Here is a 121667-nt window from a genome sequence, read left to right as displayed (position 1 = left end):
ACGTGTCACGTGTGTGACCTACCATTGGGAGATTTGAAAAGCAGCTACCAGCAGTTAGCAGCTAACTAAAAGAAGAAATGCAGAAACCAAAAAATGTCCACAAATTGGGGAGATAGTAATTTCCATGAGGCTATTTCTTTTTTTCCAAGGATGGCGAAGGCACCATCTATCTTACACTGCTTTTGACTGTCTTACCACGGTGTTCTTACCCTAACACTAACAAATCCGTAAGATTCCTAAAGGCCCTGATACACCTTGCTGATGGTGGGCAGTCAGCCTTTTTGGGCATCAGTGAGTGTCCATGGCCCTTCTTGCTGCAGTGTTTCCTGCACTGTTGGCCCGATACACCTTGCTTGATGGTGGGCTGTCAGCTTTTTTGGGCATCAGTGAGTGTCCATGGCCCTTCTTGCTGCAGTGATTCCTACATTGTTGGCCCTTGCTGATGATAGTTTGCCTTATTTTTTGCCCAATTTATCATGTTGAATCTTTTGGGCAGCGGCAGAGTCCGTTGGCAAATGAAATCACTCTGATTGACAGTTTAGCTCAGCACATGAGAAGAGAAACAGAAGTGAAGAGAGTAAACAAAGGGCTGAGGGCAGGAGGGAGTGAGGTCAAAACAAACTTGTTTAAAAACATTTTTTCTTTAGCCATTAAGCTCATTAGCAGAAATGTTTCCTGATGGTTTGCATTGTTTCTAAATGTGCTTTGTTCTTTCAATATTGGATTGTGTTAATGTGCTATCTGGCTAACTACTGTCAAGATAGTTGTCCAGTTTCCCTTTTTCAAATGATGACAACAGACAACCACAGTCTGCAGGTATGGAGGGGTATTTCCTCTCATGCTGGTGTAGAACATATGTGCTGATTGGCTGTCCGTTTGGTGTGTTCATATGCAACTTTTTGGATGAGACATGGTAATGTGAGACAACACAGCAGGTTGCTTTCATCACTGCTAGGTCTCTGATGTCGGTCTGGGCCTTAAACCTTACAAAAACCAAACAAATAAAGGCAACAAGTACCAGTCCATCAGAGTGAGAGGATATATCATGCCTTCACCATCCTAGGAAACGAAAACTGACATCCAGAAGGTCCTTACCCTCCAAGCAGAGGACAAGATCAAACCTCATATAACAGGAATGGTAAATTATTGTTATTTCATGTTATGCCATCACTTTTTAGAAAGTGCTGTGGACCGCTAGATGCCGATGCTGTTGTGTTCCACTTAACATTCATCACACCGTTTGTACTTCTGGAACATTGACATCCTTTCTAAAATTGCACATGGGGGCAACATTATGCTGCCATTATTTGGTTCAATCTAAAAAAGCAAAGCCAGTGTAAGGATCTCAATTGCAGAAGTACTATCAGAATTCTGTGTGAAAATGGCCAGAGAGCAGAGAGGAGAGGAGAAGAGAAGAGAAGAGAAGAGAAGAGAAGAGAAGAGAAGAGAAGAGAAGACAAGAGAAGAGAAGAAAAGAGAGATATGAAGTAGAGATGAGCAATAAAAGATATTATTACAAGAATTCTTCTATATTTTGGTAGCTGCTGAGTCCAAATGAGGCGGAGTTTATGTCCATGAACAACAGTGTAATCTGAAGCTTTAAGTGCCTTCACATCTTACCCTTCTCACGTTCTTTTGACCTTACCGCCACCATCGGCTCTGTCCAGGGCAATAAAGTGGTAAAAAGCAGCAGTAAGGCATTTCTGACATGTTGATCTACTTTTGACTTGCTGAGGAGGAGCCAGCAGCAATTGAGTCCACTTGTTGATATCACTTGTTACTTTAAGGCTCAATCCAAACTAATACGCTCTCTGTCCACACAAGCATTTTGGTATTGCTTCTGTGACCATATTAACACACACCCAAAATCAAGTGACCATTCATGTACGCTGGTCATGTTGATATGGGTGTTAAGAGGAAGCAGAGCGTGTACACGACTAGTTGCTTGTTTGCAGAGAATACTACAGAAAAAGTACAGCAATGGTAAAAAAATAAAACCAGAGATTTCTCTGTGTGGACCAGCAACGAGATGTTACTGAAAGTAACATGAGTAAGAGGTAGCCAACGTGGTGGAAAACTTAGGTTGGGAGTTACTGAAGCAAATATTGAGTGGCACCACGTGCATTATCAACTGCATCAGGAAGCCATGGAACTGGGAAAGGACTCTCTACACAGAAAAATGAAATCACAGAAGGTATGTACACCTTGCTATCATGTTTTGGCTTATAGCTGACATGGCAGAAGAGTGGTTGGGAGACACCGTGGTAAGCTTTATTTCTTCTGTGCAGCAATCGCAAAACACAGCTATTTTTAAAGTCCTGATACTGAAAACTGAGTTGAGACTTCTGTGTGGAGAAGCTACCCAACACACAGTATAGTTTCAGAGGTGGAGCAGGAGAACAGGCTTCCAACAGACCTGCAGGCTCTTCTTTCAGTTCAAGCCAACAGTAGGAAAATGAAGAGGTTTCACTGGGTTGCTTACTGAGGGTTTTCTCTGTGTGCTGCTCTTTTGATCGACACTCCACAGACTCAGGTGAACTGGAAATTCTAAATTGCCCCTCTGCTGTTTTGCATCCATTCATCCTTCCATCTCTTTTCCACTACTTATTCAGAGACAGCAAGGATGCCCAGATGTCCTCCAGTTCCTGAGATATGTAATCCCTCCTGTTTGTCTGTCTGAGTTTTCCCTCGGGTTTTCCTTCAAGCTGGATGTGTCTGAAATATCTCTACATCCAGGCGTTCAGGGAGCATCCTGATCAGATGTTTCCTCAATGTCAGATCTGAGGATAGTTCATGTCAGCCACTTGTATTGTGGTGTCCCTGATGTCATTCATACTGACAGATCATGAGCAAAGATCCAGCAGCCGTGTCCAAGAAATTCTGTTTAGAAGTGTTTTTCAGCAATATTGTTCTACATTTATCTTCCTCGCTGGGTTCCAGGGTTCGTATCCTGACAGCAAATCAGATCATCGATGGATGAGATGAACTGAAGTATTAGACCCCGCTGAATGAACAGTTAAGGGTGCTTTCATACAGGGGCCATTTGGAGCAGTTGCTCTGAAACAGTTATCGTTTCCCCCCTTGATCCATTTCGTTTGGGCATATGTGAACACAGCAACTGCTCTCTGATGCGGAACAGAACGAGCGAGCTGAGATCGCTTAGAAGGGGTGGTCTCGGCTCGCATCCAATCGAACCCTGGTGCAGTTCATGTGCAGTGAGAATGCAATCAACCCTGACACCAGAACAGACAACTGGTTGGCTCCTTCTCAGTCCAGCAGTGATGTTAGGTAAGGTGGTGTTTATGGACAAGAAGAACCAGAAAGAAGACAAAAAGAACTGATACCATTTCCTGTTTGTTAAACTGCAACTTCCCCCCGAGAAAATATGGAGTATCAGCAGCATGTAGGCTGATTTGTTTCTTTGCATCGCTGTGGTTAATGTACCAGTGTTTTCTAAATAAACAAAATATCCAGTGAAGTTTATCTTTTGGTGAGCCTGATGTTCTGCTGCTCATCTCTGCGCTATAAATAGCTCAGTGCTTTATATATTATAATAGCACTGCTAATTAACAGCCCAGCTCCAAAAAATCTTTTTGTTGTGGCAGACCACAAATAAATGAATGCGTGGGAAACCCTGTGTAGAACAGCATGGGGACTCCCAAAACCCGCTTACTATCAAAACACAAATGGGGCATTTTAAGTTAATGGAAATACAATCATTTTTAGTTTCAAGTGATTATAGATATTGATATTATGTATAACCATAAAATTTGGAATAGACTGCAAAATGTAAATAAGAACTTATTTTCAATGAGTTGCAAATCTGTTTTGACCTATGTTCAATTGAATTTAATGAGAAGAAAAGACATTTGATGTTCAAATTTAAGACTTAATTGTTTTCTGTAATAATTCTCTCATTCTGGATTTGATGCCTGCAACTCATTTCAGTAAAGCTGGGACAGAAACATGTTTAGTTCTGTGTGACATCACGTTTTCTTTTCACAACTCTCAGTAAGTGTTGTGACCTGGGGATACTAATTGTTGAAATTCTTTCCCATTCTTGCTTGATGTACAGTTTCAGTTGCTCAACAGTCCAGGGCCTCCATGTCTGTATTTTTTGCTTCATAATGGGAGACAGGTCTGGACTGCAGCAGGTCAGTCTAGTTTCTGCACTCTTTTACTACGAAGCCATACTGTTGGAACACATGCAGAATGTGTCTCATTGTCTCACTGGAATAAGCAGGGACGTCCCTGAAAAAGACATTGTCAGGATGGCAGCATATGTTCGCTCCAAAACCAGTATGTACCTTTCAGCATTCATGATGCTTTCAAAGATGAAGCTGATGCCATGGGCACTAACACCCCCCATACCGTCACAGCTGCTGGTTTTGAACTTTGAGCAAGTAACAATCTGGATGGTCCTTTTCCTCCCCAGCCAGGAGGACACAACGTCCATGAGTCCCAACAACATTTTGAAATGTGGACTCGTCACACCACAGCACACTTTTACACTATGTATCAGTCTGTCTCAGAGCTTGGGTCCAGCTGTTAAGTCGGCCGTGTTTCTGGATGAAAATCTGGCTTTCACACTGTATGGTTGGGACTGAACTTGCATTTGCAGATGCAGTGATGAACTGTGTTTACTGACAATGGTTTTCCAAAGAGCTCCTGAACCGAAGGAGTAATCTCCTTTATACAATCATGTTGGTTTTTAATGCAGGGCAGCCTGAGGGGTCAGAGGTCATGGGCATTCATTGTTTGTTTTTAGCCATACCCCTTACATGCAGAGGTTTTTCTGGATTCTCTGAATCTTTTGATGATATTATGGATTATAGATTGTGAAATCATTAACCTCTTGATGATTCCCCTTTCATACCCAATTATGATACTGTCACAACTTTTTAAAAACTTGTTGCAGGCATCACATTCAGAATGAGTGGATGTTTACAAAAAACAATGACATTTATCAGTTTGAATTTCAAATTTCTTGTCTTTGTACTGTATTAAATTGAATATTGGATAAAATGGATTTGCAAGTTATTGCATTTTGTTTTTACTTACATTTACATAACTTCATCTTCATTTCAAAGATGTGAGGCACCTAACATTTTTTTAAGTCATTTCTTAGTTTACATTTACAATAAGTATGAAATTTATATGACAATGCAATTTATTTTTTATTTTGTCATATTGGGTGCTATAGTGGAAATAAATATTACAGCACAACAATGTCAAACTAATAATCACAATAAATATGTTTATGAAGTTAAATTATATGAGGGATACAAATACATTTTGTTGTCTTGTTAATACAGTGAAGAAAAAACTGCCTTGCAGACTTCTGAGCAGTTCCCAACATTGAAAACAGTGAAATTCATTTCCCATAGAGCTCGGGCCTTCCTCGGGGCTACTGTAGCTCCAGTGACAAGTGAAAGGAGAACTGGTGGTCTCCTAACAGCTTTGACCACATCGTAAAAATCTCCGCCATAAAGAGCAACTGGCTACTCTTTCTGACCCTGCAAAAATAGAGGCAAGGGTTCAGAAAGTGGGTGGTCCCTTTTATGAATGATCAAAAGAAGCGAAAAGTTTTAAAAAAGGGAAAAAAAAGGCTGAAGGATTCACTTGGACGAGCAGCTTTCTCTTCATCAGCAGCAGCGGGGCTCTTCTTGTCCTTCATGCCACCCGAACCCAAAATCAGGTCCGTCTTTACTGCTCTCAGTTGACTGATTCAGCAGCCTTGGAACGTTACACTCAATATGTGAACATAACAGAAATCTGTGAATGTACATAAAGATGAACACTGAACTTATACACCAAGAGGGGAAAATGTACAACTCTGTGCTTACTACAAAGGCTGCTGACCCCTAGCTATCGCCCTGCCATTTGCAAGCTGACCATTTGAGCTTGCCAAATTTGACACAGCTGACGCAGGCAATAAATTTGAGCAAGTTTCCCCACCCCCTTTATCCATAATGAGTGGTGCCTTGGAAAGCCTTTGAACAGACACACACTCATGCACACACATAAGCAAACCTAATGTGATAATCATGGGATAAAGTTGTGTTAAATAATTGAAGACACACAATCTGCAAAATCATGATCTGCAGAAGTGTGAAAATGGGTAGTAAAGTCTAGAAGTTTGACATTGCAGGTGAGATTAATGTGAAGAACTGAAGAGGATATGAAAGACCTTATGGATAACAGACAACATTGTCAGGGTGACCAGACTGTGTAAATCCCCGAGTCCCGGAGCGCTGCGATCTCCAACAGGTGAAACCCAAGTTGCTGATCCGTGATTTACACTTGCCAGTTGCAGACAGGCTCTGACTGTTTCTTCTACATGCCAAGAAGTTGGGAACATGTCAGACTTCAAAACTAATTAAGTGACTCATACAACTGTTCTTCTGAGAGCCACAGATACGGAGAGAGAGAGGGTCGGCTGTTAGGGGTTACGAGGGGTAACGGTAATGAAAATAGCTGGACATCCAGCTATGCTGAGGCTACAGAGTCAGACATGGCCCAGCATCTGTGTTATTTTTAAGGAGCAAAATGTCACTGAGCAATGAACATGCTCAAGGCGCATATCTAACAGGGTTAGATGCAAGCCAAAGCAAGATCGCTTTCTGAAGACAGACGCTGTTGTAAATGGTAGTGACACACATGCTCCTGCTTTGAAGTCGTAACCGAAGATCCTGAGAAATTCATTGTTAGCCTTTAATTAATTGTGCTGGAATGTGCACATGTGCTCTTCCTCAGTTGTTTGCAAAAAACATGAAACTATTTCTATCATCTTGTTTATTCACGGATACTCAGACATTTAAAGACCCCTTTACCTCAAGAAATGTTGTCTTTACTTAATGCTTAATTCTGGTATTTATTATTTATTGCTCTTAACATGTTACTCATGACCTCTGTTGTAGATTTGGGGAACTGGGACTCTGGAAAAAGGTCTCAAACCTCCTACAGCTTTAAAAAAAAAAAACTGCAAAGAACTTACTATTATTATTTTTTTAATGAAAGTTAGTTTGTACATTTATGAGAAAAAAGTTGTCATATTATGAGACTATACCTTCAATATTAGGAGAAATAGCGTCACATATTAAGACAGCACAGTTGAGTAACAGGGTAAGATCCCCTGTCCATTACCAACAATTTATCTCAGAATTTTGGCCATTCATCACTTCTGGTCACTTTTTCATAATTTGTCACTATTTATGATATCAACCAGACACCAGTTTTAATCTGTGACTTTATTTCTTATCAAATTATTAGTTTAATCTCATAATATTCTGACTTTTTCTTGTAAATATACAAGTTTAATTTTGCATTGCCATGACTTTATTCTCATAAACTTTTTTTTTAATTGTGATTATATTTTCTAAATCTAAGAAACCTCATAATGTATATTAGCCCATACTAGGTTTATCTAATAAAATCAACAACATACATATTAATTTCATTTAAACAATATTTTATACATTTTAGAGTATAACTTTTAACGTACAGTCACACTGAAGTTGGCTGGCTCTTTGATATGAAACAAATGTATTTACCATAAATGAAATTATTCCTAGCCCAGTGAACTTAAGGATACATTTAGTAAATAAAAAATACGACAAAACCCTCTGAAGAAATAAAAAGTGCCTCTTTACGAAAACTGAATTTTGAGCAGCCTCTTTACTCTCTCTTTTTTCTGCTTCCTTTCCAAGTGAGAGAAAGGGACAGTCTGTTATCATTCTGAAGTCAGTAAATTTCACCACTTTGACAGTGCTTTTGGTTTATGATCCAGACCCCAAAAGGCAACTTTTGTGTGCACATGATACACTTCTGGATGGCGTCAAGCTGAAAGCATGGCCAAACAAAACCAGTCGTGTTGTTACTTACCACCATATGGCACCTGCCGTATCAGCATCACACGCAGACAGGCATTGTCACTTGAGAATGTGGCTGGATGGAACCTTTCGTGTGCGCATGAAATGCCACATAACTGCATCAGGTTGAAATGCTGCCGGTAATGATGTAATATTAGTAGGCTCGCCTGGATCGTGGTCTTGGTTGTGCTGTTGCTGTGGTCCTGCTCAACGCAACATTCTACTGCCATCATTATGAGTCATGCCTCCACTATTATTATATGCTTGGGACTGTTAGCAATGCTTATGATATTTGCATGTAACATCAAATGCTATTAAAAATGCCTATAAATTGCATTTATTCAATTTATGTCTTTCACTTTTGTTATATGATATGTTATTGTTACCATTATTGCTGTGCATCTCTACCCCCCTCTCCCTTTCTCTCTTTCTCTTTGTCTTTCTCTTTCCTTTATGTCATTATTTAATTGTTATTTACGACATCTATTGCACGTCTGTCCGTCTTGAAGAGGGACCCCTCTCAGTCGCACTTCCTGAGGTTTCTACCATTTTTTCCCCCGTTACAGGGTTTTTTTTTGTGGGGGGGGGGGGGGGGGGGGTCTTCTTTAGTCATGGTGAGGGTCTAAGGACAGAGGGATCTCGTCTGCTGTAAAGCCCTCTGAGGCAAACTGTGATTTGTTATAGTGGGCTTTATAATTTTTTTTTCTACACCTTACCATGTACCTCTTTTGGCTAATCCTACCCTCTATGCCAGCATGTACGTTTGTTGACGTCCCAACGTTGGTTGCCATGTCCTTTTGTTGACTAAACATAAACACAAGCAGAAGCATCCCACCATGTGCCTTTGTTAACATCACAGTAGCAGCATCCCATAATGTCAACAGCAGATGCAGAAGGACACCTAGAGTGTCACACGTAGACACAGAAGTCCACATTAAACCGGCAACATGTGTTGACTTGGGATGAGAACGTGTTGATAAAAGGTACAAACACAGAATGCCAAGTCAGAGCTGTTCTGCCATTAAGCTGCCAGTGGAGGTAGAAACAGAGCCAAATAACATTGTCTGTGTAAAGGGGACAGCATCATGGTGGACTGCATGTACACACACACACACACACACACACACACACACACACAGACACACACACTAGATACCAATGCTGTTGTGTTACACGTCAAACCTCTTTTGCAGCACTACTGTAGTGGGACAGAAATACAGAAAGGGTGTTCAAATGAAGTTAGATGCTAAAGAGCATATTCAAGGTGGTCCATGACTAATATGCTGTTGGGGATATAACACAAACACATAATAGACGAGAACACACGAGAACACATTATAGCCTGCATGTTGTGCACAACAGATGATGATGCTTAACAGAGACCTGTGGAGAGGCAGCTATCTGACTAAGGTTATTTTACAACAACTTGTGAACTGTAAGCTGCTGTGCTGAAACATGCCAAAACAAGAATAAAATATTAAAAAAGAATTCCAAATAAATTGCCATGCCATGATGATTATCTGGAGAGCAGAATACTAATTCAGCATTTAGTCTGACGATTTTAGGTTGAAGTGTTCCAGAAAAAGGCAAAGTGTCTGGACGAGCCAGAGCCTGGGCAACTGCAGAATGGAGCCGCAGGTCGGCGGTATGTAACTCTCTACCCCTGTTCATAGACACTTTCAAGCAGATCTTCCATTCTGTGATGCCAGGTAGAGAAGCTGCTAAAGACCTGCATGCACTGAAGCAGGGCAGATGGTCAGTTATGGACTGAATTTCGCACCCTGGCTGCAGACAGCGGTTGGAATCAGCCCGCTCTTGTAGACACTTTCTACAATGGGCTGTCAGACATTTTAAAGGACCACCTGGCCCCTCTAGATCTCCCCGCTGAGCTAGACGCCTTTGTCTCCCTAACGGCACAGATAGTCAAGTGACTAATGGAGCGACAAAGGGGATGCCAGCGCAACAAGACAGTCGACCATCCGCTACCTACTACTCACCGACCACAAGCGGTTCCCCCAGAGCCATCCTCCTTGAAGAGGTCCCAGATCGACACCCCCGAGCCCACGCAGATTGGACACACCAAGCTGATGCCCTCACAGTGCCATCGTCGACTGGTAGAGGGCCGGTGCATCTACTGTGCCTAGCTGGGTCATTTCCTCGCCTAATTCCCTCTTAAGGGCACCCCCACCCACACAGAAGACCCTATCAGCCAGTGTGACTGGCTGCAGAACACCAAACCACACACAATTAACTAAGGTGAACCTGTCCTCATCATCCTCTTGTTCTGCCTGCCCAGCCTTAACTGATTCAGGCGCAGACACTAACCTCATCGATTACGGCCTAGCCAAGCGGTTAGGCGCAAAGATGGACCCTCTGCCTGAGTCCATGTCAGCCACGGCCTTGGATGGCCGACTCCTGTGCTCCGTCACACACCAGATCTCCCCACTGAAGCTTAGCTTCCTGGGGGGCCACACAGAACTGCTCTCCTTCCATCTGTATCACTCCGCTAACCACCCTTTAATTTTGGGTTACCCGTAGCTAATCCAGCACAACCCTCATATTAACTGGGCCACCGGTCAAGTAAGTGGGTGGGGGAATAGTTGTAGTGATAAATGTTCCTGAGTATAACACTGCTCCCGTCACTGATGAAACTGACTATTCACACCCCGACCTCAACAAGGTTCCAGAGTGTTATTACAACTTAAGAGACGTTTTTAGTGAAACCAAGGCCCTATCTCTGCCTCCTCACCACGACTATGACTGTGTCATAGATCTGTTGCCAGGTGCCCCCATTCCTAAGGGGTGCCTTTACTCTCTTTCCGCCCCTGAACACGAAGCCATGGAATACTACATACAGTCATTGCTTCAGGCAGAGATAAGCCCATCCTCCTCTTCTTCTTTGTTGAAAAGAAGGACAAAACTCTGAGACCCTGCATCGACTACACCAGACTGAACAATATCACGATCAAGAATCATTACCCCCTTCCACTCATCTCCACCGCCTTTGATCTACTTAAAGGGGCCTCAGTGTTCACCAAATTAGATCTGAGGAACTCTTACCAGCATTCGAGAGGGGGATGAGTGGAAGACGGCCTTCAACACTCCCTTAGGCCACTACTTGGTACTTGGTGATGCCCTTTGTCTTCGTCTATCTTAATGACATTTTGATTTTCTCCCCTGTGACATTGATTGGTCTCCTGGTCCTCCTGGTCAGAGATCTCACTGGACTTCGTCATTGGACTTTCCCCGTCAGAGGGTAACACTACTATTCTCACAGTGGTTGACCGATTCTCTAAGATGGTTAAATACATTCCTATGACCAAGTTACCCTCTGCTAAGCATACTGCCAAGACCATGCTAACACACATTTTCAGGACATTTGGCTTTTCCACAAACATCCTGTCTGACCGGGGGCCTCACTTTGTGGCACAGTTCTGGGAGGCCTTCTGCCAGCTGGTGGGGGCCACGGTGAGCCTCTCTTCTGGTTATCGCCCCCAGACTAAAGGCCAGACAGAGAGGCTCAATCAGCACCTGGAAACCGGCCTCCGTTGTCTCTCCTCCCAGAACCCTTCCTCCTGGTCCAAAATGCTGCCGTGGGTAGAATACACCCACAACCGCTCCCCTCTGCCTCCACCTGACTCACCCCCTTCAAGGTGGTGTTTGGATACCAGCCTCCTCTCTTCTCGGCCCTGGAAAAAGAGGTGAGCGTCCCTGCGGCAGCCTCCATGGTTCGTCGCTGGGGGATGTGGGTCCGAGCATGCCTATCCCTCCTCAAGACGTCCTCGACCTACAAGAGGGCACCGTTGTCGCCGTCCACCTCTGTATTGTCCTGGACAACAAGTGTGGCTCTCTACTTAGAACCTCCCCCTACACCATCCCTCATGTAAGTTAGCTCCTAGATTCATTGGTCCATTTCCAATCAAGAAAATTATTAATCAATCTGCTGTGAAGCTGCAGCTCCCCAGGTCATCTAGGATTCATCCCGCCTTCCATGTCAGCCTCATCAAGCCAGTCAGGGAGAGCCCACTCATCCCCGCTGCCAAACCTCCACCTCCCCCTCGCTTCCTCGATGGGGAGACGGTCTACACCGTTAGGAGACTGTTGGCTGTTCGACGTCAAGGTTGTGGGGTCCAATACCTCGTGGACTGGGAGGGGTACGGACCTGAGGAGTGGTCGTGGTCCCCTCCCATGACATCTTGGGCCCACAACTTGTCAAAGACTTCCAGCGTCGGAACCCTCAGGGTCCTGTGCCACCGGGTGTCGGGGGGGGGTTCTGTCCATCACTTCCTGTTTTATTTTCTATTCTCCTCTTCCCCTGTGTTGTCTCTCAATTTACTTCCTCCCTTTGTTTGCCTTCCCGCCACTGGTGATCACCCTCATTTGCCTCACCTGTGTCTCGCTCTGCCCCTCTCTCATGTGTACATAAGCCAAGCTCTCCCTTCCCTCTGTGCCAGTTCGTGTTGTCTTCCCTGTGAGCAAACGTCCCAGCATTTTTGAACACTGAATCCTCGTGTTTGACCTACGTGACCAATTTCCAGACCTGTGAGCTTTGCCTGATCCCTCTGTATTGTTGCTGTGAGTTTTTGATTCCTGTGTACGGACTTTGGACTGCAATAAAGACCAGGTTTCTGCATAATCCTCTGAGTACTGCTGCATTAGTGTGTCGGCCTGCCTGTGAGTTTGTGACACACCATGTGAGTCACACAGTTATGGCATTGTTATGAGGTGCATTTTTCCTCTTTTGTAGGATGCAGCTATCAGGTTATTCCCATTTAGTTTTTGTTCTATGATAGAAGAAACATTACCTGGACCTCTCTCCCTATTGAATACACAGAAAATATTGAAAATATAGATATGCTATGAATCATCTCAGGAAGAGTAAATAAAGTAAAAGTAAAGTAAATACACTCAGTTTACATCTAAAACTGATCAGATATGTTTATAATAGCAAGCCGACTGTGTACTGTCCTGAAAGAGATAAAATATAAAAATATTTGAATGGTATATGTAACTTTGAATGCCGTTAAATGTGTTGAATATGCCACTTTAGTTGCAACCTACAACATCCTCACAAAAAGAAAATCTCTTGAGAATCTGTGGCGAGGGAAAAAAGCATGCAAACAATTTGACCTCTGAACACTAGCTTTGGGAAAGTGGCCATTTATTAGAAATTAGTTATGGATGGAAAAACATGTGACCTCCTGCTCCCAGAGGACACATCAGGCCATTATATTTGACTGGTTTGGGATTTCAGGCACTCGTTGATAGCCATTTTCAAGATCTATTCTGTCATCAGTTGACAGCAGGACCACAGACATATGCAGCTGATGTCACTGGGCCCTGCAGTCAAAACACATCTCATTCCTCAAAGAAATTCTTCACAGAAATCCTTTCAAAATAAGAAAAACTAGGTTTATATAACTTGAGGTAGGGCAAAAGTTTACTTTACCCAGTAGAAGTAGACAACAGCAAAGTGGTTATGATAATCCTCTGAGACATAAGAGCTGGCCAAATTTGTAATGTTATGAAAGATTCCAATGTCATGTGCAAAACTGAAGATGAAACTTTCTGTTGTCAATGGTTTATTAGCTTAACCTTTCCCTGAGACCAGTGAAACCCAATTTAAGGCCAAATCTGGCCCCTGATAGGGTGCCAGGTGGCCCTCCAACACACTTAATTTACAATAAAAATAAAATGATTCACACTGGGAACTGTTTTTGCACTTTTAGCACATAAGGTGCCAGAGTGCAAAAACTGAATCAATATGGAGCTTGTTTATCAAAAACGTGCCAGTGGAGGATCCCCCACACCCCTTGACAAAGGTCCTTGCTAAGTCCATAATGTCCTAAAACCTGAAAAACTTCCTTAAATCCTAGAAAGGTCCAAAAATACTACAAATGTCATAAAATCCTAGAAATGTCCTAAAATCTTAAAAAATGTCTTAAAATCCTAGAAGTTTCAAAATTCTAGAAAAGTCCTAAATTCTTAGAAATGTCCTAAAATCCTATAAACATTCTTAGATATAGAGACATGTATGGGGCTGCTGCGACTGATCCCTGGCCTCCTGTCATTTTGCAAAAGTGGTCCCAAGCAAAGCAAATTAAGTATTCCCGCCTTACACCAATATCAATACTTTGGGATTGAAGTGACCATAACAAAATCTTTTTGTTTTGTGGGGATAACATTTTATTGCTGAATATTATTCTTGTCATTGTGTAAAAAGCTCGCTAATCCTAATACTTAAGAAATAACCACTCAAAACGTCTCATTTAATTCAATATAGGTTGAGGACTTTTGTAGCGTTATTTTTCTCACTCATACAACAAACATACACATTATGTAAACTGCATCTTGTCCATCTGATATTCCTCTGCTGGGTGCAGATTAACACACTGTCACTCATCTTTTCTGGCTGCTTGTGAAAGGTCTTATCAAACTTACTGCACAAAACAAACACATGCTTTCATTCTACATATACCCCATCACAGGATCACCGTGTTTAAAAGTGTTACATGTCTACATTCTGTTAATTTATCAATCCCCTCAGCCTAAGAGCTTCTGTAACATTAGTATTTCTTGTCCTCATTGAGGATTGCAACGCAAATACAGCCAACAGCTCTGACAGCTACACAGCTGTGCTCTATTGCATCTCATGCAATCATTAAGATTTTCTTCATTTTTAGGCTGGTTTTGTGGATGTGGAGCTAAACGTTGTGCCTGGGGCGCAGTGATAATCATATTTGTTACCTGAAGAGGTTGGAAGGAGATGTGTTTCTCCCCTAATCCAACATCAAAAATCAAACCCTGAAAAGTCTGGGTTTGTAAGCTAGTTTTGCCTTTCTGCTGCTGAGTGATTTTGACATCCTCTATCCTATATCCTTCTACTAGTGAAAAGTATATTATGGTGCAGCTAACATTTATTTTTCAATTATTTTTACAAAGAATCTGCAGAATCTTTTATCCATGCATCGACTGCTTGTTTGATCTGCCAGATATGGTAAAAGTTTTGTGCGGTCAAAATAAGCCAAAATAAATACATTCTTGCAGCAGAGAAGCTTGAATTAATATCAATTATCAAAAAAGCTGCACATTAATTTTCAGCAAATCAACTAATGGATTAATGGGCTATTAGTTCAGCTCTAATGACAATAAGATCAGATGGATCTGAAGTCTGTTGCAGCAAGCAACACAAAGGGGAAAACAGAAAAAAAAAATAGAACACAAATATAAACATTCAAGAACACAAACTACTGCATGCATGTGTAATTCCCACTAAAATTATGATATGACTGCATACAATTCTTTTGATTTTGTGTACATTGTGTGTCCATGAGCTGGTCATTAAATGTATATGTGACTAAACTAAAAGGAAACTTATTAAATATAGGTCAGCATTCCCAAATTGCAACATGTATGAAATGTATGTCCAAATGGAGGTGAGTTGTCGAACTACTCTGCATTCGTCTTTCACTCAGCATCCCTCCTCTTAGGGCCCCTGTCCCAGCTGGTGTGCTGCAGTGGAGGGGCTTAATGTGGGGCTGCAGCAGCTGTCTGCTCCCCCTCCTCTTCCTGCTCTGATCTCTGCTCTGCAGTTCACACCTGATCAACAATGACTGCACTTCACACAGGAATTTTCCATTTTATATTTGTTAACTACTCCTAACCCTAACCCCCCCCACACACACACAACAGTCCCCAGACGAACAGAGAGACAAGAGGTGCCCTACAACTTGGTGGCAACAGCGACACCCACCCCAGCTGGTGACACAACAGCACGCCTGGTATTTCAGGCTCGCTTCCATGACTCAGTTGGTGTTGAGGGAGCAGACAGTTACTGGACCTCTGTGGTTAAGTAAAGACACCCATGAGTCTGCGGTCCTAAACTAATACACACATAACTAATACACACATAACTGAGAATGTAATTGGTCAGTTTGGACCTATATCCTGAATTTGACATGGTTTATGTCTTTGATAGATCAGACAGAAAATCTACTGGAAACTACAAACATTCAATTTCACAGTACAGTTTCAGTGATCAATGGGATTATTACCTGCCAAGGGCTGCCATAAGATTTTATCGTTCTTATTTACAAAATACTCTACAAATGACTTTTTTTTTAAAAATGCGCAGATTTTAGAATTACCACTGGCAGTCTAACATTTAAAGGTAAATTTGGAAGGAAAAGGCTTTTTGGTGTTTTTTTGCTTCTGCAATTTACTGTTTTGAGATTGTCCTCACCAGAAAACAACAGCTTTCGTCATGTGTTTGAATGTTTAAAATAACCTGTGTTGATGTTTTCCTGATAAGTAGCCTAAACACATGTTACATTCCAATGTTGTATCAATATACAGACACCATCATTTTTTACTTGCCTATGTAAATGATTGTTTTTTTAGTACATTAAATGCATTTTAATACATCTTGCTGCATATATGTGTGTGTGTGTGTGTGTGTGTGTGTGTGTGTATTGAAGACAAATGAACAGACTGAAAACTTTGTTGGATAAATCAGATGTTGACAAAGTTTTCATTTGCAAAGATAATTTGCAGTTGAAAAAGGTTACACATTACAGTATATTGCAATATATGTTATAGCAATACTTAAAATTGCAATAATATTGTATTTTGACTGAAGTTTCGTCATAATGTCGTATCGTGGGGCCTCTGGTGATTGTTACTTCTAAATGATCAGTCAGTTCTCATTTCCAAGTCATCAAATCCCATCACTTTGGCTGTGATTTTGGCCTAAGATCCCAATATTTGCCATCTGAATTTGATGTTTTTTTTTCCTACACCTAACCATGTGCGTCTTTTGCCTAATTCTTACCATCTATGCCCTTGTTGCATAATCCTAAAAATGTGCCTTTGTTGCCTAAACTTAACCACATGCAGCATAATACCACCATGTGCTTTTGTTGACATCACGGTAACACCATGCCGGAACTTAAACTGCAGCTGCAGAAGTCCACTACAAAGTGGCAATATGTGACGACTTGAGATGAGAACGTGTTAGATAGACAGCCCTTTGTTTAAAATACAGCTGAATGCAGCATGATATTGGGTGGTTGGGACATTAATTCACACTACACCACATAAGCCCTGATTTTCCACTCTCCAGTTTTTGGATTGACAAAATCCCCAGATCAGAGGAAAATCAGCGTTGTGAACTGTTCAGAAACATAAGCTGAGAGGCACATCCATCCCAGATATCTAGCTAAGTATCTAGATCTGTCAGTAAACTACAGCCAATGAGAGTGCAAGACACAGGCTGGGGGGAAACCCGAGGGAGGGGTCACCTTTCACAATATGACATTTACAGGAAGTAAAGTTTTTATATTTAGTAAAACAGGCTATACATTGTAAAAACATGTGGGAACAGGCTATTTACTGAACACATGTATTTATGCCTTGCAAGATGACGTTGCATTTTGTTTAGAATTATTATAATACTTATTATTGTAAGCTAATACAGTAAAGTCAAGTTTTGTGGATGAACACATCACTGCCCTCTTTACCTGGCTGTGACCTCCATGAGTGCTACCATCGACCTGTCAATCACTCCTCGCTGCTCGCCTCATCTGGCCCCTTGTTCCTCTCAAAGGCCCCTTTCACAGACAATGAGGGCCCAGGCTCAGGGGCCCAGCTAACTCTGTGCTGTGGCAAATGCACAGAGTCACTCAGAAAGCCATCAGTCACATGTTCCACAGACATCATGACATAAACAAACAAGGCCTGGTGTTACTTAAACAAAGAGGAGGGACAAACTGCCATCACATGTTAGTATAGTTCTGAGGTGGGGATCCAGACAAGCAAATGTCCATTTTTATTCTACTCCCTGTCTGTCTGCAGCCTGCAGCAGAAAAGCTGAATTCAGAGCAACAAGGAATGCATGATAGATTTCACTTTTACAAGTTAAAACATCTAAAGATCTTCTCTATGATGTGTGTTTAAATGTTACTGAGGTACTGCAGAGCCAACCAGACAACTCTGAGACTGGGAATATGTGTGATACCTGTGTGGAGGAGGGGGTGGGGTCAGGTGGTCACGGAGGGAGCAGCGTAACAGGACACTTTCAAAGACAGCACTTAAACACTTGAAGAAAAACACAAGTGCGTCTCTTGTTTCTGCTCACCTGCGAAGCCCCAAGCAAGTCACTACAGGGCCAACCACTGTGGCTGCAAGCACAGAGGAGGCTTTAACACAGTGAGGATGTGATGGTTAGTGAGAAAGCTGCCCTCCCATATCATCTCTGAATTGTCTCAATTTAGTCTTAATAGGACGTCTTTAGAGCTCTCAGAAGGCTGGATCTCACTTCTTGAGTGTCAGGTGGTCAGGTGGCCTCTATCTGAGGGCGCTCTGATAACAGCGTTTGATCTTATTTAGTTGAGTAGAAAGCAAACACTGGTGGGGTCAAAGATGTTTGCAGTGATGCCATTAGCCCATTCAGCTGGGTCACAAGAGCATGAACTAATGGGGTGATGGCAGTCGAGCATCAAACAGGCGTTAGCACACTATTTTGCTTTTTAACGCCTCTGTAATTGAGTGAAGTTGTTTTTCATGATAAACGTGTCACCCACTGGGGGAAGATTAAGCACCATCTGTGTCAAAAGAAAAGAAGTAGGGTGGCATGCTGTGCCAGAATAGAACAGAAAGGCCATATTCCGGCAATAATGGCTCTAATAAAAACAGAAAAAAATATCTTAGTGTATCATAGTGGTTTTTTTTAAATCCATGTTTATGTGATTCATATGATTACATTATGAAAATGATCCGCGTGTACATGGAACGGCAAAAACATACAAAAACACTGTAGTGTGCATGCCAGGCCAGTAGCTGGTGGTGTAACTTTGTAATGACACACCATAGAAGAACATGCGTCTGCGCATTAAGGCATTTTTATGCAGAGCAGTGAGTAACCTATAAACAAACAAGAAAAACAGGATGGCGAACACATGCACAAGAACCGACAGCGTTAATAATCTCAAACCCCCAGGAAGTGCGCCACCCTCTGATGCAAAATTTACGTAGTGGACGAAAGTGGAATTACACCATCACGTGATGCACACTGGCCCAGAGAGACTTTTCCCCATTTGCTTAACATTAGGAAAAAGACGTCCTTACATCACTGGATAATTTTTTTTGAGGCATATTGACTTTTCAGAACAATTTTTTAATAGCCATTATTAACATTAAGACCTAAAGACGTAAACTGCGGCATTTTCAGAATATAGAGGTATTTCTCTAGACATAAAATGAATGTGCATCGGACCCGCGGGACTCCACTGCATGCACACGCATGTAAGTCTTGGAGTCCCTGACACAACATAGGCTTTGTGCCAGCCATAGTAATGGATATTTTTGGATCATAATTCATCATTTTTACCATCTTACAACACATCCATACGCTGTTGGCTGTAAAACCTGTAATATGGACGTCTTACCGTGTCTGTGTCAGAGACCGTATATACAGTCTGCCGTATGTATTCCAACAACCGGTTATCAGTGAGCAGCGCGGAGCACTACTGACAGTTACTAAACAGTACTGAACGTAGTATTTACTTAAATTTGAGCTGTGTAATAATACACGGGGCAATATTACAAGGCACCACCGTTTATTATATTTTTGTGTGGGCACAACTCTTTTTGATTCTGTTAATTTCATTTCTCCGGTCGTGATTACGATGTGATTCAGTGATAAGCTGTATGTATATTTGTGTATGTGTGTGTATGTAGAGAGAGATAAATATACCATTATCTGATTATCACGTAAATATTAAAACCAACAGCACCGCTGTTGTTATACCATCGATTAGCGGCTGTTGCTAACAAGCTAAGCTACTACAATAGGAATGCTCATGAACGAGCGCTGTTCGCTTCAAGCACGTGGGTCATTTGTGTGAGTGAGCCAGTGAGTCGGAGTCAGTGCTTGGGTACACTCGCCCGCACTTGGCTGCATTCGGCTGTTGTTAATCACTACTACATATGCTCTATGGGCCAGTAGATCTGGGTATTTTACACTTTTTCACACAAAGATGCCTGCTTCACTCTTCTTGGGCGCCAGATTGTTTCCCACCTTACCAGTGGCAGATCAGCCATCTCTCTGAGACTTTTTGCTCGCATCTCATGCTTCTTGTGACTTTTGGATTATGCGCTTACTCGTGTTGTCTCTGTGCTTCCTCCAGTGCTTCTCCTCACTGAGCTCCAGTGCCTCGACGCCCAGCCTCTCGCCTTCGGACTCAGCCACACTCATCCCTCTTCCACACGGACAATCCTCATTCTCTGCCACCACCAGCCACACGCTCTGCCTCGCCACCCTACAGCCTCCATTCCCTACAGCCTCACCTGCTTCCCCCACCTTTAGGCTCCCCAGTTTCCCATTTTCCCAGTCCCTTAACCCTCCGCATCATTATCATTAGAAGACTTTGTTAATTGTTCACCCCACGTCTGTGTGTTTGCTCTGTGGTCCTTCACTCTCACTCTGGTCAGGGATTCATCAGGGATTCCCATAGGGTTTCATATTAGATATTTTTTTGTGCCAAAACAGTTTGACAGAAAATTAATGCAATGTTTTAATAATGAACTAAGCATTCATATAGTTTGATAAGCTACAAAACTGAAGCCCCTTTTCCACTGTACAGAAAAAGTGATATGACTCTGAGCCTCTGAGTCATATGACTCTGCGTTAGTCATGGGTATTTATTGGTTTCTACATCTGGGTAAACCGGCAAGATACAATGACGCAGCACTGCAAAAATAGTCAGTCTCTGCCAAAGCAGAATTCTAACATCGACCCAAATTAGTCTGCGCCAAGTTTAAAATAGAGCAATTTGGTTATAAATCAATGTTGGACAGAGTTGCCAACTGTCCTTTAAAATACAGAATCGTCGCGTATTTGGAACGTAGGAGACGTGTCCGGTATTGAACTGATACAGAACACACTTTTGGAAAATCAATTATTTGATTTCTATTAGAATGAAACAGTGCAGCTTTGCATATGACTGCTGCTGCTGATACAGTCTCTCTCTCTCTCTCTCTCTCTGGCCCATTTCACACAGCATGCATGCAGTGCGTGACTGCAACCTTGTGGAACTGCAGCATGTTTGTTGCAACGTCGCTACTGTGTCACTGCCCGCTGCTATGAGTACTGTATTTCCACAATTATGAGCACAAATTCTACTCATTTATGTCGTACAAGCCCCTGCATTGCCAACAACACAGTCCTGTAAATGTTTAAAAATAAAATTTGCTTTGTGTCAGCAACTGATGGGATTCTGTCCACAGAGATGTTGTGAGAGGGCTTTTGTTTTGAAAGGGAAGCAGGGAAGTTGGAGTAAAACAGACATATTTGTATTTCCTCATTTCTGTGACAGCAAGAGACTTTTTAACTGCACCAAAAAGTTTTATACAGTCAAGTAATCACAAAAACACTTTTTCACAGGATTGTCCGTGACGTGACATTTTTACTATTTCTGGCTGGAATGTGCTTCTCATTGATCAAGGAGAAATAATTCTTGCCTAGATACAAAAGTCACTGTGTCATTCTTTTATTATAATCCTTTACTATTAGTGAAAAATGTGATAGATATTTTCTGCCAATTCACCACTGCCATTGGCTTCCGTTGTGTCTGAAAATGTGTCACATAAACCTTTGAAAGTCAAGTTTACCCATCTGAGGTGCATCTATTTTCCTAAAGTTTCATTTGTTTTTCACCTAAAAAGTTGCTCTACACAATTTTAGATATATGTGAAGCCAATGGCAGTGGTGATTCGGCAAAGAATAACTACCACATATTTCACTAATGGTAAAAGATTATGGAAAAAAAATGATAGTAACTTTTGTATCAAGGCAAGAATGATTTGGAACCCACGTGTCTAAAAGACTGGTATGGTCTAAAAAAAAGATCTTTAATAAGATTTGTTTTGTTTTATTTTTATTCAAAAGAATAATAATACTATTGGGCGGCACGGTGGCGTCGTGGTTAGCACTGTTACGTCACAGCAAGAGGGTCCCTGATTCGAACCCAGGTTGGAACGGGGTTCGGGGTCTCCGGCTTCATCCCACAGTCCAAAGACATGCAGCTCAGGTTGATTGGAGACTCTAAATTGCCCTTAGGTGTGACTGTGAGCATGAAAGGTTGTCTGTCTATATGTGTCGGCCCTGCAATAGTCTGGTGACCTGTCCAAGGTGTACCCCGCCTTCCGCCCGATGATAGCTGCAATTGCCCCCCCCCCCCCCACCCCTGCAAGGAAAAGCGGTAACGTAAAAAGTTGTTTACACTACTGAAAAACATGTCAAAAGACAGTTCTTTCATAAAAAACTTTTCACGCTCATAGCAGCCACAGCACTGACAAAACGGACATATTTGACAAATTCGGAGTAAGAACGACCTGGTGTCACCAGGACCACATTTTGCCATGATGACACACACACACAAAGACTCTTGAGGTGAAGATAATACCAGATGTGGCATCATTGGTAATTAATATTGGTTTACAAATAGTTCAAGAATCGTCCAAAGTGCCCCTGAATATCCCCAGAAATCTCAGAGCCTCTGGAGCAGTCCATTCTAATGAATGATGAAAATGTTCCTGCAGAGATGCAGGCGAGAGGTTCAGCTCCCAGCGAGGCTCTCAGGTTCAGACAGGAGGCATCAGCAGACTGAAAGAGCAGTCAACAGAGGAGCAGAGATAAAGCCGGAGATCTGACAGCGGATACGGTTACATGTCACTTCTGATAGGTCCCAGCATTCCTGAGAAAATGTCTGCCTTTTCCTCACTTCACCCCCCCCCCCCCTCAGGTTGACAGGCTGAGCTGCAGACACAGGGGTCCTCAGCAGGGTGTGTGTGTATGAATACTTGCACCCCCCCCACAGCTCCCAATATAGCTCCAGTCACACTCCAGTTGAAACAGAAGCAGCTCGCACACTCAGGGCTGCTGGGTGCAGACAGCAGCTCAGTAACAGGTTTGAGACCATGGATCTATCATAAATCTGGATGGGGGCGGGGCCTCGTTCATTCCTATGAGAGCTGCTCAGTGGTGCATGAAGCAGAGAAAACTCTTTTTTCGGGTTTAGAAAAGTGTAAAATACCTGGATCTACTGGCCCATAGAGCATGCGTAGAACTGATTAACTACAGCCGAATGTGGCCGAGTGCAGAGTGTACCCGAGCACTGACTCCAACTCACTGGCTCGCTAACACAAGTTACCCGAGTCGAGCGCTCGAAGCAAACAGCGCTCATTCACGAGCATTCCTCTCGTTGTAGCTTAGCTTATTAGTATCAGCAGCTAATCGTTGGTATAATGACAGCAGTGCTGTCGGTTTTAATATTTACGTGATAATCAGATAATGCTATATTTACCTCTCTCTACACACACACACATACACAACTTATCAGGGAATCATATTGTAATCAAGATCGGAGAAATTAAATTAACAGAATCAAAATGTGTTGTGCCCACAAAAATATAACAAAAGGTGGTGCCTTGTAATATTGCTCCGTCTATTATTACACAGCTCAACTTTAGTAAATACTACGTTCAATACCGTTTAGTAACTGTCACTAGTGCTCCGCGCTGCTCACTGATAACCGGTTGTTGGAATACAGACGGCAGACTGTATATACGGTCTCTGATACAGACACGGTAAGACGTCCATATTACCAGCTTTATAGCCAACAGCGTATGGATGTGTTGTAAAATGGTAAAAATGATGAATTATGATTAAAAAATGATGAATTACAGCAAAAATATCCATTACTACGGCCGGCACGAAGCCTGTGTTGTGTCAGGGACTCTAAGAGTTGCGTGGGCGTTCACTCGGTAGAGTCCAGCGGGTCCTGTGCACGTTAATTTTATGTCTGGAGAAATACCTCTATATTTGGAAAATGGCACATTTTACATCTTTAGGACTTAATGTTTTTAATAATGGCTATTAAGAAATGCGTTCTGAGAAGTCAGCATGTCTAAAAAAAATTATCCAGTGATTTAAGGAGGTCTCTTTCCCAATGTTAACAAATGGAGAAAAGTCTTTCTGGGCCAGTGTGCATCACTTGACGCTGTAGTTCCACTTTTGGCCACTATGTAAATATTGCTTCGGGGTGGCGCACTTCCTGGGGCCTGTTTGAGACGTCTACTCCTGACACCGTTTGTCGTTTACACCATAGAAGAAGAAGAAGTACTAAGAGAGCCTCTAATCCATCATGGCTGCTTTGGGATTTTGGTTGAGAAATTTTCAAATTGATAATAGCTTGCTGGGGCCTAACCCTTTTTTTAAATCAAAGAGTTTGACTTTGTTTTATCATGTGAGTACAGAAATACAGAAAACTGTGTGTCTCAGGAGAGATGGCTCTCCCTGGAATAATGATCACAGATCATATCCATACACAGGGTCTGGGAGGAGCCATGGAGGAAAAAGAAATAGGTCAAGGCCACATTGTACTTGAGGTTTTAAAAATCTGAAATTGTGTTTTAAATAATTTTTAGTCTCTGGGATAATCTAGTCCAGATTTGACCTGTGTAAAGTTAGTGGAAGAAAAGAAAATATATTTTTTGGGGGCGTTTTGTCTTTAATTGATAGGACAACACATGTGAAAGGGGGAGAGAAAGAGGAGATGACATGTAGCAAAGGGCCGAGGACAGAGCCAAACGGAGTTGCTGCAATGAGGACACAGCCTCTATACACGGGGTGCCCGCTTTATCCACAGAGCCACCAGGCACCCCTTGAAATTGTGTTTAAAATAATCTTTAGCCTCTCTGGTCTAGTCTAGTCCAGATTTGACCCATCATAATGTTGTGGTTTTTGATCTGGACCTGGTCAAATATGGTCTACATGTGAAAAACACAGTGAAATCTCCCCTTTTTTAGCATTTTCACAAATAGAATAAAGGGTACACAAATTTGAAAATGATCCTCAGACAACGTTGCGCTTCAATGAAAACATCTTACATGCTTTTACCACAATAGGAGATGCAGAAGAATCAATCATTAAGCATTGCAAATTACATTTCCCTTAACTTCCCTTTAACTGCTGAAGCTGAAGCTGTGAATCAGAGGCTAACTTCAGTGTGGTTTACTTGAAGCAGGTGTACTGTACTTCAGGCTTCGAGGAGAAAGGCTGGTCAGTTGTGCTGTTCTCTGTAACATTATATAGCATTACACTTATCTTGAGTGCACAAATTTACCAAAATGAGGTAACAAATTAAATAAAATAGGGGAACAAAATGTATGTCGAGGCCACACAATAGCATCTTGTGTGCTTGATTTAGTAAAACTTGGTCTAATTTATTATTTATTTCTCTCCATGGCACCATCTCCACATCTCCACTACACAAGGTATCCTATAAACTGGAGAGAGATTGCCAGTTCTGTCAGGATAGATAAGGACTGTTGTTTACTCCAGCACACGCATACGCACACACACACACACACACACACACGTAATATATGTAATATATATATATATATATATATATATATATATGTATATATATATATATATATATATAATGCTAATAATAAATAGGTCCTCCCTCTGTGATACAGGAGTGATGAGCATGTCCAGACTGTTCAGTGAGTTTATCCTACAGGGCAGCATGGGGACTTTATGGCTGAGCAGCATCTTTGGCAATAAAACAGGATTAATGATAATTTTAATGTTTGAGTACTGGCGACATTTTGCACTAATATTTAGTTTATAATCATAATTGACACTGAAGTATTGATTTACATGTCACTGTAATAAACTCTGACAGGGCAATAGAACCACTGCACTCAAACACTCAACTGAAATCCGAAAAAAATATTTTCAGAACTAAAAACTTTTCAAGGAGAGACAAGGACTCAATTCGAATCGATTGTCTTTCTAACAAATGACGAAGGGCTGTTGCTATGTCAGTTATGGCACTGCATTATCCATCATCTTGAGACTTGCTGCACTGGCTGATTATAGAACACCTTGTAGTTGCAGGAATTGTAATAAACATACTGAGGCATCTTTTGTGGGGCTGTCTAATTCCTGACAAGTAACTCTATTATTTTTTTGTCTAGTGCATTATATCTCCTTATACACCGGCAGAAATATCACATTATGCTGCCTCGCCGTTCTGCATATAAGGTACGATCATGGCAGGGAGAACAGAGTTTAAAGCCTTGCCTTTAATCGATAACGGTAGGCAATAAAAGCACTGAAACTATGTCTGTATTTTTTGACTCACTTCAACTGCAGGAACTTGGGGGTAGTTTTACAGGGCATTGGTGTGTGTCTCCAACGCAAGAACCCACCCCTGTAGGACAGTTTTTGAGAACTCTGAGTTTCAGAGTTGGGAAGTCGTTCTTCCACATGTGCTGTGAGCCGTAGAATGGGAACATCATGGAAGCTACAAAAAAGATGGGTTGCATTTTAATGCTAAGAGCATGATTATGTCGCCATCATAACTGTCAAAAAATGATTATGTCAACCCCAGAGTCCAGTGGGTGCTACCCAGTAATGGAGACACAAAGGCTGAGAGGACAGGCTGTTGTAAATATTCCCTTCTTGTGGTCTTCACCCTGAGTTCCCACAATAAAATCAAGACTGATGTAAAAGCCGACAGGATGAATCATGGGGTGGCACAGGCATGACATTTTGAGTGTTATACATACAACCCACTGCAGGAGATTTAAAAAGCAGCTAACAGCAGTTAGCAGTTTGCTCAAAAAGAACAGTGACTGACTGAAACTGTCAGCAAATCGGGAAAACAATGAGATCCAGGTTCTCCATACCCTCCAAGCAGAAGACAAGATCTGCTGCCATATAACAGAAATGGTAAATGATGTTATTGACATGTCATTGTTGCTGTTGAGAGAGAGCTGGTGTCATGTATGTTGTGTGTCACAGTAAAGGCAGACGCTGTTGTGTTTAAAGTCCCTGCTCTTTTGATCCAGAGATGCTGGCATGCTATTTGTTTAAAAACACACACTGTGGCGACATGATGCCGCTGTTGTTTGCTTCTGTGTAGAAATGCAAAGGAGGTGTAAAAAATGGACCTCATGGCAGCCCTATAGCGAAATCTCTCTGTGAAAATGGCTACTGAAGGTAGGCTAAATAACAGCACATGAAACTTAATGGCTGTCTTCCATTGTCTTTGAGGGAAGAAAATATCACAAAACAATTGTACAAGTAGTTAACATGACCAAACAAGTCAATGTTTTTTATTCTGGAGGGATCATATATAATATTGGCAGGTGATAACATAGACTAGTTTGCCATTATCCAGCATTTAATAAACAATTAACACTACCCAAAACACCAGCACACTATTAATATAGCCCTAGACCATAATACTCGCCAGATTAAAAATAAAGTAAATGTTTCCTCTTCATCATTACATTCATCTGACAGGCACTCTGTCTTTAGAAAAGTTATGCATTTCATTTGCTAAAGGTTGTTAAGCCCAAAAATGGTGTAGAAGAGGGGAGGAGGGAAGCAGGGCAGCGGTAAAATCCCCACACATGCATCCACACCCTCTTTAACACATTCCGGATGCTGATGATGAATGACATCCTGTGAGGTACTCTATCCATCAGGCCAACCCACCCACTGCATATTCTGACCGCCTCAATACACAAGTGCACCTGAACCATGAAAGGAAGGTGAAAATTAAGTCGACTTTGGGGCATTAAAAAAATCCTGTGGCTTATCTCCTGGCTGGAACGATGCTTTCCCCTATCTGACACACGAGGAGGCAGGGAAGCCGCCTGAATGGGAAACAACATGGCCCTTTACAAAGGCCTGTTAGAAACAATTAGCCCTGAGTGCCAGGGTTTTGATTTGACCATCTAATTGCCGGTTCAGGGTTGAGAGAGTGTCCAAGGTGGCTGGGAAGGCCGGGGGAGCTGTGAGGGCCTGGGGGAGAGCCGCTGTCACACAATAGCAGCTTTTTTTTTTACATTCAGCTTCTACAAAGTGGGTGTGTTCAAAAGATTTAATCCCACATTCAGCCCTGACAAGAAAAGTCATTCATATTGAAAAGGTGGGTAAAACACTGTTTCAGGTGCCTCCCGTCAACTTCCCACCCTAACCCCCCACCCTCCACAAAAAAAAGAAAGAAAAAATCTCACTACAGTACAGTATTTTATAGTTTTTTCTTCTACAGACGAAAAAGGTAGAGGGGGAACCTGATCCTTGTCAGGATCACCTCCAAATCCTTCACTGGTGCTCCTGTCAATGGGCTTGCTTTTTAACAGAGGCCAAATTGACCAGGATACCATTCCTGACTGCAGTATCTGTGAGTGATGAGTGACTGACACAAATAACAGTAGGCCATGCATGTAAAAGGATGGCACTGTGCTACAGGATTACAGGAGCCCCATCCACGCTGGTTTGAGCCTCATACTTTCACCTCCTAACACGGCTGGGATTTCAACCCCCCGACCCCCATCCTTTCTGTTTCAAGAAGTCCATCCTCACATACCAAATCCCCCCCTACTCTTAAATATCACCTGCTTTCTGCTCCCTTACTCATCTCAGGAGGCATTCCTTCATGCAGTTTACAGCAGTCTGTCATGCACAGGTAAAAGGGGGAAAATTCTTTCTAAACAAAAGTGCAGCAATCCATGCTAGCTGTAACTGCAACCACTCTTTAGGAGCACTACGCGAGAAGAAGAACCTCACTTTAAATATGTGCAGGAAATAGATGCATTAGCAAACTCAAGTCATGAGGTTTGGAAACCAAACTGATTCACTGATGTGTAGGTTTGACATTAAATGCCTGTATTTTCAGTGCACATCCACTTTCATGCACACCATTTAGCATGAAGGAAAATTAGGGTTTCATCAGTGTCGAGATCCAATTTTTTTTTTTCATGCACTTAATAGATATACTTCCTTGAAAATTTTCTTCGCAATTTTTTTTAAATCTGTGTTATAGAGCACTTCTCCTTTTCCAAGGTAATGCATCCACCTAACACATCTCTGATTGAACAGCATCATTACTACACAGGTGTGCCTTTGGATGGTCCAGCAGTTCTCATTCTGAAGCTGTCAAATGCTGCTGCTTTTGCAGTGCTTTCAGTGTAAGATCGCAGCCAAAAGTCACCTTCATCAGGTTAAAACACTACCAGTAACAGCATAATAAATGAAGCACAAGAGTGCCTGTAGGGCATTTGGATCCAACAAACCCTAGACTTTCAAGTCAATTTTATTTATAGAGCCCATTATTAAAAAAACAAATGAAATACAACTGTGGCAAAAAAGGAAAGAGAAAGGGGGGGGGGGGGCACAGCAATAGTGGAAACAGACACATGTCATATCATAATAACGATAGGTGTGAAATGATCAAATGCACTCTATGATGATATTGTGGTGTTTGATAAGAGTCTCATGCATATATTGATTCGGAGGTGTCCAAAGGCATGATTACGGTAACGGCGCAACCAGGACCAAGACCACGATCAGGGCAAGCGGGGGGCACAGTATCAGTGCAGCCACAGCACGAGCACAACCAAAGACAGGGTCACAGCACCAGCACAGATATCACCACCATCAGGCACAGCCAGGGTTGCGGCCAGAATCCAGGAAAGCTATGAAACAAGGGAGCAGGAATGCTCCGGAGAGGCGACGGAGTTAGCGTAGTGCAGTTTAACAGGCCCAAGGTGGTGAGCAGTTAAAAGGATAAGCTCTCAATGAGGATCCTAGAGTCACTGATCAGCAATTACGACTTAAATATGAATGTCAGAGAGAATGTCAATAGAAAAGAAAGAAAGAGAGGAAGCAGAGCCAGAGTGGCAGGTCTGAATGGACTCCAACCACCCCCGCCAGATCAGGCTGAAAGCTCTGCCACCTCCTCCTCCTCCCCATCACACGTACAGGGATTTCAACTGAGCACAAGAAACTTGCACTCCAGGAATATACACACTAATGAAATTAGGGTCACTTATCAGCTATTATGGCTTAAATATAAAAACTCAGAGAGTAGTGTTAGTCCCACTGCTCTCTGACCCCTATAGAAAGTCCCCCAGCAGGTTAAACCTATGTCAGCCTAACTATGGGCTGGTCCAGGCAACCTTAGCCAACCCTAATTATAAACTTTATCAAAGAGGAAAGTCTTAAGTCTACCCTTAAGAATGGAAACGGTGTCTGCCTCCCTAACTGAAACTGGAATGTAGCCCTGTGGCTCTATTTCATTCTTTTATTTACAGAAATTAAAATGTTTGAAGTTGATAATAAATAATAGTCCATAAGGTGTAAATATGTTTTAAAAATGTTGTATTATAACATGTTAAAAAGTCATTCTATGTACAGTTAAAAAGTCAGAGGTTAAGGGGTGGTGTTAGAAAACAATTTTTACAATTGAACAATTGTTTTTAGAAAACAATTCATAGGGTTATAGGCACAAAGAGCAGGAGACAGTGTTAATTTTTGGTGCAGTGTAGATCCTCTCATTCTCTCATCTTTGTACCATCAGTCCTGAGCCAATCCTGTCCTCACCTTGTTCAGGTAGGAGGTGCTTAGCGTCAACTATGGCGCATCAAAGATGATAGCAGCAGAGCTGTTTTATCGGTGTCGAGCACGAGAGCTGTAAGCTGTAAAGTAAAAACACTCTAAACTCCCAAGACTGATGAAGAGTCGTTACATGGTTGAAGTGTGTGTACTCTGAGAAGCTGCCAGAGGTAAATTGATGTGTCTTATGTACTTACTGTTATTTGAAATGTGTAAAAATGAGCTAAAATGCTAATCGCTGCTAGCCGTTAGCTCAGCATGCTCATAGCCTGTTCATACTGTTGATTTTGCATTGCGGCTAGCAATTGCTAATGGTGTCGTTTATATACTGTGGGTTTTCGCCACGAGCTGGCCTGTAGCGCTGATATTAAAAGGAGTTATTTGATTCAGGACTGGACATTTGCCATAAGGGAGAGAGTGAGGACCGGGAGAGCCCTGGACCGGGAGGGAGAGACTGTAGCTGCTGTACTGGAGAGCGTGTTTCCTGCCTCGTGGTGCTGCTCGCTTCACCTTGACCGCTGAAACTACATCATGCCCTCTGCCCTTTTCCCCATCCCCCACATCTCTTACTGTTGGATTTGTAAGTACTTTTGCACGTGCTCTTTTAGTTTGCGCTGTTAACTCAGTGAAATGGCCTTTCGTTTTTGGCCTCACCGCTCACCAGCATCGACCGGGCCTGCAACGTTTTATTTTATTTTTCATTTTCTTTAATAGCCCGGTGTGAGTGTGGCTATGGACATTTTAGCTTATGGTCATTTTCATTCATTTTCACCTTCCTTCACTGATCTAATGTGGGTCAAACTGCGAGATCCTTGTGTGGGTTTTGGACATTGTTCCCAGTACACATTTAAAGGTCAACAGTGAACCAGTTAACTAATTTGAATAACATTCCATAACTGTGCAATAAATTACTGTGACTGTTCAACTAATTCTGTGTTTTAATTATAAGGTTAATACTTTGTGGTTACTTAAAATACAGGTTAGTCAGAACACTTTAAAGGGGAAGTACCTAGATTTGTGCTACTTCTTAGATATTATTGGAGGCACCGTCAAATTATTCCATATTCTTATTTAGGTCCTTACCGGCATATTGCGCCAAATCCAGACGAACTCAGGCCCCGTTCCAGTGTACTACAACACCCCAATTGATTGTCAATCACTGCTGATTAGCTACCTGGGGCGGGGGTTACAGGAAGATGATGGTTCCATAAGAGAGGAGCGTGGTAGCTGAAGGCTCTGGTTCCTATCCTACATTTTGGAAACTGTGGGAACCACAAGTAATCCTGCATTTTCAGAGCGCAGTAATCTTGAGGGTTGGTAAGAAACTATGAGCTCTGAGACATAGGATGAAGCCTGATCATTTAGAGCTTTTGGAAGTAAGGAGGAGGATTTTAAATTCAATCCTGGATTTCACAGGGAGCCAGTGCAGAGAAGCTAAAACAGGAGAAATATGATCCCTTTTCTTGGTTCCCGTTAGAACACAAGCATCAGCGTTCTGCACCAGTTGGAGAGACCTAAGTGATTTGTTGGGGCAACCGAATAAAAGGGATTTACAATAATCCAGCCTAGAGGTGACAAATGCATGTACTAATTTTTCAGCATCTGTCTGGGATAGGATATGTCTAATTTTTGGGATGTTACGCAACTGAAAGAAAGCAGTCCTTGTTTTGTAGAAAAAAGTTTGTTTTATATAGGAGGCAAAAGCTAAATCTTGATCAAATAAAACTCCAAGGTTCCATACAGTAGTCCTAGAGGCCAAGGTAATGCCATCTAGAAAAATTACATTGTTAGAAAGGGAGTTTCTGAGATGTTTGGGGCCAAGAACAGTAACTTCAGTTTTGTCTGAATTCAACATCAAGAAATTATGGCTCATCCAGGCTTTTACATCCTTAAGACATGTTTGTAGTCTAGATAGCTGATCAGTTTCATTTGGTTTCATAGATAGATACAATTGCGTATTGTCAGCATAACAATGAAAATTTATAGAGTGTTTTCTAATTATGTTGTCTAGAGGAAGCATATATAAAGTAAAAAGGATTGGTCCAAGCACAGAACCTTGTGGCACTCCAAAGCAGACCTTAGTATGCACAAAGGATTGATCACTGATTTGAACAAATTGGGAACGGTCTGATAAGTAAGATTTAAACCAGGTTATTGCTGTTCCTTTAAGGCCAATTAACTGTTCCATTCTGTGCAGCAAGATTTGATGGTCAGTGGTGTCAAAAGCAGCACTGAGATCTAAAAGGATTAAAAAAGAGACCAGACCTGAATCAGAAGCAATCAATAAGTCGTTGTTAATTTTTACTCGTGCCATCTCTCTGTACTATGATGAAGTCTAAAGCCTGACTGAAAGTCCTTGAATAAACTCTTATCTTGGAGAAAGTCACAGAGTTGATGAGCAACCACTCTCTCAAGGATTTTAGAAATAAAAGGGGAGATTAGATATCAGTCTATAGTTAGCTAAAATCTCAGGATCGAGAGTGGGCTTCTTTAGAAGAGGTTTAAAGACAGCTACTTTAAAGGACTGTGGTACATAGTCTGTTAATAAAGATGCATTGATTATATCTAATAAGAATTGTCTAAGGGTAGAGCTTCCTTAAGTAGCTTAGTTGGGATGGGGTCTAGCAGGCATGTTGATGGCTTAGATGCAGAAATTAGAGTAGAGAGTCGGCGAAGGTCAATGGGGGAAAAGCAGTCCAAATAAATTCCAGGCCTTGCTGACATATCTAAGCTACCTGTGTCCGAGGTCAGGTCAGTTAAGGGCAAGAGGTGATGGATTCTATCTCGAATAGTTGTAGATTCATCATTAAAGAAAGTCATAAAGTCGTCACTGCTTATGGCCGAAGGCTATATGGAGCTGTGACTCTGAGTCAGCCTGGCTACAGTGTTGAAAAGAAACCTGGGATTGTTTTTATTTTCCTCATTTAATGATGAGCAATAGTTTTACATGGATGTCCAGTGTTCACTTTCCGTATTCATGGGATGTTTTTTTCTACACCTTACCATGTGCCTCCATTCTTACCATCTGTGCCAACATGTGCTTTTCTGATACATCGGTTGCCATGTGCTTTTATTGTCCAAGCATAACTCCATGCAGCAGTCCACTGCATAGCGGCAACATACGTCTTGATATGAGAACGTTTTGGATGGTCACATTCAAAGGCCACTCCAACATGTGCAGTTTGAGCAATCAACTCAGTGCCAGATATCATAACCAGATATTTTGAGGAAGCATTGCTTTGGCACACTGACTGCAGCAATGTCTACCAAAGCTGTTTACACGTGAGCTGAATGTTCATTTCACTCCTGAGCTGTCTCCAATGTTGTTTCCATGAATCTGGCAGTACATCCAACCAACCTCATTACTGTAGACCTTGTACACCAACTCAGGACCTCCACATCTAGCATCCTCACCTAAGAGATCGTCTGAGAGCAGCCACCTGAACAGCTCATGCAACAGTCATTTTGCACAATTGAAGAATTTCGGCAAAAAATTTCTGCATCCTCACCAGGGTCCTGACCTGACAGCAGTTCATCGTAACCGACTTGAGTTGGCAATTGCTTTCCATCGATGACATCTGGCCTTTTGGAGAAGTGTTCTCCTCTCAGATGGATCCCTGTTTATTCTGTACCGGGCAGACAGCATGTATGACATCAGCATGCAGCAAGCGGTTTACTAATGTCAACATAGTGAGCTGAGTGTTCCATGGTGGTGGTGGGGATATGGTATGGACTGATATATGCTGCGGAGAACAAACACTGGTGCATTTTCCTGATGGCAGTTTGAGCGCACAGAGATACTGTGAGAAGATCCTGAGAGCCTCATATTGCAGCATGATAATACAAGGCTCCATGTTGCAATGATCTCAACACAATCCCTGGAAGTGGAAAACATCCCACTTCTCACACAGCCTGCACACTCACGAGACATGTCACCCACTGAGCATGTTTGGGGTGCTCTGGATCAGTGTGTGCGACAGTGTGTTCCACTTCCTGCCAACATCCAGCAGCTTCACACAGCCATTTAAGAGGAGTGGACCGACAATCGACAACCTGATCAACTCTACGTGAAGGAGACGTGTCAGGAGGCAAAATATGTCACATCAGATTCTGACTGAATCTTTGGAATATCCATATGCAGAAAATGCATTTCTGTAATGCTAGAAAACACATTCACATTCACAGCTCTAATTTATCTGAAACTTAAACAAATACATGACAAGCCAAAGCATATCTATATTGTCATCATTAAAAATAAATAAATAAGCCCTGCAATGGTGTAATCATTTAATTACTATTAGCCTAAACAAACAAATTCTGTTGTCCATCTTGGACACAGTTGGTACGTCTCCTCCACCATCTGTTGTGCCCGAAGTGGAAGCTAAACTGATACCCTTAGCCACGCACTCCTGGGTCATCTGTGAGCTTTTATGTGAATATTTTAACAATATCAATATCTTATAATGCATAGGTGAATAATATTAATATATGTAGGTTATAGGTCAGTACTAATATTTAACGTCAGCATCGCCATTGACTGCAGTCATGTTTTCTTTTTATACTGCATTTTTCTGACTTCCTTTGATGAAACCAAACAGAACTAGTAGCTATAAATTGGACCTGGGACCTCCACGTTTCCATTTCTAGCTTAGAGAAGTTTCTCCCCTTGGCCATATTACTCCTCTCCATGTCATAATCTCTCAAAATGAGGCCTCTAAACCCAGAATATTTTAAGGCAGAATATGTAAATAACAAATGTTTTCAGTGATCACATTTATCGACAGCCAGTCCGTCGTACACTGGGATCTACGAGATACAACTGTTTCATGAATCACACACATGCCCTATAGTTATGTGATATTTATGCTGGTTCGTACTTCAGATTTGATAAATGAGGGCCACTGTGTGTATTCTTGATATCTAACAAACATGTTGAACATCTGTCCTTCTTCATGAAACATTTCCTTGAGAACACTTTTTAAAGTGTTTTTTACATCCAAGTCTGCTTGCTGAAAATATTCTCCTTCCTTGCCTTGTCTGGCAGCATACAGCTCCGCTTCTCTTCACCTGTGCATGATACAAAGAAAATGAGGCTTTCTCATAAAAACATTGTTTCAGCTCAACTAGAAGAAGAAGAACAATTTTTTTGCCTTGTATAGAGAAATTGTTCTCTGCATTAAACCCATCGTTGTGGGATGGGTGAAAGTAAGTAATAGTTTAAAGTTACAAAAAAAATACCTCAAATTAACAAATGCAAAAAAGAACAAAAACAAGAAATTACCTGAAAAAGTGCTAAAATATAATAATAATAATAATAATAATAATAATAATAATAATAATAATGATAATAATAATAATGAATAATAATAATAATAGAGTTAAATACTCCAAACACCAGACAGAGGTAAATGGAAGGATAACAGCACAAAGTAGGATAATAAATAAATATAATAAAAATAAACTACAAATAAAAGAGTAAAACAGACTAAAATATATGATTAAACACTTGATAAATCAATAGGCAAAGTTCAGTTAAAAGCAAGAATAAAAAGGTAGGTCTTGCTGTCAGTAGCAGGCTGCTGAGCTGTTAACCTTATTCACAAGGCAAATATTACAATGCAGTTACAGAAAAACCTGGATCCCTCTGATCTGGTCCCATAGTTTCAAAAACTTCGTCAGTCACTATTACTGGTTTCGCTGGTTTTCCCACCTCATCGGCCTGCTCATGTTGCTTGTCCCATCTGACTTTGTTGCAGTGACATCACCATGTGAATACAGTGTTATTATTATTGATAGAGAGAATAACTAAAACTCCTCAATATGACCCATGTTGTGATAAATCTTTTATTTACAATCGCAAAACAAGCTCTTACTTACTATTGGACCTATAAATTGACTGTAATTGATTTAATGCCACATTAACCATTAATTATCTCTGAAATAATCTCCTTCAGGTTTACACTCTGTGTTTTCCAGGAGCCCATATGCACTCCAAGGTGTGCTGCATTCACATTCACAGAGAAATGTCGACAGAGAAGGTCACTTCAAAGCAGGGCCCGAGTCACAGGAGCAATAGAAGCCCGGGACCGACAAATGCACCCGTTGTAAAACTTAACAAGGTGTGATGCCCTCTGTGTGCCCTGGCTGTCCAGTATGCAGAGGCAGTCTGTGGAAGTTCTTAGGGCTCATAGTACACTGCAAAAAATGTGGACTCTGACCAGATACTGTGTTTTCAGCCAGAATAAACTTCCTCTGATATTAAAACGCACAGGGCGAGTTCACCTAACTAATATGAAGATAGCCTGCCACTGATGCAGATCAATTCACATTTGAATTTACACAGTTGTCATACATTAAGACAAACTCTTGATCAACTGATATGTGCTGTGATGAGGGTCTTGCATATTCAAAGCTTGGCTAAATGGATGTTAAGGTGGAATGGGTCAAAGTCCATTGTTACCTTCCAGGGATGATCCAGTGGAGATTCTCATCCTCAAGGGAAAGTTGTCCATGCCTAAATTGTTATTGGTTATCAGCTGGCAGTAGTCAGTCACATTTCTGCGTTCACCTTCTGATTTGATTTTACATCCAATAGTTCCATTAAACAAGTGCAAAATGAATGAAAAGGTGATTGCAGCCCTGAAAAGAAACTTAATTTTGAAAAACACTGCTGCTGTAGACCGCTACATTCCCCCTAGCACCTCTGTGAGGCTGTAATGCTCATTGGTCAGAAAAGCAAACCAAGATAGGTTTAACCAATTAAAACACCGAGCTGCTGCTGTAAAGTCAAGGGGGTCAAACAGACCATAAATATGTGAGCCAAATTAATCCAACAGCAACATATTTCACCCAGACTACAGCTGTAAACTTCATGGTGGCACCAGAGCAAAAGTCAGAGGCTCACCAAAGTCCTTAGGATTCATCCTCTGGGGCCCATGAAAATCAACCAAGGTTGTGGGCCAAACTGATGGATTAAAGGCCCTGACACACCAAGCTGGCCATCGCCTATCACTGTTGTGTATATATATATATATATATATATATATATATATATATATAAAGTCAACAGCACAGATAACAAATGATAAAACAGTGTAACAGCAGTAAATAAGAGTCATAAAGTCAAAGTCAAACGTTTTACTTGAAAGGTTTTGTGGCATATGTAACCCTTTTGTAATCACCAACATTTTGATTAGGAACTGTAATTTTATTTAATTTCTCAGTAACTATAACTGATTACAATTCCATTTATTTTGTAATTTTGTTACTAGTTATTCCTCAACACTGGCTTTACAGTGATGTCTCTCTAAAGTATGCTAACATCAGCTAACATTAGCCACCGTAAGCCCCTGGTCATACAGGACAAAGTAAGGTGGAAGCAACAATTCCCCTGAATATCCTATTTTTTTATGTCAAGTTTTTCATTTATAAGAGGAATAAATGTGTTGTGTTTCCTTTCTAAAGTTACACTCACTTGTCTTGTTGCTTTGACAGCAGTAGCCAGAAATGGACTTGAGTGTCATGTTGCGGTTGACATTTTTTACAGTGTAGCAGCTCTCGGGGGGAGGAGCGAGTGTTTGGAGAGGAAACATCAGGTGGCTGCTTGGACCACTGGGCCTGACATGTCTGATTTATCTGTGCATTTCAGAATTATGTTGCCGACCTCTTCACCTCACAGCCATTTGTGTCACCCCCAAGTTCTGTTCAGGCAATCACCCACCCCCCAAACCTTACCAACCACAGAGAATACCGCCCACTGCAAGCTGCAGTGTCATCTACAGTTTGGTACACATACACACATGGTCAAAAATAAGTACTAGTTATACTAATACGAGTCACTTAGTCAGTTGGATTTAGATCTGAGCCTGCTGGAGAACGAGTCTTTGGGGTGGACTTCCTCTCTATTGTTTTCTATTATGCTATGTATTTAAACATTTTTGATGACACTTTATTACACTACTATATCACAGAACACATCTACAAAATATCAAGTCCTCACTGTTTGGTGATAATGAAAGTCTGCTGTGGACAGAATGTCTGACACTGTCTGTTTGCATAGTACAGAAATGTTTATGTGTCAAAGTGAATGATGTCAAGTTATCAAGTTAACAAGAACAGAGTCTTGCATATTTACTATGAATCAGGATGAAATGCCGTAAGATAACAGCTTGGTTTAATTTCACAGTTTCAGTCCTTTACTTGAATGAATGTGTTCTTTTCTCAAATAAAGGAACAGTTGTGACATGCTGTTCTTTGTAGTTCATGTAGCCATGTAGTTGCATGTCATTGAAAATCATACTAAAATCTGAAACGGTCCTAAATATCTTACTAAAACTGCCTTTCAGGAGTGACACTTTAGCACACTCCTGTGGAGGTAAAGAGTTAAGACCACAAGGTGCCAGATGGGTTTTACACACCACCTATTAAAATAAACCTCCACCAGCACTAATACATTTTTTAACTTTGGCAAAAATGTCATTAACCCTTAGGGCCCGCTTTAATATTACGCACTCGCATCACTCTCCACACAAAATGTACTTTCAAAATCAAGCTTTAAAAACATATAATACATTAATAGGATATTTTACTTTCATTGAGTTAATTTTTTAATCATCATCAGCCCTAATCATAAATATCAAATATTCATTAATTTTCAGAATTTTAACCCTTTAAATGTCAAATTTTGTCACAATGTCACTATGTTTTTAGATGGAACACACACATACACACACACACACATACACAAAGATTTATTTCAATATACTAAATGCTAAATAGATTGTTTTATTATTATTATTATTATTATTTATTATTATTATTATTATTATTATAATTATAATTATTATTATTATTGCAGCCTTGGATATGTCATGTCAGTTTGAATGGGTTTCAGTAGAGCATTGTTTGTAATAGCATGAATTTAGTTTCCAAAGTATATCTTGGACTTTTTGTAGGAGCTGAGCTGGATATTCACAGATTCAACAAAAATACACAATCTTGCTAAAATGTATGCCATATACTTGAGCACGGCCAGAATGATTAAAAAATGAGGAATGAAAAGCATTTAAAATGCACCAAACAGTTCCTAAGGGTCAAACTGTAACTCATTTGCAAAAGAATTGCTTTGTATATACTGTATATCAGGCTGGTTAGATATAGTATATTAGGCTTGGGCTATCTATTTTTATGTACGTTCATTCTTAACTGACATTTCACCATTTGTATGGTATACAATAGTATTTGTGTAAAAACAAATGATAAAAGAAAATGAAAAATATGTAAAAGCTAAGCTACTGGTGATAGAAGTCATTGTAGCTGTATGTCAAATTCTCAAGCCAGCACTGCTTTGTTTCTAATTTGCATCAGCCCTTCTTACAACACCAGTTGTTGCAGTGGATTCCAACATATCAGTGGGCTGAACAGGTATGATGTGTTGAATAAAATCATGTGACTTATCAGCCGCTTTTGTATTTGTAAGAATCCATCTTAGGATACAGTTTTATATGGCAATACTTCAAAACAAAGGGTGGAGGCATTGTACATTTGTACTATTCCTGTTATTTTTCCCCACCACTCACAGTCACCATCTTTTTTAGCTCAGGTGCCTGATCCACCAGTAGAGACTGACCTCTGGTGGTACATGCTGTGCACTACATTACCTTAAAACACATCTCTGTATCAGTTTTGGAGCATCTGTACTTTTGATAGTATTAAAAATAATACCTACGGGACTTCTAAATACATCGGTATACCATAATAATGCCTTTCCTCCCCAAGCCTACGGTACATGCAAGGGCTGTAACACATAAACGTGACTAACTCTGCTGATTATTATCATTGCTATTAATCATTTGGTCCACAGGATGCCAGAAAGCAGCAAAAATACCTCTCAGAACTTCCCAAGCTCAAGATGACATCATCAAATTGCCTGTCTGGTTCGACAAACAATCCAAAACTAACAGACCATTGTTTTCTTATGACATAGGGCAAATCCTCACAAAGAGTTTCTGGTATCCTTGCTACAAAAATGACTAATATTTTATCATAACAATAATTGCTGGTTAAGCCTCTGCCCTATACTGCATTTACAGAACATGCATGTCTACATACACACATGTACAGAAACACACATACTGGTATACATATAAATACACTGATATATACTTACACATACCTACTGTATACATACATATACTCATATGTACTTTGATATATGTTTTTCCATGACACACCGGTTAAACACAGGAGCATATTCACTGCTCGACTCATTCCCTCGAGATGCCCCAGAGCACCACAGGAAGTCATTCCTGCTTGTGGCCATCAAACTTTACATCTCCTCCCTCAGAATGTCAGACACTGTGCTGCTGTGGCTCGGGGTGGTACAGCAGGTCATCCTCTAATTGGAAGGATGGCATTTTGATCCTCTGGTCCTCCAGTCAACATAGCGAGGTATCCTTGGTCAAGATGCTGAACCCCAAATTACTCCTGATGGCTGTTTAATCGGTGTGTAAATATGTATTAATAGTTAAAAACTGAGTAGCAGGTGACGCCTTGTACTGTAGCCCTGACCAACAGTGTATGAATGTGTGTGAGTGGGTGAATGTGACTCGTAGCATGAAAACGCTTTAAGCAGTTGTATGACAAGTGCTATACAAGTGTAGGTCCGTTTTCCACTTACTATTCTCAGTCAATAGACTGGCACTTGGACTTAATTTATTAAAATAAAAAAATCGTCAACCTGGCTCTCCACTTCATCCTCGAGCATCTGGAGTAAGCAGGAACCTATGCCAGGATCCTGTTTATGGATTTCAGCTCTGCTTTTGACGCAATAATCCTGGTTTTGCTACAGGACAAGCTCTCCAAGCTGAACGTGCCTGATTCCACCTGCAGGTGGATCACAGATTTCCTGTCTGACCGAAAGCAGCAGGTGAAACTGGGGAAGCATGTTTCTGACTGTAGAACCGTCAGTACTGGCTCCCCTCAAGGCTGCATTCTTTCTCCTCTACTCTCCTCTTCTCCCTGCACCTCAACAGCTGCACCTCAAGTTCGCATGTCTGCATGAGTCTGCCTACAAGTGGGCGGTTGACCATCTGGTGACCTGGTGCGGAGAGAACAACCTAGAGCTTAATGCTCTGAAGACAGTGGAGATAGTTTTGAATTTCAGAAAGATGGCTGCCGCCCCCATCACTCTGTGACCCCCCTGTTTCCACTGTGGAGTCCTTCCACCTCCTGGGGACCATCATCACCTAGGACCTCAGAGATCCTGGGGTCCCCTGAGTCCCCTGATTCCAGACACTTTAAGACTTTTACACAAGTATACTCTAAGGTGTCTTCAACAAAGTCATACACTGGTAAGATATCTGTAGTTTTATTCAAGTATGGCTGGCTCTCCAGTGCTTCAACCACCACTGAGAAGCAATAACTAAAATGTATCATTATAAAGTGGCATGAAATTAAATGTAATTGGGAAAAATGTAAATGTCATTGACAAACGCTGTTCTGTCTATATATGTAAGTACTTTGAGAGCAATGACACAAGTAATTGAATAAATAAATAAATATTAAAATTAAGAATTGAGTCAAAGCCCTTGAACACACCTTTAGCTAATAAAAGTGATTCTGATTATTTATTGAATAATAATAACTTGTTCACTTATTTAATAATGAACACTTTGGGGCTCCTACTGAACAGCTAACTTCTCCATCAAACGTTGTGCGTGTATGCCCGTAAGCGCGTGCAGGGGTGAAAGGAAGAATTCTACGTCAAAAGTTCAGACCTCGCCCACAGTCGGCAACCATTTAATGCACGCCCTTTATATCTGTGGGTTTCCTTACTGAGCGTAAGTTCTCGTGCGCTTTTACGCAGAGCAGCCTGGATCATCCGAGCGCGCGGTGTCCGCCACACAGTCTCTAGTCCCCCACACAGTCTCTAGTCCACCATGGCTCTCCGACCCTCCCAGCTCATCCCTGCGGCTGTGCTGCTTATACTGCCGATCATCGGGATCCTGCTGGTGGTCCTTCCGGCTAAAGACATAGAGGAACCACCGGCGAACACGGTAATCTAAAAGAATGATTGTTTGCATCATCTCATAACTGTCAGGTTACAGGTACAGTTTGATTTATTAGGAACTGTATGAAATGTATTAGAGGTGGTGTAGCTTCATTGAAGGGGTCTTTAATTACACTCTCTAATGCCAGATTTATATTCTATCCCAGCCCTCCTTTCTAATATACACACAACTAAACTTCGCACTATGGCCCATTATGTGTGCTTTGCCACATGCAGAGGACACCAGGTCTGTCGGGATAATTAACCCTTTGAAACCTGGAACATCCGTTTTTTTGTGTTGCAGTCAGACGCCTTTCACAATTAAAAACTTTGACACCTTAGCAAATTGAGTTGATTTCTTTCAAAAACGTGGGGAAAAAAGGCAATCGGGAACTTCAAGAGAAATTACCCAGAAATTAGCAAGAAATATATAAATCACAAGAAAATTACCTGAAATTGGCAACAATAAAAAAAATGGAAACTGAAAAAAGTGCCAAAATAAAAAATGTTAATAATACCAATAAAAAACATGTTTTTCAGCCAAAAAAAAGAGATAAGAAGAGAGAGAGAGAGAGAGAGAGAGTCCTCAGAATGAAGGGTTAATGGTTATTTTTATCTCAAAGGGTTAATGTATGTGTGGTTGTGCACATTAGGCATTCCATTCAGATGATACAGTTTTTAATTGCAGAAAAGTTGTTCTAATTTAATACCATCATACTATTTGAACATGCTGTGGGAGGGCAGGCCCCTTTTCAGTAAAGTCCAGTGGAGGGTTAAAAAAAAATTGATTGAATGAACTGATTTGAATGTTTTTACATGCAGCTGTGCACTTTGCCTGACAGGCAGTGGATGCCAACCTCAGCAGTTAAAAGGTGTTCTGTAGAGGGAAGTAAAACTGAGCACAGCCAAGACCAGACAGGAACAGAGAAAGAGCGTGAGATGAAAGAAGCTGTTTGTGTGCTTTATTTGAGATTCTTTTTGGGACCGTTATTCATGTGCAGTTCCTTTAGTTAATGTTGTATACACATTGAAGTAGTTTTGTAAAGGGTACAGAAATTGATCGTGTATGCAGCATTTGCCTCAGATATAATGCTTGAATAGAAGTTGATGCTTTGAAGTTGTCATTGCAAAAGAGCACACAAAGAGAAACAAAGTCAGTACTGCTGAATGAGTTAAGACACCACAATACATTACAACATAACCCATGCTATCAGAGCAATAGTCTCATAGCAGGAAACTGTTTGCAGAAAGACTCAGATCAACCATTAAAGGTCATAAGTTAAAAGAAAAGTTGCAAAGTTGACACGTCGCCTGCTGCAGCCACATCCTGTCATTACCACAGCAAAGTGCAAACTCACAGATGAATCGAACACAAGCTGCATAATACAGAGTGGTTACTGCTTATACTAATACACATGTACGAAGATCACATTTCACAGGTGAGCCTGTGTTATCAGAGGTGCTCTGAAGCATCTCAGATTTCAGATTAGGGCAATATGTAACATCAGCAAAGCATTATATGATGTTTTGTGGAGCATTGTCTAAAGCTTAAATGAGGTCTTGATGCATGCTGTATGATATGTTTCTGAAATTTAATGTTCTGTGTGTTCCAGTATGGGATTGTTCTGGATGCAGGCTCATCCCACACCTCTATGTACGTCTACAAATGGTTGGCTGACAAGCAAAATGGCACTGGTATAGTTACGCAGCACAGCGAGTGTCATGCAGCAGGTGAGCTCCTTTCAGAGGGTGAGAGGAGGCTGGTAGAACAGACACAGCATCACTGCTTTACAGTTAGTGTCCTCAACTAAAACTGAAAATAATACTAAAATCAGCAGTGACTAAATATTTGAAAAACATTAAACTCAATAAAAACGATATCCATTGTACCAACTAAAACTACTGTTAAAGTACACCTAAATAGACCTGGGCTATTTAAAAAATAAACGCAAACCATTTTGAAAAACGACGTGCACAAGTAGATCTGTCACACACACACACACACACACACACACACACACACATAGGTGAGTTGTTTAATCCTTACAGACTGTTCCATTCTTCACATGTTTGATAATTTTGGCTGTGTTCATGTATATGGTAGCAATTTTGGCAAGATTGTGTATTTAAGTTAAATCAGTGAATTTCTAGCTCAGTTCCTACAATAAGTCTAAAATACACTGTGGAAACTAAATTGTTACATTCACACTGGTAAGTGCAATTAATGCTCCATTGGAACCCATTCAAACTGTCATTTTTGATCCCACAGCCATCAGTGCATAAAAATATGCATTGTATTATTACTGGGTGTCATTCTGGGCTTTTGCCTCTGAATTTGAAATTTTTAGTATATTCCACCTGATGATGTAATTTTTACCATATTTGGCATATGGAGAAAACATATGCTATTTCCACAAGGTGCACTGTCACAATCAATGTTGCTGCAAATCATTGATATATCCCAGGCTGTAATAATTTAAAAAAGACTAAAAATCCACTTGGCATGTCGTATATTGAAAATATTCTCTCTTTTTTTTAAATCTAAAACATAGTGACATCATGACAAAAAACTGACATTTAAAGGGTTAAAATTCTGATAATTAACAAATATTTAATATTTATTATAAAGACTGATGTTGTTAAAAAAAACTCAATCAAAGTACAAAATAACATTAATGTATAATCATTTTTAAATATTGAAAATAGGTGTCTCTCCAATTAAATTAATTCTGTAGGAAGTGGTTGCTTTACATTTCTGTTTAACTGCTGGACATCTGTGTCCAGCTCTGCAAAGTTGTGCTCCTGTTTCCTACCTCTCTCAGCACTCTCTCTTTCTGCTCTCTCAATGTCATATAGAGCTTGCTGTCTGTATGTTAGCCAGCTTGATATCAAAGATCACATGACAGCGTAATGTAACACAATACAGTACAATGTGATGCAAACATGTTCATGTTCAAAAGCATGTGTGGAGATTTTTATTCACAGGCCATCCCATTGGTTAAACCATTCACCATTAACCATTTCCATAACTTTGAAAAGACTCACCCCACCGCAGCCCTCAATGGTCGGCACGGCAACAACAACAGAGGGCACATGGGCTGAGGCCTTGGGCAGCTTAAACACATTCCTGTTGTGGTGAGATTTAGGCCTGGCAGGAAGCACTGCCTGAGACACCTACAGTCACCTACAGTCTCAGCTGAAACATACATTGATCAATTTCTTTGAGGTTTTTGATGTTTGATGCCAGTCTAACCCTGTACAACCATAACCATCAATATAACAAATATAAATATTAACTCTCAATTCTCTGTTGTGGTAACTTGCTTTGCAGATGGTTTTGGTTTTATCTTTCCAAACTTTGAAATCAACCCATTGATCTCTGAAGCTTAAATTTCATCACAATAGAATGCAGTTCAACTTGCAATGCTTACAGCATGGAAAAAAAAAACATTTGCAAATGAAGTTTTCAGAAATGTCATTTACTTCCATAACAAATCTCAAGAGATCTACCAGATCTATTTTTCCAATCCTGGACAAGTAAAACAAAACTCTCTGTGTAGTTACCACCAGAGAAAAAGAACAGTTTTTTTGTATGCCTGACCTGACCCTTAACCCCAAACTGTCTTGGTGGCACAGAAATTCTCACTTCCACTTCTATAATGTCATTTTACAGAAACATATCCATGAATATTACAAAAACAAGGTCAACATGCTATGTCTTTTGTAAGACTTTTGTTCCTGAGTGCTCCACTTCCTCACCATACCATTTGGGCCATCTTAGTCATTGCCCTTTGTTCCTGGTTTGTTTTTAGAGTTTCTTTGGAAACACCAACCAGAGCATTTATCATTCATTTTTTAAGACAAGGAAGTCCAATTTCTGAGAAGGTCAGGCAGAGTTCTTTGTAAGCAGATCTGCTTTCCCTTTCTGTCAAGGTGGAGGAATATCCAGCTATGCAGGAGTTCGCGGTGGTGCAGCAAAAAGTCTGGAGGCCTGTCTGAACCATGCTATGAAGGAAATCCCCAAATCCAGGCACCAGAAAGCTCCACTCTATCTGGGAGCTACTGCAGGCATGAGGCTCTTGAAGTCAGTAGAGAATCCTCTTAAAAAAAAATAAAAAAATACACGAATATATCTACCACATTCATTATCAATAATGCACGAATGAATGAAAATGGGTTTCAGTGGGATTTGATATTGTTGTATTCCCCATGTATCTCTCACCACTCTGTAATAGCAAAGTCAATGCTACAGAGTCCAGACGAGTACTGAAGGAAGTGGAGAACAAACTGCGTTCTTACCCTTTCAAATTCAAAGAGGCAGCCATCCTGAGTGGACAGGAGGAGGGGGCATATGGTTGGGTCACAGTCAACTACTTACTTGAAAACTTTGTCAAGGTGAGTTCTGATGTTTCTGTTCAACACACAGAGAATGTTTCACAGAGGAAAAAATCCAGTCTAAAATGCTTAAACACTAGATAAGATAACATTTCTGCTTTTCTGGAATGTAGGACAACTGTGTATAACTTGTCCTACCAACATGTTCTCATCCCAAGTCATCACATATCGCTGTGTTATTCGTGGACTTTTGTGTTTACATATTATGCCCTAGATATCAAATCAAGTCAAGTCAAGTCAGTTTTATTTATAAAGCCCATTGTCACAAAACACAGTTTGGGCTTTACCGCATACGACATCCCTCTGCCCTTAGACCCTCACATCACCTAAGGAAAAACTCCCAAAAAAGAACCCCTGTAACGGAGGAAAAAAAGGAAGAAACCTCAGGAAGAGCGGCAGAGGATGGTGAGGGATCCCTCTTCCAGGACGGACAGCCATGCAATAGATATAGTATAGTATAGTATAGTAAATAACAATAGAATTACAATTATGACAAAAAGGAAAGAGAAAGAGAGAATGGAAGAAAGGGGGAGAGATGCACAGCAATAATGGTAACAATAACATATCATATAACAATAGTGGACATAAAATGAATAAATGCTATTTATAATAGCATGTGATGTTACATGCAAATATTGTAAGCGTTGATAACAGTCCCAAGCATATAATAATAGTAGAGGCATGACTCATAGTGATGGCAGTAGAATGTTGCGTCGAGCAGGATCACGGCATCTGCTCAATCAAGGCCCACCACATAGGCACATCCTCAGACAGGATAAACTTATTCCTGAATACCACTATGAAAAGACATGGGGAAAGTGTGCATCAATTGTACAGTGTATTGTAATGTTTCCACTACAGGAAACATTCACCTACTACCTGGGTATTGGTACAGTCCGTTAGTTCAGTGTGCTAACATACCAATATGTAACATGGCACTAAACACAAAGTAGAGCTGAGGGTGTAATTTTTACACAGTAATGCCAATAGATCACTGGAGCACCAAAGGTAAGGATTCAACATCCCAGAGACATGAATTACTGCAACAAACTTTGTGCCAATCGATCAAGTACATGTCAAGATACATTACAGGTTGAGTCAGAGGATTAACAATGTCATTAGGACTCATCCTGTATAGGTGCTATAAAATATGGTAACCCATAGAGCTGTGACACTCTGAACCACAATGATGGACCAACTGACGGACAGTGAGCGACTGACATTACCTTAAGTTCATCCTTAAGTTCATGTTGGTTGCATGGCTAAAAGATTCCACACAAGAGGCTTTGAAAGTTTCAGTGTTTCTGGCTGGAAGTTTTCCTCAGAGTAAACTGGTCAGTTTCAATTGTCCTACATAATTCACATTATTATATCTTGACATGTCCTTTCTTGTCATTCAGTATGGTTTTGTCGGGCGCTGGCTGAATCCAGGCAGGGAGACAATTGGAGCTTTGGATTTGGGTGGAGCTTCCACACAGATAACTTTTGAGACCTCCGAAGAGGTGGAAGACAAGGACAATGTGATAGAGCTGGAGCTTTATGGACGAAGCTACAGGCTATACACCCAGAGCTTCCTGTGCTATGGTCAGGACCAGTTCCTGCGGAAACTGCTGGCTCATCTTATCACGGTACTGTTAATCAAGTGTTACATATGGCTGTTGATGAGAAACAGCAAGATTTTCATTATTTATGCCCTAAAGATCCTCTTTCTTCTTGGCAATATGAGATTGAGATCAGATCAATAACAGCACTCCTGGTCCTTGCAGAAATTCACTGTCTTACTGCAGTACACTTGCTAACAAGGATGTCTGAACCAGAGTGCCCTGAGTGAAGGGTGTACATAGATTAAACTAAACTGCTGTGCCAAACCTTCTCAAAGAATTGGTGTGACAGTGTTTTAAAAATGCCTGCATACAGTCGAATGACAGGATTAATACAATTCTTTTATAGTAATTTGTTATATGTCCTTTTAGGGGCCGTTTACATGGCAACAGTTCTTGTATGGAAAGTTAAACTTTTGTTTTGGTTTGGCCTTTTGCTCAAAGACAATGGTGTTTTGGGGGCCTGACAATGTAAACTTTTGAAGCCGGGATTCACAGCGTAATTTTTTGAAAACACTACCCCTTCTGTCACCGTGTAAACTGGCAATGCACTGATCCTGTAAAAACGGTAACATCATGGCCGCACTTTGCACATGCACATTACATTTCATACAAATAGCCATGTGCGACTGGCCATGTTATCAGCTGAAGCTGTCCAGCAGCGTTTCACATGCACACAATAGGTGCGTTATGGCCTTGCGCACTTATGCCAAAAGCACTGACTAAGCAGCGCTATTTTACAAGTTTGGAATTAGTACAGGCTGGTCACAGGCACAGCAGCAGTCTCATGACAAACAGAGAGAGACAGAGGGGTTGGGTGAATCAATATGCTGAATTCAGCTCTACACTGTAAAAGTTGGCAAGTTGATTTTACTTTAAAATATCTAGGAACCTGATTGCCTTGAAAAATGTTAGCAAATATAACTACTCATTAGCCCTACGATAGTCTGGTGACCTGTCCAGGGTGTACCCCACCTCTCGCCTAATGCTAATGACCGCTGGGATAGGCTCCAGCCTCCCTGCGACCCTTGAGAAAACAAGTGGTTATGGACAATGAATGAATCAATCAATCAATCTTAGTTTGTGTTTACTATATATCTAATTGTTAAGTTTACTTGAACATTTATTGACATTTACTTAATTTTGTGAAGTTGTGACAACTTAAAAATGACAAGTTTAATTCAACTAATCATTCAGTTTTAGCAAATTCAGTAAACTAATTTTACAGTGCTAAATATCTATGTTCTGCCAGTTGAAAAATGGTCAGTCGTATTAGTATAGTCTTAAATGTCAAGAAAACAAAAGTTGGGGGTGCCTGGTGGCTCAGTGGATAGAGCAGGCGCCCCATGTACAAAGGCTGTGTCCTTTCTGCAGCAGCCATGGGGTTGATTCTGGCCTCGGCCCTTTACCGCATGTCACCCTCTCTCTCTCCCCCTTTCACGCTTTCTCTGTCCTATCAATTAAAGGCATGAAAAGCCCCAAAAATAATTTTTCAAAAAGAAAAGAAAACAGAAATCTCAGATCTGCTAACATCAGCAATTCCAAAAATCCTCTTTGTTATATCAAGTTAAGTCAGACTAATTTGGATGACTGAAGTTGCTAACATTTTGAAAGAAGAAGTAAATACAGCTAAATACTGTTAAGTAAACTTAACACTTAACACTTAACACTTAGATATAAAGTAAACATAAATTGAACAAAAAGTAAGATCAGCTTATCGAATTTTGCAGTGTGCAATTAAAGACGATTTTACCTGTTTTAAATAGTCAAATTTGCCAGCAAGTAGTGGTAATAGGTCAAAATCGCAAGATCACACTGAGTTCACAGGGACTGGCAGTAATTGCGTTAATTGTTATGATTGCAACATTGCAAAATCCTGGAGGGACTGATAAGTTTAGGAATGATCTGTGCTGCTTCTCATGTACACTCTATCATTTGGAATTGGTTGGTTGTCAATCTAAATATGACCCTGTTTTATGAGAAATTCTAAAATATTTGTAGGTAAACACTACTGAAATATATAATGTATTATTGCACATATGGAAATACTATCAGACAATTTAAGATGCTGGTAAAATGTGAACATTTGTTTTTTCTACCAGTTAACTTGGAATTAAAGGGTTACTTGTCACCAGCTTCACTTTTCTTTCATATTTACTAGAAAAATGTTTAACTTTTAATTTTTCTGCCTCTTTCAGGCCCAAGGTGTAAAACCCCAAGTGTTCCATCCCTGTTATCCAAAAGAGTTCAACATATCTATTAAGCTGGGGGAGGATGTCTTTCATTCTCCCTGTACTAATGGCTCCAGACTGACCAAGTTTAACCCCCAGATGTCTGTATCAGTGGTGGGCACAGGAGAATACCAGAACTGCCTGAACAACATAACAGAGATGTTCCCCTTCGACCACTGCTCTTACTCCAAGTGCTCCTTTGATGGGGTCTTCCAGCCCAATGTGAGCGGAAGCTTCATGGTGAGGAGGAATTGTGACACAGGGGCCAAAAGTTACAACATAGACCAACATAACTATTGCTAAAGTTGCCATGTTTGCTCATTCTCCACCGCATAATGTTAACAGTAAATGTCACTTCTTTACATAAATATCATAACACATTGCTTCCTGGGAAAAAAAAACACTGAGAAACAGTCATCAATACACAGTTTGTTGAAGAATGCTGAAGAAAGTGGCAACATTGTGCAGGGGTGGAAACCTTTCAGTTTCCTTTCTTGTTAATTGTATGCCCTTCTTGACAGTTTTTTTTTTTACCCATTTTCATTCTTAATCCAAAATTTGTCTATCAGATCTATCAGATTTTAGCACCATCATTAGGTCAAACTATTTACTTATCCAATACTTTGGATTATGACCAAATATTTTCAAAACAAATAAGGATGGTGGTATTTGGAAGGACCCAGGAGCAAACACACAAACAATGGGAATGAATGAATAAAGGGTTTAATGGTAGTTAATGGAGAAATTATGGGGAATGTTGAGAAGGGGAATCCCAGAAGCCGAGCAGGTGGATAGAGCTGGCGGGGCTGGTGAGGCTGGAAGATGGTGGAGTCCAGAGTGGAAGGGGAACAGCGAGTGGCGGCACACAGAGGCGAGAGGCTGGGTCAAGAGGTGCTGGAGCTCACAGGAAGAGGCACTGGAAAAAAATACAAAAAACAATGAGCACAAGAGATTCTTCTCAGGCTAAGTACTAACACTAGTTGTAATGCAAGTCACAAAAAGTGAAGCGGCCAATCTAACCACATGCTAGAAGGTAAAAATCTGGCACCAGAGTCAAGCGAAGCTGCAAACTTTAAGGAGAGAGAACCACCACAGCACACAAAATACACAATCCCAGGAATTCCGACCAAAATAAAAGCCACCCAAAAACACAGAGGAGACTGGGTGGCCGTTAACAAGCCAGGGGGGTTGAGGGCTGAGGTCACTGGAGAAAACAGGCTTGAGCAGAGATACATGAAAGGCAGGGTGGATGCTCATGGAAGCCAGCTACTTTAACTTGACCACGGTAGGGTTGATGACCTTGAAGATCTGGGTGAGCTTACGTGATTCCGTCTGGAGGGGAAGGTCACGAGAGGAAAGCCACACCTGCTGTCACACGCAGTAGTCAGGGGCTGGAGTACAATGGCGATCGGCCAGTCATATTTTCCTTTCGGCGGTGCGGTTAAGGGCAGCCCGAATCGTTCGCCAGACCCCCAGATTCAACGGAGGTGAGCCCCCACAGCCGGAACCACCACAGCCTCCTCCTGGTCGGGAAATAAAGGGGGTTGGTAACCAAAACAAGCCATAAAGGGAGACATACCCATGGCCGAGCAGGAAAGAGAGTTGTGGGCATATTCGATCCATGGTAGGAAGGTGCTGCAGGGAACGGGGTGGTGCGCTGCAACACAATGCAAGGCCGCCTCCAGATCCTGGTTGGCCCACTCTGTCTGGCCACTGGTCTGGGGGTGGTAACCTGAGGAAAGACTGGCTGCTGCGCCCACCACCTTGCAGAAAGCTTTCCATACTTGGGACGTGAACTGGGGACCACGGTCAGAAACAATGTCTACTGGAATGCCATGTAGCCTGAAGATATGTTCCATCAGCAGACCCGCGATGTTAAGGGCCGAGGGCATCTTCTGCAAGGGAACATAGCGCACAGATTTAGAAAAACAATCAACAATCATCAGAATAACTGTGTTACTGTCCGAAGGGGGCAGGCCCGTGACAAAGTTCACAACGATGTGTGACGAAGGACGACTGGGAACAGGTAAGAGGCGCAGCAAGCCAGCAGGACGTTGGTGAGATGCCTTTCCTCGGGCACAGACAGAGCAAGCTGCCAAAAACTCAAACGCAGGAGGCAGGAACTGGAAGCAGGAGAATGAAGCCTAGAGAGAGAGTCAGGTTTAGGGTTGCGGGTGCCGGGACAGTAGGAGAGGGTGAAATGGAATCTGCTGAGGAACAGGAACCAGCAGGCTTGTTGGGGGTTGAGGCGTTTAGCAGAGATTGGCGAGATTCTTATGGTCAGTACAAATGAGAAAGCTGAGCTCAGTACCTTCTAACCAATGCCTCCATTCCTACAGCACCAGAACCACTGCCAGCAAGTCATGATTTCCCACATTGTATTTTCCGTCAGCTGAGGACAGACGTCAGGAGAAAAAGGCATAGGGATGGAGATTTTGAGTCTCTGGACTTCTGAGATAAGACGGCCCTCAACACCAAAGTCAGAGGCATCAACCTCCACCACGAACTGCAGGGAAGGGTCAGGGTGACCTAACACTGGTGCACTGGTGAACAATGTTTTCAGGTGAGCAATCGCGAGGTCTGCTTCACCTGTCCAACTGAAAGGTGTACTGGTGGAAGGGAAGCAGATGAGAGGGCCAGCTACCTAACTGTAGTCCCAGATGAAGCGGCAGTAGAAATTGGTAAATCCCAGGAAACGTTGTAGTTCCTTCCGAAAAGTGGGAGTGGGCCACTCGGTAACAGCCTGGATCTTGGCGGGGTCTGGCTGAAGCTGTCCTTTGGCAATGACGTATCCAGGGAAACTGACGGAGGGAGAATGGAATTCACACTTCTCAGGTTTAATGTAGAGCTTGTTCTCCATCAGCCTCTGATCACCAGCCTCACATGTTGACGATGTTGCGAAGCTGCAGACTTTAAGCCGTGGTTGATTACTGATGAGATGCAGGTGAGGAAGTGCGCTGTGAGCTCCAGCACCCAGAAGTCATGCCCAGCCCCTGCAACACAGCCAAAAAAGGGCGAACCACCACAGCGCACAAAAATCCCAGGTATTCCACCCAAAATAAAAGCCACCCAAAAAATCAAAACCACCACAGTATTGTTATTATGAGAATGTTAGCATGCTGACATTAGCTTTTAGCTCAAGCACCACATGCTTGCATGGCTCTAGTCTCTTGTTAGGTAGGTCTACTGACTGTTCATTGACTTAACTGTGGTGGTGCCGATTGTGACTTGAAGAACCCTGAGTAGTGACCCTGGATGGTGACCTGAATGATGACTCCCATCTACAGAAGAGTAAAATGAACTGCTCCTTCCTACTTCCAAGCCATGGGTCAAACCCCTCACTGGGGCTCTCACACAGAGCTTTCCAACACACTTATAGCTGTTAATTTGGGAGGGTTGAAACGGCACTTTTTGAAGACATCTGACTTAGACTTTGGCTTATGTAATATTATATACCTTTACACCTTCCTGTATGTTTACCAGGGTATATTACGGTATATGTGTATGGCCCTAACCTATCTTGATCACGGAAGACTGACAAAGCTCACTTGCCTTGTTAAATCATCATTAAACACACTTTATTAAAACTTGACAGAAACACAGTAAAACAAACCCAAACCGTCTACGTTACTCTTGTTAAGGGCTGCAACAACAAATGGATAAAATCGATTAGAATCGATTATTAAATGTGTTGGTTATTAATTATTGATTTGCTGTGTTGCGCAATTATTACTCACCGTTTCTGTAGCAGTCAGGAGCGTGTGAACTGCATGTCAGCTGCAGCACATCCAGAGAAACGGTGGCTTGCCGATTTTTTTACGCAACGCGGGTTTGTCTACAAAAACAAACAGTGAAGATGGTGTTTTGATGATAATATATTGACTCTATACCACTTTTTACTGTAGTTTAAAAGTCGCTCCCTGTCACAGAGATGAGGAAATAAAAGACCGCTGTTTTACTCAAACTTCCCCACTTCCCTTTCAAAATAAAATCGCACTTACAGCGTCTCTGTGGACAGAATCCCATCAGTTGCTGACACAAGGCATTTTATTTTAAAACATTTACAGGACCATGTTGTCGGCGTGCAGGAGCTGCACGACTTCATAAATGAGAGGAATTTGTGCTTATAAATTTGGAAATACAGAACTAATATCTGTGGGCTGTGACACAGCAGCGACGTTGCAACAACGCTGCATGTGTGAAAACCACAAGCATGAAAGACGCTGCAGTTCGGCGAAACTGAACATACATCATTTTTTTGTCTAAGTAAGGAAACGTAACAGTATGGTGTAAAAGCTGTCAACATTTAGTTTTTGAATTGTTTCATATTTGATTTTGTAGTTATTTATCATTTAATATTATTTTGACAGCTTAGGGATGTTCAAGCAACACCCTGTTCGTGCACTGCATTTTTTGCACTGTTGTCAATGATAATCTGTTTTTGAGCAAAGTGATGGGAGAAAAAAATGCTCATTTTATTATTATTTCTATTTTTTTAAAAAACAGATTTATCGATTAATCAAAAAAATAATTGACTGATTAATTGATTATCAAAATAATCGTTAGTTGCAGCCTTACTCTTGTCAGTAATTTAGTAAGTCCACTGTTCCAACAATCACCAGCTCTGGTTTGGTTGAAATAAATCCTTAATTAACCAAGTTTGTTGACTGCTGGCCGCCAGCTGTTTCCATGCCTGTATCTTCTCCCTCCACCACTCGGTGTCACTGTGTCTTTCAGGTCAGCTGCCTGTTCCACCAGTAGAGACCAGAGTCTGAGCTCTGGTGGTGCGTGCTATGCACAACATACAATAAGTTTGTTTACCTGGTTAACCATTATACCATGATACTGCTCAAGCCTTATCTAGCTGTTGTTCATTTTGAGTTTAAATGCACTTTGAACAAAAGTGTCTGCCAAATAAATCTCATATAATAGAACATATGGAATGGAATGGAGAAATCTGGCACAAGTCCAAAGGGATCTTCTAAAAGTTTTCTTCATATGTAGATGACAGCATTTTGTATCCCACCCATTTCTCCTGACATTTGTTTTGTTATGATTCATTATTTGAAAGAATTTCAATCTAAGCTGTGTTTTCCAAACTGTTTTTATCTAAAAACTATTCTTTCCCAGGTGAGCGCACTGGCATGACTGAGTGTCCCATCCTCTCCACAGGCTTTCTCTGCTTTCTACTTCACACATAGCTACCTCAACCACCTCACCAACATCCCCATCAAGTCCCCAAGTCAAATGAAGGAGGCAATTCGACGTGTCTGCAACATGAGCATCTTTGAGGTACTCTCCAGAACCCAGCTCTCTGAGCCCAGCCCTGATAAATAAGAATTCTAACATGCTCAAGTTAGCCAGCAGACTCTCATTCCAACCACCAAGCCTAAATGTTACATGGCATTGAATGTTCTAGAAATTTCTACAGTGATTGTAGATTCAGACTAGAGTAACAAAATAAAAATCTTAACTGAAAATATTTCCACTTGCAGATGACAGAAAAGACAAAGCAGAAAGAGAAATACATGAAGAATGTCTGCGCCATCTCCAATTTTGTCCAGGTCCTCTTACTGCAAGGCTACCGTTTTGACGAGGACTCTCTTCCTTCCATTTCTTTTCAGAAAAAGGTCAGGAGTAAAGGAAATATATGAAACTTTTTTGCTCATCATTAACTGGGATTTCAGTCTGTATTTAAATGATTGACCCTTATCAACAGCACTGCCTACTGCACCGACATCAGTAGGCTTGTCCACGGTGTGCTTTGGTTTTAGTGTGTCCCGTCTTGTGTTTTGCAGGCAGGAGGAGCATCCGTGGGCTGGGCGTTGGGGTACATGCTGAGTCTGAGCAATATGGTTCCAGCAGAGAGCCTTGGTTTGAAGAAGGCGCTGCCCCCAGGGACCTGGGCTGGCATTCTCTTCCTCTTCATTGCCCTCCTCCTCATTGCCCTGGGATATTTACTGATGATCTACAGAAATGCTAAAACTAAAGAAGGCATGGTGTAAGAGGGAGGCTGACACACCTACCGGTCCAGTTCATATTACTCATGTCCGTCCAAAACTTTCTGTTAATTGTGGAAAAAAAATTGCAAAATCATTCTGAATTTTTTGTTGCACTATTGTGTGTATGTAAGAGAAATCACCAAAGGACTAAAATATTGCCTGCACAGTTTTCTTATCAAATTTATAACCCTTCTGCTTGCTTGTGTATGTAAATTTAAACTACAGAATAAGCAATGTTTTTTGTAAATGTTTCAGATCTATTATTACATCCACCTAAAGGAGCAGTGTGAAGCATTTAGTGGTAGGTTGCAAGTTACAACCAACTGAATAACCTTCCATCACCTCCCCTTGTGAGGGTGTAGGGAACTTATGTCCTGTTTCCACCAAGCAGGTCAGTTCAGTTCAGTACACATTTTTCTTCCGTTTACAGTGTGAAAAGTTGTGGATGGTACCGATAGAACCGCCTACCGTCCCACTCTTTGTCACCCCTCATTTGAGATACCTAGCACACAGATCCAGTACTAAAATGTTGAGGTGAAACACTACATTCTATTGACTGGTCAGTAGAGAATCAACATGCTGTGTTCAGGGCTGAGCTGTGGCTTCTTTAACCACTGTTTATACTGTGACAAGTTTTTCATACATCAGTAAACTATATAAAATAAAATAATGTTTCACAGCCTTTGTATCAATTCACTGGGCCAACTGCCAGCAACTTTTAAGGTTGAACTTTTATTTTTAAAGTGTCTCAATGCATGCACTAACAACTTCAATCCATCAACACACCTTGAATTTCAACATGACAACTTTGACCATTTATCTGTTTTTACTTTCTCTCTTGGATGTCATACACTTTAAGTAATGAGCGGATCTTTCAGGGTTAAAAAAATGTGTATTAATGAGCGCCATGTTGCAGCACTAAACCCCTGCTGTTGCCTGAGGACTGAATGCGCAAACTCTCTCAATGTAATATCTATAAATATCCCATAGACTCTCACTCCAGACTGCTCTTGTTTTGTTCTAAAAAATGTTGGCATGCAACCACAACTTCATTCTGTATCACCGGTGAAAAACAAGGAAAAACAGTGAAATGGAGGAGCAGTGAGGGACAACACCTACATTTAACAGTACTATTTGTGTTTGAAACGGTAGGGTGTAGGTAATGTCCATATGGACTACATTTGGTTCCAAAGGTACAATCACAAAAGTTTTTGGTAGAAATAGGGCTCTTTGGTGGCCTTCAGGTAACATAAAATGCAAATGACCCTCTCAAGAGCCAGTGTTTGGTTTGTCTGTTCTATTCTACTGTAGACGGTGCAACATGGTGGACTCTGTGGAGGAGGACGTGCTTCCTAAGGGCTAATTCTAAGCTAACAAAAAACTTCATTCTTTGCGCCAGGTGACAATGTGTAGTGGCTTGTGTACTCTCTCTTGCATTGTGTGATTAACCAGGCAAAGGCCTTCTTTCTTTGGCTTCGTTAGTCGTTTATTCGCGGGCAGCACACTGTGGACAGCTGATGACACAGAATTGCATTACCTCTCACAGCAACCTTTGTTGTCATAAAAGCTCCCATTAAAACACAGGGACAGCATACAGAAGACTGGCAACGACAATCAACAAATGAAACAACACACAACGCTTTATGAACACAAAATGAATGAAAATAAATGTACGTGATGACACAGAGTTGCATTAGCTCTCACAGCATTCTTTGTCATCATAAAAGCTCCCATTAAGTCTAAAACAGAAACAAATCATTCAGCTAACAGTCGGTAACCAGGTTACACCAAACATTTCCTCTGAAGCTAAGGTTACATTCAAGCTAGCAAAGTCACATTGTGGTGAAATGACAAACTACCTCACAGCAAGACAATCAACAGCAGCAGGGCTTTTCAACATTGTTACATGAAATATATATAAATTTTACAACAACAAAACAATATGTTTTAAGCCGTTAAAGAGAGCTTATTAAAGAAAGCCAGGAAGTGCGCCATGCTCTGAAGCAAAATTTACATAGTGGCCGAAAGTGGAACTACCATGGATGTATTATAAGGAAGTCTGGATACAGCCGTGGGGCCTCATTTATGAGAGCTGCTCAATGGCACATGAAGCAGAGAAAACTCTTTTTCCGGGTTTAGAAAAGTGTAAAATACCCGGATGTACTGGCCCATAGAGCATGCCTAAAGTGATTAACGAGAGCCGAACGCGCACGAGTGTACCCGAGCATTGTCTCCAACTCACTGGCTCGCTCACACAGATGACCCGAGTGCTCGAAGCAAACAGCGCCAGTGCTCCAGCATTGCTCTTGTAGTAGCTTAGCTTATTAGCAACAGCAGCTAATGACAGCACTGTTGGTTTTAATATTTACGTGATTATCAGATAATGGTATATTTATCTATCTATCTCTACACACACACACACACACACACAGACAGACACAGACACACACACACACACACACACACACACACACATATACATACAACTCATCAGGGAATCATATAGTAATCACGACCGGAGAAATCAAATTAACAGAATCGGAACGTGTTGTGCCCATACAAAGGTAATAAAAGGTGGTGCCTGTAATATTGCCCCGTGTTTTATTACACAGCTCAACTTTTAAAAAAAATACTGCGTTCGGTACCTTTCAGTAACTGTCACTAGTGCTCCGCACTGCTCACTGATAACCGGTTGTTTGAATACAGACCGTAGACTGTATATGCGGTCTCTGATACAGACACGGTAAGACGTCCATATTACAGCTTTACAGCCAACAGCATATGGATGTGTTGTAAAATGTTAAAAATGATGAATTGTGATTGAAAAATTACGAATTACAGTAAAAAATATCCATTACTACGGCCGGTATGAAGCCTGTGCTGTGTCAGAAACTCTTAGAGTTACATGCGCATTCACACGGTAGAGTCCCGCGGGTCCGATGCACATTCATTTTATGTCTGGAGAAACATGGAATTCCAAATCTTGATTCGGAAAATAGCGCATGTTGCGTATTTAGGACTTCATGTTTTTAATAATGGCTATAAAAAATGCGTTCTGAAAAGTCAATATGTCTCAAAAAATATCCGCTGGACTCTACCGCATGAACGCGCATGTAACTCTTAAAGTCCCTGACACAACACAGGCTTCATGCCGGCCTTAGTAATGGGGATTTTTAAATCATAATTCATCATTTTGACCGTTTTACAACACATCTATACACTGTAATATGGACGTCTTACTGTGTCTGTACCAGAGACCGTATATACAGTCTACTGTCTGTATTCAAACAACCGGTTATCAGTAAGGAGCACACAGCACTAGTGACAGTCCTAAACGGTACTGAATGTAGTATTCACTTAAAGTTGAGCTGTTTAATAATACACGGGGCAATATTACAAGGCACCATCTTTTATTACCTTTTTGTGGGTACAACACTCTTTGATTCTGTATGATTTCTCTGGTCGTGATTAGGATATGATTCCCTGATAAGTTGTACGTATATATGTGTGTGTGTGTGTGTGTGTGTATGTGTGTGTGTGTATAGAGTGATAAATATTATCTAATTATCACGTAAATATTAAAACTGACGGCACCGCTGTCATTATACTATCAATTAGTGGCTGTTGCTAATAAGCTAAGCTAGTACGAGAGGAATGCTCGTGAACGGGCGCTGTTCACTATGAGCACTCAGGTCATCTGTGTGAGCGAGCCAGTGAGTCGGAGTCAGTGCTCGGGTACACTCGGCAGCAAACAGCCATGTTCGTATGTTGTTAATCACTTCTACGCATGCTCTATGGGTCAGTAGATCCAGTTATTCTACACTTTTCTAAACCTGGAAAAAGAGTTTCCTCTGCTTCATGCACCACTGAGCAGCTCTCATAGAATGAACAAGGCCCCACCCCAACGGCTGTATCCAGATTTATAATAGATCCATGGGGCAGACCCTGACAGTCTGCAGGGGTCGAACAGGGGGCACACATTGACACTTTAACACCAGTCCCAGTGAAAAAACAACATGGTATTGAAATAAAATAATTCAAATCATATAATTACTGATAGTGACATCAATGGGCAAGTAATGGCAAGTGGGATGATTTACCCTGCTACATATGCACTAATTAAAACTGAAAATGAATGAAAATATAATATTTTATTGCTGCCAATAGTTTCCCTTAAACCCTACACTCTACTCCTTTTGGACAACAGTAGCCTACTTTCTCTGTTTTCTCCTTGATGTGACAGAAACAGCACATTTTTACTTCAGAGGATGCCTGAGTAAACATTAACAGACACAATTGCATACAAATTATGGCATAAAAGAAAAATTGAACTAATAAACCCAAATCATTTACATTCTGTGAGCTGAGCTGTGGTCATAGTGTCTGTGGGGGTATTTTCTCCAACAGATGTTTTAGTTAAGTTGTAGTTATTCATTTATTTATTTATCAGCTGAATAAAGGTATCACATTTACGTCTTGTATGAATAGCACTAATTAGGTGCAAATCATTTTTCTAAGCTTTTAGTTTTTTTTATCTAAACAATATTTACTGGGCCTGACCAGTACAAAGGGCTCCAGAGATTATGTTGTGTATTTCTGCAAACTGACTTATTGGTTACCAGTAAAAGCAATGACACGGCAGTCAACCAATACTTTAACCAACATCAGTCCTAATCGTAAATATTATATTAATATTATTAATCATAATATAAAGTTTCAGATTTTTAACCCTTTAAGCCAGTTTTGGAAATGATGCCACTATGTTTTTTGATGAAAAAAAAGAATTATTTTCAATTTACTACATACAAGTTGTTTTTATTTATTTATTTATTTATTTATTTTTTTAGCACAGCCTGATTGGCAGCAACATTGATTGTGACACTGCCCCAAGTGAAAATAGTATGTATGTTTTCCATATACCAAATATGGTTAAAAACTGACGTTATCATGTGGAACATAGTAAAAATGACTCATTCAAGGCAAAGGCCCAGAATGACACCCAGAAATAATACATGCTTGTTTTTGTGTTTGATGGCTGTGGGATCAGACTGCAGTTTGAATGTGTTTCATTTAATGCAGGTAACCGTATGAATGTAACAGTTTTGTTTACACAGTTAAAACACGGCAAAAGTAATCAAAAAATGAAGAATGAAAAGCGTGTAAAATGAGCCCTAAGGTCTTAACACGTTTAAAGTTATTATTCATTAACAAAACACTCCTAATTAGTAACCAGTTGAAAGTTCATGATTCATACAATACGAAAAAAAATAAACGTTATACAAAAAGCCCCCAATAATAACAAAAGAAACCCCGAGTTTAATACGTCTTGTTTCTCGCAGAGCATACGCGTGGAACCATTCCGTCGCTTGTGTCTCTGACGGACTGTTTACAAAGTTGCAACACAGGAAGTTTGCAATAACAGCGGAGAGCGTAATGGCAATGTGTTGGTGTGTTGTGTAGGAAGCGGGATTCTTTTCAGCTGCAAACTCACACGGTGGAGGAGTGAAGTGACAGATTCAGTCTGAAGTCGGTGATTAAAGAGCGGCGGGATGTTCGCGGGGCTGCCGGAGCTCGGCATCTCTAACGGAGAGGACCTGAAGGAAACTCTCACCAACTGCACCGAGCCGCTGAAAGCCATCGACCAATTCCAGGTAACATCACCGCTATAAGGTGATCAACAGAATGTAGCTGCGTCATATAAAGGTATTCACTGCAGACCTGATGCGTAACGCTGTTACATGTGGAACAATTAAATTCAATTTTCAATTTCAATTCAATTCAGTTGTATTTATAAAGCCCATCACAAAACACAATTTGCTTCAGAGGGCTTTACAGCATACGACATCCCTCTGCCCGTAGACCCTCACATCGTCAAAGGAGAAACTCCCCCAAAAAAGCCCTGCAACGGGGGAAAAAATAGTAGAAACCTCAGGAAGAGCGACTAAAGAGGGATCCCTCTTCCAGGACGGACAGACGTGCATTAGATGTCTTAAATAACAGGAAGAGATGTACAGCAATAATGGAAACAATAATATATCGTATAACAATTAAAGCTGCAAGCAGCGATGAACGGGCCCTCGCCTTCTGGCAGGACGCCAACTGATGCGACCATGCCTCTCTGAGAATGGGGAGCACTCCACGCAGCAGTGAATTAGTATTTCCTCCATGCAGTGTTGAGGCTGGTGATGTCTGTTTTCTTGTTGTAGAATGGTGGCGCTATAGCCAGATATTGACATGTAGATGTCTTCAGGCTGTGACACTTTAGCAGGATGTGAAGTTTGAGACAGATTGCACCATGCAAAGTCAAATGACAGCAACTTCATGTGTTATTATGGAATATTGGAATTTGCTGCCGGCTATGGCTGACAGTCAGTGTTCACAATTAACTTTTTCATTCATCAGCCAGTTTGGCTGGAAGAAAAAAATTACTAGCCAAGCATATTTTTAGATCATATTTTAAGCATATTTTAAGATCGCGGGTATAAGCGACCGAAATGAGTTTCCTCCGTAGGGTGGCTGGGCTCTCCCTTAGAGATAGGGTGAGAAGCTCTGTCATCTGGGAGGAGCTCGGAGTAGAGCCGCTGCTTCTCCGCGTTGAGAAGAGCCAGATGAGGTGACTCGGGCATCTAATTAGGATTCTTCCCGGACGCCTCCCTGGTGAGGTGTTCAGGGCACGTCCCACCGGTAGGAGGCCCCGGGGAAGACCCAGGACACGCTGGCCTGGGAACACCTCGGGGTCCCCCGGGAAGAGCTGGACGAAGTGGCCGGGGAGAGGGAGGTCTGGGCTTCCCTGCTTAGGCTGCTGCCCCCGCGACCCGACCCCGGATAAGCGGAAGAAAATGGATGGATGGCATATTTTTTTTCCAGACAAAATAATAAATAGCCTTTTTTATCCTCACATTTACATTTATTTCAGTAAATGTAATTGTGATAATATGCAAATGGAAAGAAGAGGTCAGAGTAAAATCTGAAGTAAAAGTATTAATTATTATGAACATCTCATCACAAACAATCTCTGTGTATATATGAGTTCCCTCTGGCAAGCTGTGATCCTGTGTATCTGACTAGGGCTTTTGTTGTGAAAGGGAAGAATGGAAGAAGTGCAGCTACTGCCCTGACGCTGTCAATGCGAGAGCCAAAAAGAGTTTGCTGGGATGGTTCAAACTACGGGGCCTCTGTCTTAATATCATATAACCTTCATCAGAATGCACGCGGCGTTAGCTCCCAGCATACCGGCTGCTTGTGATAGTTTAGTGATCAGCTGATGTCTCGTGCTGAAAACAAAGCCGCAGAACGAGTAGCGCTCGAAACGGCGTGGCGCACCGCGCAGGTGACACAGAGACAGGTACAGGAGCGGCGGCACAGAGCAGCAATGCCATGTGCCCATAAAAACGCACCGGAGATTCTCAGCAGAGGTTGATACGTGACTATTTTGGCATAAATATTTACCCGCCAGTGTGGTGAATAACCTTAAAAGATTTGATCACTTTTGGTGCTCGGCGGGTGTTTATTTGGGACCCCGCCATCAGTTTTTACCATGATTTCAAGTCACCGCGATCACGCAGTTATCGTGATAGTTAAAATTTGAAAGGTATCACTAAAACTTGTGGAATGTCACTGCAGTTATCACTGGAAACCCTGCCACCTGTATCCCTGTGTATTTTAATGTGGCTTACCTTGAAAACAGGCTGCGCCACTTTGCTCTGCTGTGCACTGTGGAGTACCTCATTAAAATGATAATTAATGTTATGATAATTAGTACCTTTCAAAACACAGTTACAAAGTTCTTTACAATAAAAAAAAAATACATATAGAAACAGAGAAAATGAAATGAAGTAAGAGCCAAACACTGGAACATAGTTAAAATGGATGATAAGGTGTGAAGAATATCATAAAACTTGTCCTTAGAGCCGGTGAGTTTTCTCTGTTGCCATCAGGGCGTTGTTATGCATTACTGCATTACCTGCGAACCGCCATTCCAAATCTTTTATCCCTTGTGCAGTCAAAAAAAAATTCCTGGTCATAATTATATCTAATGTCTAACCCCACCCACAGCAGTACATTGCTGAGCTACTGGGTCAGACTCATGCCTGCTTCTCCAAACTGGGGGTGTGCCGACTGACCACAGTAGTTTGTAGGTACTGTGTGATAGATAAGTGCCTCATACAACCCTGCTTTAGAAAATCCAACCTATTCTTTAAAAACAGAATATTAGTGGTACTGAGTTAAAATAATGCATAGAATAATGTTTCTTAAAATGACTTAAGTAGCTTTTTAAAACAAGGCATAGAAATACAGCCTCTGCACATAGTTTGAAGTATTTAGAGTGTATTTTGTGTGTATTTAGTATTTTAAGTGTTGACACAATTCGGACTTTTGCAGTTTTTGGATCAGACTGTTACCGTCTTTTACACACAGCTACTCTGATTTAAGGTGTTGCTTTCTGTCTCTTGCTGTGCCTTCTCTTCATTATTGCTTATTAGTGGGATGCTTATATGATACCATCTGACATACAAATACCCCTATTTCTCTCTGCTCAGAATACTCATGTTTCTGATAAAGCATCAGATAGAAAACAATAAATGGAATAAGTAATTATTTCAAGAGAAATCGTTTTTCTCAGTGTTATTCGCATTGTTTCATGTCTCTATCAGGTAGTAGTATTGGGCTTTTGTTCTCTTAATTATCTCATCAGTCAACTTTCTACATATTAATAAAAACTACAAGCAAGAATTTATAAGAAATGGTTTGACAGGGTGTCAGCACAGGGAATAGTATTTATATGTAAGTAGTTTTATAAATCTTTAAGCTGATTCACATTGGCTATTATATATGTTTTTAACCTCCTTTCGGCTGTACTAGTTTATCTATGTTTTCATAATTTTTACGTATCTGTGTTAACCGACAAGTAATATCTAGATTATCAGGAAATAATTTCAGTCAAAATTAGCTTGAGAGACTGTATGGAGCTGTGCTTAAATAAAGGGGTGCTTGATGAAGCTTTTTTATATGCCAGTGTTTTTTTCTAAAGATTTTATTGAATTGTCAAATGTCTTGATGATATCCTGCTCTGGACGGACTTGCTACAGCTAATCCCTGATGAGTCTTTGATGTGTTACATGCCTGCAGATGGAAAATGGCATCCTGCTGCCGACCCTCCAGTCTGCTCTTCCTTTCCTCGACCTCCACGGGACGCCTCGGCTCGAGTTCCACCAGTCTGTCTTTGACGAGCTTCGAGAGAAGCTGATGGAGCGAGTGGCCATCATTGCAGAGGGCAAGGACGAGGACAGGTGGGTCATTGTTTGAAGATTTTGAGCTATGTTTTCTGAAGGAAGCGGCTTAGATGCTACTGTGCTTTTTTCCCTATTTATTAACAGATATGGAAAGCTTGAAGAGCTGCTGGAGAAGAGCTTTCCTCTCGTCAAAATGCCGTCCATCCAGCCAGTGGTGATGCAGGTGCTCAAGCATCTTCCCAAGGCGAGTGTCTGTAGGACTATTTCTCTCTGTTTCCCCCTAAAGAATGAAAAAAACAATATAGATTTGCACTGTGCTGGCATGTAATCCGCAGTGCTGGGGTCACTGACAATGATTATTGTAGCATGTAGCATGCAAGGGATATGCTCAACTTTTTATCAGTAATACTGAAAAATTCTTCAGAGGATTCGTTGATGAACAACTGTCCTGGAAAGACTACACTGAGTTGATGTGTTGTCAACTGTGTGAAATTGCTGGGAATCATCGGCTTCTCTGTTTAAGTAATCTGCTGCTTTTTTTTTTAATGAACTCCGATGTTCATTCACATCCAACAAGATGATCTCAGGACATTTAACCTCCCTATTACTGCACAACTCTCAGACAACATGCTTAGAAATACAGAGGACTGTTTCTGTGGAACACCTGTCCTCACTTTATGCAAACTTGTCATCATTATTGCTGTAGTATATGTGTGATTGTTATAACCACTTATTTGTTTGTTATATTGTCATGTCGAGTAGAGAATCACAGTCAGTATTTGAAAAGATTATAAATTCCAGAGGGCAGGTTTTTACTAGAAGTCCCTTCAGGTTTCTTAATCTCTCCAGCACAATTCTTGCTATCTTTGTTATTATTTACTTGTTTTATCACATCTTGTGTGCTTATCAATTCAAATTCAAATGTTCACATGTATTCAGTCACAGATAGTAAGGTATGTTTATAATGTAATACCTCATACAGAGTGACTGCGTGATGCAGGTTTGACCTGCAGCAGGTCTTTATCTGACTGGGTCAAAGCGATAAAGCTCAAATTATTGTGATAATATTTTAAAGCCATACATTCAAAACTCCCATATAAAAAAAAACAAGAACAGCTATCGTAACACTGTTATTGCAAATTTCATTATAAATGTGTTACCCTATTTAATAAAAGAAAGTCCACACCTGACTTCTTCTGTAAGTCCTTCTCATTTAAGAGACAGGTAAAGTTTGACTTGGATTTTTATTCTTATTTTTCATGTATGGCACAGAAAGGTGATGGAAATATTTTTGTTACATTTTTATGAACCCTAATAGTGGTAGGAGAAATACTGCTATTGAGTTGCTACTAAGTCCCTTCTTTTTGCTGCCTTTGCATTTTAACACAAAACCAAACAACAGCAGCATCATGCCGCTTCAGTGTGTGATTTTAGACAGCATGCCGGCATCGCAGACTCTACAGATGTGTGACAGGCACAACAGCATCAGGCTCAAGTGTGACTTATGACATACACAGTGGCAGTGCTTTATAAACATTAACAATGACTTAACATGTCAATAACGGATGCTCCCTCCTGCAGGTACCGGAGAAGAAACTGAAGATGGTGATGGCTGATAAGGAGCTGTACAAGGTGTGTGCTGTGGAGGTGAAACGGCAGATCTGGCAGGACAACCAGGCTCTGTTTGGGGATGAAGTGTCTCCCCTCCTAAAGCAGTACATTGTTGAGAAGGAAGCAGCTCTGTTCAGCAGCGACCTTTCCATCCTGCACAACTTCTTCAGCCCTTCTCCCAAAACACGACGCCAAGGCGAGGTGAGTCACAGTCATCTCATCACGTCTAATAAACACTAACCAAATTCTTTGAGACATCAGAATCACAATAACATTTACTGCCAAGTCGCTTTTCACCTAAAAGAAGTTAGCCTTGGTTTTTGGTGCATACAATTAACTTATTGAGAAATAAAAAAAAATAAAAGTCAAGAAACATAAATATGGAACACAAAAATTACAATAAAAATTAGAGATGCGCCCATTTATTGGCTGATAATAGCGTTGTTGACAGCTGTCAGCCTGTCGGCAAACAATATGACAGGTGTCACATCAGTTTAGCGCAGACAAAAAACAGGGCTTGAGACACACATACTGTCGTCCTGTAGACAATAGAAAACATGTTCGGGACAGAACAGAGATCTTCCCTGAGATGTCTTTGTGAGGAAAGGACACAGTAAACTCACAATCAACGTGTCAAAGGACACACCATATTGGGTCCCAGAGAATGCCTTATTGTGAACAATGAATCTGTGTTCTTTTGGAGGAGAGCGCGTTAACAACAGCCTTTAGCTTTTCGCAGCTGGTGGCTGGAACTATCTGCTGACAGAGATCACATTGAGTTCCATTATGATGTGTTTAAGCTATCTTCAGTTAAAATGAGTAAGGTCAGTGATAATGTTATCATGATGTGTTCAAATGTAATCTTGTAATATGTAGATTATGGTGAGAAACTTGAATAAATACAGTTTTTAGCAATATAAAATAGATAGTAAGGTAATTTTGAGTTGTTATATATAGTATGATAAAGAAGACTGGAGCAACTTTTTAAGCAACATTTTTTTGTTTGAGAGAAGGTTATATTAAAGTTTTTTTTATATATTTGTGTGATAGAATTTGTGCTCATTCAAAGGTAAGTGTTATGCTGTTCTAAACAGCTTTAAAACTGCTCCATAATGTTTTATAATGAAGATTTCTTTGATTCCCTGTAACAAAAGGTGGAATAATAGGCAACAACAAGACAAGCCACTGGTATTGGTACCTGCTGTTGGCCAAATTGTTATTTTCAACATTGCTCTCAGCCAATAGTTCATGTCTAATGAAAAAAGTAAAAAATACTATCAAGATTTTTACAATCTAACTGTTTTAAAAGGAGAGACATGTGGAGGTTTGTGCTGGATGTTTAAATGTTGGTGAATATCTGTGTGAGATGGTGGTGTCTTGTGTCGTTGTAGGTGGTCTTAAAGCTGACACAGATGATCGGAAAGAACGTGAAGCTATACGACATGGTGCTGCAGTTTTTACGAACACTCTTTCTGCGAACGCGAAATGTCCATTACTGCACACTGAGAGCAGAGCTGCTGATGTCTCTGCACGACCTGGACATTAGTGAGATCTGCTCTGTGGACCCCTGTCATAAGGTCAGGAAACTAACAGTGATGGTGAATAAGTTTGGTTTCACCAGCCCTAAACCTTGTATGTCCTGTGTTTGAGCTTTGGGTTACATTTCCTTCTCTGTGTGCCGGGACAGTTCACGTGGTGTTTAGACGCCTGCATCCGGGAGAAGTTTGTGGACGGCAAGCGAGCCAGAGAGCTGCAGGGCTTCCTGGATGGAGTGAAGAAAGGACAAGAGCAAGTCCTCGGGTAAGAGATGAGGGGAGCAGTAAAGTTTCTGAACAAAGCTGCTGAACTCTGATGAATGAATGAATGAATCTGCATGTCTTAATGCAGGGACCTGTCCATGATCCTGTGTGACCCATTTGCTTGTAACACCCTGGTCCTGAGTATCATGAGGAACCTGCAGGAGCTGCTGAGTCAGGATGCTTTACCCAGGGTGAGCATACTGTGCACAAGGACACAAGCAACATGATACACAATCATGCTGATGGTGTCATGGTGCTCTACCGACTGACAGCTGGGGGGGCGCTGATGAGGCAAGAAACTCAACAAGCCAGCAAAAAAAGGGAAAAAGACTACTTTGGTTTGATGATTGTGGCTTTGCAAATAGTTTATAAAGAATTATATTCATTCAACATGTTTAGAATACACACGTGTGGTTTTGTAAGTTAAGAGCCGTCCACACCAAGCACAACAACTATAACCATAACTATATCGATGTGAGCATCCACACTGATGAACGCTAACAGTCTGTAGACAGCGTTGCAGAACACGCGCTACAAACTCCATGAAAATGGATGTTGATGAGCTGTTGCTGCTGTACGCTGTGAGGAGGCTGAGGAGAAACAAACAGAAAACTAGAAGGATATGGCTTTACCAAATTCTTCAAATATGACAAGAATTGAATCAAACATTCTTTTACAAGGGTAGTTTAGATGTAGAAGTTTCATTCATTCATTGGTCTGAGTCAACATCCGTTAGCTGACATTATGGCGATGATAAAAAAGGACATCAGTATAGACAAAAGCAAGTTCAGAGACCCCAACAGTGCCAGAGAGTGTTCGCCTGCATGTCTCAGGAAAAAATGACTTGTGTCATCTGCAGCCCTATAATAGGTCATGTAGCAGTTAATAGCAGTGATTGAGTGATGATATCATGCTAAAGGTTGTTCCTAAATCCTAAATGAAAGAGAGAATCTGCAGTAATGCGTTCTTGAAACTTTATTTTGTAGGAAAACGCCTGTGAAATATACTTATAACACCCAAACTGAACACTGTAAATTCAGAGGATTTGGATCTAAATTAAAAGTTTGCTATGTAGCCTATTAATCGTCATATTTATTGTAGGTGATGTTTTTTAATCAACATTCTGGACTTTTTTTCTCTCCTTTCCTTCTGCTGACAGTAGTCAACAGCACCACCTACTGGCCAGAATCTGCTATAGTCAGGGTGACAAATCAATTAACGATGATTTAATTCACAGGAATAAAAACAAAAAGAAAACCAAACCGTAAAATAGTCCACAGCTTCATACATCTTTTTCAATATCAAAACAGACATTTTGTGCACCAAATAAGATGTTTGGATCTATGTTGATGCAACGTCTAAATAAGACGGATTCTGATTGGCTGTTAGTTTTTCTGTCATACATGAAATTGCTCAAGGAGTGATCCACATGATATTGTTCACCTCTTTGGTTGTCCTTATAGTTGTAGTGTGGACTTCATCATCCCCTTGAGTTGAAATTTATTTTAAAACTCTTTTTATAGTTGTAGATATGGTTCTTGGTGTGGAAAGCCCATACCACTGAATGTAAACACAAGTGTTAGTTTTCAAGAAAACTCTAGAGCGCATATGTAAAGATTAAACATGAATAGTGATGAAATGATCGAACAGTGTCACTATAAAAACAACACTAGTGAAAAAAACGCAGCCAACAATGAAGACTCGTTTGGTTGTGTAAAACTAGTGTTCATTCACCTGAAATCAAACCTGATTTGATCTGTGTGCTCATTATATAATTTTGTAGGGCTGGGTTAAAAAAATCGATTTTATTGATTTGAATCGATTTTCCTTTAAACGGCCCGATATCAATTCATACAAACCAAAAATTGATCTTTTAATGTAACTGTTTTCTACCATGGATGTATGGTACTGGCGGTAGCAGCCGTAGCAGCTATGGATGTATAATAGTTCATCCCCGGGATGAATTTCCAACATTTTCCCCTCCTCCTCACCACCACCACCAGGTCCTTCAGCCTGACTCTGCAGAGTCGCAGAGTCAGGTTCACTCTGACCCCGGCCTGGCCTCAGGGACCCCTGCCTCAATTCCAGCCCACCATGGGGGTCTCATCTCACCCCCAGAACCAGCCGTGGCTACCATAAGAGAGTCAAAGTTACTACCGCACTTTACCCGCGACTGCATTGAGGGACCTCTGCCCGCCCTGTGTACCCCCCCAGCCAGGCCAGGTCAACCTGGGCCGGGCCTCCGGGACCCCCCACCCTTATAGCATGTGAGTGAAAACAATCAGAGTGCTCTAACGCAGTTGTCATTCACTGCTCGTGAACTCCAGCCAGACTGTCAAACTTGGCATTGATGATCAAATATAAATCAAGATTCTGAAATAGGCGATGCAGGAACAGAATCTTGATTCATATTTGATCAGCACTTCTTAGTTTTGCTGTTTGGCTGCAGTTTCAATGATTGACATGATTGACAACTGCTATGGAGACTCCTCGGCTCTGATTGGCTGTTGCTGACAATGCCACGGTCTGATTCTAGCAAATGCCACCATGCTGCTATTCAGCAGTCATTTTGGTTCGACTCAGCCCGTCGACCCAGCTCTGCAGAGATTATCATCTCCATTCCAACAGGACTACCTGCTTCAAGGTGTGTCTGTAACTGATGATGGCTTGTTAGAGGGATGGTGTTTAAAAGCAGCGGGTGTAAGTCCCCAGTTCTTTGTGTGTGTGTGTTTTTCCATCACACAGCAGGCAGGTAAAGAAGTTCACCTGTTGGAGGTGAGCTGTTTGCAGTAACATCCTGCTGTCTGCAGCTCTTCATTTTACATCCCACTGAGGCTGTTTCTGCTTTTGCTGTCTTCCCTGCTGCATTAGGAGACTTATTTTTTTATTAAAGAGCAGCTAAAAGTTCAATCAATCTGTGAAACAGAAGTGAAACACAATTCATCTCCCATAGTTTCTTCACAATAAAAATCCCTCGTTATTTTTTATGTAAAGGCTTTTATTGTGAAGTTGCAAAGTAAGGAAATCTGTTTTCGACAGTTACCTAGCAGACTCCTGTATGGCTGAAAGCTAACATGAAACAGTAAAATAAAGCAGAGCTCTAAAGTCCAAACAGGACGCAGGAGATGAACTGAACTCCAAACCACAGAGATTCAGTCCGAAGCTACAGAGAGACGGAGACCTGAACACAGAGACTTTAGAAAACGCCTTCCTCTATGCTCTCCTGCAAAAACAAAGGTGAGAGGAGTCTCACATCACACAGGCTCATTTCAGGGGGAGAAGGGGGCCGCCAGGAGTTGGCTGCGGACTGCAAGACATCACTGCTACCCGCTTGACTGTGGGCGTTTGTACTTTTGGACCCACTCTGGAGAAGGTCCATCTCATGCGTGGCTTGGCGTGGCACAGCACGTCTAAACTGATGATGGAAATGCAAATCAGTGCAGCCAAAAAGTGACTATGGAAAAATGGTATTAGAGGCAGCAGGAAGAGGAGGAGGAACAACTGTCTCATTGAATTCTTTCACGATATTGTGACAGTTTAAGTAAATTTAACACTAAGTTTTTTTTTATAAGTTACTAACCATAAATTTTAAAGCATCAAAATTGTAGTTTCATGTGTGTGTGCCATCAGACAGCATGCAATAATTTGTTTTCTCTCTGCATGTTTCCATCTCTCTTGTTTAAATTGTGTATTTTACGTCCAAAAGACTGTTGTATGACACCAAGGCCATTTCAATTTGCGTTAATGGATGAAGAGTTTTTCCACCTCAGTAAATGTGTTTTCACAGTGTGTTTTCCCTCACACAGTCTCTTTAATCACCAGAGGGTCAGCTTGTGTCTATGTTTGTTAACAGGACAGTCCAGACCTGATGCTGCTGCTGAGGATGCTGTCTCTGGGTCAGGGAGCGTGGGACATGATTGACAGCCAGGTGTTTAAAGAGCCTCGTTTGGTAAGTACAGTGTACACCTCAGATGTGTCTGTGCATCACCTCATAAAATCACATTAAGGCTAAGCCAATCTGTGTGTTTATAGCTTCTCTTTTTTTGTAGCCTGCTCTGGTTACAGACCAAACGAAGGTCATTGCATTAAAGCCCAGTGAAATAAACGGACTGTCAGCTGTTGACGTTAAGTTGTCTTGGTGTGTGCTGACTGTCAGGATTTGGAGGTGGTGACCCGCTTCCTGCCTGCCATGATGTCAGTAGTTGTTGATGATCACACGTTCATCGTGGAACAGAAGCTTCCCAGTGAAGAGAAGAGTTCGTTAACATACCCCACCACCCTGCCTGATGCCTTCAACAGGTAAATACAGCCCGAGGACACAGGGGGACATCATTTGGCATCACCTCATAGGAAGGTTTTTTGTCAGCAGCAGTATCTCAGAGTTTCCTTTACCAGGCCTGTGTGAAAAGGTGAGAAAAGAGGGTTAGCAGGAAAACAACATTTAACCTCGACGTCTTCCACTGAAGTCAGTCAGTCTGGATAGATCACTACATCCTCAGTCTCTTATTTTTTATGGGGATTTGCAGGCTGTTAATTAGGATAAACTCGCACACACTTTCAACATACGAGCACAATGAAAGACAATTCTGGGGTTTGAGAATATGTCATGAATCAGACCTAGACTTTTCTTAAAGGGATAAGTCACGCAGAAATATAAATTCAGTCATTATCTACTCACCCTAAGCTGATGGAAAGTCAGGTGAGGTTTTATAGTTCACAAAACAGTGCCAGAAGTTCACGGGGACAAGGCGTTGCACTCATCTCCCAAACAAACCAGCAAATGGTGACCGGCATTCAAACGTGGAAAAAAAAAAACGTAATAAAACCACAAAATATCTCCATACTGCTCAGCAGAATTAATGCAAGTGTCTCGAGCCCCAACGTGCCAAGTTATTTTAAAAAACATCACTGCAAGCTCTCGTTGGTCATGTGTGAGTGCGCAACATGAACACGGCTCCCACATGAGGAGCTACAAGCAGCAACAAGACTCAAAACATGACATGCTGACAGCCAGAAAGGACCCCTGTGAGACTACTCCTCTGAGTCACAGCAAAACTGTGAGACAGCCCAAAGGTCGTTAGATAAGCAGCGTTAAAAAATATCTGGAATAGAAACTACCACTTACTGGAAATTCAAGGCCCTCTTTGTAATGCTCTTTCAGTCAAAGATGTTTGTCTTTTTCTGTCGTGTCTGATGTACACATGACATCTATTGCACGTCTGTCCATCCTAGAAGGGGGTCCCTCTTCAGTCGTTCTTCCTGAGGTTTCAACCTTTTTTTTACCAGTATAAGTGTTTTTTGGGGGACTTTTTTCTTAGCCAGTGTGAGGTTCTAAGGACAGAGGGATTTCTTATGCTTTAAAGCCCTCTGAGGGAAACTGTGATTTGTGATCATTCTCTTTATAAATAAAACTTGACTTGATGTCCTCAGTATTGTGACAGTGTGTGTTGCTCGCTGTCAGGTACCTGCAGGAGAACAGAGTGGCCTGTGAAATGGGTCTTTACTACGTCCTTCACATCGCCAAACTGAGGAACAAGAATGCCTTACAGAGGTTACTCCCCCTCCTCGGTGAGTATCATTCTGCTGCTTTGAGTGTCTTTTGAGTATCTAAAGCCACAGCCTTTTAAAGGTTGCAACCATAATGCAGAAGCAGAAAGATCATTTTTTCCCTGACATTTAATTTGGTTAACCAGAGCATTCTGATGTGGGAGTTTCTATTATTTTTCTTGAACTTTTAAAACCTGGATCGACATCACTTTTCAATACTATATCTGGGGAAAAGAGAAAAAAAAAGCTAGGGAAAAACTCTGTCTATCATAATGACATTTAAAATTACATTGCCATGGTACAAAAGTTTAATTCCTTTTTCCATGTAATTTCTGTGGGGGTTTTTTTTGTTTGTTTTTTTTTACCTTTTTCCTTTTTTCCCCTTCTAATTTTTGGTTAAATTATTCTTTCTCCCATGTTTTTGAAAGAAATGAAGCCAAAGTGCACTGATTTCAAAGGGTTAATTGATTTTCATGTTTGTGCCAGTTCTCAGTTGAATTGTGTTTTTAGTTAATTTTAAAGATTGACATTTGATTCGGTGTGTAATTGTGAGAGAAAGGCTCTGACACTGTTTAGGTTAGCAGTTTGGATCATTGTGTGTGCAGTAAATGACACCAGCAGAGTCAGCTGTACAAAGAATCCATCCATGTAAAGGGGGAACTTAATGACTTTTCAAAATAAGAGTTAGCTCTGTACTATTTCCCACAGTGGAGACCTACAATGACATGGCCTTTGGTGATATCTTCCTGCACCTGCTGACGGGACATCTCACCCTTCTCTCTGATGAGTTTGGATCCGAGGACTTTTGTTCTGTTGTTTTCGATGGCTTCCTTCTTACATCTTACTCCAGGTGGGCTGACTCTTACTAACTGCATGCCCAGAGATTCTAGTGTAGAGAGTTCATGTATTTAGAGTGCATTGTCAGCATGACACACAGTGGACTGAGACAGCACTGAGCAGGCTGAGCTGTTTTTTTGACCTAATAATGCTAAATGACATCACAGCTCCTCTGGACCCTGCAACATTATTCTTATTTCAGTGGACTCAAAACCTTCCTGACAGAATTGGTTTCTATCTGATTGTTTCCCAGTAAAGAGAACGTCCACAGACACACCCTCCGGATGTTGCTGCATCTCCACCACAAAGTGCTGCCATCATACATGGAAACCTTGATGAAAACTCTTGAACCTCCAAAACAGGTTGGCTTCATATCTACATTAAGCTTGTGCTTTGATATTGACCGGGGTTGTAGTGACGTGTAGAACCAGGAAGAGGTCTCCCTAACCCACAGCTCCACAGAGACCGGGCATTTTCAAACACCTCATACACGAAACAACAAAATGTGAGTCTCAGCTGCATTTGAACTGAATGTTTCAGTCCAGTGGAGTCAGGGTGACTTGTTTTTATGTCTGAGATTTTTCTCCCCCAAGCCCATCAAAAATTGCAGCCCCAGTAACCCTCTGTTTCCTGGTGAACTCACTGTTTCTGTGGGGATTTGTATCCAGTTCAGAGGGACACTTTGACTTTAAAAGTGTCATTTTGGAAGTGTGTCTGAGATTTTCTACATCCAGCTGTATTTCTTCTTACTGACATCTATGTGTACAATATGGCTGAAGAAGTGGAAAGGGATTTTAATACCCTGATAGATCACTGCGTAATATCATTCAAGTCAGACAATGAAGGAAAAAGCAACAGTGCTGCCAAAGAGGTTCAGCTTGGTGGCTGTGCTGCCTTGCAGCGACCTCAAGGTTTGTGTACAGACTCAATCAATCAACAAGACTTTATTTGTATAGCACTTTTCATACAAGCAAAACTGCAATTAAGTGCTTAATACTATAAAACCAGTGCTACTATTATTGAGGAAAAAGATAAAAATACATTAATAATGGCAAAGTGCAAAAAAGTGAACCCGGAGAGAGGAGGGGGGGGTCACAACCATAACTCTCAATCAATTATTTCACTGACGTTATCACAGATATTTTATCTTTCATTTAGTTTAGTAGTAAATGTAGTAATTTTTCTATTCAGTCAAGTAATTCAAGTGTACATGGCATACAGAAGTTAGCATCACCCTGGTTCCCTCATCAAAAAGCCTATGAGATTTTTCCATTGGATTTTGGATTATTGTAGAAAAAAAGCTCTGTGGAAAACAGGCGTTTATAATACTTACACCTTTTGTTCAGCAAGATAATCTTCACAAATAAACACCACTTTCAGGATTTTTGAAGCTTAAATGTGATCACCAGATGTGAAATGCTAATGTTAGGCTATAAACTCATTACACCACGCTCACAAGAATTAACAGCCCTACCACCAAGAGGCTGTAAAGCCGTGTTTGCTGCGGTTTGGCGTAGAGGTGGGCAATATATGGAATATACTCCAGGCATTGCAGCTTGTTCCGTGTGCGATATATAAAATGACTAGATCAGGTATACCAGTATACCAACATCAGGTATAAATTGTCATATCATTTTTATAAGCCACCAGAGTTTGGGTTCCCTCACTCTGTCCTCCAGCTCTCTCTCTATCATACACACACACACAAAGGAATGTGTGAGTGAATATCATCAGTTTTGATGGTGCTGTGCTAACAGTCTAACTTAATGAGTGGTAGCAGCAGTAGTGTGAGCAGGTGAAACTTTGTGTTTTTCTATCTGCAGAGCTCTGATCATGACTATTTAGTCACATTTTGTGACCATGGAGCACGTGTGACTTTGGAATCTTAAGATATTTGAACTGGAGAGCTTTTAGTTTGTTTTCAGCTTGCAGTGGATGAATCCTCATTCTGTGGAAAAAAACTGTCTGCTAATGTTTACATTCAACTTTTGATGGAACAGAAGCTTCAAGTCCACAGCAAAAACATCAACACTTCCTGTCTAAGATGAGCCAGATCCTTCAAAATAAAAACTCCATGTGTCCACTCTGATTTATTTAATTATAACAATACTGTCATTATAAAAGTACTTTATTTAACTTCCTTATAATTGTATTTTATTAAATGTTATTATAACATTAGTGAATTCAACTTTATTTGACAGTAGGTACTTGATTTGATTTAAGTGTAACTGTCATTTATTCAATAACTTTGTATTTTAATGGGTAATATTAGTTTAAAGGACATTACAAATTATCAAGATATATATTGTGTATCGCACTATAATGCAATATTATTTTAAAGCCATATTGCCCAACCCTAGTTTGGCGTGATGATGTGCTTTAGTCTAATTTAGCCACTTGTTAGCACATGCCCTTTTAAAGACACACACAGGCTTCAAAGTTCACAGTGGTATATTTACTGATGTATTTTATCGTAGAACAACATATGAAAGTCTCTTTAACTTGTGTTAACCACAGACCTTATTTCAGGCTGTTAAGCAAAAAGACATTCAACAAATGGGGTTTTAGGACTCATTCCCAAGGTTCTCTATTTACATACAGATTGGGCTGCAATATTAATAATGATACAGTATTGATGCATATCATGAAATGAAAAATATTTACAAAATGAACTGTGCTCCCTTAATACTCCTTCATCTGTGTAAAACAAAAACCTTTAAGCTGTCCTGCTTGTGTGTTCATGTTTATTTACTCCATCAAAAAGAAAAAAACATATTTTCATTGAATTAAGATGTTTCTTTTCATAACACTGCTTCACATTGACTAAATATACATTCAGTCCATGGTCAGGACCATTTGAAATGAAGTATGAAAGTATGCTGCTTTTCTGTGTAAACGGGAAATGCGCTGTTAGTTCCTCCTCTTTTCAGGATCTTTGATTTCTAGCATTTAATTACAACATGGTAAGGGGAAATGGTGTGTTCCCAGAGGCATCCCAAACATGAGTTAAAGTTCAGATATCAGCACAGGATCTCACACTAACACATATATGATGGATCCAGTTTATCAGTTCAGTGTCACACTGCAGCTTTAACACGGAGTAGATGGAAGTATGGGAGGGAGGACTAGCCACACATGTCATGTTTGGAGTGTTTTTTCTGTATTGTCTGTCCTGACCGTGTGTGTGATGCTGTGCCTGTTGACCACAGAGCAGCGAGCCGGTGAAGGAGCTGTACACCCAGCTAACGGAGAAGTTGGACGCCCAGAAGAAGAGTCCCCCGCCACCAGATGAAACTCCATCTCTGGATCTGGGGCTGCACCCGGTGACTGTCTCCACCACCGCCTCCACCCCAACCACGCCTCTATGAGCTCCAGCAGAAATTACTGACTAAAGACAGCCACCAGCTGGCTCGTACATTTTCAAAAAGACTGAGCTTTTTACATTGTTATTTGTTCTATGATTTTTTCATGGAGGTTTATTTTCTTTAGATGTTTGTGTCTGAGTGGGTAGTCCAGGAGCCATCTGCTTGTCATTGCAGGGGGTTTTCTAAAGTTGTGCATTGTTGTCAGAACATACAGTATTTTCATATGTAATTAGACTATCAGTGTGTTACACTTGATTTGTGTCAGTAGTGCGACACCTGTAAATAAATGACGATTTAGCTATGCAAAGTCTTGTTATTGTGTTCAGGCAAAGTCATGAGATGCAACACCTCTGAGCACATTCAGCCATTTTATGAGAAACACCCGACTGAAAGTGAAAACCTCATTTGGGCAACTCCCCTGGTAACCATACATGTAGGCAGGTTGAAAGAGGAACACTTAATGTTAGTTAACTGGGCTCCACATACTGAGAACAACTTCTACACTGGTAAGATCACATCATTTCTACATAAGCAAACAATGCCCACAGATGAGGGTTTAAAATGCCATTTTACCTACCATATTATCAAGTGCAGGTCTAGATGTACAGTGTATATGTAGATCTATTTATGTATTTAAAAGATCTCAGTGATCTGGTAATATTCTGGAATATTTAAGAATTTGTAAACTGGATCGACATCAGTTTTTTTGTGCATTCAGACGTCTTTTGCAACCTCTTTGACCCTTTGAAAACTGAGAACATTGGGTAAAAAAGGCAATGACCAACTTGGCAAGAAATTACCCACAAATTGCCAGAAAGTTTACAAAAAAATAGTTTTAAGAAACAGAAGGATTATAATAAAAAAAATCAAAAACATAGGGAAAATGTCGAAAGTATATTTATAGTTACAATAATGTTTTTATTGCTTTCTTTTATATATTCATATTTACATGAATGCACGCGCGCACACACGCACACACACACATATATATAAATAATTAGAATTTTTTTAATGATCTCGATATTTTTCCCTAATTATTGGATAAATTTCTAATGATTCACTCTTTCTTTTTTAAGCTAATTTTTAGGTCATTTTTGTCACCATTTACTGATTTGTAATTTGCATGTCAAAATATCAAGAAATCTATATAATTATATGTTTAAAATTAGGCTACAAAAAAACACACATTATAATTATTTATAGTATTTAGCGCTTTTTTTCAATTTGTTTCCTGTTTTTGTGAAGTCAAGTCAAGTCAGTTTTATTTATAAAGCCCATTATCACAAAACACAGTTTGCCTCAGAGGGCTTTACAGCATATGACGTCCCTCTGCCTTTAGTCCCCTCACATTGTCCAAGGAAAAACCCCTCTTAAAACCCCTGCAACGGGGGGAAAATAATTGTCGAAATACCAGGAAGAGCGACTGAGGAGGGACCCCTCTTCCAAGACAGACAGACAAGCAATAGATATCATAAATAAATAACAATAAAATTACAATACCGACAAAAAAGGAAAGAGAGAGAGAAAGAGAGGGAGAGAGAGAGGAAAAGAGAGAGAGAGAGAGGGGGACAGAGAGAGGGAGAGAGGGGGAGAGATGCGCAGCGTTAATGGTAACAATAGCATGTCATATTACAATAGTGATAGGTGTAAAATTACTAAATGCACTCTATGATAGCATGTGATGTTACATGCAAATATTGTAGGTGTTGATAAGAGTCCTGTGCGTATATTGGTAGTGGGGGCATGACGCATAACAATGGCAGTAGAAGGTCACGTCAAGCAGGATCGTGCGCAACCAAGGCCCACGACACAACATAAAATCTAATTTAAAAAAAAAACAAAACACCATTACACTCTTCACCTACTTAAGAGAACGTGAAAGTTGTTTTTGTCTTCTGGACATTGAATTTGGTAAAGCTCCTGAATCAAGTGACTCCTTCATGTCATTTCAAAGGTCCCACCAGGTCTGTGAGGGCTTTCAGCTGTCACACTGACAGCTTTTGGCCCCACAGATCTGCAGTAATTGAGGCCTCTGCCACAGATTTTGCGTAAGATCATTATGACGATGGAATTGTAATCATAAAAAAAAGGCAAGCAAACTATGAAATGAGTTTACAAAAGATGGATTTCCATTTTAAGTACAATAGCACACACTATTTTTATGATGGCACAGTGAAGTCTTCTAATATGACAGTATAATTAAAATATCATTAGTTTTACACATCATGAAACTACAGTCTGAAATATCAGCCTCATACGTAACTGTGCATAGAAATGTGTCTGAGTAAAATCATTTCACAAAGTGATGTCCCATTCATCATGCACTGCTTGCAGCAGCTCGCACCCTCCTGAACCTCCAGTTACAGTGATGGAAGTCTGTGAGACTTCAGTGCTCAGGGGGGACTTTGGAACTGGAACAAACTGAGAGAATGGACTGTCAGAGGTTTTTCAACATCTGTATACAGATCCAGTGCAGAAAAACATATGACGAGCACATGATTAGAACTGCAACAGTCTGGTTTCTGTAGCTCATTAGGCAGCCACTGTACAGTGTGTACAGTGTGTGCGCACAGTGTCTACAGTGTGTGCAGTGTGTGTGCACAGTGTGTACAGTGTGTGTATAGTGTGTACAGTGTAAACAAGGAACAGTTTAAACTAATCACTGTATATGAGGTTGACATTCGGTGCCAAATTAAAAAAGGAGAAACCTGAATAAATGAGTAGAAAATCAAATGTAGATGAGTCTGCTCAGGGCACGAGATGTCAACCAATGTTTTGATGAGGATGTAAAAGATGTGAGTCATCTGCTGTGACCTTCACAGTCACCACATTTCTACCCCCATGGAAATTTTGGGGCGACATGTGGGGCAACCATTTGATCATTTGGAAGGATGCTGGAAGAATCAGTCAAACTTAAACTTTATTTGTATTATACCTTTCATGTAGTTTAGTACCATCCAAAGTGCTTTACAGATACCTGACAGAATCAGAATAAGACAGTACAAATGTTGATGGTAAAACAATGTGAAACTGATGCAGATGAAGATTATAAATTATGAAAAAGCAGCAGAGGATGAAGTAACTGAAAGCCATACTTGAGTAAAAGTGCAGATCTCCCTTGTCACACAAAATGAAATTGGTAGAGGTTAAAGTCACCAATAAGAATATAACTTGAGTAAAAGTCTTGAAGTATCTGATGTTTACTGTACTTAAGTATCAAAAGTATTGTATTAAATGTATGAAAGTACAATTTATGTATATATTTGTGTGGATTTTGTGTTTTGAAAGTAAAAGCACAGATACTTGCTCCCTTCAATCCCTATTTTGTAGTAAATAACAAACTGTATTGGAGTTAAAGTGTACATTTTATTTAGGAAATGTATTGGAGTTAAAGTGAAAGCAAAAAGAAATATGAAATAATAAAAAAACAAATACTGCCTCCCAAAAATAATTTGGGTATTGTAACAAAGTGTTGTGACTTTTTCTTTCACCACTGTAAAAATGTAATAACAAAACTGGAAAAAAATTCAAACAAAGATACATCCAAATATATTATTCAATAAAATACATAATAAATAAAAACACCTAACTTAGACATTTGTCACCACCTGTATATGTTATGTTGTATATGTATATACATTTTAAAAACATTTTCATCCTTACAAGTTTGTGATCCTGATAATACCTCAGAATGTTCAATATAATACTTGAATTTCCTGAAGTGAAGAGCAGTGGGTGGAGTGGGTGTCATAATTGCTGCAAAATTTGATAATGTTAGAGAACCCCAGTTTGGGGAAGTGACGTTAAAGAGTGTGTTGTGTGTGTATTTATAAACACTTTAGGTGCAAAAACTGCATCTCAGTTCCTTAACAATACTGAGAACAGGAAGTGATTTCTGTACATGAAGAGAGCTACAAGATGCCGGTGTGAGTGTAGAGTCTGTTCACACCTAGCAGGGGGACAAAATGACAAGAAATCAATACAAAATCATGTGATACAAACAATACAGACAGGTCAACAGCTCTTCAACACACCAAACAGTCACAGCTTCATAGATTCGTATTTTTTTGTGTGGATATTGAATTGAATTTAAAGTACAAGTATCTGTGTTGTTCATTACAGTCCACAGTTGGAACATACTAACACACTAATGTCCTAAGGGTGCTACCAGAGGCCTTCAAAATGGAAAAGGTTCATCCTCTAGTGCATGAATACAATCAGCAAAGTGGAGACAATTGGCCCACTAGATTTTTGACGTCTCTTGTGTTAAGTCAGACTTTGGGCCCAATGGGGACAAAGCATCAGGATGAGAATATCCATAGCAGATCTGTTGGAGGTTTGGCCGTTAGCTTTCACCTAATTAATTAACACCTGAAATAAGGTGAAGCCAAATAATAATCACACACTAATGACTATTGAGGGAAATATCAGGCTCTGGATCTGCTAAATCCTCAGCTATGTTCTCAGCTAGTCTTGACTGTAACTGTGTCTCAAACACAAACTGCCTGAGGTCTCACAAAGCAGAACTTGCAGCTTTTAGTGGAAACAGTGTTTGGTTTAGAAACAGAACCCTCAAACCTGTTAGTGGTACAGCCTTGCTCTTATGTAGGCTAAGGTCTGTCGGCCCACTTAGTGTGTGCGTGCGTGTGTGCATGCGGTTCTTCAGTACAATTTTTTTGTACTTTCCTTAAGTATTTCCATTGAATGAAACTTAATTCTTCAACTCTGACCATGATTAATTATTATCAGTGAAGCAACAACTCTATGTGAATTAAATTAAAACATTACTAATTATAGTTCAGTATTATTATATATACTATGATATTGGTCCTTCTACTTCAGTAAAAGATCTTAATACCGTTCTTTACTTTTTCTATCTATAAAGCTGTGTAAATCTGAAGGTATAGAGGCATCAATTCATTTATCTTAACCTGAACTTCTTGGCTGATGAAGGCCACTGATCATACTCAGCCACCTCCTCAGGCTTCATGACAGTGTGTCTGATGTGGCATGTTCACGCAGTGAACATGTTTATTTCTGCTGTAAAGTTGGATATTTTTAATATGGGGTCTATAGAGATTGACGGGCTTATGGAGCCTGTGGTAACTTCAGCTGGAAAAGAACCACTCGACACCTTCGTGGCCGTAGTTGCACTTTATATAAATCCTGGCAAAACTTAATATTACAACCGGAGCTAGTCTGTTAACGTCTCTGTCGGCTAGAGGTCAAGCATACAACAACGCCAGGGGCACACGTGACCACCAGAGCAGAAGTCTCCTTCAAAATAAATGCAACACAAGGAACATCAACCCCTGGTGGGTACACAGCACCCGTGCTCCCACTCTGACAAGACCAACCCAACAATGTTCACATCACAATACTAATCCTATCTGGACACATTGCCTTATGTGATGAATTTGTTCTTTAGTCTATTTATTTTTTTTATCATAATATTATTATTATATATTTATTAATAATCTAAGTATAGTTATATTGTAAGTCTATTTTATTTCATTTCTGTATGATTCATTTTTGCTTTTTACCTTTCTAATTTTTTTATTGACGTGTTATTATGATTTAGTTTTAGTGTTGTAGATAAACTTTTCTTTAATTCATAGCACTATCTGTTTATTGATTTATTGTAGAAAAAGTTGAATCTATGATGTAAAGTCTGTTTTTTTTTCTTCACAGGTGTCAGAAAAAGATCTCTGAGGAGATGGAAGTTTCTTCGCAGCTTGGGAACAGCAGCAATGACTCTGGATTTTGTCTGGGGGAGACTCAGCACTTGTCCATCACTGTCCACCTGTGCCTTGTCTTCTTCCTGGGCTTCCTCCTCAATACCTTCAGCCTGTGGGTCTTCTGCTGCCGGCTTGCCAGTTGGACCTCTGGAACCACACTGCAGTTCCACCTGGCCCTCAGCGACGCCATAGCCACCCCAGTCACTCCCATGATGGCGGTGTACTTTGCCATGGGCAATGACTGGCCCTTTGGTCGGTTCCTGTGCCAAGTTAAGATCGCTCTGCTCAGCTCGCACTTCTATGGCAGCACCATCTTCCTCACTCTCATCAGCATCCACCGGTATACAGCCGTGGTGCACTTCAACAAAAGCTCCTGCATGAAACGGAAGGAGTTTATCAGGAAGCTGTGTGCAGGAGTTTGGTCTGTGCTCCTGATCCAGGCTCTGATCTACGCTTTTATGCTTCCTCCAAGCAAAGAGGGCAGCAACAGTCAATGCCTCTCCATCCATCAGAGGAACCTGACCGATGTCTACTTTGTCATTAACTTCATCTTGTTCATCCTCGGGTTTCTATTTCCTTTCCTTGTGTCCGCTATTTGCTACGGCCGTCTGGCGAACACCCTAACTCACCTCAACATCAGCACGGCTAAAGGTCTGAAAGTCAAGGTGAAATCTCAGAGGATGATCGGCATGTGCCTGGTGATTTTCGGACTGTGCTTCCTGCCCATGAACATAATACGAACTGTGGCAGTGGTACTAAAAAAATACTACCCGCATGAATGCCATGTTCTTCAGCAGATCGAAACAGCATATTACACATCCTGGATTTTAGCAGGAGTAAACAGCTGCCTGGATCCCCTGCTGTACTGTTTTGGTTCGCAAAATTTTCGAGATGCATTCCAGTCTCTTAGGATTGGAAAGGGAAACAGTCCAAACAGAAGTGATTCAGAAATTACTGCAAATCCGTAGCATGGAGTCTGACTAATATTTGAAGCCCATAATTCTTTGTTGGTGGAAAGACCATGTTCTGATGAAGTGACAGTGAACTCTTCATGAAAGACTATACCAACTAATTCCTGAGCTGTTAACATTACAGGCCACAGGACTTTGATTTCCCTGCAGGTTTTAGAGACTAATACCCTCAATTTGATGAGCTCATAGTCATGGCGCATAGTCCTTTAAGGTCTCACAGAGAAAAATTATATTTTTAACAAAGTTGTTTTTTTTTTTTTTTTTTAAATGGCCTCAACCAAACAATTGAAATTGACTTTCATGTTAATGGTAAAAACAGAGAAAAAAAATTAAAAATTACAAATCATGTACTATTATTATGCTTGTAATATGTTAGTATAATCAACATATATCAATTTGTGACTATGGAATTAGTAGTATTACCACAAGTAGCATTTTTTCCATGCATATTTACCATTACAGTCCTTTGAAAGTTTCTGCATTTATTTATTTGATAAAAAAATGCTATTTTATTATTTCAGCACCACTACCTTTACCACAAAAAGGCCACTTCAACTAATTGTAAAACATGGTTTTAAACAGTAAAAAAAAATCACACTTATTCAATATTTTCACCACATATATAATGGTATATGTATAATCACATATATAAAGGTTTAATCATTCACTATTGTTAAATGATACTTTAAATGTTATATTAAACGTATCATTTAACAATAATGAATGATTAGACTTTTTAAAAATGTCTTTCTCAATAAATAGTCAGTTTTATCTTAGCTTCACTACCTTCAACATAAAAGGCCAAATCAATCATTTGGTAGTGAATGTTTTTTTTTTTTAATTGACTGTTATTAAATGTTTATTCTCGTTTTAAGTTACATAGATCTATTCAGTAAGACCGCCAAAACTGTAGCATGTTGAATAAATCTGCCTACCTTTGAAACTGAAAATGCAGACCTTTTAGAGACACAGCGACATCTAGAGGATTTTTTAGCATACAACATACATAAACTGAACAGCAGGGACAGCTCAGTCAGGCTGAGTTGAATTCATCACATTTTTCAATAAAATATTGTGACTCAACATGTGCTCTACCAAACGGAGCAGGACGTTAAAGCGATATTGAAGCTTATTTCCTTCATATAATGGGCCTGTCTTATTTATTTTCCCTTGATTTCTTAATTTTAAATTAACATCTTATTCTGCTAACACAGCGCTGCATGGTAGCTCCTCACCTCCATTCATTTCAATGAGGGGAAGGAGGCGCAGGTTCCAACATGGTGGTAGGGGTATGGAGCAGCCCATGTAAAGGCACAGATTTCTGCACACATATGCAGGTGTTTGGCACTGGAAAATAAATAAAATAAATAAAATAAATAAATAAATTACATTTGAAATAACTTCATATGGACCTATATGAAGCTATATGCAGCAAAATATATCGACCTAACTCAAGTTCTGTTTGTAAGTATGCTCTAAGTTGGAGTTATATATACGTATAAAATAATATCATACTATCAGCTTGGGGAAAAAACAGATTGTAGTGCACCTTCCTGAATTTGAACTAATTTCTTTTTTTTCTTTTTTTTGTTTGTTTTTTCAGTCATTTCATACATTGCTCAAGCATATTTAGAAATTCAGTCAGGTAATGTTCAACAGCAACAACAAACAGAACACTGCAAACAAGACATAAGAAAAACAAAAAAAGACAAAACTAAGACAAAAACCATGCAGGGCAAACTCTATTTACACATATACAGCATATGGTATATAATGTGAAGACATTTCTTTCTCATGTTGGAGGGCTCAGTGACGTTGCATGAAGGGGCGGGGACACAGAGAAGTAAATGCTGGTGTTGTTTGGGCGCACAGGTGACCTTGCCTCTCGCCTCGGATCGGGAGAACATGGGGAAACTTCAGGAGTTTGAGATCTCGTTTGACAAAAACAAAGTGGTGTACAGTCCGGGAGAGTCCATCTCTGGAACCGTGACCATCAAGCTGGGCCAGTCGCTGCAGTGTAAAGGTAAGCGCGTATCCGGATACATTTACTCACCTGGTGGGAAAACATCGCCGCGCTGAACAAGGAAGTGGGATGTAGCTTATAAGACATGTAAACTAGGCCTCTCTCGCTGTGATCCCACTGTGGAAACCGCCCAACCTGTGAGACAATCACTAGTATGTGGTTGGCTGTGTCTGTGGGTTTAATTACTTTAATTTGGACCTTTCTGTCATTGGAAGTAATTTTCTAAAGCACCGCTACCCTATTATATATTTCCACAGACTGATTCTGGGATTTTGTGAGAGATTACTGGGAGGCATAATGGCATAATGGGTTGGTCATCTGTTATCAAAGTCCTAAATACAGATTTCTGAAATACAGATTATAAGTCCCCCCTCTTACACAAATAGTATTATGTAGAGTGTAGTGTAGTCTGTGAATTATATTTTCAAACAGAAAGGTCTCTACCTTTCCAAAAGTTTCACCTTTTTGTCTAAGAAAAACAGTCGTTTCTATCGTCATAGTATATTTTTCAGATAATCACTCTCACTCACTTCTTTAAAGGCTCATTGAATTTAAGGAAGGAAGCAGATAAATTTCACAACCAAAGAACATTTCATCTGTAAATTTGTAGATTAAAAAACAACAACAAACAAACAAACACCAGATGTGTGCGACAAGATTTTCACTGAACAGTGACTTTTCTACAGTCAGAAATGAAAAAAATAGTGGGGAAATAATGGAACTTTTATTTTTAATTTACTGACCTAAAATTAATTGAATTGTAATAATAAATAGTGATTTCAGAAATACTGGAATCAGCCTATAAAATGTCCACCAATAAAATATGTAAACGTCTACAGTTTTGAAAACCTCCAATTTCCCAACATCTACCATATTTGTCTACTGGTCTACTCGTCATAATATCCAGTGTTGGGAAGGTTACTTTTAAAACTAACTACATATTACTGAGTACATGCCCTTAATTGTAATTTGTAACATATTGTATTAGATTACCCAAACTAAGTAACATATTGAAAAACTTTGATAACTTTAGGAATACTTCAAAATTGTCTTGCTGAGCTAACTTGTTTGGATCTTATGTTTTCATGTCAGAAATGCTTGACAGTGTCCTGTGCATCTGTGCATCTCCTCTACTGTTGTTGTGAGGCAGGTGTAGCAAATAGGCTGTTAGTAGTGATGATAATTAACCAGAAACTTTCAGCTCCCTTGCAATCTCCCTTGCATATATGTAGGGCGGTATAATGTAGAGAACTCATCATTCCAGCTTCATGAATCAGTCATTCCTCCCAATTGCAAAACTTTCAGAGTGAATGACAGTAATAATTGGAAACAGGGCGTCAAATAAAAATTCTGCTCAAGTGTTGCCCGTGGCCAATTAAAACATTCCAGTAGAAAACAATATCAACTAACTCATGCTCATGCACTTCATGTTCAGTAAGAATGCAGTGTTACAGCAGAAAAAAGTAATCCCCTCAAGTAATCTGTTTTCAAAGACAGTTACTGTAATCAGTAACTTTAAATTCAGAATTGAAACTTTAACTGTAACGGAATACAGTTACTCATATGTTATACTTTAAATGCCCAACTTGTATTCCTTTACTCCCTAATGCTGCGTTCACATGGAATCTGGTGATAATGGCAGACCAGTGACACCTCCTGGACAGCACAGGAATCAAAAGAAAAAAATCTAATGGAATGGCAAGTCGGCAAAGAGACACACGGTGAACACACGATGATATGTTGCTATGGTTGGATAAATGTACTATATAAAATGATTTCATTATTCATGCTATTATTTCATGTCATTATTGTAGCAATTTACATAGCCATAAAAGGAAGCTTTCTCCTCACATTCTCTTGCACACTTAAAGGGATTGTCAAATTCCCTCTAAATCATAAAAAAAAGTCATTTATTTATCGATTTGTATGTGCTCATTCATAAGTCTGCTTTTCTTGTAACTTGTCAGTAGGATTTCAATTTTTGATCATATACTTCCGGCTGTTGTTGCACTAAAATTATTTGCTTTTTGTTGTCTAAATTGGCCTCCTTGAGTAGTAGCTATGCAATAGCCATTGAAAATTCCATTAGAGCAAAAAGTAAAAAAATTTTGATTTTGGACTTCAGTACCATTTACCATTGCCAGTATTCTCTGCCGGCCTCACCTAATTTTACTGTCCTGTTCTTCTTAACTAAAATGACATCCAGTTTGTCGTCTACTGTCCGACAGATCCCATGTAAAGGCGATATTAGTCTGGTAATACCCTTGATGCTAATAACAATAATATTGGATATTATATAATATAGTTTTTTAAGGCTTATGCTTTTGCACAGTGTGCTGCTGTCCTTGGTAACGTGTTGTGCCAGCTGGGCCAGGCTTTGTCACTTGTGTACTGGCGTGGACCATGTTCCCACCCATTCGCTGGTTCCACACATTGACTGCCGCTCATTCCATATCTATTGCACACCATCACAGTCCAGTCGTATAGGTCTCCACCTTGTCTTGGTCAACATGTTACAGCCTATGTGCTGGAGCCTCGGTGCTCACTTTGTCTTCATAATAGTCCTGTCTATTCTTTACCATTATTTGTCTAGCTTTGGTTTGTTGATTTCTATGTAAGTAAAGCAGAGCAATGGACAAGAAAAGTTTTGTCCTAATTCTGAAGTGACACTTTCTGCTTGAGATCATTCTCAAGTGTCTCTCTCTCTCTCTGTTTGTGTCTGTGGACACAATCGGAGCAGCTTTTCAGTGTATGGGAGTTTCTGTTTGAATGCTCGCGGAGCCTCCAGTTAGTTTACATTCCTCTTCAGGTAGAGCTGGTCTGACTGCTCACTCCACAGCACTGCCTCTTAGGAACCAACTCTCTCCCAAAGTAATACTTTGAATCACTGATGGATTATCAAGTGGGTTGGGCCCAAGACATGAAGCTGGCAAATATTGACATTGCAGTAAAATCAAATATGCTTCAGTCATTGTGGTTGAATACAGTGGATATGATGGTGTTACTAAAGAACTGTTTTAGAATCCTACAATTAAAGGGAAAGAAGAATTTTCTTTTTAAGTGTTCTTAGACGAAAAGAGTCCCATTTTATTAAACATATACTTTATGATCATATGGTTGTGCTTTGGGTCCTGGTTTAGGCTCATTACTGACAATGAAGGGATATTTCCATGCTATACCATACAATATTTTAAACAAAACTCTGTGGCAACACTTTGTATTTGTCTCTTTCCCATTTCAACCGGACAGTGTCCCAGTGCACAAAATCAGCCCCCCAAAGAAATGCTTTTCCTTTTGGTGTGAAGGAACTTGTACTCACCCCCATCAGTCAGCTCGTTTATATGTGCAATTGTCCTTGTCTTAGTATACAAGCACTGGGAGAGAATCCATATATTGATGGAAGTATGTCTGATTCCACCATGGTATGTGGAAAAATGCCCCCTTTCAGCTAGTTGCTATTGGACCTTCTTCCTGTAGGCCTACTGTGTCACATGCCAAACAAGTTAGCAAGTGGCAAACATGTTGCATGTTGAATGGTTAAAACATGGATATGTTTTCGGTGCTGAGCTTTTAGTCATGTTGATATCTTCATCTTGTTTTGTTCTCCTCCCTTCTCTTCTTCTTTTTTTGATATTATTTTTTGGGCTTTATATGCCTTTATTTATAGGACAGATTAAGCGTGAAAGAGACAGGGGTGGATGAGAGGGGATGACAATCCACAAACAGGTGCGAATCTGGGTGCCCCCTCTTCTTCTTTTGTTTTTCCTGGCTATCTTATGCAAATTTGTACCGTTCAACTTCCGGGTCAAAGCCTAGCATGGGGACTATGGAGCATGTGCAGAACACCGAGGCCAGTTCAGGTCTAGTTGAGGCTTATACACGAAAAAGTAATTGACCGCCAACCACATTATTTAGGTGTGTTAGTCCGACATTGAAAAATTTAGACATGTTAACATGTATTTTCAAAGTCCAATTTTAGTCTGACCTACACAACAATTTGACTTTTTCTAACATAGTGTAAACATACTAACTGTCGCTGTTTGACTTCACTCACGTTGTGTTTTAATGGGGCTAAATCCCTGTATCCAGGTTCCAGTGTTTGCTGGGAGTCTGATACAGGATGAGTGGAGGCTGTTGTAGCAGCAACCGCATAGTTTGTGCAGTCATGTTTAGCTGTCCACATACTTTTGATCATTTAGTGTCCATCCATCTATTTTTGTCTGCTTATCCGAGGCCGGGTCATGGGGCAACACGGTAAGCAGAGCACTCCAGGCGTCCCTCTCCCCAGCAACGCTTTCTAGTTCCTCCTGGGGGACCCCAAGGCGTTCCCAGGCCAGACGAGATATTTAATCCCTCCAGCGTGTTCTGGGTCTGCCCCTGGGCCTTCTACCAGTAGTAAGTGCCCAGAACACCTCCAACGGGAGGCGCCCAGGAGGCATCTGATCAGATGCCCGAACCACCTCAACTGGCCCCTTTCGACGCGAAGGAGCAGCGGCTCTACTCCGAGCTCCTCCCAGATGTCCAAGCTCCTCACCCTGTCTCTAAGGCTGAGCCCAGCCACCCTCCGGAGGAAGCTCATTTTGAACGCTTGTATCCGCGATCTCATTCTTTCGGTCACTACCCAGAGTTCATGGCCATAGGTGAGGACTGGAACATAGATGGACTGGTAAATCAAGAGCTTCCACTTCCGGCTCAGCTCCCTCTTCACCACGACATTCCGCTGCAACTCCTGCATCACTGCGGATGCCGCACCAAACCGTCTGTCCATCTCACGCTCCGTTCTCACTCACTCTTGAACAAGACCCCGAGATACTTAAACTCCTTCACTTGGGGCAGCAACTCACTCCCCACCCAGAAGGAACAGTCCACCGTTTTGTGGCAGAGAACAATGGCCTCCAATTTGGAGGTGCTGACTCGCATCCCGACCGCTTCACACTTGGCTGCGAACCGCCCCAATGCATGCTGGAGGTCACGTTGTGATGGAGCCAACAGAACCACATCATCTGCAAAAAGCAGACACGCCATTCTAATGTCCCCAAACCAGACCCCTTCCTCCCCCCGGCTGCGCCTTGAAATTCTGTCCATGAAAATCACATACAGGATCGGAGACAAGGGACAACCCTGGCAGAGGCCAACACCAACTGGGAACATGTTTGACTTCACGCCAAGTATGTGGACACAGATCCCACTTTGGTTATACAGTGACCAAATGGTTCGCAGAAGTGACCCCAGTAACCTGTACTCCTACAGTACCCCCCACAGGACTCTTCGAGAGATGCAGTCGTAGGCCTTCTCCAAGTTCACAAAACACATGTAGACCAGACGGGCAAACTCCCACGACCCCTCCAGCATTCTCGCTAGGTTGAAGAGTTGATCCACTGCTCCACGGCCTGGAGGAAACCCGCATTGTTCCTCGTAAATCTGAGGTTTGACAATCGAACGGAGCCTCCTTTCCAGCACCCTGGAGTAGACTTTCCCTGGGAGGCTGAGTAGTGTGATACCCCGATAATTGGAGCACACCCTTTAGTCCCCCTTTTTGAAAATGGGAACCACCACCCCAGTCTGCCACTCCACAGGCACCATACCTGACCTCCACGCGACACTGAACAGGCGTGTCAGACAAGACAGCCCTACAATGTCCAGAGCCTTCAGCATTTCAAGGCGAATCTCATCCACACCAGGCACCTTGCCACCGAGGAGCTTTTCAACTACCTCAGTGACCTCTGCCAGGGATATGGATTCCCCCAAGGTTCCCCCAAGTCTTCAGACTCTGCCTCCTTGACAGAGGACATTAAGGTAGGGTTCAGGAGGTCCTCAAAGTGTTCCTTCCACTGTTTGACAATGTCCCCAATCCGGGTCAGCAGTTCTCCTCTCCTGCTGAGGACAGCCGGAGACCATGGCCTCCCTGGACCCTTCTGGCCAAACAGTACCTGTCCACTGTTTCCGAAGACCCCCGGGTCAACAAAGCCTGGAAGGCCTCCTTCTTCAGCTTGACGGCCTCCTTCACTGCTGGTGTCCACCAGTGGGTCCTTCGGTTGCCACCACGACAAGCACCGACTACCTTCTGACCACAGCTACTAGCAGCCGCCTCCACAATGGAGGTTTTGAACAAGGACTACTCAGATTCCATGTCCCCAACCTCACCCGGGATGCATAAAAAGTTCCTCTGGAGGCGTAAGTTAAAGATCTCGCGGACAGGGGCCTTCACCATATGTTTGCAGTTCACCCTCACTACACACTTGGGTTTACCAGGTCTGTCCAGCAGCTTTCCTCACCGCCTGATCCAATTCACTACCAAGTGGTGATCAGTTGACAGTGCTGCTCCTCTCTTCACCCGAGTGTCCAAGACATACGGCTGCAAATCAGATGATACGACTACAAATTGATCATTGATCTTTGGCCTAGGGAGCTCTGGTACCAGGTACACTTATGAACATCCCTATGCTCGAACATGGTGTTTGTTATGGACAATCCATGATTTGCACAGAAGTCCAATAACAAAACACCACTCGGGTTTAGATCAGGCAGGCCGTTCCTCCCAGTCACGCCCCTCCAGGTTTCTCCGTCATTGCCCATGTGAGCGTTGAAGTCCCCTAGAAGAACTATGGAGTCCCCAGTTGGCACCCTTTCCAGGGCACCGGCCAGAGACTCCAAGAAGGCAGGGTACTCTGAACTGATGTTGGGTGCATACGCACACACGACAGTCAGAGACCTCCTCTGTGTGACTCGCAGTTACATCAAGGTGACCCTCTCGTTCCCTGGGGTAAACTCCAACACAGCGGCACTCAGCTGGGGGCTCATGAGTATCCCTACTCCCGCCTGGCGCCTCTCACCCTGGGCAATTCAGGAAAAGGTGAGAGTCCAGCCCCTCACCAGGGCTATGGTTCCAGAGCCAGTGCTGTGCGTGGAAGTGAGCCCAACTATATCTTGTTGGTACCGCTCAACCTCCCGCACCAGCTCCTGATCCTTCCCTGCCAGAGAGGTAACATTCCACATCCCTAGAATCAGTTTGCGACGCTGAGGATTGGCACGCCTGGGACCCCACCCCTGCCTGCCACCCAGCACACAAGGCACCCAACCACGATCCCTTTCCCTGCGAGTGGTGGGCCCATAGGGTGGCGGCTCCATGTGATTTCTTCGGGCTGAGTCCAACCGGGCCCAATGGGCAAAGGCCCGGCCACCAGATGCTCGCCAGCGAGCGCCCTCCCCAGGTCTGGCTCCAAGGGGGGGCCCCCCGGTGACTCAATATCGGGCGAGGTACCCATATCCCGAGAACTCTGTTTCATCAAGGTCTTTTCTGAACCACTCTTAGTGTGGCCCCTCCCCAGAGACCACTTTGCCTTGGGAGACCCTACCAGGGGCTAGTAGCCCCAGACAACACAGCTCCCACCATCACAGAGGAATGCAAACCCCTCCACCACGGTAAGGTGGCGATTCATGGAGGGGATCATTTAGTGTAAATGCGTTCTATCACAAATCACTCAGCCCCAAGCCCCACAGCTTTATTTATTTTATTTTTTTAGGAAAAAAAGAAACACTGCTGATATCAAAGGTGCTGGGTAGTTTTGTTGACTATAAGAAAATATTTCATTCAAACATAAACATTACCAAGCTGACACTAAAGTTAGGCTTAAGTTGTTATTGACCTATAAGTTTCCCAACAGCAATAAAAATTACTTCAGTGTAGTTTAAGACACTTCTCTAATTTTGTGTGATTAAACATGTGCTGGCCCATCTCAGTTTCCAAAAAGGTTGACATTTTGAAAAACCAAGGTTTTCAGTTGTTCATTTGCTCGTAAGAGTTGACTCTCTTTATGTAAGCTGACATTGATAAGTCTTGGAAGAAAGTACATGGCACCAGAGGAGGACAGTTGAGGCTGTTGACATGAAAATTTGAATCCATATGCCAAAGCAAATTTCAGAATGGAAGAGATGAGGAAAGTGATTTGTAAAAAAGAATTCAGGAAACTGCTAAAAAATGATGCAATTTCTGGAGCACTGTATTCTTCAAAGCTACACTGTCACTGTCTTTTAAAAGAGGTTCATGAAGTATACAGTCTGTAAAAACATCATGTCCCTCCTCTCCTACTGCTTCTGATGGCATTTACTAGAATCAGCCAGCAACGTCCAACAAAGATGCCTGCTCGCCGCTGCTTCTCCTCCATTGACAGGCATGCACAATAGGGGCATGTGGCCCGAGGGGTGAGGGCTAGCCTGGCATGCTGTGGGTCTAAGTACGTATCATAGCAAGCATGGGGGTCGAAGTCCATAATGTAGCCAGCATGGCAGGATGGACAGAGGCGAACCCCTCCAGTGGTACGTAAGAAGTCATCATCTTCATTCTTTAGATAGATCTGTAACAAACACTGAAGAAAAAGTGGGATCAGAACTCATACTAGGGGTTCTTATACTGCAGTGGCAGACCTGAGTGAAGGGCCATGCAGGACACTGCTCGTGTGCATGGGGATAAAGCCAATGGCAACATCTCTTAGAGGGTTGAGCCTATACGAAATAGAATCTGTTACTGCACTTAACTTTTTCTCTCCTCAAATGTTTTCAGAAACAGTAACAGAATGTTGATCCATATTATTATATTAGATCAACACTGCCTAGTTTGACAGTTGACTGCAGTTCACAAGCAGTGATTGACATGATTGACAGCTGCATTAGAGACTCCTCCGCTCTGATTGATTGTTTTCGTTCACATGCAGAAAGGTAATAGAGAACTCCAGGAATTAAGTCTAAAACCTGGAAATGAGTTAGCATTTCAGCATCTCTGGTTTCTTCGTCTCATGTTTTTTTTAATGGGTTTTTGGTTAAAAGCCAGAAATAATATCTGTGGTTGAAGTATAGACTTTCACATTGCGTTCTACAACCTAAATCTGGTCAGGTAATGCCCCACCCCCAGACTTTAAAGTTTTTATTTGTTTTTAAAAAGTAGAGTAACAAGTGCCTGAATGAGACTACGGAATGTCAAAATGACAAATACAGCTTTACAGCCTCATTGCAGAGGCAGTGGTAGTCAGTAGTGGTAAATGAGGGCTTTTTGTTTGGGCATGCATCTCTACCCCACAGCTTAGCAAACTGATTGTGAGCTGGTTTGTGTAGTGTATCCATAACAATGCATGAAGCCGACCGTAAACAGACAAGAGGCTGTAAACCGCAAACAAGAGCCTGTGTGTCACAAACTGCAGTAAAGCTCCAGTTGAAAGTCATATTCCAAATGTGCTGTATACATGCCCCAAATAATGCACCCAAAACCTAAATGCTAAATTCTGCAAAACATCCGGATTTGGAATATTTAAAGGGAATTTGCTGTGTATATGACCCACATCAAATTCAGAATATTGTCATATTCAGAATGTTAGGGAAATATTGATGTGCATGTAACCATAGCCAGTAATGCAAAATCCCAAAGGAAACTGCTAAAAAATGATGCAATTTCTGGAGCGTTGGATTCTTCAAAGCTACACTGTCACTGTCTTTTAAAAGAGGTTCATGAGACATACAGTCTGTGAAAACATCATGTCCCACACCTGCCAAGTTGGGCAGGTGTGGCTCAGAGGTAGAGTGGGTCGTCCTCCAATTGGAAGGTCAGCGGTTCGATCCCTGGCTCCTCCAGGCAACATGCCGAAGTATCCTTGGGCCACAATACTGAAACCCCAAATTGCTCCAACGGCTGTGACATCGGAGTGCGGGTGCATATGAATGATTACTGAGTAGCAGGTGGCACCTTGCATGGTAGCCTCAGCCACCAGTGTTTGAATTTGTGTGAATGAATGTGACATGTAGTGTGAAAGTTCTTTGAGTGGTCAAAAAAAATAGAAAAGTACTATACAAATACAGTCCATTTACCAAGTTGCTGAATTTATGCGATAAATTCTCCCTTCCTCCCTCAGTGCTGCCTCAGTGCAGCTGAAGCGGACTCCGGAGCTCACGATGATTGGAAGCTTCACCGTGCAATGTTCTTTAAGACCTGAAGTGTATCTCTCTCCTGCAGTTATGCACACTGTGTTGTATACATTAGAATTTTTTTCCAAACTGTTTGCACTGATGACAGTCTTTGTGTTTTTTTTTGCAGCCATCAAAGTGAACTGCAATGGTTTCTGTGGCATCACCAACAAGGTCAGTGACACGACCTGGACTGTGGAGGAACAGTATTTCAACAGTACCGTCGCTGTTGCAGACAAAGGTACACTGCTGAACAATTGAGATTATGACTGCAAAATGATTCCATGAGCTAACTCCATCCTCCAGTCAGCATGTGATAGGTGCAGTTTACTACATCACAACAGTTTGTACAGAGGCAGGGTGCAGTCACAGATTAGAGCGCTAATACTTGCTTGTGAGTTGGTCTTCTACAGGAAATGTAACAAAACACAATATGAAAAACACACTGAAACATTTTAGACACATTTTTATAACAAAGAAACTGTAGCTTTAATTTCCAATATTAAAGATTTTTTAAAAATGATTTGAGTTTTAAAGATTGCAGTAGTAAAGGTTTGCATTTTCCACTGTTGGATATTGCATGCAGCCCTGAGGCGTATGTACCTGGTGGGAAACAGCAGGCTGATTGTTCCTGTTTCCACTGACAGATGTTATCTGCTCTCTGTGTCCTGTACAGGAACCCTGAAACAGGGAGAACACACTTTCCCCTTCAAGTTTCTCATACCAGGTAGGAGTGTGGAGTGATGGGATGAAAACTCATCCCTGAACATTCTTTTTGTATATGTTTTGACACACATGTCCTGGCATGTTGATATTTACCCCTGTTGCCCCGTGGTTCCTCAGCAGTGAGGATGGGGCTCTTCTCCCAATATTCACAGGAGCTTATAGGTGTTGTGTGAAACATTCCAGTATTTATCTGAACCAGCCTGTAACTTATCATACCAAGGCACTAGTTGGAATTAGGCAGTTATTAGATTAACATTCAAATTACAACTCTTTCAATCTGCTCTAATCAAACACAGTCTAATGGAACCAATGCAAAAGCCTCACAGCAAATAGTGCGATCATTTTAGAGATAATGATCCAACAACACATCCAACATCCAACTTAATAGTAGTTTGAAGCGTAAATCTGCTTTATAACAAATTGGCTTTTATTGTATAAAGCCCTAGCCCATGGACTAGCATTGCCAAAGGACCTCTAGTAATTTGTTATAATTACAGGTGTTGTCTGTGATCTTAACCCTGTATGAATCTGCCATATCTGTAATTTGTCAAGTAAAGATTTCACCTTACCTATTGTTTGTCACTGAACACAGAGGTCATGTGATAATACTAGTCCCATGCCAACTGGCATCTCTGAGATTTGTGCTAGTGTTATTAGTTATGTCCGCACAAAAGGGGAACGTCCTGATGTGCAGCAGACAGCTACCAGCAACTTTTAATGCAGAATGTTAATCTCTACATCACATGAGGTCCCATAATAACATTAGCACCAAAAGGGCTAAAGTTAAGTCAAGTCAATTTTATTTATAGAGCCCATTATCACAAAACACAGTTTGCCTCTGAGGGCTTTACAGCGTATAGCGACATCCCTCTGCCCTTAGACCCTCACATCATCTAAGGAAAAACTCCCAAAAAAGAACCCCTGTAACGGGGGAAAAAGAGAGGAAGAAACATCAGGAAGAGCGGCAGAGGATGATGAGGATGGTCAGACATGCAATAGATGTCATAAATAACAAATTAAATACAATCATGGCAAAAAGGAAAGAGAAAGAGAGAGGGGACGAGAGGGGAAGGGGAGGGGGAGAGATGCACAGCAATAATGGAAACAGACGCATTTCATATTACAATAATGATAGGTGTAAAATTTCTAAATGCCCTCTATGAAAGTATTGTGGGTGTTGATAAGAGTCTCATGCGTATATTGATAGTGGAGGCATGCACTCACAAAGATGTCACTAAAAAGGCGTGATTCAGGGTTCTCCATGCACACATGGCAGAGCTAAGCTTTTTTTTGTTATCACAAAGCTCCACAAGCAGTCTTCAGGAACCCTCCATCATTCCATGGAGCGGAGGAGATGCGAAGAGAGGGGAAGAGAGGGGAAGAGAGGGGGAGAGAGGGGAAGATAGGTGTGAAATTATTAATTGCACTCTATGATGATGTTGAGGGTGATGATAAGAGTCTCATGCGTATATTGATAGGGAGGTGTCCAAAGGCAAGATCACAGCATCGGCGCAATCAGGACCAAGACCACGATCAGGGCGAGCGGGGGGTACAGTATCAGTACAGCTACAGCACGAGAACAACCAAAGGCAGGGTCACAGCATCAGCACAAAAAACAGTGGCAGAAAGTTAATAATTATGGACATGGATATTTTGAGGCCTGTTACAAAAATGTATTCACTTAGAGAGTAGGTTGCCTTGCACAAACCAAATATCACAGCACATTACACTCTGAAGCACTGCTGAGGAGCAAAATTGCTGACACTGAAATATAAACACCTGGCCCAGGGACAACAATTGACAATTAGCCTAAAAAATAGGCTGACACAGACACATTTACAGCAGTGTTTATTAATACACACTGTTCCTGGAAAAATTCAAATTAGACATAAAATAAATAAATATATCAACTACTACGCAATGTGCCGTACAGTACTGGTAAAAGCTCAGCAGGTGGTGGTCCAGCTTCATATTTTTAGTTAGATTTGGCCTCTGAATTATGTACACTTCATGTAGATCCAAAACACGTAGATAATTTATTACGTTTTCCTTAATGAGAATTCATCTGCAACTATTGGAAATGGCTGAATTCAAAGTACTTATTACAGAGGTATAGTGACATCGTGTCTCGATTTAAGTTTGGCTTTAGATTCCAGCCACTGCTCAAGAATAGTGTCTTTTCTGCATCCATCGTGTTAGTCAACAGAACCCCCTGAAAAGAAGTTGATACATCTCCAGGGGTTAATCCTGATATATAAGTAGGCCAATGCAGAAGTTGGCATCTCCCTGGTTCCCTCATCAAAAAGTCAATGGGATTTTTCCATTGGATTCTGGATCATTGCAGAAAATAAGTATGCAATACACATTTATGATACTCAAGTGTCAGCAAGGTAATCTTCACAACTAAATACCACTTTCAGCATTTTTGATGCTAAATGCGATCGCCAGATGTAAAATGCTAATATTCTGCAACAAACAAACAGTTGCATGACTTAATTTGACCACAACAAAGCCAAAAAGCTGTGTTTGGTGCAATGGTGTTCTGAGGTCTCATTTAGTCACTTGTTAGCAAACGCCACATATAAAAGCTTCCAAGTTCATGGTGGGGTTTCACTGATGTATTTTATGTCATAGAACAAAACTTAAAAGTCTCTTCAGTTAGTGTTAACCACAGATCTTATCTCAGGCTTTTAACTAAAAACCAATTAAAAAAAAGAGATGCAGAGGTACTGAAATGCTAACTCATTTCCAGGTTTTAGGACTCATTTCCGAACCACTATATATTTACACTGCACTGTCTTGGATCTTCAGCAATCCACCTACCAAGTGTGAAGTCAATTAAATGAACAGCTATTGAGAGAACTGACAGAGAGATAAGTGAGGGGTGTGTCTTTTCTGCCACTGATTCTCCGCAAGGTTTCCATCTGCCACCACCACTACCTGTCACCTGATGTCCACTGAGGGATGTCAGCAGCTGTCAGTTTGTTCCTCTTGCTCATTGCATTACTATCTGATGACATCAGCAAACTCTTACACAACAATAGGGGTGTTTTGATTTTGGTAAGACAGAAGTTTGTTATTCTTAAAGACTGAGATATTTGATTCTAAAATACTATAGCTTTTTTTCCTAGTAATTGGTTTAAGATAATGAGATGGATAAGTGGGATTGTTAGAAAACATTTCTGTCTTATGGTGATGAGATTAGTAACTTGTGACGTTGACATGTCCCATAAAGACATTTGAAAAATCCTGTAACCTTAAGTTAGGTGGGCTTTTTCTGGCAAAGTCATGATTCTTGATGTAGTACACATTGTCCCTCACTTCCTACCTACACACTTTCACCATGGTTAATTGTTATGGGCTCTCACGCAGGAGTGAACACAGTCGCTCCTTGTGCACAGCCTTTATTAGGCCACTAAACTGCCGGAGTATATTTTTCCAGGTTAAGCTTTCTTTGTTCTGTGATGAGGAATACCACAGAAACTCAAAAGCAACCCAACCGGTCTTTTGACTATTGTGAACCAAAATCTGTCACTTGAAACATGTGTGCTTTCACCACTAAAGAGCCTGCAGGTGTTTCAGGAGTCTTGTTTTCATGTTTACATGAAAAGTAAGAAAACTAAGTGGTCATCAGTTTTAAAAAAGTTATGGGAGAGGAAATCCTTGTGTTTGTAGAGCATCTTATATGCTGTGATCAGTAATTCCCATTAGTGGTAAAGCATTGTGGAATTGTCTGCCACAATTCCTTTGCACATTATCAAACTTCTTATCAAAAAGATAAAAATGAACATAGAAATTGTACAATAACCCTGTTTTAAGAACCTATTAGTCTGCTTTTGCTATATGTGATAAAACTAATATGTGTTTGACTTCTTTCCCACAGAATCTGCTCCGACATCTTTTGAAGGCAACTATGGTCGGATCGTTTACAGAGTGAGAGCTTTTATTGACACACCACGATTTGCCAAGGACTACAACACAGAGAAAGCTTTCTACCTGCTGAGGCTCCTAAATCTGAATGAAGTGCCAGACATATGGGTAAGACTAGACACTGTGTGTGTGTGTGTGTGTGTGTGTGTGTGTGTGTGTGTGTGTGTAAATATACACTCATTCTGAATTTGATGCCCTTTTTTTATCACTCAGTAAGTTATTAATATACTCACACACTAGAGCTTCATGTTTGCATCCCCTCGCACATAACTGATCCTTGCAACACCAAACAACTCACACAATGTTAACAAGTTGTCACAGAATGAGAATATATGAATCATTTATTGACAAAAATGTCAGATTGAACCTTTTAATTCTAAGTTGACGATATTTTTTAAAATTGTATTTCCCTTGTATTGCACAACGTAGCAACTGCACTACAATCAGCTTGGAATTCTGTACTCTTTGAAGGATTAATTGCCAATAGTGATCTGTAGTTTTGGAAGCCAAATCATCTTCTCACTGGGATTTAACAGTAGTAAGAGATGGAGAATGCAGAGTTAATAATATAACATATATCTAATTACTCCACTGTTGTACACATTAATGTTGAGGTTTTTTCATTTTATACAACTGAATGAAAAAAACAACAATATATGGTTTTAGGAATGGTTCTGTTTTGGAATGATTTCTTGAATAATGGCAGTGTATCCATGTTCCCAGCACTTCTGTGTGTCCCCGTACGTGGTACAGGTTGTCAGATATGTTTGGTGAACTCTGGCATTGTTGGATGGATTTTGGATTTTCTGGTGGATGGATTTGAGTGTGTCAGGGTCACTGGCACTGGTCTGATATGTGTTGCTCCTCTACTGGAACTGTTGCAGAGCTGTGTTCTGTACACTATTTTACACGTACTGTACACTGACGACTGATGACTCTTCCCATTCTAGTCAACACATTCTCAAGTTTGACATGGTCACAGTGAGCCTGATACAGGCAAGTGATTATGCTCATGGCCAAATTGTTGATGACTTTGTCATCAACAACTTGGCCATAAACTCCTTTAAAAACTGAATGTCACACTAAATATAACATATACACAGCGTAGGTTTTAGAGGAAAGCTACACACACCCATTTCGGCAAATAAGGGTGATTAAGGCAAATTGAATAAGCTCAGTGTTGCAGATGTTGGGTTCTATCATTGATGAAGAGCTGACATTTATTGACAAGAAATGTAGCATTTTTTAAAAAGTAGAGCAATGATTGCACTTCCTTATGAACCTCAATGGGTTGGGTGTAAAAGATAAGAGAGACAGGTTTGCATCGTTGAACATTTTAATGTCCAATTGTGATGTGCTCACGTGCTTTGTATAACACACCTTTCCATCCTATTGTGCAGCTGCAGCTGTCAGATTGATTCAAAGTTAAAGAGATGCAACATTTTCTAACTTTAAATTCCTGATTTTTTTTAATAGATTACTTTTTAGGGATTTTCCCTTTATTTGATAGGACAGATACTGTGAAAGGAGGAGAAAGAGGGGATGGCATTCAATCAAGGGCTGGAGGTGGACCCATGTACAGCCTTTGTACATGGGGTGCCCGCTCTACCAGATGAGCTATTGAGCAACCTAAAATTCATGATTTTAATCTTGAGTAGGACTGCATTCACTTAAAATCAAAAGACTGAAGTCCAAAGGAAGATAACAGTCACTGTTGTTAACACCAAATTGTCGAGTTATAAATCCTTTTTTTAAGATGATTTTTGGCTTTTGCCTTTATTGTATACAGCTTAGATGAGATGGACTTTTCTTGTCACAGTGGGAAATTTACATTGTACTTCAGTGTCTGCAGTTTAAAAAACATTAAAAACAACAATGCATACACAGTAAAATACAACAATTAAAACAACAACAAAACAAACCAACACATTCATCCATCAACTGCACATGGAACAATACTTGCTTGTGAACTTCTTGCTGAACAGCAAAAAATAAATAAGCTTGTTTTCTCTCCTTAGCTGCTGTTTCCTCACTTTCTGTTGCCGTGATGATCGTATCTCCTGGGCAGGTTTTCAATCAGAGATTTCTGTGTATTTGCATATTTGTGAGGCAACAGAAGCACCTCTCATGTGTAATATACGGCGGGGTTGCTGACTGTGGTTGTTTTGAAAGCTGTCAAAAAGTTCCATGAGGTACAAGGTAGATTTATTTGTCATTTTTTAAACATGTCTTAAAAAAATGAAATAAAAATATATCCTTAAATCCTGCTACATCTTTTGGCGTCGAAGGAGGAGTTAAGGAGTCACACAGCCTGGGGAAAGAAGCTGCTCTGTAGTCTGGTGGTTCTGCAGCAGATACTTCTGTATCTTTTTCCAGATGGCAGCAGGGTGAACAGACTGTGGCTGGGGTGGCTGCTGTCTTTCAGTATCCTTTGGGCTCTGTCCAGACACCTCACTTCACCGAGGTCACAGATGCTCTGTAGATGGGAACCAGTGATGGTCTGGCAGTTTTAATCACCCGCTGTAGAGCCTTCCTGACCTGGGCTGTGCACAAACCATGCAAGTTGGTGATGTTTCCAGTCAGTATGCTTTCTATTACTCGTCTGTGGAAGTTAACCAGGATCTTGCTCTGGAATTTAGCCTTCCAAAGTTTCCATAGGAAGTAGAGCCTTTTCTGTGCTTGTTTAACCTGGGTGGTGATGTGTGATGACCAAGATAGGTTCTCAGTGATAGTAATTCCAAGGAACCTATAGCTGTTCACAAGCTCCACCTCCCGCCCACTGATGTAGACAGGGTTGTGTGTCTTTGCCTCTTTCTTCCTAAAATCAACAATCAGCTCCTCTTCATTAGTTTAGTCCAAAAGCATGCAGTTCTCATTCCCCTATTGTGCATAAAACACCATCCAGCAAAATAGCAGTCATTGAAACAGTCATGCATCACACAAACAGACTTATAAACAGCACACTGGCATCTGTGTCACTGCAGACAGCATAAGTGTGAAAGGCGGAGAGAGAGGGGATGACATGCAGCAAAGGGCTACAGTTTGGTACCGAACCTGCAGCCACTGTGACGAGAACACAGCCTCTGTATGTGGGGCGCCCGCCCTAAGCTACAAGGCGCCCAGGTTTTCTTTTTTTTTTTTTTTTTTTTTTCATTTTGGCAAGTCCAAAGTATCAGATTCATGACTGAAGTCCACGTCATATGACTGAAGTTCACACCTCTGGCAACTTAACTGTGACAACAAGACTGCTCAATCACAGTCAGCTTCAGTTTACTACCCCTAAAACCCTAACTTCTCATTTTTGCTTTTTTCAACTTGTGTGTTGATTAAACAAACTAGATGCAATGTATTTATCAGTAATTTCAGTTTTCCAATTTAGTTTGTATTGGGCCAGGCTGACTGTTTCCCACTGCTTCCAGTCTTTATTGCTAAGTAAGGCCAACCACATTATGACTCCAGCTCTGTACTTAAAACACAGGTGTAAGATTCACATCTGTCCATCCTGTCATCTAACATGTGCTATAACTCAGTAATATAACAAATAATGTGTTTAAATGTTGAATTATTCCTTTAATAACCATGCGTGACATTATGTTGTTTCACTGCCCTTCTCCATGCAGGGAACCTGTTCATCTGCAGTGACGCAGCACTTCACCTACATGCTGATGAAAACAGGAACGGTGGTCCTGAAGGCCCAGGTCGACATGAAGGGTTACACTCCAGGCCAGATCATCCAGGTGTTGGCCAACATCCACAACCAGTCTGGGAAGACCACAGGCAACATGGCTGCCAGCCTGATGCAGGTACACACTTTTTCCAACCAAAGCTGCAAGGTTATGTTCAGACTCCCAAATCATGCTGTACTGTGTCAAAGAACTGCTTCCTAATCTTAATAATCCAAATCCTCCATTATACTTATAGGCAATACAATATTTTTACACTAATGTGTAATTTAGCCTATTGAGTGACAAATGCTGCCATCAAATCTGTCACTTGGCACCAGTTTAGACAAAAGCAAATTTTATATGCAATAGTATGATTCAGCCAATAGAGGACAGTCACTTTACATATTTATAACACAGTATGTAGAATTCAAATACATTTGCACTCAAATGTCAAGATTTGGACCTGGATATATCAGCAACTCTAAATACCCACACACATTGGTTTTCAACTGAAATAAAAAGGTGGTTTGGGGGTTAAGTTACTCTTTCAGTTTATTGAGAATTCAAACATTATAGCCATTATTTTAAAATTATTAATGGAACAATAGACTATGCTTAATGTGAAAAGCATAGTCTATTGAGAATTACAACCATCCATTTGCTAACAAGTCTTCCATATCAGCTTTATAAAACATCTGCATTCCCATGTTTTATTTACTTGCAAGTGCCTGAAACTTACAGAAATTAATTACAACCCTAATTCCAAAAAAGCTGAGATGCTGTGTAAAATGTATGTAAAACAAAATGCAATTATTTGCAAATCCATTATGACCTCTACACAGAGCCCAGCTAAAATAGTTGATCATCAAACTGATAAACTTTGTTTTTTCTTTGTTTTTTTTTCTCGTAAATATACACTTATTCTGAATTTGATGCCTACACACATTCCAAAATGTTTGAACAGGGCATGTTTACCACTGTGTGATATCATCTTTTCTTTTCGCAATACTCAGTAAGTGTTGGGACCTGAGGCCACTATTTGTTTCGAAAGTGAAATTCTTTACCATTCTTGCTTGATATATGGCTTCAGTTGCTCAACTGTCCAGGGTCTCCATTGCTGTATTTTGCGCTTCATAATGCTCCACACATGTTAATGGGAGACAGGTCTGGACTGCAGCAGGTCATTCTAGTGGCTGTGCTCTTTTACGACGAAGCCACACTGTTGGAACACAAGCAGAATGTGTGTCATTGTCTTACTGGATCAAGCAGGGACGTCCCTGAAAAAGACGTTGTCTGGATGGCAGCATATGTTGCTCCAAAACCTGTTTGTACCTCTCAGCAGGAAATGACATCCATGATTTCCAACAACAATTTGAAATCCATAAGAGCTTTTTTTTTGGCAACTTGACTTGTTTCAGTTCCTTGAAGACATTTCGCCTCTCATCCAAGAAGCTTCTTCAGTTCTAACCAATTTAAAGGGAGTTGCAGGCTTTGAACCCTGTGCAGGTGTGTGCTACAGAGCCATTAAGGTCACGTGGACTCTGAGTTTCAGAGTCATTAAGGCCACTCATGAGTCATTGACCCAAACAGCATTCGTGTAGGTCGTTTGGGGCTAGAAGGGTCCAGGTGTTAATAGGTGTTAATCCTTCATGGGAGGGAAGATTTAGATATATTTAGATTTAGATAAATACTTCATTAATTCCAGTAGGGAAATTATTGTATCCAGCAGCTCATATAAACAAAAAACACCTAAAAACACACTCACATAAAAAACACAGCCAACTACATTCAAGGTCAGGACAGCATTGTAGCTGGGTGGTAAGTGGTGTCATAGGCTAATTCCTCTGTTCAAGGATGTTTGTTCCAGTTTGACATAAATGGCTTCTTTGACACCTCTGTCTTCTTTGGATAGAATGTGTTCATTGTTGTCCTTGGAAGAATGACCTTTCTCCTTCAGATTTAAGTGGACAGCAGAGTCTTGACCTGAAGAGTTGGCGCTCCTGTGTCATTTGGTCATGGAGGGGTTCTTTTGTTTCCCCAATGAATTCAGCTAAAACACAAGAAACTTGTGAAAGAAAGAAAGAAAGAAAGAGGAGGCAGAGCCAGGATGGCAGGTCTGAACGGACTGAAACCAGCCCCACCGGATCGGGCTGAAAGATCTGCCACTTCCTCCTCCCTGTCACACGGAGGGCGATTTCAACTGAGCACAAGAAACTTGTGCTCCAGAAATATACACACTAACAAAACTAGGGTCACCAGTCAGCAATTATGACTTGAATATAAAGGCCAGAGAGCAGTAATAGAAAAGAAAGAAAGAGGAAGCAGAGCCAGGGTGGCAGGTCTGAACAGAATAAAAAAATACCCCCGCTGGATTAGGCTGAAAGCCCTGCCACCTCCCCCTCCTCCCCGTCACACGGACAGGGATTTCAACTGAGCACAAGAAACTTGTGCTCCAGAAATATACACACTAAAGAAACTAGGGTCACCGATCAGCTATTATGGCTTAAATATAAAAGTCAGAGAGCACCTAGTTGGTCCCACAACACCTCCAGGAGGCTAGGCAGTGAACTCTGGCATCCCAAAGTCACTCCCCTAGTGCCAGCTCTCACTGCTCCATGGAGCAGCATGGTCTCACACAAAAAAAGACTCAAACAGGCCACTCCCACTCCTAAATACCCTCACACTTCCTGGATTTTCTCCTGAGAGGACTGATTGGTGGATCTCTCCATCTGATCTTAAGGAGTTGTCTGTTCAGTGGATCCCCCTGCTGGTCCCCAACTACCATTGTTTCTCCTAATTCAAATCCACTGACTGGATTTAACTGTCTCTTCTGACATTTCCCTCACTTTCTTTCTCAAACTCTGTCCCCTTACTCCCAGTTCTCCCAGGAGAGAGGTAGCTGACCCAGCTACAAATCCCCTACATCCCACTTCAGCTGGGCGAGCCCTAGCTTTTCATCCTTTCTGCTCAGCTTCTGCCTGTAAGTCTGTGTACCTCAGTTTCTTCCTTTCATAGGCTTCTTCCACTGAGGCTTCCCAAGGGACTGTTAGCTCAATGAAAAAAATGATCAGTTGACTCACCGACCACAGCACTATGTCAGGCCTCAAATTAGTACAAACTATTTCCTGGGGAATAACAAGCTTTCCTCCTAAATCTACCTGCATGTCCTAATCACAAGCTCCCTCCAGGCTACCACATCCCTGCCTCCTCCCTAACTCACTGCCTCTATGTTTCTCCCCCTCACATACAAACTTGACATCTAGACTTTTTTAAAACCTCCTGAATTCACCTGTCTTCTTATCCCCTCAATACCTGCAGCTAAGCTTCTCAACACCTGATTATGTCGCCACGTATACCGGCCCTGTGATAAACTAATTTTGCAGCTTGACAAACTATGTCTTATGGTTGCAGTACCTGAACACAATGGGCATGATGGGTCGCCATTTACCCAGAGAGACCCACGTTCTGGGGGGTTGGCAACACATCATATGTAGTCCCGATCAGAAATCTAATGCAGCTCTCCTCCATACTCCACAGGTCCCTTCAGCTAATCTTCCTCCTCTCTACACTGTCTGCTTTGCCTGAGCCACTGCCTTAGCCCCCCTTCCAGTCTCCTCCTGCCTACGTACCTGTTCCACTACCAGTTTTCTTCTATCCTTGGGGCCTGTTGTATTCCACACCGGTTTGTCTGGCCCAAGCCCCAGGCCTCCCCGTCCAAGTTGAACATTACCTACTATCTCTGCATGCCTAAGAGCGGCCTCTGTGTCCTGAACTGCTACTCTTGGGTTCCATTTTCTTCCCTTGGATGGATTTGAACCACACTCCTAACTATTACATCCTTACTCCCGGCTAACCACCACTCTGCCCTAACCTTGGTGCACTTAAACTCCTCTGTTAAGCTAGATACTGGCAGCTGAAGTATCCCTTTCCCATACAATGCCACACTACTTAGACACCTGGGAGCGCAACTTCCTAATATATGAGCTAACCAACCTTTCCATTCTCTCCACAACAGATACTGGGACTTCATAGATTGACAGTGGCCACATTAACTTATGAAATAACCCAAACTGCAAACACCACAACTTCAACTTTCCTGGGAGCCCTGACTCATCTATTCTATCCAGTCCTTCAGCAACATCTTTTCTAAATTGCACAACCTGCTCAACATCTTTCAAATCCACATTGTACCACCTACCTAGGCTCTTCACTGACCTTCCCCTAATTGTTGGAATTTCCTCGTCATCTATGATAAATTCCCTATCATTTAATTTCCCTCTACATAATGAAATACTTCTAGACTTACTTGGCTTGATTTCCATGCTGGCCCATTTGAGGTTCTTATTTACCCTCTCTTATAGCCTCTTTTTACATGGCACTGTTCTAGTTACTAGTGTCATGTCATCCATGTAAGCCCTAATTGGTGGAAGACACATCCCATTTTGACTTCTCTCTCCACCTTCAGTCCACTTGGATGCCCTCATAATTGCTTCCAACACCATTGTAAATGCCAATGGCGAAGTTGTACATCCTGCCATAATACCTATCTCTAGCCTCTGCCAGCCTGTTGTGAAATCTGCCATACTTATACATAATCTAATGTCCTGAAAATATGCTTTCACTAAGTTGACAACTATTCCTGGCACCCTAAGATACTCAAAAACACTCCAAATAAGGCCATCTAAAAAAAGCTGTCCTTGCATATTCTTTCTTTCTCCTCTCTTTCTTAAGATGCTCTGCCCTTCTAAGTGCTGCTATCCTGTCTCTTAACTCATCTTCCAAAGCGCTGATTCCCTCCCTCTCTTTGTCTGTTGCCTTTTTCCACTGTTTTCTTAACTGTCTCCTTTCCTTAACTAACTTCTCTATTTCTCTTTGCCGTCTAGACCTGCCTACCTGTTCTCTCTTTCCCCTCTTTCTGTCACACACACTGAATCTCTCTGCACAATATGAGTAAATCACACTTTCCATCTTTCAATGAAAACAACTTTGAACAACTATACTATAAATGACTGAACAACTGTTTAAAAAAGACCGGTAAGATTATACTCTAACACCAGTTCGGACTGCGCTGTGAAATATAAATACAAATTAGACAAACTTTCCTTTCTAAGCTTAAACTAAACATTGATATTGACTGCAGCTGGGGATTTATGTTGCTTCTTACTTTTCATTTATGTGCACTGCTCTGATTTCATTCAAGTCAGAGATGTCGGTTCGCCCTGAGAGGGGCCCCTTCACGGTTAAGGGCTTCCCCTCCCAAACTAGAGGTTGAGTTCACACTTCAGAAATGGAAGTCATTAACATTGGATACGTGTGTTTATATGTTAAGTTTCATTCTGATCTGCAAACAGAATACCCAGTGTTCAGGTCATAATAATTTTCTGGCAAGAGACACACCTCTCCAATGGTGAACATGAGAAGTTGCAAAAATTGGGATTTAAAAAATTCATATTACTCTTCATTTGAAAAAGGAAATGCAAGGGGGATAGCGATACTAATTTCAAACAAGGTAAACTTCCGGTTCTCCTCACAGATCAATGACAAAGAAGGGTGTTACTTATTGGTCAAAGGTTTAATTGATCATAAAGAAGTTACATTATTGAACGTCTACAGACCACCAGGAAATGATAAACAGAAGATCAAAAAAGTCTTTAATTTAATAACCACGGAAGCATCAGGTTTGTCGGTGTGTCGCTGAGACTGGAATATCCAACTTCATCCCTCCATTGACTCCTCAAACAAAACAAAAAAATAAGATCTGAAGCAACACATAAAAAAAAGGCTTAAAGAATTGGGTATGATAGACATATGGAGGGAGTTACACCCACTTGATAGACGCTTTACTTTTTTTCTCACCCTCATTCTGTATATTCAAGAATTGATTATTTTTTTTATGTTTAATTCAGATCAACACAGGATTACTAAATGTAACATTGGGGTAAGAGATATCTCTTATCATGCAGGGGTATATTTAACACTGCATCTCGACAGTAACATAAGGATACATTATGGATGCTTAACACTAATCTTTTGAACGACCCTCAATGTCAGAAATATGTAAAGAGAGAGTTTCAAGAATATATGACCCATAACGACAGCGGTGCAGTGTCTCCCAGCACACTGTGGGATGCTGCAAAAGCTGTCATCAGAGGTAAATTTATCATGTGGTCAGCTCAGAAGAAAAAGGAAAAAGAGGGATGTTGGGATTTGACTGAAAGGTTAAAGGTTCTGGAGAGTAAACATGTGGAATATAAGGACACTGAAGTCTTAAATCAGATTCAGGACATAAAACAGACTTTAAACAATTTATATGAAAATCAGATAGAGAGGAGAACGAAACTAATCAAACAATTTTTTTACAAGAATGGTGCTAAATCGAAAAAATTACTTGCTTGGAGAATACACAAACAACAGGCCGAGAGATTTGTACATAAATTAAAAGACCCCCAGACCGATAAGATGCATCATGAATTGGAAGACATACAAACCTGTTTTGAAAAATACTACATAAAATTATATGCTCAACTCAGGCAGCTGACTCAGCAGCCATATCAAATTTTCTAATGTCTTTAGACTTACCATCTGTAGGAACAGAGCAGAATAAAATAATAACCCAGGAGATAACAGAAGAAGAAATAAACAAGGCTATTTTAAGATTAAAAACTAATAAAATGCCAGGTGCCGATGGCTACCCATCAGAATGGTATAAAACCTTTTGAGATATTATAATACCAGTTCTCAAGAATTGTTTTAATTATGTTCTTCGAGGTGGGGAGACTCCAGTGTCCTGGAGACAAGCAATAATTTCAGTAATTCCCAAAATGGGTAAAGATAAGACAGAGTGTAGTTCTTATAGAACCATATCCGTTTTAAACATGGACTATAGATTATTTCTGTCAATACTTGCAAAATGAATGGAAAATATAATCCCGGACTTGATAGATACAGACCAAACTGGTTTTGTAAAAAAAACAGTCAGACCCAGGACAATGTGAGGCGGGCCCTCCACCTCATTGATCATATGACAAACAGTAACACAGAATCTGTAGCTATAAGCATGTTGCAGCCTTGATGCTGAGAAGAGAACTATCTACCACCTAGGAACATAACGATAACCCCATAACAGCTGATGTTAAAGCCAATTTAAATCGCTGGTCTCTGCTACCAATAAATATGTATAATCGAATAGATGTTATAAAGATGAATGTATTACCTAGACTACTTTACCTTTTTCAGTCACTGCCTGTTGATGTCCCTCCCAAGCAATTCAGTGAATGGAATAGAATGATTTAAACCTTCATTTGGGCAAAGCAAAGGCCCAGGATTCAATTTCAGACATTACAATTGCCCAAGGACAGAGGAGGAAGGGCTTTACCTTGCTTAGAAGACTATTATAAAGCAGCACAGTTACGCTTTTTGGTTTGCTGGTGTGATCCTACATACGATGTAAAATGGAAAGACATAGAACAAGGTCAAACAAATATACCTCTTCAATCTATACTGGGAGGAAAATCCCTTCTAAAGAAATATCTAGACAAATTAACTAAATGGATCGCAGCCCCCTTAAACATTTGGTATAAAGAATTTAAAGACCTGAACTTTGAGAGGAATGCACAAAAATTACGTTGGGTGGCATATGACACAGGATTCACACCAGCTAAACTTGACAACAGATTTAAATTTTGGACAAATGCAGGCATGACTTCATACTGCATGATATCCTCCAATAGAGGCTTAGATACCTTTCAGCAACTTTCGAAAACATATAATTTAGAAAAAATATGATCATTTCAAAACAAATATTAAAACTATTGGAGAGAAAGGAATGAGTTTGATCAAGATATTTACCGACGCATACAAGGGCAACTCTAACAGGAAATTGATCTCAAAGATTTATTCATCTTTACAACTGGAAAGAGGTCTTTCCACTTTGTATGTAAAATCAAGGTGGGAGAAAGAAGCTAACATAGCACTGACTGAAGATGACTGGTTAAATATATGTAGGACAATATGTACAACATCAAGTTCTGATTTATGGAGAGAATACACCTGGAAATAACTCCAAGGATTAAAAAATCGCAAAGCAACAACCCTGAACAAGGCCAGTGCTGGAGAATGTGTGGTAATATGCCAGCTGGTCATTTTAACATTTTTTGGGAATGTGCAAAGATTTCTTCCTATTGGACAGACATAGTGAATGAGATCAGATCTATAATCAGCTCATAGCTTGTTTTTAGTTTCGGTGCTATAAATTTGGGAAATGTATTAACTGAGCTGAAAAAACAGGACAGATACTTGTTACAGATACTGCTGGCAGCTAGTAAAAAAACAATAACCAGAAAATGGCTGAGTAAAGAATCTCCTACAGTCCCTTAATGGATTGAAATAGTTAATGCAATCTATACTACGGAACAATTGACTTTTTCTCTGAGACATGCTACCAAGAAATGTGAAAAATACTTGAAAAAATTGAAGTCCTATTTGAACCTGAAATGATTTATGTATATATGCTTGGTTGGAGAAATATGCCATTCCTCCTCTGTATTTTTCTTTTGCACAAAGAGAATGGACTTTTAAGTTAAGAAAGAATGGGAGACATCTTCCCTGATACAGAACATTCAGGACCTACATTAAGTGAAGGATCATAAATCCTCTAGGACCCCAATTGATACACATGGACACTAAAGACTTGATAAGATTTTGATAAAGAATGTAACCCATACTCATCCAATCTTTTTCCATGTTATGCATTTCTCTACACCTGCGATGACCCTGTCTGACTTATGTTTTGTTGTTTTTGAAAAACTAAATAAAAATAGTTTTAAAAAAAAAAGAAAAACTGATCAATGCGGCCACTCTGCCCTTCCTCTGCTAACCACCTCTTCCTTCCTTGATGAGTTTTAAGGCCTCTGATTGATATTACTTTCTGCCAGCCACAAGGACAAACCTGAAGCATCTTGCCCACTATTGTACTACCTTTTACCTCCACAGATGAGTTCACCATACCCTGAATGCTGCTAGTTTTAACCCTAGCGGATAGGTCTGTGCCCCTATCCCTCACTTAGTCACGTATCCGATGCAATCCACCTGTGAGTCATCTTCCACCCCTGCTATCGCTGACTCATGGGGTATTTTTCCTGTGTTGGCTGTAGCTTATTGTGGTTGTAGAAAGGCTACTACACATCACCACTGCTGGCGTGGGTTGCTAGCCCATGTCAGCATCTTTGGGGTCTTTCTTTCCTGCCAGCTGTCTTTCCAAGTGGTCACATGGTCATTCCCTTGTTGTCAGCTGCCCTATTCACAGTAGTCACTAGCTAAGCTAGCTTTGAATATAACTAAAACAAGCACTCAATGAAGATCCTAGGGTCACTGATCAGCAATTATGCACAAGTCTGTGCAGTCTTAGCTGCATTGCACAGCATAAACCACATTACTCTGCTTATTTCTGTGTGTTTTGTCCTCAGAGTAGACAAGTTTCTGCCTCAGTGTGTTGCTGGGTTTAGAGTGAACACTTCAAGTGTGACTCTGAAACTCAGTAGATCTCTCTTAGATTTCTCTGGATTATCTGAACTTTTTAATAATATTAGGAATTTTAGATGGTAAAATTCAATTGCAATTGTAAAATGCAATTGTGCGTTGTGAAACATTGTTTTTAATTGTCTGACAGTTTAAGAACCTTGCACCATCCTTGCTTGTGAATAACTGAGCCTTTCAAGGATGCCCTTTTCATACCAAACATTAATATGATCACCTGTTATCAATGAACCTGTTAACCTGTGGAAAGTTTTGAACATGTGCTATGAAACATTCCACAACTTTCTTTTGTTGCCTTTGTCCAGCCTTTCTTGGAACATGTTGCAGCCATCAAGTTCAAAATCAGTGTATGTTTACAAAAAATGTTTCTCAGTTTGAATATTAAATATCTCATCTTTGTTCTGCATTAAATTTAATATAGGTCATAAAATATTTGCCAATCACTGCATTTTTGTTATATACATTTTACACAATGTCCCAACTTTTTTGGAACTTGGGTTGTTAAAGTCAAAGATAAAGTACAAATGCAATAACACTTTAATCACTTCAGATAGCAGCCTGTCTGTTGGTAAAAGGCACAGTGATTTTTTTATACTGATTGTTAAGTCCAGTTTATGAATCTTCTCGTGTCTTTTCAGAGAGTGACCTATGAGACGAAGAGGCCCACACATGATGTGAGGACGTTAGCAGAGGTGGAGGGTGGTGTGGTGAAGGCCGGCAGAGAGGTGGAGTGGAAGGAGCAGATCATCGTTCCTCCTCTCCCTCAGTCCTCCCTCATTGGCTGTGAACTTATAAAGATTGAATATTATGTCAAAGTAAGTTTTACTCATTCTCTGTTCCAATTTCAGCAGTATTTTTTGTAAAATGGTCACATTTGCGATGTCTTTGATTGTTGAAGACAACTATAGAGAGAAATTGATCATTATAGCCTCTTTTAGCCGTACACCTTCAGAGATTGTGGTGGAAAATCGACATGTTGGTCTTGTGTCTGAATAAGAGCCTGATCCACTTTAACTAAAAAATCACAGTGATAATATTCCTATATGGGGGTCGGTAATAATAAAACGGTTGAGTCTGAACTGAACCAGCACAACATTAAATAATCTGAGACAGATTCAATGCACTTCTTGATTTTCTCCTAAATTTAAAATAGTATTTAATTCTTCATTCATTGGCATCTTTTTTGCACAAAGAAAATAATAAATCACAATATACTTTGAATCGGCCAGTTTAAAATAGTTCAGGAGATTCTTGTCATATCAAATGTTGGAGATGTCAGTCTCAAACTCCAAACAGCAGAAGAGGTTACAAAACATTGTAAAGTACTCGGAGCAGCAGCATCCCTTCCTACATTACCAACTGCATGGATTAACAAATATCCAGAAAAACTCTTAACACATACATTAAAACAAAAAGTAATTAATCAAGAGTCCAAACCTATCGACATGACATTCTCTGCCTGTGATCTGTCAGGAGTTATAAAACAGGATGGAATTTAAGGATTCTTCAAGAGGAGGGGGTCTTTAGTTATTGCTTTAGTGGCTAATGAAGTTCTAAATTAATCAGCGATGCAGCCTGCGAGAGAACAGATGGGCCTGATTCACCAGTATTTTCTTAAGATTTTTCATAAATTTGTTCTTGAGCCAGGTCCTAAGAAAAGTCTACGTCAGATTCATGACGCGTTCTTAAACCCCATAATTGTCCACTTGTGTTCTTTTAATGATGAATCCCACTGTCGTTGTAAAGCGAAAGTGCATGTCAGTTGATCCTAATTAGCATAGATAATTGCTGCCCAAATCCCCCATAAAGGGGCATGTGCATACTCTGACACTGAGCAAAAGTTGAGAGAAAATGTGTGTAGAGGGCAGAGCACCGCACGCTGAAAAGAGAATAAAACAACTTCTGTTCTGAAAAGGAGGTACTCTCACACTGAACACTGAAAGAGTTGTCACATTTAGTAGTGTCTGGAGTGGATATAAAATGACACAAAAAGATGCATGAGATGCCAAAAATACGTGTTAATCATCCATCCAAACTGCAGAGCTTAAACTGTAGGCATTATAGTAGTACAACTGTCAGGACTGAGGCTTAGAGATGAGCACTGCGGCATTGTCAAGGTGTGCATGTGTTGAGAGAGAGAGATAGGGAGAGGGGGAGAGAAAGTGACAGTGGACAATAATGATTGATAAAAATAATAATAAGAAGAAAAAGAAGAAGAATTTCTAAAAAAAAAAAAAAAAAAAAAAAAAAAATCAATGAATAAAAATAAAAAATTAAATGAAATAATAAAAATTTAAAAAAATTAATAACATTTATGAAATTACAATATTTACAAGCTGTCTGTTGCTACTCTGTGGTGATATGTTCATATTGGGTTTTTTTTGGTGATGAACATACAGTAAGCGTAAAAGGGAATCATTTCGGACAGTCATTCCTGGTAGAATTTTGGTTGACGTCTTGATTTTATCTGCTCTAACACATACCAGTTTTTTTCTGGATGTGCTTTGAAAGAATGGAATTTCTACTAGAAAGCAGTTGAAAGAGACTCATGCAAATGATTAGGTTGAATGGATTGGGTGGGTTTAGGGTTAAAAGTATAAAGTCTGTATTCCTCCAGAAAATGTAACATTCTCTTTTCCTCTGATTGATCAGGTCAGTCTAAAGTCTCCAGATGTCAATTTGACATTACCCATCCACATCGGAAACGTCTCTCTAGACAAAAAACTTCACCCCTCCAAAAAAGCAGCTCCTCCTTCCTCTGCTGCAGTTGAAGACACACCAGCATCTGCCTCTATTCCCAACATCTCCACCTCGGACCCCACTCTGCCCCCTCGCCCTGCCCCAAAACCTGCCCCCCGTCCCACCCCTCGCTCCAGGATGTCCTCCCATAACTCCCCCAGTGCTCCTCCAGCTGAGTACAACCAGGGAGCAGAGGGCGGGACTCAGATCAACGATGGCTTCCCGAACAAGCGCCACTCTCAGCTGGTGTCACCCAATGCTTTCAGCTACGCTCCCGGCCTCTTCTTCTCCCAGAACCAGCAGCACAGTGGGACCGGCCCTGCACCCAGTCAGCCTCCGCTCAGCGGCTCCACAGGGGCCACAGTACCGTACCCCCGTGAGAACAGTGCCAGCTTAATACCAACACCACTCATCCTGCCTCCAGACTATGACACCTCAGCATATCCACAAGGTCAGTTGGCACATGCTTCTTGCGTGGCTTCAGGCTCCACTCGGGAATGAGGCTGTAGAGACGAACAGGGCTGTCATATGAACATATGCATCATACACATTTTACCAAAACATTTCCAGGACTTTTCCATGAATTTCCTGAAAAAACTTCAGAACAGGGTGAGAACTTAATAATAATAATTTGAAAAAAAGTATATCTTAGGGACTGCATATTATATATGGTGGGGGGGGGGGGGGGGGGGGGGCAGTGCAAAAAGAGAGAGGCATTTCAAGTCATTTTTAAAGGCTGGGGAGGGACTTATAATTTTATTTTGGCTTAGGGGAGGGTTATACGACAAAATTGACACAATTGACACCATATATCAAATCCAGAAACTGTAAAAATAGAAATTATCGTTGGGTTTTTCACATTTACAACAGTCCTCCCAGAACACATCCGTGTTTTTTGTGCAATAACATAAAACAGTGGCAACTGACACAAACGAGGATCGGATCGCTCTATAAGTCAAATATTCCAAATCTTGATCAGTCAAAAAATGCATTGATTGGCTCTGATACCAATGTGTGAGATCAGATCTGGACATCCCCAGATTTTGTGTGTGTGTGTTCACACATCTATCACAGCCTGAAATGTAAAAGTTGCCCCTCAGCAGACTCTCGGCTCTGGTTGTCTGGTGCTCTTGCTGATAACATCACATGTGGAGAGTGTGGTGTGTAACTGAATGTTTCTGTACTAACTGTTTTACAGAGGCTCCTCCTTCTTATAATGAGAGCTGCAACACATGAAGTGGATCCAGTTCCAGAAACCTCCAACTAAGACGACGATGAATTCACTCTGATATCAAACAAAATGTTGTTCTGCCATTTTAAAACAATCCATCTAACACGGACAGAAGGATTGCAAGACTCAGGGGGAAACCCACTGAGGTTACGTTATGCCCAAGTCTTGAGCTTCTCTAAATGTATGAGAATCAGCATTTTGAATTAAAATGAAAGTAAATTGATCTGACTTCTGTTGCCCAGTGAACAAGTACCTTCACTAATCTGACGGAGGTTCTTCTCACCTTCCAACCAGCCACAGCCAATCAACACTTTGTATTTTTAGCACTTTGACCAAAAGGAATGATGAGGGTCCTTTGTAGAGAAGCAGGAGTTGTTTTTTTAGTTGTGGGTTATTTTGAAGTCCCTTAGATGGCATCTGTGATGTCAAGTTTGAAAGTTTAATGACTTAAAACCTGTGCAAAATAAACCATCCCATATTTAGTCTTCTTTTTTTTCCCAGAAGCTAATTAAATAAATGGACCTGTGGATTTTTAGTGCAATCAGGTAAATCATTTTTATTCTTCTGGCATATTTTTCATTTATTTTGAGTGAGAATATTTTAGACTTGACTCAATGATTTGTTTGGAAAGTTCTTTTTTAATTTGCTTTTGATCAAGGATTTTCCAGTTTTATGATGATGAACAATCCAGATATTGCTGTTGCAAGTTATTTATACATATAGTTTATGATGATCCAGTTCAGCTTCTTCGGATTTCTGCTTTTGTGTCCTTGATCTGTATCTCCCTGCTGAATGTGTGATAGTTCAGTATATGCCTCACATCCTTTCTCTGCCTGATGCCTTCCTATAACTGTGCAGTAGCGCAACATCATTGTGATTTTAGGTTTTATTTTGCCCTTCTTGATGTAGTTTTATCATCTATTTTAATCAGGTCTGTGAATACCTTTTTAATATTTCTTAAAGTTAAATCTATTAAACATGCAGAGAGACAACATTGTATTTATTTATTGTTTTGAGTGTTTTCAAACAGCTATCTGAGTTTCAATAAATCAGTGAAAACCATGTGTGTCTAATAACTTCATATTTCCATTTTTCATATTCTACAGTGCAGCTGTAGGAAAATATGGGCCTAGTATCCACAGATCCTCAATATTATATGACTCAGATTGAGGATTGGAACATTCTGAATTTTAAATGGGATGTGTAACTTGTGTGCAATAAATGACCCTAATGGTGGTGTTTTCCAAGAGTGTGTTAATATTTGGGCCAGTAACAAAATGGCCAGTTTGTGATGTACAAATAGGACTTTTTATTGAGTCATCTCCATGTAGACAAAGGAACTAATGCTGTCAGTTACTGAAAACTTTTCAAAAACAATATGTAATGTGATAGATGGGTTTCATACAGTCTATGTAACTGGATATCAGAATCAACTGTAATGGCCAGGAACTGAAGGAGGTTTTTTCCAGTTGCCTGCAGCTCGCATTTCCTCCGCATATGACCAAAGGGAAAAGTATTGTAAGATGCAACTTTACACATTCGAGTTAATGAAGAAAACAAAAACAACCAAACAGAAATATAGCTAATATGAACTGGCAAGGGATAAAAATATACAAAGTATTTACAAGTAAACAAACACTAGACTTAAAATATACAGAATCTACATACTGACTGGTTCTGTGCTGTTCCATTTGTTCCACAGTGTTCAGTGCAAAGAATGATTGAGCTCATGGTATCATAGTACCACTTTAAGCAGTCATTACCATACTTTATACATCAACTGAGTCATGACTGTAGATGGTGTGAGCTGAATTTTGTATGAACCCCTGTAGCTGATTGAGATATAAACTTTTAGATTTTTTTAAGACACATAAAAATGTCACAGTTCACAGTGGGGTATTTACTGACATATTTTGTTTTGCAGAACACAACATGAAAGTCTCTTTGGCTTGAGTCAACCACAGAACTTATTTCAGGCTTCTAACCAAAAACCCTTTAAAAAAACCCACTGACCTTGAGACGCAGTGCTAAAACACTGGTACTTATTCCTAGGGTACTGTATTTAAGCTGTACGTTTTATTTTTCAAATGTAATAAGAAAAAATCAATGAAGCCTCATGCTGAACTGTTCAATACAAA

At 40.8% G+C, this 121667-nt stretch overlaps 4 protein-coding genes across 4 annotated transcripts; all 4 read left to right on the top strand.

The window, feature by feature from the left end:
* The first annotated feature begins 42160 nt into the window (after positions 1–42160).
* Positions 42161–57308, top strand: LOC121944585 (ectonucleoside triphosphate diphosphohydrolase 2-like). The gene is made up of 9 exons (XM_042488419.1): positions 42161–42407; positions 44014–44131; positions 46334–46484; positions 46636–46795; positions 48196–48423; positions 50595–50867; positions 55800–55919; positions 56123–56257; positions 56426–57308. Exons 1-9 carry the CDS (start codon positions 42291–42293, stop codon positions 56630–56632), a joined length of 1509 nt encoding a protein of 502 aa, XP_042344353.1. The 5' UTR covers positions 42161–42290; the 3' UTR covers positions 56633–57308.
* Positions 57309–62062: 4754 nt separating this feature from the next.
* nelfb (negative elongation factor complex member B) lies at positions 62063–79322 on the top strand. The gene is made up of 13 exons (XM_042489026.1): positions 62063–62280; positions 65759–65919; positions 66007–66106; positions 67444–67674; positions 68865–69050; positions 69161–69273; positions 69361–69463; positions 73126–73221; positions 73429–73571; positions 74734–74840; positions 75528–75669; positions 75910–76018; positions 78866–79322. Exons 1-13 carry the CDS (start codon positions 62179–62181, stop codon positions 79022–79024), a joined length of 1752 nt encoding a protein of 583 aa, XP_042344960.1. The 5' UTR covers positions 62063–62178; the 3' UTR covers positions 79025–79322.
* Positions 79323–79492: 170 nt separating this feature from the next.
* Positions 79493–85996, top strand: LOC121944960 (P2Y purinoceptor 4-like). The gene is made up of 2 exons (XM_042488940.1): positions 79493–79527; positions 84713–85996. The coding sequence occupies exon 2, from the start codon at positions 84738–84740 to the stop codon at positions 85725–85727; it is 990 nt and encodes a 329-aa protein (XP_042344874.1). The 5' UTR covers positions 79493–79527; positions 84713–84737; the 3' UTR covers positions 85728–85996.
* Positions 85997–87579: 1583 nt separating this feature from the next.
* Positions 87580–120591, top strand: arrdc1a (arrestin domain containing 1a). Its single transcript, XM_042488451.1, has 8 exons — positions 87580–87753; positions 97835–97945; positions 98381–98431; positions 102314–102468; positions 105981–106163; positions 116198–116374; positions 118212–118749; positions 119497–120591. Exons 1-8 carry the CDS (start codon positions 87636–87638, stop codon positions 119532–119534), a joined length of 1371 nt encoding a protein of 456 aa, XP_042344385.1. The 5' UTR covers positions 87580–87635; the 3' UTR covers positions 119535–120591.
* Positions 120592–121667: the final 1076 nt, after the last annotated feature.

The sequence above is a fragment of the Plectropomus leopardus genome, chromosome 6, assembly GCF_008729295.1.
Source record: "Plectropomus leopardus isolate mb chromosome 6, YSFRI_Pleo_2.0, whole genome shotgun sequence".
NCBI classification, from domain to species: domain Eukaryota; kingdom Metazoa; phylum Chordata; class Actinopteri; order Perciformes; family Serranidae; genus Plectropomus; species Plectropomus leopardus.
This window is presented reverse-complemented; position numbering and strand designations above follow the sequence as displayed.

Excerpts from the sequence above, each read along its gene's own strand:
- LOC121944585 (XM_042488419.1), top strand. The coding sequence starts at position 42,291 with ATGGCTCTCCGACCCTCCCAGCTCATCCCTGCGGCTGTGCTGCTTATA. Across the intron at positions 46,796-48,195 it reads TACTTGAAAACTTTGTCAAG|TATGGTTTTGTCGGGCGCTG; the intron begins GTGAGTTCTGAT and ends CTTGTCATTCAG. Across the intron at positions 48,424-50,594 it reads TGCTGGCTCATCTTATCACG|GCCCAAGGTGTAAAACCCCA; the intron begins GTACTGTTAATC and ends TGCCTCTTTCAG.
- nelfb (XM_042489026.1), top strand. The coding sequence starts at position 62,179 with ATGTTCGCGGGGCTGCCGGAGCTCGGCATCTCTAACGGAGAGGACCTG. Across the intron at positions 69,274-69,360 it reads GGACAAGAGCAAGTCCTCGG|GGACCTGTCCATGATCCTGT; the intron begins GTAAGAGATGAG and ends GTCTTAATGCAG. Across the intron at positions 75,670-75,909 it reads CTTCTTACATCTTACTCCAG|TAAAGAGAACGTCCACAGAC; the intron begins GTGGGCTGACTC and ends ATTGTTTCCCAG.
- LOC121944960 (XM_042488940.1), top strand. The coding sequence starts at position 84,738 with ATGGAAGTTTCTTCGCAGCTTGGGAACAGCAGCAATGACTCTGGATTT.
- arrdc1a (XM_042488451.1), top strand. The coding sequence starts at position 87,636 with ATGGGGAAACTTCAGGAGTTTGAGATCTCGTTTGACAAAAACAAAGTG. Across the intron at positions 97,946-98,380 it reads CGTCGCTGTTGCAGACAAAG|GAACCCTGAAACAGGGAGAA; the intron begins GTACACTGCTGA and ends TGTCCTGTACAG. Across the intron at positions 98,432-102,313 it reads CTTCAAGTTTCTCATACCAG|AATCTGCTCCGACATCTTTT; the intron begins GTAGGAGTGTGG and ends TCTTTCCCACAG.